This window comes from Zootoca vivipara, chromosome 2, assembly GCF_965207765.1.
Source record: "Zootoca vivipara chromosome 2, rZooViv2.hap1.1, whole genome shotgun sequence".
NCBI lineage: Eukaryota > Metazoa > Chordata > Lepidosauria > Squamata > Lacertidae > Zootoca > Zootoca vivipara.
Genome location: NC_142584.1, coordinates 18396252 through 18537356, shown reverse-complemented (window position 1 = coordinate 18537356; position 141105 = coordinate 18396252). Strand labels below are relative to the sequence as shown.

Here is a 141105-nt window from a genome sequence, read left to right as displayed (position 1 = left end):
ACAACTCTCTGTGCTTGTTTTAGTTCCATAGGCTGAAAGCTTAGAATTTAAATAACAAGGTTCCTGTGAGCACAGTCTCAGCCAAGGAATTTTATTTTCCCATGACTAGAGAGCTACACAGAGAGTTCTTCCACTTTACACAAAGCTCTATTTCTGCTTTTCTAACCAAGCAATTGTTTCTTTGGGTGGCATCCAAGTAAATAATTATGCAAGCGGGAAAACTTCGGCTTGCACAATGGAAATTCCCCCCCCCAATGCACACCCCAAAATATGATCTGGGTGGCTTGAGGAACCCCCGGAACAGTTTCTGGGGTGTACAAAGAGGGGAAGTCTCATTGCGAAAGCGTTCTGCTTGAGCTAGGGGTTACTTAGCACTACTTCAGATATTATTCCTTTGCTATTCGTGGAGTTGGTGTGTGGGAGATTCTACCTGCAAGTGAAATGAAACAAAGGCTCATTGAAGAGCTGCCACCAAGCTCCAGGAGAAGCAGAGAAAACAGAAGGACGGCTTCATACAGGCAAAAAGAACCAAAAACTTGAGATTAAGCAGCAAAAAAGAAAAGACTCCAATTTCTGTGGCCACACACTCCTAAGCCCAATAAGATACACACTCTTGCTTGGAATATTGGGCATGCAGCGGTGGGGAAAACCATTCCCAAATGCATCCAAGAACTAGAGACCACAGGCTTCCTCTCACAAAAATCCACTCCAGCTCTTTTTCCTGCAAGCCCAATTTTGGCAGCTGTAGAGTGACATTCCTCTCTTGCTTGCCAAGATCAAAGAATTTGCCTTCTGAGGCTGTATGAGGGCAGGCAAGGGAGGAGAACAACTGCACATTCAGATTTGGGTTTTCAAAAAGTCTATCTCAAGCATCCTTTCCCTTGTCTTTAGAAGCTCCTGAAGTCTCTGCAGAAGGCGCCTAGGCAGTGCAGCGGAGACTTCTGAATAGGATAAAGGAGAGAGGGACAGAGACACTGAGCCTCACTTAATACTATGTCCCTGTAGCTTCCAGAGAACTATGGCCTCTTAATTCAAGGGCTAGACCTCATATGGAGAACATCTGAACCATGAAGCTCCCCTTCTTAGACCTACTGGTCCTGGCAAATTTATGCCTATGCTATTCCTGCCCCAGCACTTAGCTTTGGAAGGCAGATCAACCTGACCGCACAAATTATTGCATATCCACACCAGCACCTCTGCTATCCTAAGCTCTTTGGGGAAAAGCAGGATACAGGGCATGTGAGGTATTAATTAGCAGCAGTGTACAATTAATTCTTGTCCTTGGGGGGGGGGGTGAAGGAAAGAGGCAGACATGCACAAACAATACAGGCAGGTAGGACCCTAGCTCAAAAGTTTAACACAGCTTGGACATAAAGCAAAACCTGCAACAAAATGTTGCAGTGGGGGGATCAGGATCCCCGCTTTGCCATTCCATTCCATTCCCCTCTCCCTTTTGCTTTTACATTTTCTCCTCCTAGCACATAGAATTCTATGAACTCCAAGCACACTCAGTCCTCAGTTATCAATTTTGGAGGGTCCCTGTTTGTTCCTTTTTTAAAAAAGGGTTTTGTTTATTCCCGAAAAGCTGGCCATTCCCTCTTAACACGGGCAGTGCTGTTCTTGCTACAACCATGCTCACAGCCAGAACAGAGGAAATAAGAAGGAACATATTAAAGAAATGTCCTTCCCCCATTGATAATGGGTGTTTTTGTGAAACGTCTTTCCTGTCGTGTTTAGAAGCCCCTGAAGACCTCCTTCCACCAGTCTTGCCGGCTGCAGAACATCAACTCACCAGCTTCCGTATCCTGTCGAGGACCAGGTCAATGATCTCCTTGCCAATGGTGTAGTGGCCCCTGGCATAATTGTTGGCAGCATCTTCCTTGCCAGTGATGAGCTGCTCGGGGTGGAAGAGCTGGCGGTAGGTGCCAGTGCGCACCTCATCTGCGGAGAGAAGCAATTGGAAGCATCAAGACACCTCGCATCCCTCCCGTAGACACAAACATAGCTAGAAAGCTATTAGAGGTGCCTTGTTTGCTCACCGATTACAGTTGGCTCCAAGTCCACAAAGACTGCCCTGGGGACGTGCTTGCCAGCTCCCGTCTCACTGAAGAACGTGTTGAAGGAGTCGTCTCCTCCCCCAATGGTCTTGTCACTGGGCATCTGCCCATCAGGCTGGATGCCATGTTCCAGACAGTAGAGCTCCCAGCAGGCATTGCCAATCTGGACTCCGGCTTGGCCAACGTGTATGGAGATGCACTCACGCTGCAAAGAGAAGGGGTTAAAGTGAGTGCATATGGCCTTCCTCAATGCAGACACCCCCCCCCCCACAGACCTGAAGCTCCCCTGTCCAGCCAATTCTATGCTATTTTAAATCCCCCATTCTTACCCATGCTTCTTAATTGTGAGTTTAGGGCCTGCCTCCACAATTGCAGAAAGGAATGAAGTGATAGATCTAGAGCAGTTTGTGCATGCACACACTGACTGAGCAAAGCTGTGCTAGTCGGCAGTGGCGCTGCGGTCTAAACCACTGAGCCTCTTGGGCTTGCTGAGCAGAGCTCCCATTGCTCTGTCCCAGCTCCTGCCAACCTAGCAGTTCAAAAGCACGCCAGCACAAGTAGATAAATAGGTACCACTGTGGCAGAAAGGTAAACAGCATTTCCATGCGCTCTGGTGTCCCGTTGCTGCAGAAGTGGTTTGGTCATACTACCACATGACCCAGAAAGCTGTCTGTGGACAAAAGCCAGCTCCCTCGGCCTGAAAGCGAGATGAGCTCCGCAACCCCATAGTCGCCTTTGACTGGACTTAACCGTCCAGGGGTCCTTGACATTTACCTGCATGTTTGGGATGTCGTCAGTCTACTAGGAAGCAAGCAGCTAATGAATTGCCTACAATGCAATGTCATCATCCCCAAAGCAGAGCTGCCATGGTACAGCTCGGAATAAGCAGTCCCCCTTCCTACCCCACTTCTGCGGCCTCGAAGTGCGTTTCTAGAAATTGTGCTTTAACTACAGATTTTTAGAACACTGGGCCAAAGACCCAGAAATACAAACAGAATCCATTGCCTAGGAAATAAGACATGTGGAAAATTCACTCACTTTCTTAAAGCTAAGCTGATAATACTAAAGGAGTCATTTAAAGAAGAAACTTGTTCACATGCCAGTCTGTTGTGACTTTAATCCATTTCTTGATGATTGATAAGGAGAAAGTGGCTTGTGACAGCTTTGGCAGCAAACAGCTTTTACCCACAAAGTGTTGGTGAAAACTAATTCTCCCCATCATCCTATCTCAGCCATAGGCAACCTTGGCTCTCCAGATGTTTTGGAACTACAGCTCCCATGATCCCTGACCACTGGCCTTGTTAGCTAGGGATCATGGGAGTTGTAGTTCCAAAACATCTAGAGAGCCAAGGTTGCCTATGCCTGCCCTATCTGAAAAGAAGGGAACTCTTAAATGAGATGCCAGCACCAACAAAAAGGGCAGGCCTTTGTGATGTCTAAAATGCACAAGATGTTATTGGAATGGGAGACAAAACATGAACAAGTGAAAACTTCAATGATACACTGGGCAATAGATAAGACTTCATAATGTAGAAATGGAAGCATGGGAATGATTATGGAATATGGATATAAAATTTACAGAATGTTATGGTTTAAGAGAAAATTCTATGAAAATATTATATAGATGGTACCAAAATATGGCAGTTACGCTGGTGATTGGGAATGGCTGACAGGACCATATAACACTGGCCCGCCTAAAGGATCTTCACTGGCTCCCAATTCAAAGTGTTGGTGCTGACCCTTAAAGCCTTAAAGGGCCTCGGAACAGTACAATGGTACCTCGGGTTACAGACGCTTCAGGTTACAAACTCCACTAACCCAGAAAAAGTACCTCAGGTTAAGAACTTTGCTTCAGGATGAGAACAGAGATTGTGTTTTGGTGGCGCGGCGGCAGCAGGAGTCCCCATTAGCTAAAGTGGTGCTTCAGGTTAAGAACAGTTTCAGGTTAAGAACGGACCTCTGGAACGAATTAAGTTCTTAACCAGAGGTACCACTGTATACCTGGAGCGTCTCCACCCTGACATTGAGGTCCAGCTCCAAGGGCCTTATGGCGGTTCTCTCCCTGCGAGAAGTGAAGCTACAGGGAACCAGACAGAGAGCCTTCTTGGTGGTGGCACCTGCCCTGTGGAACACCCTCCCATCAAATGTCGAGGAAATAAACAACTATCTGACTTTTAGAAGACATGCAAAGGCAGCCCTGTTTAGGGAAGTTTTTAATGTTTGACATTTCATTAAGTTTTCATATATGCTGGAAGCTGCTGACAGTGGCTGGGAAAACCTAGCCAGATGGGTGGGGAATAATAGGGACAGTAGTCATTGCAGTATATTTGTATTTTTCACAAGTGAACTCCCAGTATTTGGAAGCCTGAAGCATTATACAGAACTGCAACAATCTTGTCCCTTAAGGTTCATAAACCTACTTGAACAGTGGGTTAAGTGAGCAGGAGAGACCGATCTGTCCTGGTCAAAGATTACACTAAAGTGTGAGGTAGTGTGGGCTAGCCAGATGAGCTTGGCCAAGGGTGTGCAATAGAACAACCGATTCCCTACATGACAACACTGTACAGTGGTGCCTCGACTTACTAATTTAATCCGTTCCGAAGGCACCTTTGTAGGTCAAAAATTTTGCAAGTCGAAAAGCGCCATTGGAAACATGATTTCCCATAGGAATGCATTGGAAACGAAAATATTCGTAAGTCAAAGCAACCCCATCTAAAAATTCGTAAGTCGAAAAAACCTTATCTAAAACTGCCACGGTTTCTGTTCAGATGTCGAGAAATTCGTAAGCGTGCGGCCATTTGCCCCATTCGCAAGTCAAATTTTTTGGTTGTCGAGTCGTTTGCAAGTCGAGGTACCACTGTACAGTACTGTAACTCAACCCTGAGGCACCAATTGTATGCAAGACACTGTTACTCATTCCTAATCGGCACTGCATGCTTTGGGTGTGACTCAAACCACCCGGTTCCTGTTGAGTCATTGTGTCTGCTGCAGCAAGACAATGTATCCCCCTCAGGACTATAAAATCTGTATAGTTAGTATCACATTTTGCCTCACGCTTTAGGTTGTACAAATGCAGCAAATACAAGGTTGCCATATTTCAAGAGTAAAAAACCAGGACACCCTGAAAGTTGTTGAGTGGTGGTGTGTTTTTGAAACCACTGAAATTTTCGAACTACGGTATCCGGGACAAAGCAGCCCTAGTAAATATAGCTTTCTTTTTTACAGGAGAATCAGGGGATTATGGGTCCTAATTGGGGGGGGGGCAACTGGACTACAGGCACTTTGCTCAAAGTTGTTCCATTGGTCAAAAGGACTAAGGCCTGGAGTGCTGGAGTTCAAGGAAGACAAGGTTCCTAGCCTGCGCATGCTTGCTTCTTGCTCATCCAAATGCTAATGAGTCGATGTTTCAGAGCCAGCTCTTTTGAACTCCCAACAGGATTTGGCTTGTTTTAGCCAGTTGCTGGCAGCGAAGTGAAAATGTAGCAAGAGCTAGGCAGAAGAGGCCCAAGGCCTCACCCCACCAAAGCAGGCAATTGAGTGCTAGGCAACTGAGCCCCATTATCCTTCCCACAGCACAAACAAGGGGGAGGAGAGCAAGGAGCAGATTTGGTTTCACAGAGCTAGCCAAGTCCTGTGCACTATTAGCTAGCCTCGGTTTCTGGAACCCAGAACGCCAGGATCAGGGTTCCAAAGGGGGGGTGAACGTGCCTCTCTAACAAGTTGTGGGGCACTGAGAAACATTTCGCACAGGGCTCCAGGTTTACCAACAGGCAGGGCAAATAAAAGCAAACCAGAGCCAGATGATTCTAGCTTTGTTTCTCATACTGTTCCCCATAAGAGTTCTACAAAATGGGGCTGTTATGCCCTTTGAAGATCTGTCCCTCCTAACTTTGGCTGAACATGCCTTGGTTTCCAGCAACTCCTAAGACATTTTGCCCTGCCTGCTGGTAGCTGGACATTATGCAATGCCACATTTGCTAGAGCCAAGCTTCCCAGCCGGCAAGTTCAAACTTGGTCACTTTTGCTTTCAAGATGCTACGCAACCCCAAAAGGATTACCTTGCCTAAGGATGCCTCTTAAGCGCAACCTAAGCCGCTTAGCCTGGCCGATTTGCAATGGGCATTTGGGGACAAGAGTATGTGTTTTTTCTTGCATGGGGGGGCAGGATTGGTTTGCAGCGTTTCCTCCTTTTGCCAGCAGGCTAATGAAGCGCGCAAAGTCCCGCGTTCAACTGCCCGGGGAAATGACGCAACAAGCTGGTTATTCAACGAGACTCTTCCCGCGCGTTCTCTCTGGCGGGCTGCTCGCCTTGGACTCTCGCTTTCGAACGCTGCTTGAAAGAAGTGACTCAACACGTGGTTACGGAAGCAAGAAAAAAGAGAGGTCTGGACATGGGCGTAACCAGGAATTTTGTGGGGGGATGGGACAGGCCTTTTGTTAGGGGGACAGAACCTACGTCAGTTAAGTATTTCTATTGTTTTACTTGATCGGGGGGGGGGCAGCTGCCCTCACCTAACCCCCCCACTTGGCTACGCACATGGGTGTGGAAGAGGCTGCCATGCTGGGCTTAAGCAGCCACATCCTGCTGCTTAAGGTTCCGGAAGCATGCTTCCGGAGGATTTTTGGCAAAAGACCTTGTTCCATAGACCCATTTCCCAGAAAGGGTAAATCGAGGCTCACAGAGACTATTCAAATATTCTCATGGCTTAGTTTGGTAGCAGCTGGACTAAGCAATGCACCCCATAACCCGCTTCTGGCACCGATCCTAACAAGCCCCGTAGAGACGCAATTGAACTCGAAGCGCAACCCCCCCCCCCACAAGAATTATCAGAACCCGGGCAAATAAGGCACCTTATGCTTCCAAATGGCGCGTCAAAGGTTAAGGGGACGAGTACGGCCATTTAGGGGCTTTTCCTACACCAAGGAAGCTGGGCGTCCCACCGCGTGCGCTCAAGTTTCAGGCCACTCGCTCCCTCCGCTCCAACTCATCACGCGGAAACCACTCGGGCAACGCTCATCCGGATGTGCGCACACGCAACCAAGCGGACACGTGTCTGCGCGCTGGCATAGCCGCGATTTATTCCCGGGAGCCGGAGGGTGGCGCCCCACCCCGAGATGGAGCTCCTCCTGGAACAACGAGGGAGAAGGCATCGCTGCCTCGCCAGCGCCTTTTGGCCCCCCATCCGCGAGCGCCATTCGCTCCTTGACACCCGTGTCCCGGGAGCCCCGAGCTGGCTACAGACACCCACAGGGTGCAGCTCCATCGCACCCCCCCTCACATCCTATGGCCCTGGATGCCCGAGCACCCACAAAATTCCCCGTGAAGGGCACCCACTAATCTGGGTGCTAGGGCCATGCACGTTGCATGGGCACCTACGGCCCCGGGGCACCCCCGGTTGTGGGGCCAAGTTGGCACCGCTGCACCCCACCCTGCCTCGCTTTCCTGGTCCCCAGGCACGAACCCCCGCGAAACCTTTGTCTCCAAGCCTCCTCCTCCTCCTCACTACGCACCATGTTTCCTCGACGGCAGGGAAGAAGGAAAAAAGAAACGAATCAGGAGCGGGAGAAGGAGGAACCGAGTCTTCCTCACTAGTCGACCCGTTCAGGGAGCCGTCCGTGAGCCAAAACTACGTCCGAACTGCTGCACGGGTTGGGGCGGGGCCTTTTATAGGGCTGGAAGCGTGTCGTCGGCAGCAGGGGCGGGGCTTGGCGGAGGGAGAGGGAGATGCCTTGCCCCGCCCCTTCACCGCCCCCTGATTGGCGGGTTCGAATTTCCCGAAAGGTGAAGGCGGGCGGGCGAGCGAATGGGGAGAGGAAAAGCGGCTCCGCCATGAAGGGAGGGGGGTGGAGGACAAGGACCCCGCTTTTCACATAGGAATTCATAGGAGCCAAGGGCGTAGCCAAGGGGAGAGCAGCTGCCCCCACAGATCAATAAAAATACTTAACTGAGGTTCTGCCCCCCCACAAAAATCCTGCCCAAGGTCCCTTCGGTCCTCCAATAAAATATCTGACACCCCCCCCAAAAAAATTGATGGCAGGGGTGCCAACTTGAATAAAATACTGGGGGGGGACAGGTAAGCCCCACCCCGCATCTTCAGTCACGTGGCACGGTGCACTGGGTGGGGGCCTAAAGGGGGGGCTAAACCCCTTAAATTTTTTATTGAATGGGGTTCGAAGACCCCTCTACCCCTAGGAGTTGGCTCCTATGGTTGATGGGCATGGTCATACAAATAGTGTGCGTGCACCGTGCCACGTGATCGATGATGTGGGGCGGGGTCTTTACGGTCCCCGCACCCCCCCAATGTTTCAGGTAGGTTTGCCGTATTTCAAAAAAGTAAAAAACCAGGGCGCCCCCAAAATCGTCGAGGTTTTTGTTACCAAAGGCTTGTGGTCCAAAGCACTAAAAAAAAAAAACCGCGATTTGTCAAAGATCCAGGACAAAGCGCCGCCTTTTAGAGATCCCCACCCCCCACTCAATTTCCCCCGCTAATGTCCGGGGCGATCCGGACGTGCGACAGCCCTACTTCAAGTAGGCACCCCCCTGATATAGCATGATCAAAGAGTGGAAGCCTGTTTATTTTGAAACTCAATTCCAACCTAACCAGAGGGATGTGAGCATTCTTGGGGCTTAACAGACCGTTATTCTTCTGGCAGGCAATTAAATGTGTTGGACAAAAAGCGACCCGCCCCTGCGCAAATTGCGCAAAATGCGCTTTACGCCCTTGCTCTTCCCGCCAGTATCTATTTCCTGTTGCGCCCCATTGGTGGAGATGCGCTGCGGAATTGGGGGGGGGCAGCGCATGGGCGTAGCCGGGGGGCAGGGAGGTGCATCTGAGGTTCTGCCTTCTCCTAGCGAAAAGCTTTTCCCCGCTAACAAAAGACCTGCCCTCCCCCCAACAAAAACCCTGGCTACGCCCAGTAGGGCAGCTGCGGGGGATGGAGATCCGGAAGCGGTGATGAATGAGGTAATTGAGGGAGGAGCCCAAGAAGAACAACGAACGAGGAATCAGCCGGCTTGGGAACAGCAGGCGAGCTCCAGTTTCCTGCTTCGGAATTGCCGGTGCTGCACATTCCAGAGTAAAGCCCTACTGGTGCGCTACGACGAAAACCACACACACAAAAAGATGGGTTGGAAGAGGCTCTCGTGACGCATCAAAGCAGCGCTTCTCAAACTTTCCCCCCTGTGCGCCACACTTTCAGAATAAAAAAATAGATTTTTCCCCTTTAATTGATAAAGAAATAACATTTGGGGGGAGGGGGAGGAAACAACTCATCTCCCCGTTTTTGCAAATACAATTTCCATTCAAATGTAATCAATTTTATACATCTATACTGTATAGGATTCCCTGAATCCTTGGACCTCCATCCTTCCCCTTATGGTTTCCATTGCAAATGTTTTCCTACTGCATCTTATGACATTTATCCAAATTTTGTTTCTACCTTATTTTAACCTTATAATTCTTACAAGTGTTATATCAATCCTGCTAACATTTTTAAATGTTTACAGTGTTCTTCTAGATAATCTATATCCCCCCCCCACAATTCTTTATTAAATCCCTTGTCTTCTTGGTTTCTAAATCTCCCCATCAGTTTTGCCATTTCAGCATAGCATATCATCTTAAATATCCATTCTTCTCTGGTTGGAACTTTTATCTTCCTTCTACCTCAGAAGGTCAGCGGTTCAGATCCCTGTGACGGGGTGAGCCCCCGTTGCTCTGTCCCAGCTCCTTCCAACCTAGCAGTTCGAAAGCATACCAGTGCAAGTAGATAAATAGGTACCACTGTGGCAGCAAGGTAAACAGTGTTTCCATGCGCTGCTCTGGTTCGCCAGAAGCAGCTTAGTCATGCTGGCCACATGACCTGGAAACTGTATGCCAGCTCCCTCGGCCAGTAGAGCGAGATGAGCACTGCAACCACAGAGTTGGTCACGACTGGACCTAATGGTCAGGGGTCCCTTTACCTTTACCTCTGGGCAGAAAGCATCTGCACAGTTGTTGTTGCATACATAAAAAGTCTTTTCTGCTCCCTTGATGTTTGATTAATAACACAACTTTTTTAAAAAAAATACTATCCTATACTATACTACGCTGAAATGTTTATTATTGAATTTATATACTGCCCTGTACCTGGAGGTCTCAGGGTGGTTCACGGAACAAAATCAAAATATAAAACCACAAAATAAGCATTTTAAGTGTTTCTTTGCCCTTGCATCTTCCTGCCACACTTGCCATCCTCTGCCACCAGTGGAGTAGCGTAGAGGGTGTGTGTGTGCCCTGGGTGCACAATCTCATAGCTGCCAAGTCTCCCGTTTTCCCCGGGAAATCCCCGTTTTTCCAGCTGTTCCTAGCTGAAAAAACGGATTTTTTTGTTTCCCCCCGGTTTATTCTGGCGCGACAGCCATTTTGGAACTGGGCGGAGCATACTCAGAAGTGACTTTTGATGCTGCTCTGCCCAGTTCCAAAATGGCTGCAGTGCAACTTCTGGCGCGGCGGCCATTTTGGAACTGGCAAAGCAGCATCAAAAGTCACTTCTGAGCATGCTCCGCCCAGTTCCAAAATGGCGGCAGCGCTACTTCCGGTCTGCTATTTCCGGCCTGGTCCCTTATTTCTCTGACAGCAACTTGGCAGGTACGCAATCTGGGGGGCACACGAACCAGGTGCCCGCCACAGAAATCTCCAGCGTGCGCCATTCGAAGAGGTGTAGGGGGCCTTGCACAATTAACCCTTCATTCAACACTGATTTAAGTACTTGCAGGAGCACTCCTATTCTTGGAGATGGCCCAACTGTGGATCCCCTGGATCATGGGACCCCCCCAAGTCATCAAGCCTGCTTGGAAGTAGCAAAGTCATTTAGCCTCAACCCTGCTTTCCCCAGCTGCTCTGGGTGGCTTGCAGCATATCTAAAAACATAATAAAAACATGAAGCATTAAAAACCACCCAATACAGGGCTGCCTTCAGATGCCTTCTAAAAGCTGTGTACTGTAGTTATTTATCTCTTTGACATCTGAAGGGAGGGCGTTCCACAGGGAGGGTGCCGCTACCGAGAAGGCCCTCTGCCTGGTTCCCTGAAATTTCACTTCTCACAGTGAGGGAACTAGCAGAAGACCCTCGGAGCTGGACCTCAGTGTCTGGGCTGAATGAGACACTCTTTCAGGTATACTGGGCCGAGGCCGTTTAGGGCGTTAAAGGTCAGCACCAACACTTTGACTTGTGCTCAGAAACATACTGGGAGCCAATGTAGTTCTTTCAGGACCGGTGTTATGTGGTCTCGGCGGCCACACCCAGTCACCTGTCATAAATCCTGTGGAGGCCCTTAGGCAATCAAAATCTCAGGACCCCCCTTGCAAATCATCTCCTAATACGTTTTGAATTTTACCGGCCAACAATATTAATAAACCAATTTTATTACACAGAACAAATCGATATTATTTTGACCCATTGTCTCGGGAACCCTAAAAGGTGTGGGTTCCTACTCTGCCCATTTGGTAATCCGGCACTGAGTGGTTGTTTGGTTAGTTTTCTGTGGCTGTCTATTCTCGTGCAACGGAAGGCTGGGTATGATATTGTGTCCTTGTGCAAAGGAGGAATTGTTGTTTGATCCTTGGAAGTGTTCTGTACCCTTGTGTGTGTGAAGTCGTTTTGCCCAACAAAATCCAGCCTACCTCCTCCACTGGTGGTCTGCCTTTGCATCCTTTAGCAAAGCTCCTTTAGCAAGGAATCCATTTGCCTTTGGCAATATAGCATCCCAGTCTTTGATGAAAGGAGCAAGGAAAACATGATTTGTGCCCCCAGAGTCCTTCAATTTCCTCCCTTAGCGCCTCCTAGTCCTTTGAGAGCCACTGAAGGCCTCTTCAGGTTGCATCGTTCACCCTTCCATGCATTTGTAGGACTGGATAGCAGCCCAAGGGTGTGATGAATTGCACCAGCCTCTATTCTGCACCTTGAACCCATGCTCCAGAAAAGCAGCCTTCCAACGTGACACAGCGGGTGGTGCTGTGGGTTAAACCACTGAGCCTAGGGCTTGCTGGTCAGAAGATCAGCGGTTTGAATCCCCGCAACAGGGTGAGTTCCCGTTGCTCGGTCCCAGCTCCTGCCCACCTAGCAGTTTGAAAGCACGTCAAAGTGCAAGTAGATAAATAGGTACCAGTACAGCGGGAAGGTAAACGGCATTTCCATGTGCTGCTCTGGTTCGCTAGAAGCGCCTTAGTCATGCTGGCCACATGACCTGCAAGCTGTACGCCGGCTACCTCGGCCAATAATGTGAGATGAGCACCACAACCCCAGAGTCAATCACGGCTGGACCTAATGATCAGGGGTCTCTTTACCTTACCTTTAAGGTGACACACCGGGTCTGCACACAGTTGTCTTGATCAAAGGTGTAGCTTGAAGAAAGACTAGCTCAGGAATTCTTGCATGCATAAAGGTTTGAATCATCCCTGGCATTTTTACCCGCATCCCACAATAGGGGTATGACATGGGGAGGAGAGCCCTAGAATAATGATTCTCCACTTACACAAGCAGCTGCAGTGTTATGCAGCACTAGGTCTAAACCACTGAGCCTCTTGGACTTGCCAATCAGAGGTTTAGCAGTTCTAATCCCTGCGACAGGGTGAGTTCCTGTTGCTCTGTCCCTGCTTCTGCCAACCTAGCAGTTCAAAAGCACTCCATTGCGAGTAGAGAAGTAGGTACTGCTGCGGTGGGAAGGTAAACAGCGTTTCCGTGTGCTCTGGTTTCTGTCATGGTGTCCCGTTGGGCCAGAAGCAGTTTAGTCATGCTGGCCACAGGACCTGGAAAGCTGTCTGTGGACAAACGCCGGCTCCCTTGGCCTGAAAAGCAAGCTGACCACTGCACCCCATAGTCGACTTAACCTTCCAGGGGTCCTTTACCTTATTAAAAAAAACTGTCCAGGAGGTGGCAGTCAAGGCCATTTCATCCATCACAATGCCTTTTCCAACGTTCATCTATACCAGGCATCCCCAAACTTCGGCCCTCCAGACAAGGGCGTACCCACCATGCGGCAAGTTAGGGCAGCTGCCCTACTCTAGAAGCAGGGCTGGTGGGCAGAGGCGGAGCACAGCCCGGCGGAGCGGGAGTTCGCCATTCCCGCCGCACCGCGCCGCACCCTCCCTCCAGCTCCCCGGCGCGCCCTCAGGCAAGGCCAAGCGCGGCGGGGAACCAGGGAGCGCGGCGCGGTGGGTGGGAACGCCGAACTCGCGCTCCGCTGGGCTGGGCTCCGCCTCCGCCCACCAGCCCTGCTGCTAGGGAGGGGCACAGCCCGGCGGAGCGCGAGTTCTCCGTTCCCGCCCGCCGCGCTGCGCCCTCCCTCCAGCTCCCCGTCGCGCCCTCTGGCAAGGCCAAGCGCGGCGGGGAACCAGAGAGCGCGGCGCGGCAGGCAGGAACGCTGAACTCGCGCTCCGCTGGGCTGGGCTCCGCCTCCGCCCACCAGCCCTGCTTCTAGGGAGGGGCACAGCCCGGCGGAGCGCGAGTTCGCTGTTCCCGCCCACTTTGTGGCCCCTCCCCTTCCGTGCCTTGGCCCCTCCCCTTGCCCCCCCTAGTTTTGATCCTGGGTACGCCCATGCCTCCAGATGTTTTGGACTACAATTCCCATCTTCCCCGACCACTGGTCCTGTTAGCTAGGGATCATGGGAGTTGTAGGCCGAAACATCTGGAGGGCCGCAGTTTGGGGATGCCTGATCTATACTGTAATATGTTTGGGGTATAAATAGTAAAATTATCCCCTTTCCCCCTTTTCTTCCTAACCTAACATTGTATACAACACTAATGTTTCACAACAAATGAAACTGATCTGTAAAAAACGCAACTTGAAAAAGGAGACAATGCATGTATTTTTGTAAATTAAAAAATCTCTCTCTCTCTCTCTCTCTCTCTCTCTCTCACACACACACACACACACACACACACAGTATAAATACATATATTTTAAAAAGCAAAATTATCATTATGGAATGGGACGTCCCTATTTTCATTGGAGAAATGTTGGAGAGCGTGCCCCTTTTGGCCACAGAGTGTGGGGCAGATGGCTGCTTTTCTGAAAGCGTCGCCTACCCTCTTTGCAAGGTCCCCATGATATTATTCTCCCTTTGCAGCAGGCGGAAGATCACGGTTTCTTTTCCAATTCAGAGATGCTCCTTTAGCCGTCGAGGCCCGCGACGTTGGCCGTCCGCCATAGACACAGTTGGCTCGACAACAGCGCCCTCTAGCGCTCGCCTAGGCGCGAAGAGGGGTTCGGGGTGGGAAGCGGCGCTCTCCCCGCATTGCAGCTTTCCCTTAGCGCTTACGCGAGACACAATAATCTTTCTGGGGGGTTTAACTAAGGAGCCGTAGGGAGCACGTCCCAGCCAGCCTCTTACTAAAGCTTGGCTCCGAAGCGCCCTGTGCTAACACCAAGGAGGGGCTGTGGGGAGGCTCTCCCCCCCAGTAGGGATCGATCTGGCGAGATGAGTGTTTCTGACTCTGGGAGTGGCGCCAGACGCAGCGCCAGGACGCAGGGCACGACAGAATTGCCTACCCTCGTGGTAATTTTTACTATTTATACGCCACACATCTTACTGGGTTGCCCCAGGCACTCTGGGCGGCTTCCAAGATATTTTGTATAAGAAACATAATAAAACACTAAACATTAAGAAAACTTCCCTATACAGGAATGCCTTGAGACGGCTTGGGGATCAGATGACCCCATACCCTCCGACATTTCTCCGATGGAAATAGGGACGTCCTAGGGAAAAACAGGACATTCTGGGATCAAATCAGAAACCAGGACGGTTTCTCTAAATTAGGGACATCTCTGGAAAACAGGGATGCAAGGTGCTCGTAATTGTCTTTGGGGAGCATACAATAAAACTCACCGTTCAGATGTGGCAGCTGACCCCACAAACTGAGAACTTCCCGGATAGATTCTATTTACTGCTGTTATCCCCCCCCCAGCTTAATATGTGAGGCACAACTTGCCCCTTCAACAGGGTTCGAAATTAGCAGGGTGCCAGGCGCATTTTGCACCTAAAGATTCTCCATTTGCGAGCACCTCAAAAAGTCTGGGTGCCATTTTTTGCACTGACACTCAAGGATTACAGTACTGAAATATATTTGCTTTTAAGCCTCAAAGTATATGTTAAGGATAGACAATACTGCATGTTAAGGAGTTTGACAATAAAGAGTGGAGTGTTTAGAAAACTGAAGCACAGCACCAATATTTTTATTGCTAACACTAAAATAAACATGTATTAACAATTTCTGTTAAAATGTGATATTAGCGTCGCTATTGTGTCACTTATGTGAATCGTGTATTAGTTCACGCTTATCAAAATAATAAATAGAAAGTGTTGCCAAGACCCCGCCCCCCCAAATGGCAACCAGACATTCTGTTTTGGCACCCACAACCCAGGTCCCAGGAGCCATTTGGCTCCTGGCTTTTCTATCCCAGTTTCTAACAGTGCCCCCCACCAATGATTTTATTATTATTGCTGGCGCATGCAAGCATTTCCTTTCCTGTTTCTCCAACAAGCAGCAAATGTAAAATAAAAATAAAAAGGAGGATTCCACTTGATTCAGCACCCTTCCTTTAGCAAAATCCTTTCCCCCGGGCTGGTGTGGCTGCGGCGGATCCATTAAAGCTGAAAATCCAATATAGTTGCCATTTCACGGATGTTTCCATTGGTCGGCTGGCTTCTAGCTCGCTTGCTCACTGCCCTCTCCCTCCCCTTTAGCTGTGCTTTGGGCACATTTCAAGTCCCTCAGCAGATATATTCATTTGCCGGGCTTTTCCCGTAAGTAGCTGGCAGAGTTCTCAGATGGGAGGGGGCCTGGCTGGCGGCTGGCAGACTAGAGCTGCAGGGAATGGTGGATAGACCTCTCTGAGAATGAGTGATCTCAGAAATGTCCACCACTGACTGTCTGCTTTCCCCCTCAGAGCTTTTGTTTCAGGAATGATTAATCTGTTTCTGTGTCCGCATCACATCATGCTGACCTCATAATCTGTCCCAAGACAGATTAGAGTGGTGTGGTACCAAAACTATCAGCAACTTTAGGAAAGTGGGATTAGATTTCATTGTTAGCGTGCATGAAGGGCCTGAGAAGAAGAAGAAGAAGAAGAATCTGGATTTGATATCCCGCTTTATCACTACCCGAAGGAGTCTCAAAGCGGCTAACATTCTCCTTTCCCTTCCTCCCCCACAACAGACACCCTGTGAGGTGAGTGGGGCTGAGAGACTTCAGAGAAGTGTGACTAGCCCAAGGTCACCCAGCAGCTGTATGTGGAGGAGCGGAGACGCGAACCCGGTTCCCCAGATTACGAGTCTACCGCTCTTAACCACTACACCACACTGGCTGAGGTGTTGTGTTCAGGTTTTTTTTTGGGGGGGGGGAGTGCTGCTGTTGGTGCCGTTGTTGTTTTTTAAAAAATCTTTATTTTATTTTTATTTTTTTTCAAAAAAATCATTTGGTTTTACATATTTGAATTTACCAATCATACCACAACACAACCAAAAATACAAGATTCCAACGACTTTCCCCTCCCCCTCCGCAGGTCCCATTGTTAAGCCCCCAAATTCTGCAACCCTCAGATGCTTTAAGATCTCCTCCTCTCCCAAATGATTCATCTTCTTTCAAATCTTCCTTTAAATGCATGCAGCAGCAGCAGCAGCACGGATGTTACTAGCCTAGAGATGGAAAGATGAAATAGTCCCTGCCAGAGAAGAATGGCAAACTAAACTGATGGACTATGCTGAAATGGCAAAGCTAACTTGGAAAGCTTCAGGAACCAAGAGGACAAAAGCTTTCAACAAGAATGGGGAAAAATTACTCTTTATTTAGGAGACCACTGTAAGCAGATGAAAACCTTAGCAGGATTTTAATCTCACTTGTTATGTAACAGAATCTGGATAATATGGATGGATACAAAATATAGATTATGAAATAATATGCAGTTGAAAATGTTGACAATAGGACCCATGTTAGGGGGTGGAGGGAAGTCTCAAGATTCAGAGAAATCTCTATATATGGATATGTATTTGGTATTGTTCTAAACTTATATTTGTAAAATCAAATAAAAATGATTTCAAAATAAAAATGAAATCCTCCTTTAAAACCTATTTTGTTATATTGGCTTAACTCTTTAATCCTCAAGCTCTACCGAAACTACCCCCAAGTACAAGGGCATTGAGGCATATTCTTCCTTGATTTAAGCATTTTTGTTGCCTTTTCCTCTCTGCTCTCCCTCCCTCCTCCTTCTGCTATCCCCCCCTCCCATCAACATTTAGATTATAAGCTCCGCAGGGGAGGTATCTGTTTCTGTTATTCGGCAGAGTGCTACAGGATGTCAATGCAGGGGCATAGGAAGATAGGGGCGGGCTGGCCCGAGCAGCGGGCTTCAAGGGGCGCCATCACAGGTGCCTGCCCCCCCCAACGTGCCCCCCACCCCTGGAAAACCTGACACGCCCCTCCGGGAGGTGTGCCCCACCCCCGGAATGTGCCTCACGCCCCTCCGGGAGGCGCGCCATGGCCCTGGGAGGCGCACCACGGCCCTGGAATGCCTGCCCCGCCCCCGGTGCCGGAGCATGAAGCTCCGCCACTGTGTCAATGGTATTACAGTATATGAAGAATAACAACCGGCCACTCTTTACCTAAGGCAGGGCCAACCCAAAACATTTGAGGTTGAATCCTGACAAGACAGAAGTACTGTTCGTGGGGGACAGGAGGCGGGCAGGTGTGGAGGATTCCCTGGTTCTGAATGGGGTAACTGTGCCCCTGAAGGACCAGGTGCGCAGCCTGGGAGTCATTTTGGACTCACAGCTGTCCATGGAGGCGCAGGTCAATTCTGTGCCCAGGGTAGCTGTCTATCAGCTCCATCTGGTACGCAGGCTGAGACCCTACCTGCCTGCAGACTGTCTAGCAAGAGTAGTGCATGCTCTCATGGGCGTAGGCAGGGGGGCAGTTGCCCCCCCCAGAAGCAGGGCCGCTGGTGGCCAGTCTGCCCCGCTGCCCCCCGCCGTCTCCCTTCTCCCTGGCTGGCTGTGGGGCGGGTGGAGGGAAAGCCCCGCGCAAAGCGTTTGGCTGGCTTTCCTTCCGCCCACCCCACAGCGAGCCAGGGAGAAGGGAGACGTCTGGAACACAAAGCGTCTCTGATCTGTCTCTGTAAATTCTGTGCCACAGTCATTTCCTTTTATTTATTACCTCCCTCACACTTTTAAAGGCGCCACTGCAATTGCCCCTCTGATCTTCACATTAGTATGTTGTCCATGTTGTCTGTTTCAGAGCTGAAGAAGTGGGAAAGAAAGAAGGGGACATTTATTCTAAGCTCATGCAGGACAGTGGCTGCTGAGCAGGAATTTGCACCCAAGCCTCTCTTACCCACCTCATTTGCTCCAAGGCTCACGATCCATTGGTCAGCTTCTTTTTATTCTTGCTCCCTAGACACCCACCTACCCCATGCAGTATGGGTCCATAGAGCTACAAAAGGCATCCAGGGCCAATTCCCACAACCTCTGATGAAACATACCAGTAATAGTTTCAGTGGTCAAAAACCACGATTAAAAGTTTGTTTAATACAAGAAATCTATTTTGATTTAAATGTACACGAAGCATTATTACTTTAGGACCAAATTTATACTTTATACCACTCTGAGGACATTTCAGGAAGAAGGAGGAGGAGGAGGAGGAGGAGGAGGAGGAGGAGGAGGAGTTTGGATTTGATATCCCGCTTTATCACTACCCGAAGGAGTCTCAAAGCGGCTAACTTTCTCCTTTCCCTTCCTCCCCCACAACAAACACCCTGCGCGGTGGGCGGGGCTGAGAGAATTCAGAAAAGTGTGACTAGCCCAAGGTCACCCAGCAGCTGCATGTGGAGGAGCAGGGAAGCGAACTCGGTTCCCCAGATTATGAGTCTACCGCTCTTAACCACTACACCACAGAAGGGCAGGATATGAACTAGATAATATGTAAAAAGAAAAATTGCTCCAACTATAGGGTGTTTTCATTGCCAGTTGAAGACCTTCCTCTTTACCTAGCCTTTCCTTGACCTTTACTATTATTGATAGCAGTTCCTGATGTCCTTTGGCCATTACAATTATTTTTTACTGATCCTGTTGGTGATTATTGGTATTGGATATTTAATTCTCTTTCTCTGTATTGGATGTCAGGTTTGTAGTGTGAACCACTTCGCTATTTCCTTTTGTAAATGAAAAGCGATATAGAAATATTTTAATGACCACCTAGAACTGGTGGGGGGTCCGTTACCACTATGTGGCAAGTTGTTCGCGTGGAGTCATTTATTATCAACACAAATGGCTGAGCCGTTTCCCCTGCTTCATGATGGAGTAAACCAGGAGTGGGGAATTTGTGGCCCTCCAAATGTTGTTGGGACTCCAACTCCCATCATACCTGCTGGCTGCGAATTAAGAGAGTTGGAGCCTTGAGAGCATCAGGAGGAACACAAGTTCTCTACCTCTCATGTAGTAGTAGTAGTAGTAGTAGTAGTAGTAATAATAATAATAATAATAATAATAATAATAATATTTATACCTCGCCCATCTGGCTGGGTTTCCCCAGCCACTCTGGGCGGCTCCCAACAGAATATTAAAAACATGATCAAATATCAAACATTAAAAACTTCCCTAAACAAGGCTGCCTTCAGATGTCTTCTAAAAGTCAGATACAGTACGGTAGTTGTTTACAGTATTTCCTTGACATCTGATGGGAGGGCGTTCCACAGGGTGGTTGTCACTACTGAGAAGGCCCTCTGCCTGGTTCCCTGTAACCCCACTTCTTGCAGGGAGGGAACCACCAGAAGACCCTCAGAGCTGGACCTCAGTGTCTGGGCAGAACGATGGGAGTGGAGACGCTCCTTCGGGAATACTGGGCCAAGGACGTTTAGGGCTTTAAAGGTCAGCACCAACACTTTGAATTGTGCTCAGAAACATACTGGGAGCCAAGACCGGTGTTATGTGGTCTCGTTCAGTAAACATTCAGGAAGGCAAAATTTGCACCAGCTTAAGGAAGGCCACCCCAACATCACATTGCTTGCCAGGCGATGAGATCAGCAGCCCTATTTTACCTCAGCCGATTTTATAAACTGCTCTTGAGGACGGATAGATTTTTGCGTGTGTCTCAAGCAGCCAGGGAATAAGAAATGTAATAATAGCAAGGGCAGGGTTTTATTTTTTGCTTGTCTTTTAATCTGCGGCTGTCTGGCTGGCTCTTTGTCTTCAGCACTTCTTGCTGATGAAGGATCAGATCTCTTAGGTTTTCCCCCCGTTTTTTTTAATATATAAAAACTGAGCTCCATTAATCATTAAGAGCCACAGGGGTTTGCAGGAAATGCTTTGCAATCTGATTACCAAGCTTTATGCTTGCTATGATATGACACCCACCCACCATCAAACCCCGGGCTCATTTGCTACAATTTCTATACTTTCCATGTTCAGAATGCTTTAGAATGTTGCCACCACTCCCCCCCAGGAAAACCCACTTAAAGTAAATTAAGCCAAGGTAAGTAAATATGCATATGCATTTTATTTCTAAAAATTTTTTGTTTGATTTTACAAACAAAAAGTTATAACAATACCAAATGTATAACCATATATTGAGATTTCTCTGAGTCTCCCGACTTCCCATCTCCCTTCTGTTGGTCCAATTGTCAACATCTTCAACTGCATATTATTTCACATTCCATATACTGTATCTCTCCACATTATCCACACTGTTTGTTACATTACAAGTGTTATTTATATCTGCTTACTGTGGTCTCCTAAATAAATTGTAAATTTTCCCCATTCTTTCTTAAAGTTTTTGTCTTCTTGGTTCCTGAGCTTTCTGGTCAGTTTTACCATTTCTGTGCATTTTTGATATCTCAGCTGACAGAGACTGTACTGCTCAACATTCCAGGGCAGGGAAGTTTGATTTTTCTTACAATATAAACAAAGCTGTGTTCCCATGGATGTATAGAAATTGCAGCAGTGAGCCTCACCCAAGGCTTTGACCACTGCACTAAGACATGCCACATATGAAATAGGTTTTGTTAGATCTCAAAATATTCCAGCTCTTGATGTTACTCGGCTGTGAGCCTAGAAGGCCCCATTAAATGGGCATCTACTCTGTATCTGACATTAATTAGATATTGGCAACCTCAGCAGGTGGTCAAGAACTGGACAAACCCCTCCAGCTATTCTCTCTCTCTCTCTCCCTTGTCCTCCTGCCCCCCTCCGCCCCCCCACTGAGAGTACGCCCTCTGGCAGGCTGATGGATTTTATGAGTGGTGTTGCCATAAGGGAGTAGATTTCTATTTCCCCCTTTTTGTGGCAGTCAAAGAGGTATTAAGTCTTCTTCTCCTTTGGCGATCACTCATAGCCAAGTAAGATTGTCTTCCATAAACACAGTTTTAAAAGTGAGTCCGTAAGTGACTGTGGAGGCCAATTCTGGATCCACACGTCCTTCCACAGTGGAGACATAGGTTTCCGGGCAGGAGCTGATCATGGTGAGGGTTTGCCAAGCGTGCCTTCCTCTTAGCACATTTCTCCCTTCCGTCCCGAGTTTGAGTGTCTCCAAAACCCATGACACCTTTGGAAAAGGCTGTTCTCCAATTGGAGCACTCGCTGGCCAGTGTTTCCCAGTTGTCAGTGTTTATACTCCTTTTTTATATAGATTTGCCTTGAGAGAGTCTTTAAACCTCTTTTGTTGACCACCAGCATTACGCTTTCCATTTTTAAGTTTGGAGTAGAGTAGTTGCTTTGGAAGACGATCATCAGGCACCCGCACAACATGACCAGTCCAACGAAGTTGATGTTGAAGAATCGTTGCTTCGACACTGGTAGAGAGATGCAGGCGTGCTGTGCAACTTCAGTAAATGCTTCATCCTCCTCCCTACCCCCTGCTTGCCTTTTTAAAAAAACAAAAACACTAGATTTAGACTGGAATAAAAAACTGCTGTAGACAGTTGAAATCATTGGCAGGGATAGAATGACACTTGTAAAGCGAAATGAACTTTAGTTATTATGATTATCTAATAGATTGATAATAGGGACCCAGGTGGCGCTGTGGGTTATACCACAGAGTCTAGGGCTTGCTGATCAGAAGGTCGGTGGTTTGAATCCCTGCAACAGGGTGAGCTCCCGTTGCTCAGTCCCAGCTCCTGCCCACCTAGCAGTTCGAAAGCACATCAAAGTGCAAGTAGATAAATAGGGACAGCTCTGGCAGGAAGGTAAACGGCGTTTCCGTGCGCTGCTCTGGTTTGCCAGAAGCAGCTTTGTCATGCTGGCCACATGACCCGGAAGCTGTCTGTGGGCAAACACCGTCTCCCTCGGCCTACAGAGCGAGATGAGCGCCGCAACCCCAGAGTCGGACACGACTGGACCTGATGGTCAGGGGCCCCTTTACCTTTAATAGATTGATAACGGTAAAAGATCCAGGAAAAAAGATTAAACTTTTTGAAATGGAACCCATGGAGGGAGGGAAGGAGGTCTGAAGGTTCGAAAGAACCTTCTCTATTCTCATGTTTTGGAATGGTTTTTATTGTGTATAACTTTATGTAAAATAATAATAAAAATTATTACATGGGGGGAAAAGATAAAGAAAGGGCTTCTGTCAAAGTTTTCTGATGCAGCTCTTCAGCTCCAAAAAAAAACCTAGCCTCCCCAATATATATGTGCATGGAGCGGTGGTCAGGAATGATAAGACCAACTGTGATATGGTATGCATATGAGATATTTTAAAGAGGTTTCTTGGCGTATTGTTTGTCGGCATGCAGACTGCAAGATTGGTAAATCTGGATGAGGTATTAGGCCTATGTGAGTCAGCTTGTGGGTGTGAGCTCTCTTGGCTGCATCACCCATGACTTGCATTTGTGCGTGTGTGTGTGTGTGTGTGTGTGTGTGTGTGCGCATGCACCCCCATAGTTTCATGCTTGGTGGATATGCAAGTTGAAGGAAGTACTTGACAGTGCTGCTGCTGTTTTGATCAATTTTTCTCTCTCTTTCGCTTCTCAGATGGAAGCTGGCAAATGCACTTATTAAGCAAGTGATGGGGGACAGGGCAGTCTCGAGCAGGCCGGCCGCCCTGGCGTTGAGGGGCGGAGATCACTCCGGCGCCCTCGCAGGGTGCAGCCCGGTGCCCTGGCACCCCGCGCCACCGGGGTCTACCTAGAGCCGGCCCTGATGGGGGAGGCACACGAAGGAGAGCCTCAGAAGATGATCTCAGGGTCTGGGTAGGTTGATATGGAAAGAGGCGGTCCTTGAGGTAATGTGGTTCTGAGCCCTTTAAGGCAGGCATCCCCAAACTGCAGCCCTCCAGATGTTTTGGCCTACAACTCCCATGATCCCTAGCTAACTGGACCAGTGGTCAGGGATGATGGGAATTGTAGCCAAAAACATCTGGAGGGCCGAAGTTTGGGGATGTCTGGTTTAAGGCTTTATAGGTCAAACCCAGCACTTTGAATTGGGACCGGAAACTGATTGGTAGCCAGTGCAGTTAGACCAGTGCAGATGGTGCAAGATGCAATGGCTTGAGTGTCCACTGGGTCTGAAAACTGCCAAAATGTCACCCTGCTCCAGCCATCTGCCATGAATGCTTTAGCTGAGATTCCTGCTTTGCAGGGGGTTGAACTAGATGACCCCTGGGGTCCCGTCCGTCCAACTCTACAATTCTAGGAGCCTATGTTTCAGGGAGCCACAGAAAACTCTTCCTGCTTGGCTGCTGATAAAAATAAACTACACAGCTGGATTTTAATGCCTCTTTTCTGCCACGCAATGGCGGCTCCCCATCTCACTTCGTTTTACCTGCCTTCTTGCTTCCACTCCAGAACCCCCTAACACAGAATGGTTGTTTCCCATTGGTGGTCCACGTATCCCAGGGGGTCCACGTGACCCACCCACGGGGGTCTGTGGCACCATTCACAGAACAAAAACCACCATAGAGGAATCAAAATATTTCAAAAGTAGCGGGTCCATGGGTTGGCTTTCGAAATACAGTATTTAACGAATTGGGAACCACCGCCCTGACATATTTAACCAACCCGTTCCATTTTTGTCGACAGATCTAGGGGGAGAATCGGTGATCCACCGCCTTGTGCCCTAGCTCCCCCCACGCACGCACTTCCCCCACCCTGGGTAGAGAGAGACCCCCAACCGCGAACGATATACTTCTCCGTTCTTGCCCGGCCCTAATGCCCCAGTCCGGTGTCAGGTCCGTCGTGGATAATCGAGGGGATTTACTTTTTCAGAAACGTGCTCTGCTCTGCCTCTCCGACAACCGTGGGTGCCATGCCGCGTGCCTGGCCCTGGCACCGAAATTGGTGGGTGCCCTGGCCCATTCATGGGGAATTTTGTGGGTGCTCGGGCACCCAGGGAATTGGCACGTATGACATGGAGGGCGGTGGACCGGACAGGACCGAGCCATAGCTGTCAAAGTTTTCCCTTTTCTCGCGAGGAAGCCTATTCAGCATAAGGGAATTTCCCTTAAAAAACAGGGAGAACCTGACAGCTATGGACCGAGCAGGGCGGCTGGCCTGCGATCCCACTCACCCTCCCCTCCTGCCCTCGAGAGCACCTTTGCAGAGCAGCCTGGGCGGGGTGGTTCCCTTTCCCAGACGACGGGGCTGCAATGCGGGGCTCTGGGCCGCATCCAAGAGAGGAGGAGCCTCCTTCTCCTGCTGCTGCTGCTGCCCCCCTCCCCCCTCCAGTTCGCGACTTGGGGGCCTATAAAGCGGCATCTCCGAAGGCGGCGCCTTCTTCCCCCGTCGAGAACTTCGCGGCTCCGTCCCAGCCTCGACGCCTCCTTTTCTCCTTCTCCATCTCTCTCCGGGCACAGCCGCTGCGCCATGAGCCACCACCACCACTCCGGCGGCGTCCGCGCCACCTCCTACCGCCGCACTTTCGGGCCGCCGCCCATGCTGTCCCCGCTGTCGTACTCCTCGTCCCGCCTGGCTTCGTCCTCTTCGGCCACGCGGCTGCTGAGCACGCCCTCGACGGCGGCATCCTTGCGCTCCTACCGGGCCGGCGGCGGCGCGGTGACCTTCCGCTCCTCCAGCGCGCCGGCTCCGCGCTACGCCTACGGGGCTGCCGAGAAGTTGGACTTCTCGGTAGCCGAGGCGCTGAACCAGGAGTTCCTGGCCACGCGGAGCAATGAGAAGCAGGAGCTGCAGGAGCTCAACGACCGCTTCGCCAGCTTCATCGAGAAAGTGCGCTACCTGGAGACGCAGAACGCGGCGCTGCTGGCCGAGCTGGGCCACGCGCGCTCCAAGGAGACCACGCGCGCCGGCGACCTCTTCCAAGACGAGCTCCGCGAGCTCCGCAGGCAGGTGGACGCGCTGGGCAAGGATCGCGACCGCCTGCAGGTCGAGAGGGACAACATGGCCGAGGATCTGGCCGCCCTCAAGCAGAGGTGAGGCGCCCGGGTAGGGGTGGGGGCGTGCCAGGACGCCTGGGTCCTCCTCGGAAGATGGAGGGGGCAAGCCGGGCCACATCCTGTGCAGAAAACGGAACTTCAGCCTTGTGTGCTGTTTTAAGTGGCTGGGGTGGGGCGGGAGGGGTTAATCTCGGCAGGCGCCCCCCCGATTCCTGGGTTTTCCTTTGGGTGGTGGGAGGGTCCTGAGAAAGATGAAACAAAAGACAAACCAGAGCTCAATTGGAGTCAGCCCCAAGGGGATCCTTCTGGGTAGATGAAGATGAAGTCAGCCCCGCCCCCAAGCGCATCATTTGGAGTAGATGAAGATGGTTGCCTCTGAGTTCCTGCAGAGTCCCTTTTCCTACTCCCTGACAGAAAACTCTGCTAACTCTCTCTGCTTGGGAATAGGGAAGAGGGTTTCCGAGGTAGGCTCGCACTCTGATAGCACTTCTCCCTCCCAAGATAGCAAGACATTTAATTGGTGGCACCGGCAGAGAGGCACAATTCCAGGTCCTCTTGCAAAAAGGGCAGAGTTAGGGACTTGGCCTAAAATAATAGCCACCCCTGTTCTGCCAACAGTGCAGCAGAGTCCATCGATGCAGCCTAGTGATGTGTGGGTTAAGTAAGTAAGGTTCAGAAAGTGATGCTTTTAGACTGTGCACTTAGCTGCCCAGGCATAGGGGGCTCGCTGGGTGGGAACACATATTATAATTTGGTTCAAAATGCGGCTTGCCAGCCCTGCTGCGTTTGGGGGACTCTCCTGCTCATTCCATAAGTGGACGTCTGCACCCCGGGGTCCTGAGGGGTGGCATGACTGTGTAACAGCGGGACTTTCTGGCATAGCTGCCAAGTTATCCCATTTTTAAAGGGATTTTCCCTTATGCTGAATAGGCTTCCTCGCAAGAAAAGGGAAAACTTGGCAGCTTTCTGGGATCCAGTCGTTTCTTCCTTAATTCCCAGCTCAAAAGCAAAGCAGCAAAAATGAGTATAACACATGGGAAATGGCATTATATAACGCCTTGTGGGGAGGGACTGTGCATCAGCTGTAGAGCAGTTGCTTTGCATGCAGAAGGTCCCAGGTTTATTCTCCTTCATCTCCGGGTAGGACCAAGGGAGACCCTGAGGGTCTCTTCTTGTTGGTCCAGGCAAAACTGCACTAGATGGACCAATGGCCAGCTTCCTAGGTTCCTAATATGATTGATAAACAAATGGGAACCAACTAAATCTATGCAATTTGTTCTCTAATCTACTCATTATATTCCAACTGCATGCATTACAAATGATGAATCACTGCTCTGCAATCAGAGCAGCTTTTCTTATTTTATTTTATTTACCTTAGGTAGTGATGGGGGAATGTGATGGATTGTGCTGGGAGCTTATTCTCAATCTTAAAAGAGGGATTAAAGTTGCACCCCGGTAAACCTGGGATCCAGTGTTCCTGGGCTGTATACCCAGTGCTGCACAAGAGTCTGTGAGAAGATAACAATTAAGGCCACAATCATAACCCCACTTGCCTGGAAGTAAGCCCTGCTGAATTCAATAGGGCTTCCTTCTGAAAATGCATGGTTAGGCTTGTGCATGGAATCCTATGCACACTGGGACCTGAACATCCTGGGAATTGTGTTAGGATTTTGCTGCACTGACGGTGTAGGTCTGGGACTCGGAGGCATTGAATTTGAACTTTGATGACTTGCAGAAGGGAGAGTTGCAAGCCAGGAATTCTGCACATTGGAAAGGTTTGCTAGAATCTCTTCGTTTTGGTTCCGCCTCCCGATGGAGATTGTGGAAAGATGGTTAGGAAGGGTTGATTGGAAACTGTTCCGTCCAGAACTGTGCGGAGGGATAGATTAAAAAAACAGACAAACAAACAGCCGCAATAAAGAGATGGCTTGGGAGATGTAGGGATTCTAGGAAGGTTGGAACACACAGCAAATAAGTAAGACTGGTCCTTGAGATGTGTCAGCGGGGTGGGAAGGGTGTGGTGGGGGATAATTCTCCACTAATGGGATGAGTCCAATGTGGCAGGAGGATGCAGCAGCTAGACTGGTGACTGGGAGTGGCCGTTGAGACCATATAATACCAGTCCTGAAAGACCTACATTGGCTCCCAGTACATTTCCGAGGACAATTGGTGCTGATCTTGTCCTAGTATACCTGAAGGAGCGTCTCCACCCCCACTGAGGTCCAGCTCCAAGGGCTTTCTGGAGGTTCCCTCACTGCAATAAGCGAAGTTACAGGGAACCAGGCAGAGGGCCTTCTCGGTAGTGGCACCCACCCTGTGGAACACCCTCCCATCAGATGTCAAGGAAATAAACAACTACCTGACTTTTAGAAGACATCTGAAGGCAGCCCTGTTTAGGGAAGTTTTCAAAGTTTGATGTTTTATCGTGTTTTTAATATTCTGTTGGGAGCTGCCCACAGTGGCTGGGGAAAACCAGTCAGATGGGTGGGGTATAAATAATAAATTATTATTATTATTATTATTGGTGACAAAGGGCAATAAAGCAAGGGATGCAGGAGAGAAGAAGAGCTGGCTACATGCAGGATGGGACCGTGGGTATATGGTTCCTGGAAACAGGAAGGCGGTGGAGAGTGGCAGGGAGGAGATGAACTCCTGCCACTTTGTGTCATCCATGAGATGTCTGGATGGGGCACGGTGCAAGGAAATGGCTATTTCTGGAACTTGGTAGAGCAGTGGGGTGTGGCAAGGGAGCTTCTGCCACAGCAATAACGCCATTAGCCAGAGTGCTCTCTATGCCAGGGGGCAGTACGAGGAGGACAGGGGGAAATCCATGTGAGCTGGCAAGGAACTGCGTGAGGTGGGCAGCCAGTGTGGGTGGGGTAGCGGCAGCCTCCTTAAAGGGGGCATTTGGCGCACATGGGGTCCCATGCGACACACGTGAGAAGGGTTCCTTGCAGGGCATTGCAGCTTCCATGCGCACATCGCTGTGCTGGAAAGGAAAAGCAAGCGAAGCCACAGCCTCGAGACTGCATTCCCCATGGTGCTGTGGGGTGGGGTTTCAATTTCTGCATCCTGGCATTGCTCACGCTGTGGCAGATGGGGTGCGGTGGGGGGTGGGCTATTTGGGAAGAAGGGGATGGATAAGGCATGCGCAAGGAGCTGAAGCCTGGGAGAGAGGTTGGGCGTGGTCCCCTCCAGGCATGCAGTGTGACGTGGGACTTGCCATGTTTGCCAGTCTCCCTGCCCTAATAGTGCCTTCTGTCTTCTGCGTCAGCTCAGGGACTATGGGAGACAGTGGCGTTGGTGTTGTGGGGTGGGGTGGGGAATACGTCACTGGGGAAGGGTGTGGCCAAATGACAGCATTCGTCTGTGTCTTGAAAAATTATTGATTTCCAACTCGAATAAACGTGGAATGGCCAAAAGCTTCTGATGCCACTGCAAAACATTTCTGAAACGGTCTCAATTTCACTTGATCTCCATCTCCTCCTCTAACCGAATGTTTCCTATTCCTGACCCTTCTCAGTGACTTTTCCCTACTTCCCCAGCACCGGCTATCTGCTTTAGGTAAGCCTGGCGAGTGTTTCCAGCGCAGGGTTGACAGATGTAAGGGGGCTGGAGAAGGCTGTTTGGCATTGTGCTCTTGCGATGTAGGGGTGTGGCGGATGGCAGCAAGGGAGGGTAGAGGCAGGAATTCCTAGGTGCAGCTCACTTGTTCTTGCAATGCCCAGAGCATAGGGAGGAATAAAAAACAGATTGCTTCTGGTATAAGGAAAAGGACGCCTGGAGTTTATGCAGCAGAGCAGAAGTGTGACCAAAGTGGGAAGTGTGTCGCCCTGGGGAAGATGACAAACTATGGAGTTATCCCTATTTCTAGCTCTTGGCTGTACTTTGTCCTCTACAGGCTGGATGAGGAAATGCACAAGCGCGAAGATGCTGAAGGGAACCTGGTTTTGTTCCGCAAGGTAAGCGAGGCTATAGGCGGGGCAGGCTGGCCCACTTACCCTTGAGTACCTGCAGGGTCCCAGCACACTCTGCTGTTTGCAAATGGCCACACATATTAGCTCCTGCACTCATACATGGGTGGAGGGTCCTCTTGAACAGTAAAGGCTCAAGCCAAGTTCTTGAAAGCGGCTTCGGGCAGCTTTGTCCGTGGTGCTGAACTGAGACAGCCTGTTCTCTCCCCCTCAGCCCACCATCGCAGCCTGGCGGATGAGGCTGGGATTACCTTGTTTGCTTTTCCCGAGCCTTCTCTGACCCATATGTATTTCATGTTAAAATGGAAAGGGGCTTGCTGCGGTTCTGATCACGACTCATTTCTTCTCCCTGGCATGGTAGGATGTGGACGATGCCACCCTCTCGCGCCTGGAGCTGGAGCGCAAGATCGAATCCCTCATGGATGAAATTGAATTCCTCAAGAAACTGCATGAAGAGGTAGGGGAAATAACGGGGGTGGCCTTTGAGTGGAGGGCAGATTTGAAACCTCTCTCTCTCTCTCTCTCTCTCTCTCTCTCTCTCTCTCTCTCGTTTTTTATTTATCTTATCAAATTTGTACATTTCAACAGTTTTCCAATCAATTAAACATTTCAAAATTTGACTTCCCCTCTTTCTGTGATTCCTTGAATTCATTTTTTCTATCTTCTGCATCTCCAAATTCATTTAACTTACTCATTTCTTTATCTACTAGAGATATATACTCTTATAAAACTGCAGGTTATTACATTAATCCCGCTAATGTTTTTATCTGTTTACAATTTATCTGAAAATATTCAATAAACCATTTCCATTCTTTTATCAAATGGATTTATCTTGATTTCTTATTCTTCCGGTAAGTTTCACCATTTCTACATATTCCATAAGTTTTTGTATCCTTTCTTCCTTTATTGGGACTTCTGCTTCTTTCCACTTTTGGGCAAGTAACATTCTTGCCGCTTTGGTCACATACATAAATAAATTTCTATACAATTTAGGTAGTTCTGTCCCTATAATTCCCAAGAGAAAAGCTTCTGTTTTTTTCTCTTTTTTTTACAAATGTTAATTTAAACATCCTTTTCGATTCATTATATATCATTTCCCAGTAAGCTTTAACCTTACTACAACTAGTTTTGTGACTGGTTTACATAGAGGCTTTTGAGAGTTTAGCTGAACCCTATACAGCTGGTCCATCCATTGGACAGGTGTGCCATTTGTGCTGACGGCAGCACTGCTGCTTCCCCTGAGAGCAGAAGACTGGGCTCATACCCTATCTGTACATGCCTCGCAATAGGAATTCTGATTTATTCCAAACTCATGGCTTGCTCCTGAGGATGGTGGCAGCCTTGGGAGACAGGTAAGGGGCTTCAGGAGAAGCAGAAGAAGCGGGCATGGGATAGGGCAGGGGCCAGCAACCTTTTTCAGCCATGGGCCGGTCCACCGTCCCTCAGACCATGGTGGGCTGGACTATATTATTTGAGAAAAAATGAACGAATTCCTATGCCCCACAAATAACCCAGAGGTGCATTTTAAATAAAAGGACACATTCTACTCATGTAAAAACATGCTGATTCCCGGACCGCCCGCGGGCTGGATTGAGAAGGCGATTGGGCCGCATCTAGCCCCTGGGCCTTAGGTTGCCTACCCCTGGGATAGTGGAAGATTTCGCACACAGGTTTCATGGGGATTCCATTTAGAGTCTTTTAACGTTTCTGATGTCTCCAGGTTCTTGCAGAAGCCATTTTGCTTGTGCTCCATCTGGTGGTAAACAGCAGAAGTGCAGTTGCATCCCCAGCCCCACCCTTGGGTTTGTGAACAGGATAGCTTGTATTCAGGGTTATGAACATAGCTGCCAAGTTATCCCTTATTTTAAGGGATTTTCCCTTATGCTGAATAGGCTTCCTCGTGAGAAAATGGAAAACTTGGCAGCTATGGTTATGAATGTAAATTTGCGGGACTGACGCAGCTGAGAAACCCTTGCATGCAGCAGATAGTCACTTGCTTCCTCTTCTTTGTCTAACAGTGAATAACAGAGAAACAGTTGCGCCCACGGCCCCACTCTTGGGTGTGTAACTGTGCTGTATATGGGAATTTTGTACTAATGTGTCCCTCTGTCATTCAAGGCTGTGATACTTTATGCTTTAAATTTTTGATTCTTTTGTTGTCTTTCTTTTTGTTATGTTTTTACTTCTTTTTGTTAACAAGCCAATAAAATAAGAAAGTGGAAGAAAAGCAAGACAAGACTGATGCTCCCCCCCCCCCCAATGCTGTGGGGCACATAGCGTATTCATCAACTTCAAAGTATTTTATTCCACACACAGATTTTGTGCCACCTAAGAATACAATAACCTAAGAATAACATAACATACATCTTATAATAGGAACATTACCCCAAATCAGTTTTCCACGAGCTCATTGCCCAAATAAATTCCTGTTTGAATCAAGTCAGTCCACGCATTTCCTCTCTGCCAGTAAGTGACCTCCTCATCTGCATTTTCCCCCTCCAGTATTATGCCACATACAAGCATGCTTTCTCCCCAAATCTTCATGCAAATGCACATGAAGCTATTCCAGCAGCTGGAATAAAACGGTGCCAGGGTTTGGTAACCCTCAGTGAGACAGAGAGACAGACAGACAGACAGACAGACAGACAGACTTAATGGTTGCTTTTCTCCAGCCATTCTCAGCATCCCATCCTACCTCTGAACTCCCCCAATGACTTGGGGAAGTCTTAGGACTGCTTAACATCTTACAGGCAGTGTAAGAAGAAAACAAGGTAGTTCTGATTAGTCCTTTCCTTATGCAAAAGAAAAAAAGAAAAAAAAGCAAAGTTGAAAGGTAGATTTCTCCCACCTCTGATGTGCCATACCTATTGATTAATAGCCAGATCCTGTTGGCTAACTGCTATTCTTGACCGAATTTCTGTGCTATTTTTAAAATATAGTTTTGCTATATCTAGTGCACGTATCCCATTTCCACTTGTATTTCTTGCGTGATATGTATTAATGCTGTTCACCGCTTTGGGGGCCTGGGGGCCAAAAAGTAGTATATAAACAAGATAAAAACCTAGTAGCATATTTTAGTCTCCCAATGGGCCTGCTTCTCCTTGTGGCTGTGCTCCTCCGCATTTGTGCTCTCTCTTTTTGTAGTATCTCCTCTTACAATCTCTCTGTGTGTGATTTGTCGTGTCCATGTTCCTTTGCATCCTTGTCCCCATTGATGTCTTGGCGCATGCAGGAGCTACACGACATGCAGGTGAGCATGCACAGCCAGCAGCAGGTGCAAGTGGAGGTGGAGCAGGCCAAGCCGGACCTGACAGCCGCCCTGCGGGACATCCGTACCCAGTATGAGAGCATCGCGGTCAAGAACCTGCAGGAGGCCGAGGAGTGGTACAAATCCAAGGTACCTAAACTGGGTGCAGCTACAAGGGTGGTGTCAGGGGCTGGACTGGGGAGGGATGGTGGGAGTCGCCACCCCTCTCTGTACCTTCCTGGGAAGAGGAGGGCAGTATAGATTTAGAACAGTGGTTTGCAGAAGAGCATAGTTCAGAGGCTGCAGAGGGGAGAAGCTGGGATATATGAGGGGAGCAGCAGGAAGGAGAAGCCCCGGGGGAGAGGCAGTTAACAGACTCAGTTTCTCTTCAAAGCATTCCTGACTGCCCCCCCCCCCAGACCAGGAATGCCATGAGAGTAGCAGAACAGAAAGCTCAGAGGCAGAAAGCACAGACCAGCCGGCACAGGGGTGATGTAGAATAGGAGGGACTTAGGGGGTGGGACTTTACTTGGAGCAACACCATTTTCTAAGAGAGACCACATTCCTTCATCTCTCTCTGTGAATATTGAATAAACTACTCGGTAAGAACTCATTGTTTTTCCGCTTCTTGGCATGCCACCGTGGGAGGGATAGGATTTCCTGAAGTCTTGACAGGTGGGAGGGTGGGCTGCATATTGATGGAGAGACTGTCCTGGCTGGGAAGGATGGGAGCTAGAGTCCAGGGATATCTGGAGACTCCACAGGCTCCCCTTTCCTTGGAGTACAGTCTGGGATGGATGGCTATGACTGTAGTGCCATTTCAAAACACACACACAAACAGTTTGTCATTGCTAGGAATTATAGAACCATAGAACTAGTTGGAAGGGACCCCAAGGGTCAGCATGACCAACCCTCTGTGATGCAGGAATCTCAGCTAAAGCATCCACAACAGATGGCCATCCAACCTCTGCTTAAAGACCTCCAAGGAGTCCAGATAGATAATTGGTATGTCAGGGAGAAGACTAGGCTCAAATCCTTTTCCTTGACAGCTAACACGATGTGGGGGTTATTATTTTGAGGGAAGGAGCATTCAGTCATGTGAGTTGCAATATTGCCCACACCTGCTATTTATGAGAACAGGGCTTAGGAGTCACAATTCAGAATATTATCCATGCTATTGCTGTGTACCCACCTCTCACTTTTCATAGAATCATGGAATCGTAGAGTTGGAAGGGACCCCCAAGGTAATCTAAATCCAGTCCCCTGCAATGCAGGAATCTCAACTACAGCATCCATGACAGGAGGCCATCCAACCTCTCCTTAAAAACTTCCAAGGAAGGAGAGTCCACAACTTCCTTAGGGAGACTGTTCCTTTGTCGAACTGCTCTTACTGACAGAAAGTTTTTCATTATGTTTAGTTGGAATCTACTTTCTTGTACAGTGGAACCTCAGTTTTCGAATGCAATCCGTTCCGGAAGTCCGTTCGACTTCTGAAAAATCCGAAAATGGAGGCATTCACTTCCGGGTTTTTGGTGTTCGGCTTCTGAAATGTTCAGCAGCTGAGACGTTCGAAAACTGAGGTCTGACTGTAACTTGAAGTGATTTCCTCGAGTCCTGCCCTCCAGAGCAGGAGACAACAAACTTGTTTCCTCTCCCATGTGACAGCCCTTCAGATATTTGAAGATGGCTATCCTATCTCCTCTCAGTCTCCTCTTTTCCAAGCTAAAGATATCCATCTCCTTCAACCGCTCCTCATATGGCTTGGTTTCCAGACACCCTGATAGACTAGGAGGTAGACTAGGAGTTGGTCTTGGGGGCGGGTTTTTCCCTTCTCTCCACTGACTCCCCCAACCGCTTGCAGTTTGCTGACCTGTCGGACGCAGCCAACCGGAACCACGAAGCACTTCGCCAGGCCAAGCAGGAGATGAACGAATCCCGGCGCCAGATCCAGAGCCTCACCTGCGAAGTGGATGGACTCAAAGGAACGGTCAGTAGGATGCCCTTTCTGTCCTGAACCCCTTGGCCCTGTTCCCTGGGAGGCAGCACCTGCGGAGCCTCCCATCTTTGCTGAACTTTTGTCTCTGTGTCCAAATGTGCATGCTGCCCTTTTGGTCTGTAAAGGTTAAGGGCCCCTGGATGGTTAGGTCCAGTCAAAAAGAAGAATAAGAATAAGAATTAATTCATACCCCACCCATCTGGCAGGGTTTCCCCAGCCACACTCCCTCACAGGGTTGTTGTGAAAATAAAGTATGGCATTAGAACCACAAACCCTACCTTAAGGTCCTTGAATTTGGGTTAAGTTAGAGCAGGCACCCCCAAACTGCGGCCCTCCAGATGTTTTGGCCTACAACTCCCATGATCCTTAGCTAACAGGACCAGTGGTTGGGGAAGATGGGAATTGTAGTCCAAAACATGTGGAGGGCCAAAGTTTGGGGATGCCTGAGTTACGATAAACACTGCGGTTAAAGGGGTAGTGGTTTTATTATTGATTCTTGTTAAAAACCCTTTTGGTTAACCCATAAATGTATATGGATTTTTAAAAAGTATATGATGGGCGCTGCTGGCAATGAAGCAGAATGGGATGTTATATTTTGTGCGGTTTTAATTCAGCTGGGGAAACTCAAGCATAATGTAAATAGAATTTATGCGAAATGTTTTGTATTCTCGGGTGCAGATTCAAACGTGCAATCTGAGCAAATGATGCCATTGGTGTCCTTTTCTGGCCTTTGTGAGTTCACCAGGGATTTCACGAGATATCGTCCCCATCATACATTTTCAAGTTTATCTTCAAACCCATAAAGGTTGAAAACCGATATATGCTGTGTAATTGAGCACAGAGGTCATTGGAACTTCCCACTTCTCTCTGCCCAGTGCCACATTTTGCAGTGTGATACATCCTATACCCTTTTAAAATGTGTCTCTTTTCTGGTGTGTGTGTGTGTGTGTGTGTGTGTGTGTGTGTGTTATTGGGTTGTTGTAGGTAGAATATCAACAGTAAAACTAAATATCCTGCCCAAACTCCTCTTTTTTTTCCAAACCATACCAATTATAAGAAAAATGGACTCAATAGATAACTGGCAAAAGGAAATATCTAAATGTATATGGTCAGGGAGACCTCTGGGTATAGGGCGGTAAATAAATTCAATACAGTCATACCTTGGTTTTCAAACAGAATGCGTTCTGGAAGTCCGTTCGACTTCTGAAATGTTCAGAAACCAAGGCGTGGCTTCTGATTGGCTGCAGGAGCGTCCAGCAGCCAATTGGAAGCTGCAGAAGCCATGTCAAAAATATGGCTTCCAAGGCAAAGTTTGCAAACTGGAACACCTCCTTCTGGGTTTGCGACATTCGAGTTCCGAGTTGTTCATGAACTAAGCTGTTCGAAAACCAAGGTGCGACTGTAAATAATAATAATAATAATAATAATAATAATAATAATAATAATAATAATAATAATTGTGGGATGCCTATGCTCCAGATTCTGTGACTGTCCATTTTCGCAGCTGGGAAAAAAAGAGGACAACCATTTTCAGCACTTGCCAGCCTTGCGCCCTGTTTCAAAGGCCTGGGAAGCTCCGAGTCCACAGCCTTGCCTGTTCTCACTCGGTTGAGAATTAGGAGGAGGATTTGGGAGTCGGTGTGGCTTCTGGGTAAGGTGTCTGAGACCTGCTACCTTTGCACCCCACATGTAAGTGCCGCTTCTGTTTTCCTCCCCAGAATGAAGCTTTGCTGAGGCAGATGCGAGACCTGGAGGACCAATACGGGGTGGAGATGGGCTCGTACCAGGACACAGTGGCACGGCTAGAGCAGGAGATCCAACACCTGAAGGAAGAGATGTCACGGCACTTGCGGGAGTACCAGGACCTGCTGAATGTCAAGATGGCCCTCGACATCGAGATTGCCACCTACCGCAAGCTGCTGGAGGGGGAGGAGAGCAGGTGAGGACTCCCCTATAGCTCTTTGCATGGTTTGGCCCATCTCATGGTGGGTCTGTCTCTGGCTTCGCAGGATCAGAGGAGGAGAACGATTTTAAAGGAGCTTGTTGGTTTGGGTTTACAAAGGCCTTTATATTTTATTTTTGTAACTATGACAGAAGGAAAGAGATGAGAGAAAGAGAGAGAGAGAGAAACACCGCCAGTTGTCATCAACAATAGGAACAACACATGATTTCTAATTTAAATGACAAGATTTAAATAAGCATACCATATGAGGGCAACTCCCCAATCCTCACACATACTCCCGCTGAGATGTGCACCATTTTCTTTCTTCTTCTTTTTTGAAACCATTTTTATTTGGTTTTACAAGTACAAAGTTATACGCCAAGAATAAAAAAAAACCATATCCATATGTGGAGATTCCTCCGAATCTCAGGACTTTCTCCCCCTTTCCCTCCATGGAGTCTCATTTTAAACATTTATATATATTTTATATTTTTTTTTCCATACACCAATATTTTTTATCAAACCACATTGTCCATGGTAATCATTACACTACAAGTGCAATCAAAATCCTGCCAATGTTTCTACTGTATTTGCTTGCAGTGGTCTCTTAAATACTTACATGTTTTCCCCATACTTTTATAAAGTTATTGTCCTCTTGATTTCTGAGTTTTGCAGTCAGTTTTGCCATCTCGAGATGCGCACCATTTTTGACACCCCAATGGGGCGGGGCAGGGGCAGAATGGGGTGGGGCAGGGGCGAACAGGGGAATTCCCTGCTCACGCAAGTGGGGAGACGCCTGTATTTTAAGCCATGCATTTTAAACATAGAAAGGGCAGTGAGATCTTCAGGCCACTGACTAGTACAGTGGTACCCGTTCCAGGGAAACGGTCGCTCCCTGAGTTCGGCGCTCCCCGAAGGCATGTGCGAAGTGCCAATAGAGTGTTTCTGCGCACGTGCACGGTACGCAGATCGCATCCGCGTGCACGGAACCCGGATGTAAATACTTCCGGGTCCACGGCAGTCCCTCTCCAAGTTCGTTGTAAACGGAAGCGGTCGCAAACTGAGGTTCCACTGTAGTGGATTGGGTGGGGTGGGTATTTGTCCTTCCAGCTTTGCAATATAAGCCTCTCTGCCACCATAAGGGTTTGCAGGATCCCTTTTTCTTGTATATCCATTAGTTTCCACACTACAGATATCATTTAATAGTGCGTGAGCTTCCACACATGCCAAGGATTTCTCCAAAACAAAGCTGATACTAACATCAATTCCTGATCAGGAAGAAGGCACCACATATTATGCCCCGGAGAGGAGTTTTATTTATACAATATATAATTTTCATTAAGTTTTCTGTTTTATACTTTAGAATATTCATTTAAACAACCTTGAAATGTCAGTGACTTCCCTTCTTCTCTTTCCATGGTTCATTCTGCATATCATAAATCTCTGCATATTTTACATAAACAAAACCATTCAGTATTCCATTACAGTGGAACCTTGGTTCTTGAATGGCTTAGTTGACGAACAAATCGGCTCTCGAACGCTGAAAACCCAGAAGTAAGTGTTCCAGTTTTCGAACGTTTTTCGGAAGCCGAGCATCCAATGTGGCTGTCAGCTATTGTTTCCAGGGCGCCTGCGCCAATCGGAAGCCTCACCTTTGTTTTCAAACGTTTCGGGAGTCGAACGGACTTCCAAAACAGATTACGTTCAAGAACCAAGGTACCACTGTATGACATCCAACGAAACCCGTTTACACTGTTGAATTCATCTTGATGTTGCCAAGAGGCGTTTTCAGCATCTCTCTGAGCCAGCCAAGTCCTTCCTGGGGGGCTTCATTGTAGAGCTCACTGTGGCTTGTTCCCTGCAGGATTGCAGTGCCGGTTCAGTCCATGGCCTCCTTCGGCTTCAGAACGACAGGTAAGCTTATAGCTCCATGTTCGGGACACATAAAAAAAATGCATCATGTGTGCTTATGCACACTGTTGCACACAAACGTGGACTTTGGGAAGAGACCGTGTTCATTGCTCTGACTTACACCCTTTTCCTGCTTTTGAGCTCATCCAAAGATGGATTTATGGTTGACTTTGCAAGAATCTATCCTGGAGGATCTTCCTCATCCACCACAGACCACACCTGATCTTAGCTTTTATTGCTGTTTTTCCTTGGGAACTCGCAGGAAGAAATCACACCTCTCTCCTCCCTCCTTCAAATCCCTTCTGATTTCACCCAGCTTGGCCTGGAGTATTTTTGTGGGGGGGGGGATGCTGGTGGTGCTGGTGAAGATGTGTATTGTATTGAAGTTGCCATGGCCTCTCTCCTGAATGCCCCCCTCCCTTGTAGTTTCAGAGCCAGAGCCAGCGGTGGACAGCCACTCTAGGAAGACTGTGCTGATCAAAACCATTGAGACCCGGGATGGAGAGGCGAGTTTTTTACCTTTCTCTCTCCCAAATTGAGGAGGAGGATAAGAAGCACCCAGAACTCGGTGTGGTCTTCAGCAGGAGAAATTCTCTATAGAGAGGACTGCATCTAGGCCTAGAGCAAAGGGGAAGGGAAGGTTCAAGCAGGTTTGCCTGATGTGATGTGTCTGGAGGTGGTTGGAGGATGGATGGTGGCTAACGGATTGAGGTTAAATCCTGAAAAGACAGGAGCACTGTTTTGGGGGGGACAGGGGGCGGGCTGGTGTGGAGGACTCCCTGGTCCTGAATGGGGTGACTGTGCCCCTGAAGGACCAGGTGCGCAGCCTGGGAGTCATTTTGGACTCACAGCTGTCCATAGAGGTGCACGTCAATTCTGTGTCCAGGGCAGCTGCAAACAGTTTCTCGTGCATAGGAGCCAACTCCTAGGGGCCTTGAGCTCCACAATAAAATATTTGAGGGGGCCAGGCCCCTACAAAGTTGATGAGCATTCTCAAATGGCATGTGCGCGCCATGTCATGTGATCGATAGTGTGGGGTGGGGCCTACCTGGGCCCCACAATATTTTATTCAAGTTGGCACCCGTGCTCTCATGTGTTGTGGATTTGAGGTGGGGGACAGAAACATGGATTTGGGGTGGTGACACAGAAAGCATGAGCAGCCATAGTGGTACAGTGACATGTCAACACCTCCTGCTGTATTAATCATGCAAGTAGTGCAAATTTACATATATTTGCATAACCTTTTTTCTGTTTACATCAACCACAGTGAGATTCTCCCCACTAATTCCGAGAAATCCTACCCAGTCTCTTTCCTCCAGCTTCATTAACTCAAAGCTGGTCAAACCATGGCTGACCATCTTGAGGACTAGAAACTTTTTTTGGGGTTTTATTTAAAATAAACGAACCCTGTCCGAAAGGTAGCATTCAGGTGTGTTCCTTGCAAGGAACTTTGGAATGCCCTGTCTATGATCCTGTGAGCATTGTCCATTCCACTGTAATAAACAAAATCTGCCCTTATTCCCTTAAGGGGTATACAAGAGCCCTTGTAGAGTCCTTTGGAGGTTCTCCATTGGTAGGAGAAAATAACAGAGGCCAACCAGAGAATATTGAGAAGCAAAGCAGCTAATACAGCAAGCTTGATCTTTATTGACTGTTGCAACAGGGTGTTCTCTCTCTCACACAGGAGAAAAAAGGAGGACCCAGAACAAAAGCGCGCCTGCCCTTATATAGACATTTAAAATTGCCCTCCAAGGCCCACCCCAGAAGCATCATACATACATCACAGAAGGGGTGTAGCCCAAGACCAGCACCCCCAGACACCTCATACCTGCATCACAGAAAAGGGTGGTCTACAGCAGAAATCTGAGTACTCCTGTCTGGCAGTTTACCTGTTAATGTTGGATTCCCTGGGGAGCCTGGCCACTCTTTTGTTATTCTAACTACTCACTACTCAATTCTGGAATCCAGGTCCCAGGCTCACCCCATTCACACCGTAAATGTGCCTTGTAAATGTGCCTTTAAGGCAGGATCTGTGAGCACAGAGCCAATGGGGAGGTTTTCCCATTTCCTTCCTCCTTTCACAGAAACATTTGGTCAGTTTTGGGATAGTCAGAATGGCTTCAGGATTGCCTTCTTGCATGTTTTAGCTTGGTACATTTATGAACATTTCTCATATATAGATAAGACCCTAATTTGTTTATTTCACCACGCTCAGCAATATACTTATCTCGCCTTTCCTTCTTGGCTCTGACCTGTTTTCTATCGTCTTTTTTTTTTTTTTGCATGTTGTCTCCTGCAGGTGGTGACTGAATCGAGGAAAGAGCAGAGATCTGAGATAGAGAAGTGATGGGGGGGGGGAAAGAGTCCCAGGCACCTCCTCCCTCCCTCCCCTCACCCCCAATGCTGTGGAGACGGGCACTCAGCTATCCAATGTGCAGAAGTCCCAGCAGCAGACACCCCCCCACCCCAAGCCACACTGGCCTTATTTATGATGATGGTGAATGATACATCTGACCTCCGACCGCCTTCCCCCACTGTACCAGGCTTCTCCAGCCAGCGCTGCTCCTTCAATGTGCACTTCTAGCCTTCCTGGGGGGGGGGCAGCCTGGTTGTGACCCCAGCAATAACCACACATGGGCTGGAGGGCGGGGACTTTCCCCGTCCCTGCTTTCCTCTTCCAGCTGCCTCCTACCTCTTCTAACCACGCAGTCTCTCGTCTTGCCCGTTCCAGCCAGTGTTGTCGTGAAAGAAGAGGAGCGTTGCCGTTCTCCAGGGTGTCGGGCATTAATCCATGAAAGCCCAGCCTAGGCTGGCACAGATCTGCCAGTTGTGTGGCGAGATCGAGTCTGTAAAGCAGGCACCCCCAAACTCGGCCCTCCAGATGTTTTGGGACTACAAGTCCCATCATCCCTGACCACTGGTCCTGTTAGCTAGGGACGATGGGAGTTGTAGTCCCAAAACAGCTGGAGGGATGAGTTTGGGGGTGCCTGCCATAGAGCATTCATGGCTTGGCAGCTGGTAAGCTTTTCACATCTGGCAAGTCGAGTCAGCCTAGAAACACCAAAGAGGACCCAAAGTTTGGTCGCAGTCCGTTGTTTACCGCCCGCCCCTGCAGGCCTTGATACCGATTCTGCGTACTGGCCACTGAGACCAAAACTGCTGCTTTCAGGGATTCTCACGAATGAGAATCTCCTTAATCAAGAACGTAAGTGTGAGCTAGTGTAGCATATTGGCTAAGAAAGTGAGCTACCGTATGTTAATGGAGCAGTCGCCAGTTCAAATCCCACCTCTGCCATGAACTCACTAGGTAGCCTTAGGCAAAGTTGTTCTCTCTAAGCCTCAGTGTTTTCCCTTCCCCGTCTGCAGTATGGGCAGATAACACTACTGACTAAGCACATCATGTGAATTACCTCATTGCAATTCTTACAGCAGCCCTCTAAGTCAAGAATTACAATGAGATAATTCAAGTGATATGCTTAGAGCATCTGAAAGCACTATACAAATTATATTTATCATTATTTTGTCCCCCAAATCTTCAGAAGTGTACCCAAGCTAGAAAACAGAATTACATTTTTTTTAAGAAATCAAATTTTGCAGGAGACTCTTTAAAAAAAGCTTCCCCCCCCGGCTTTTATGGGGTTTCGTTTATCATTAAACTTAAGGGTCCTACAGTAGTGACAATCTTAACATGCAATCCTCTAACTGTTTACTCAGAAGTAAATCCCACAGCCTTAAAGTGATATTTCCTTGCCTCTTCTTTAGAGGCAATCCATAGGGTTAAATTAATTTTCTCCAATCAGACAAAATGTGGTCCTTGAGAAAGACAACTTTTCAAAGGCTGAACTTCTTACGGGCTGATTTGCGTCCTCCCGCCACCCCCAGGCATTGGACTTTTTCAGCCCCATCCAGCAGGGCAAAGGATTGTGGGAGTTGTAGTCCAACAGCATTAGGCGGGCCATAGCTACAATAGCAATCCCCTAGGATGGCCTCTCACAGTCTTGCTCTCCTTTGCTTCCTTCCTTATCTTCTTGTGCAACCCCCATCTTAACCCCTGCCTGCACTTCCTGCAACTTCCACAAGGGATTGTTCTGGTCTTATCAGGCAAGAAAACAGCTGGACTTCCCCATCATCTGTATCGCATACAGGTTAGTCCTACAGGCGTGAAGAAGGCAGCTGAATAAAGAGTCCTTGGAATTCAGGGAAACACCTAGGCATGGCTTTTTAGTACAATCTGAGCTAACACGGTTAAAATAACTACAGTCGTACCTCGGAAGTCGAACGGAATCCGTTCCGGAAGTCCATTCGACTTCTGAAATGTTCGGAAACCAAGGCGTGGCTTCCGATTGGTTGCAGGAAGCTCTTGCAGCCAATCGGAAGCTGCAACGGACGTTTGGGTTCCAAAGAACATTTGCAAACCGGAACACTCACTTCTGGGTTTGTGGTGTTTGGGAGCCAAAACTTTCGAGTTGCAAGGCATTTGTCAACCAAGGTACGCCTGTAATAATATCTAATAAACAAGAGGGGAAAACACACACATCCAACCCATCCAGATTCCTTGACATGAAAAAGTTTTGATTTGGTAATGCTAACCCATGGGTGTCTGTGGGAATGGAGCCAAGGGGAATTGCCGCCACCCCGAACAATAATTCCGATTCCCAGCTTTCTTTCTTTTTTTATACAAAAAAGCAAATTTTTAGCATGAGAGATATAAGGCAAAATGTGCACTTTCTTGTTTTGGGTGACAAAGTAGCCTCATCCACCTTTGAAACATTATTTTTTCCTGCAGATGCCCTTGTACTAACCCCATTGAAACATGATATATAATGGCATGAACGGTTCTACTGGAGAACAGTGGTTTCTCAACTTTCCTTCCCTCAGATCCAGCTTTCCCACAGCTGCACATGTACTCAATTTTTTTAAAACCTTTTTTGACATCCTGTCTTTTCACTTCAGCTCTCTGTCGGCTGATTTTTCTTCTTCTTCCTCTCTTTCTCCTCTTTTAACATTTCATACCCTCCAATCCAGAACTGACTCACCCCCCCACCCCCACAGACCATTTTGACAGGTGTGTGGGACTGCCCACCTGTCAATCACCTGATGTCATATGACTCGAAAGTTGATGCTGCATGAGCAGGCAGAGGCTCACCTCTGATCTTAGTGCTGTAGTCCCACAGCACTAGGACCAGAGATAAAGAGAAATGCTTGCCTGCTTTTCTCGCTCTTCAGTTTAATGTTACCCTATCACATGAATAAAATGCTTACCATCTTGTAAGTAATACTTTCGTGGTTCATTTGTCTGGGCAGCTATTCTGAAAATAACACACACAGAAAAACATGGCGTCTCAAGAGGCACTTTTGGCTTAGCTGTTAGAGGGGTGCGATAGACTCAACCAGTATAATGCGAGGCCACAGCAGCTTTTCGGGTTGCATCCTGTCATTTGTATCAGTCCATCCTGCTGCAGGGGTCCTAGCACTTGAATCTATTTGTTGCCTTTCAGAACAACTAATTATGACAGTGTTTTGTGAGCGTCTAGCTGACAAAAAGTGTTTCATTATTTACTCTTGATTGCAAGAAAGCTGACATTTCAGGACTGAAGTTGTCCTTGAAGGTTCAAAATAAAGAAGAGTACTCATTTATAGTTGCCGTGACGCTCATTTTCTCCCTACATCCCCTTCCTTTGGGACACCCATCAGGGACTTTCTTTTATAGATCCAATCTTGTAATAGTCATGACGATCAAGGAACATTTGCAGATATGCTCTGGTTGTAAAATTCTCAGTCGGGGAAAACAGCAAAGGTACTTTCGCACCTCAAAGCCTGCAATCCCATGCAGTGTCTGGCATGTATCCAATTTGGTATAGGGTTGGGCTGTATGATAAGCATTTCTTTGGGATCATTTCCTTATACGATGCTGCTGTCACATTACTGAGTTTTGCAGCTTGATAACCATTTCAGCCTTGCTTGCATCTCTTCCTTATCATCCCTTTTTGAGAATAGGTTTTTTTAAAAAAGGGATCCCCTTTTTGGGTTTTGGTGCTGATTTCCCCTCTTTTTGATAGCCATGTTGCCGGTTTCCCATTTTCCTACTCAGACCTGGTAAGAATTCATGGTGCTAATTCCACCATGCTAATGGCACTCTTCATGAACAACCCAAACTAGCTTCTCTCTGCCCCTTTCTCCTGCCACTATTTTATGCCAATTCCCCAGTAATCCCACTATGTTGTGCTCTTTCCCAGCATGCGCACATACACCCGGCTTTCCAGAACATCCTTCCCTTACAACTTGGCTTGCCTCACTGATGTCTAGCTTGAGGAATAATGATATACTGGTAGTATCAACCCCACGGGAAAATTCCTTGCTTCCCACACTCCTACGAAGAAACAGGGTACATGGAGACTCTATGAATGGTTGTAGTGGACCTGTTTCTGGTGCTTTTCGATCTCCCCTGACTTGTGACAGTTATCTGATGACAAGTGGCCATTGTGTGAAATGGGCCATGTATTGCTTCCAACCAGCCAATAAACAACATACTGAGAAGTCCTCTGTGTTCTGTGCTTTCTCTCTCTCTCTCTCTCTCTCTCTCTCTCTCTCTCTCTCTCTCTCTCGTTCTCTCATGCTTGGTGGGTCTCCCTGCGACTCCTGATGAACTCAAATGTACTGTTTGCTCAACACACACAGTATAGGCATGGATTGCTCTGCGCCTGAGCCTTGAGGGAGAGCCTGACAAGGAAACTGAGCTTGTGAGGTTTCCCCTCACCATTTGTCCGTTTGCATGTTGGAAAAAGTTTTTTGTGCTACTGTAAAAAGGCATAAGGGAAAAGGGCATATTAAAAAAAGGTAGCGCACAGGTTGTGCATTGTATCAAAACAAACAATAGTTCAATGTGGATGCACACCGCACTAGTACACACTACTGAAAAGTGACTACCATATTTTTCCGTCTATAAGATGGCCCCATGTACAGTGGAACCTCGGTTTATGAACACCTCGGTTTATGAATTTTCGGTTTACGAACGCCGCGGACCCACCTGGAACGGATTAATTCACTTTCCATTACTTTCAATGGGAAAGTCCGCTTCAGTTTATGAACGCTTCAGTCTACGAACAGACTTCCGGAACCAATTACACCCATGCTTCGGGTTAAGTACGCTTCAGGTTGAGTACTCCACGGACCCGTCTGGAACAGATTAATCCACTTTCCATTACTTTCAATGGGAAAGTTCGCTTCAGTTTATGAACGCTTCAGTTTATGAACAGACTTCCGGAACCAATTGTGTTCATAAACCGAAGTACCACTGTATAAGATGGCCCCTATTTTTCCAGCCCAAAATTAAGAAATAAATATTTTAAACATCAAATGGTGAGGCAAGCTGTGTAATGGCGGCTGCTCTTCTCAGCCCGCCCCGAGTGTCATCACTGAGCTCCATGCAGGGGAGGGGAGGGGAGGGGCACACCATGGGGCCTCCAGAGTCTGCCTGCCCCCTCCCACTCAGCTGCCCTACAGCCGGGTGGGGGGGTGGGGTGGGAGAGGCAGCGCAGAGCCTGGGCACGCCCAAGGGGCAGAGTGCAATTTGCTCCCCTGGATGTTTGAGAGTGGAGCAGAAAAAATCGATTTGACTTCTGCAGTTCCCAGCCGTCGGGGACACACTCTTGTTCACGCGCTCTCTCATGCTCAGCTGCCTGGCTCCGCGCCGGCTCCACTGCCACTCCAGTTGGCTGAGGGGATCGAAGTCATCTCACTCTTGTGCTGCCTCCCTCCTGTGCTGCCTCCCCCTGGCTGTAGGGCGGCTGAGTGGGAGGGGGCAGGCAGACTCTGGAGGCCCCACGGTGCACCCCTCCCCTGCGAGGAGCTGCAACTGCCAGAGCATGTATGGCTGCATGTACGGTATTTATATATTTGATTGCAACATTCCGTGTTTAAGACTACAGTACCCCCAATTTTAAACTTTAAGAATTTGGGGGGAAACCTCGTCTCATACATGGGAAAATACAGTAACACTCCACTCCCTGTTGTTGCCATGCTACCTGGAAAGTCAAAGCAGTTTTCAAAAAATATGAAGTTATCACTATGAAATTTACAACCACGACTCAAAACATAACAAAGGTGGAATCAACACACATATAAAAAAAACGCCGTGAAAATGCTTTTAACAGCCCAAACACCTTTAATAGGAACATGCTGGCCAGAGGATCAGAATGCTGCAGTTCGGGCTCAGGCCTTCACAGCATATTTCCGAGGCGGGTACAGACGTTCTTTTCGCTGCTGCTTTTTGGTCTTCATACCCTCTTCATGCTTGTTCAGCCTGCGCCGCATGGCACGTGTCTTCTTAGGCCGCAGGTCTAGAGGCTTGTATTTCTTGCCTTTGTAGAACTTCCTGAGGTTTTCCTTCTGGGTCTGGTTAATGACTGTCAGCACTCTGGCAATCGATTTGCGAACCACCCAGATCTTTGAGAGTTTGGATGCTGCTCCACCCGTCACCTTGGCGACCCGCAGCTGAGAGAGTTCCACCTTGAGGTCATCTAGCTGCTTCAACAGCTCTTCCTTCTTCTTCCCTCGTAAATCGCGGGCTTTGATTTTGGCCATGGCGTCTACAACGGTCCTAGGCTGCCAATGTGAAAAGAAAAGAAAAGAAGGGAAAACGCTTTTTAAACAAATTTTTGAAAAAGACATTGAGTTTGGTATGGCTCACTATCACCATCTAGTGTCTCATTTGTATATTTCACTTTACAACACATTTAAAATGTTTTATTTGCAGCTGTGTAGCTGAGTCTACTAGAGTGTTGTCATGTTTTTTCAAACTACCGGTAGGAACTGTACAGGGCAATGTCCCGCTTTTCCTGAGGATTTCCCTACTTTCATCTGAGAAATGTTGGAAGGTAATGCAAGACGTCCCTATTGCAGAAACGTTGGAGAGTATGGAGTCATGGGCGTAGCTGTCCCCCTGCCCCCCCCTTCAGTAAAAATCAATACAAATTATCATAATACAAATATGAGGTTCTGCCCCCCCCAAAAATCCTGGGTACACCCATGTATGGAGTTATGCGACCCCCAAGCCAAGGAGATAAGTAACTATATAACCATACGACCGAAGGCAACCCTGTATAGGGAAGTTTTTAAATTATGTTTTATTATGTTTTTATATATTTTGGAAGTTGCCCAGAGTGGCAACAGGACCTTCCTATTTTCATCGGAGAAAAGATAGAGGGTATGAAATAACCATATCCAAACACACACATATACTGCCAAGAGTCGGACTAAAGTAATTAAACTGTTCCCTTTGTGTGTCACGACACGTTAGATGTGTTGGCTGCAGTGTGTAGGTTTGTCAAGGGAATGCTCTCTGCGCTGCTCCTCCTGGGGCTGGAAAGGGGCTAGTTTAACCTCTGGTTTGCTAGTAAAACTGAATTACTGTGTCGCGAAAGGATGCAAAACTGAATTATGGCATCACAAAAGGATGCAAAACTGAATTATAGCATCATGAAAGGATGCAAAACTGAATTATGGCGTCACAAAAGGATGCAAAACCGAATGATGGGAGTCGTGAGAGGACACAAAACTGAGTTACTGCATTGCAAAACAATGCGTAGTGTGTTGCCAACATGAAAAGTTTGGAAAGCTCTGCCTCAGATATTTGAGGTAAGGCTGTATGATAAGCATTTCTTTGAGATCATTTCCTTCTACAATGCTGCTGTCACGTTTCTGAGTTCTGCAGCTTGATAACCATTTCAGCCTTGCTTGCATCACTTCCTTATCATCCCTTTTTGAGAATAGGTTTTTTTTTAAAAAGGGATCCCCTTTTGGGGTTTTGGTGCTGATTTCCCCTCTTTTTGATAGCCATGTTGCCGGTTTCCACAATTCCTACTCAGACCTGATAAGAATTCATCGTGCTAATTCCACCATGCTAATGGCACTCTTCATGAACAACCCAAACTAGCTCCTCCCTCCCTCTCTCTTTCTCCTGCCACTACTTGGATAGCGAAGGGGAAACGAACTTATACATGCTCAGAAACACTCCCGCCCGCGAAAGTTTCAGTACCTGACTCGGGAATTGAGACGCGCGTGGTGCACTCGTGAGAACGAAAGGCCGTCCGGAACTCGCTCCTGACGCACTTCCGCTTCCTCCTCCTCACGAAACTCGGCGGCCGGCGCTTCCGGCCCCTCCCGCGGCTCTTCCCTGCGGCCCCGCCCCTTCCGCCGGGCCACGTGAGGGAGCGGAGAGGCCAATCAGCTCGTCGCGCTGCTTTATGAACTTGATTCGGGAGAGGCGGAGGGGGTTGGATGGCTGCGCGTCAACGGCCTCGCCTGAGGAGGCAGCGGCGGCGGCGGAGGAGGAAAGGAGTTGGCTGGAGGCAGGTTTGCTATTCAGTCCAGTTTGGGTACCTGGTTGTGTTAAAGCTCTTCAGTACACTTTTGAAGGCACACAGTTATCCTGCTGTGCTCTCCAGCTAAAAAACAGCAAACCAAGCACTTGCTGTGGGGAACAAATAGTATTATTTGCATTAGTCTTGCCCCGTGGGTGGCTTCCTTGTGCCTCCGACTCTCTCTTTCCTTGCTTCAAAAGCCTTTTCTCTCCCCTACCCATAGGTGCAAATACTGCCACAAAGGATTCGACCGTAGGATCAGCACAGGAATGCTAAATGGCTCGAGTTGGGAAGGAAAACCTGCAAGAAGTCTCGCCCCTTCCCGTGACCTCTGCAGAAGTAGGACGGGAGAAAAGTGCATCGCTTGCTGCAGGTGCCCTGAGCAGCAGCAAGATCCCAGTGCTGTGCAAAAACAGAATCCCACGAGAGGCGAAGCCGTCTGGGCAGCAGCCACAGAGTAGCCTTCAGCAGGTGAGTGTGGTGGAGCTGCCTTTCCCTTAGGCTAGGTGTTCCCTCTCCGTTTTGAGAAAATTGTTACCTGTGTTGCATCCTGCTTGTTGCAGCCTCTCACTCTTTTGGTGCTGATGAAATGGTTTCTTGCCCTTGTGGATTTCAGAAAAAGCTTGAAATCCGCCTGGGTGGTGGCTGCTGAAGGCTGCAAATAGAAACCTGGGTAGGATTTTCAGCAGTCGGAAATGCCATGTGCTGATCTCCCATTTCTAGCTTCTGTCCCTGCTTAGTCTTAACAAACCAGTCCTTGCATCCTCATTTGCTGTTTCCCTTGCCAAACACTTTTGATATACAGCCTTAGTGCAGAGGGCTGTCAGCATTCCCCATAAGAACGGTCCTGCAGGATCAGGCCAGTGGCCCATCTACTTCCTCATTCTGTTCTCAAAGCGACAAACCAGATGCCTATGGGAAGTCTGAAAGTAGGACATGAGCACAATAGTGCTCTCTCCACCTGCGATCCCCAGCCACTAGTATTCAGAGATGTACCGTACTGCCTTTGATATTGGAGGTAGCCGTCAATAGCTTTGTCCTCCTTGACTTTACCTGATCCTCTTTTAAAGCCCTCCAAGTTGGGGGCCATCGTTGCTTCCTGTGGAAGTGAATAAGTACCTCCTGTCTGTCTGTCCTGAATATTCCATTGTTCATTTCCATCAGATGCCTCAGAGTTCTAGTATTATGAGGGAGGGAGAAAAACTTTTATCCACCCACTTTTTCAATGCATGCATAATCATACCCTATCTATCTATCACATCTCCCCTTCCTTGCCTTTTATTTAAACCAGTGTTCCCCAAACTTGGGTCTCCAGCTGTTTTGGGACTACAACTTCCATCATCCCTAGCTAGTGGGACCTGTTGTTGGGGATGATGGGGAACTGTAGTCCAAGAACAGCTGGAGACCCAAGCCTGGGAAACACTGTATACCTTGGGGGTCTGGTTGTCCAGCAAAGGTGGTGCTGAGCACCAGGACTTGGGAGTTATTGTTCTGACAATAGAATGGCCTCACTCGCAGGGAGCCTGTCTTATTCCCACTTGCAGGCTAACCCTCTTCCAGAATTCGGTTGCCCTTTCCTGAATGGCGACAAGCCTTTTGATTGGAACATAGCACTGGCACGAGTAGAATCCTTGTCTTTCTTCTTTTCTCTCTAGGCATGTCCGTCCAACGCGAGGAGGAAAGGGATCGAGATGAGCAAGATACCTCACTCTGGTTTAGTACCTGCTGCTGCTGCGGTGGAACCTGCATCTGGGTCAATGCCCAAGATCCTTTCTAGACAACCCCTGGGAGAGATGCATCTGAGCACATCGGGTCACAGGAATGAAGGTCGTGTGCCCAATGGCAAAGGTATTGATCACGACACAAAGGATCTTCCTAGTGTGCTGCTGCTGCTGTTTCGTTTTTGTTTTTGGCAGAGATCAATCATTGTGAACCCTGTTTTGCGATTGGCATTAACTTGATAGAATGAGCAGTCCATGCTGATGGGTTTTGGGCTGAACTCTGATTGTTTGGGCTCTGTTGCTTGCTAAATCATAAAATGTAAGGGAGGCGAATTGACCTCGGCCTGGGGACAATGGCTAGCTGGAATACGGCACTTGATGTAGAACACCTTGTTAGGTGGTCTTGGCCTAACCTGCCTCTGATGACTGTTGGTAAAGATAAGCTGCTTTAGAGTCATTGTGAAAAGTCCTTGAAATAAATATCTCGAGGTAGAGAGGGTGGTTGCGTGGCTATCAGCCTTTTCTGCATATTCACTGTTTTACTGCAAAAATCATATGCCACCCTGCTCAGTTCCTTACAAGGATAACCTTGAAACATACACACACATGTGAAGGTGCAACAGGATGCTTAAACTGCGACTGATCACAGCTGAGAAGACTCACTATTGGTTTTGAAAGAGCCAATGTCTTTGAAGCGAAAACAAAATTGCATGTTTGGGTTTTAACTAGTGGATTAATGCAACTTCCCCGCGACGGAGTGAGCTCCCGTTGCTCTGTCCCAGCTCCTGCCAACCTAGCAGTTCGAAAGCAATGCAGGGGAAGAAGATAAATAGGTACCGCTGTGGCAGGAAGGTAAACAGTGTTTATGTGCGCTCTGGTTTCCGTCACGGTGTTCCGTTGCACCAGAAGCGGTTTAGTCATGCTGGTCACATGACCTGGAAAAGCTGTCTGTGGACAAACGCTGGCTCCCTCGGCCTGAAAAGCACGATGAGTGCCGCAATCCCATAGTCGCCTTTGACTGGACTTAACTGTCCAGGGGTCCTTTACCTTTTTTTTTTTAATGCAACTTCTCAAATGGAAAAAGGGTTTGTTTCTTAAGTTGGGATATCTGACGGAGGACTCAAACAGGGCCATTTACCAGGCAACTTATGAGGGGGGGATAAACAGCAAGGTGGTTCTAATAGCTCGCTGTGTTCATTTGCTTCAGCTATTTAGATTTAAACCATTTTCTCAACCTGCAATGATCTCTATCCTATTTTAACCCATTTTTTAGTCTGGAAAAAAAGCAAAAACACCTGGTTTCTCCTTCCGCACTGTACCATGCTGTTTGCTTGCGACAGACTCTGTCCCCCTTAAATCCTCTATTGGGGATCCTGGTATCATTCTGGGAGTTGGCTCTTGCCATTTTGTTTACACTTCCCATGCAGGGCTGGAAGAATATTTCAGAGCTTTAGAGACCAGCTTTGAGTTACAGTGGAACCTCGGTTTATGAACACCTCGGTTTACGAATTTTCGGTTTACGAATGCCGCGGACCCATCTGGAACGGATTAATTCACTATACAGTGGTACCTCTACTTACAAATAACTCTACTTACGAATTTTTCTACTCACAAATGGAGCTCCGTCCGCCATCTTGGATGCGGTTTAGATAGGATTTTTTCTACTTACGAATTTTTAGATAGGGTTGCTTCGACTTACGAATTTTTTCTTCCAATGCATTCCTATGGGATTCGACTTACAATTTTTTTCGACTTACAAATGTGTGTTCGGAACGCATTAAATTCGTAAGTAGAGGTACCACTGTATGTGGGTTGACCAACAGCATTGGATTACCCATCACCACTGACTACACTTATCTACTTCTCTGTGCTGCTGATGTGATCCCCAAACATTTTTTTCCCTTGCAGAAGTGAGCACAGTTGAGTTTGTGCCAGATGTAGCAGCTCTTGCCAGTATTCTGTCCAACACAGGGCTGACTAACCACATGGTAAGTGTAGCCCACAAGCCCAGCCTGGCCGGACGAGTCCCTTTAAGAGGGAATAGAGCATGCTCAGCCATCGTTGGGGTAAGTCTCTACCATATACATCAGTGCTGTTGTGCATTTGTGTGGCGTGTGCTTGTCTGCTGAAATGGAATAGATCAGGGTTTCCCAAGCTTGGGTCTCCAGCTGTTGTTTTTGGACTACGAGGCCCATCATCCCTGACCACGGGTCCTGCTAGCTAGAGATGATGGAAGTTGTAATCCAAAAACAGCTGGAGACCCAAATTTGGGGAACACTGGAATAGAGCATGTCTCCAGCATGTATGCAGTTTATTCCTCTAGGCCTGGAGTGGAGAACCTGTGGCCGTCCAAATACCGCTGGGTTCCCCTCAACTTCATTCTTGTCCAGTGGGCACGTTGCCAGGAGCTGGTGGAAGTTGGGAGTTCAACAATACCTGGAGTTGGGCCACAGGGTCCCTTCCCTGCTCTGGGCAAGAGCTCTGAGCTTAGGGAGGTCTTTAGTTTATCTTCCACAGGGCCAGCCCACTCATAAGGCAAGGTGAAGCAACTGTTTCAGGCGGCAGGATCCACAAGGGCAAAGGCAGATTTAGGAGAGCACGATCAGTACGGTCACATTGGGTGTGGAGCCTTGAGGATGCTGCAGAGGGCGCCACAACTATGACTTAGAACGATGGAGCATGCTATGTTGAACTATGGAGGGTAAGAGGCGGGAGCTCCAAATTTTGGCGTCTCACAGGGCTGAAATTTCATCAAACAGCTGAAATTTGAGACTTGCCCGGTCTGCCACTGACAGGGGCAGTGGATGTCAGTGTAGATCAATATTCCCCCTTGTTCCTGATGTAGACATTCTCTCACCCCCTTTTCCTTGCGATGGAGGGGGGCACCATTTCGTGGTTCGCCTCAGGTGCTAAAATGTCTCGGGCATTCTGATTGAGCTTTAAATGAAGGAGAGCTGAAATTCTGCTTGACCAGGCATCCCCAAACTGTGGCCCTCCAGATGTTTTGGACTACAGTTCCCATCATCCTTGACCACTGGTCTTCTTAGCTAGGGATCATGGGAGTTGTAGGCCAAAACATCTGGAGGGCCGCAGTTTGGGGATGCCTGTGCTTGACCATCTGCTTCTGTCTGTGTCCGTGTATGGATTCAATTCTGATTTACGTTTTGTGATTTTGGCTTCAGTGCTGTGCTGTCGTGCACTTGTGTTTAAATTTTTTTTGCTGGCATTTAGGCTTGCCGAAATGTTTGTCGAAACCTGTTCCTAAGGCATCTTTAACAACTTTTTGTCGGAAGCGTTATATAAATAAAGAGAACTGACAGGCTGGCCCATAGGGATGTGAACAAAATAGTCCGTCTGCGTATTGGGAAAGGTGTTCCATGCTGGTGCTAAAGTCTGAGCCTGCCCATCCAGCCTAGATGCATGCCTTGCTTTTGATGTGTGCTCTAGTGAGTCATTTTCTCAAAGCTATGGAAGCTGGTGACTGTAATGTGGGGAAACAGGCCTAGCATTGCAGTAACTTGGGAATGCTGGACTTCATTTTCTTGCGAATGCTGGACTTCCATTTTTCTCTCCTTGTAGACTGGTCGAGGATCGTTATACACAGGGCCTCCTGCAGCGAATCTTCCTCGCATGTCGTACTTCTCCAAATCAACTTCAAAAGGTATGACTGAAGTTGGGTTTCTTTCTTGGCACATAGGAGAACAGGGTTCGGTCAGGCAGAGTTTTCATGCAGCTCCTTGTGTTTGCAGTCTGGTGGGACTTTGAAATATTCAAAACAAACACTTATGGGTGTACAGAAATTGCTCTCAAATGGCAAATGAAACATTTTCCCCCTAGTTTCCTTAAAAAAAAACCAACCCCTCTCTTATCTCACAACAGATATGAATCAGCCACAGTCCTTGAACACTCAGCAGCTTAAGATGTGGTCGGCTACATTTGAGAACCCTGGGCCTCGGGTGGGTAACTGATGCTTTTCTTCATTTTCTCCGACAATCTGGTGGCAACTCTGGCAAGGAATGCTGCTAGCCAATAATTACATACAGTTGTACCTTGGTTGACAGACGCCTTGCGACTCGAACGTTTTGACTCCCGAATGCCACAAACCCGGAAGTGAGTGTTCCGGTTTGCGAACGTTCTTTGGAACCCAAACGTCCGACGCGGCTTCCAGTTGGAGCTTCCTGCAGCCAGTTGGAAGCCGCGCCTTGGTTTCTGAACGTTTTGGAAGTCGAACTGACTTCTGGGACGGATTCCGTTTGACTTCTGAGGTACCACTGTGTAGGCTTGTGGTTGGAAGAGCCCTTGGCTAGCAAGAATTGGGATTGTGTCCTCTAAGCATGGGGTAGGGTGGGCGATCAGGGTGTAATGCAATGGATGCAAACTTGACCAGCCATCCAGACTTTTTTTTTAACCCCTAAATTCTCCCTGCCGGAGGTCCTGCCCAAAGTGGGTACTGAGCATTTCCTCTATAATTACTGTTCCAAAATGGCACCAGATGCAGCAGGATTTTGAAGGAATCATTGTACTTTCTCAGTGGCTGTTGCTGGGAGGGCCTCTCTCTCTCTCTCTCTCTCTCTCTCTCTCTCTCCCCCCTCTCTCTGTGCTTGTGTGTGTGTGTGTGTTGCACACAAACGGCTTAGAATACTTAACTCCTTCTCCAGGGTATTAAGGGGAAGAAAACTTCAGCATATTTTGAAAGGTGGTAGTTGTAGTCGTTTATGCACCCAGTCCTGGTTGCTAGCACACCTAAGAACACACACCACCCCTGATGCTGTTTGTGCTTCTTACACTTTTAAATAATTGTTCAGCCCTTCATACAAACTTTATTAGAGGACCGTCCTCAATTCCACCTTTTAGTGTGCATTGATGGCGCAGCCTGTGGACAGCTGTATCTGTAACTATGGCCCCCTGCCCAAGCTGATACGCTTCCCTTTTAACCTGGCAACATGTTTCTGTATGCAGAAGCTCGTGGGGGGGGGAGATGAACTGGACTCCACACGGCGGGGGGCGGCTCTTACCGTGCCCAAGCCACACATCTCTCCTGGGTGTGACGCGGGCTCCGCACGGCTATGCCGCTGTATGTATGGATAGTCCCGTTGCGTGATTGCCGTCTTGCCTGGCTTTGTGCCTCTTTCCTCCGGAATAGTGCCTGGGGGCTGCATGCCTTACATCTCTTGACTCTATTTGACGTCTGCTTCAGGTGGAGGTGGCAAAGCCAAGCCAACCCACGGAGAGCCCGGGAGTGGGCAAGTGCCAAGATTCTGCCCCCAGGTCCGAGGCAGAAGGTCTGAACGGCACGGTGGAGGGGGGCATTGCAACACAAAGGTGAGGAAATAACTGGCTGATCAGTTGGGGCGGCAGCTTGCATTATTTGTGAAACACAAGGGTATTGTGAAGCCATAAGGCACGGCGAATAAAAAATTCCGTTGTTCTGTTTGCCCTGGTTGCCCAATTTTTTTTCGTGGTGGTGGTGGTAGGTAGGGTCCCCATCTCCCTTCTGGCTTCCACAGCAAAGTCCTTCATTCCAACTCTTTTGTATTCCACCTTCTTTCGGGAAGACGCTCACCTTGCCTGCACATTTCAGATTGACGTCTACAGCCAAGGTTACAGAGTGTCTCTCGTCGTTGATCAGTAGGTGTGGGAAGAATACAAAAGTTTGTGACTTGTTCCTCTCCGAATCGTGTCTTTACCCTCTGCCAGTAATACATTCCCAGCATAAATCCACGGGGTATGTGTGTGATAATTGTTGTGTCCTTGTAAACGGGGGTGCCAACAGACAGGTGTTCCACATATGTCGGCTGTTTTGAGGCTTGTGTAACCTTTCATTGCTGTCTGCTCTTAAAACAGCGACTCAGCTGGGAGGAAGGAAATCGCAGGGACACCATGGAAAGGTGAGTGACCGCACCATCATTCATTCCTATCCAGACACATGGACAGGGATGTTTGCATTCATTATGCAAAGCTTTGTTAGACACCTTTCACACATGCCCCAGACTCTTTCTCACAGCTTGGTTGGTCTTGTAACACAAATAGGCAATTTTTCAGTGAAGCTTTAGCAACTTTGCCTGCCTTCTCCTATTGTGCAACCTGAATCGGAGAAAGATACTTTGAACCCTTGCTTCACAAGACATGATACGGGTAATAGATTATTTTCCAAACTTGGCACATGTAACACATTTGACAATTTAGTCTTTAAACTGTTAATGTACACCCCCAACCTCTCTCACCACCAAAGAAGTACAACAAGAGAACCCACACAAGTGACACTGACACAAAACCCCACACCTACACTAAGTAGAAGAATAGAAGCATTGCTACCCAACCGCACCCCACTCACCAAGCCCCCTCCCCCTTTTTCTTCCCAACCTACGGTAACATTGTATGTAAAAAATGTTTAAAAACCATACACATTGCCAGCTGATTCATGCACTGTGCCATCGGCCAGAACCACTTCTCAAGTGCCTGTACCATGCATAAGAATATGTTCGTCACAGCACTGTCCAAAATACAGCACACTCTCTCCTTTTAGTGCACCAACAGGTTTGCATTCTTGCCCGCTATGGGTGTGATTGCAAGCGTTTGCAGTAGGGCCGGGAGATATTCTGGTTTCCAACATTGCAAAATATCGCCAGTTAAACATTGTGATATACCGAAACATCACGACGTATGAAACAAGAATGCAGCTATGTGGAGGCAAATGGTAGGGCTGGGTGATGCCTGGTTTGCAACTTCATGTTATATCACCAGCGAGATATACTGATATATTACAATGTCTGAAATAAGGATGGAGCTACGTAGAGACATTGACTGGCTTCACGGTTTTTCCTGCATTGTGATTTTTCCCATTCTTGTGATTCGCTGCCCCCTGCATGAGAAAGGAGACTGCTGAGCTGGCAGAATTAACAGAGGCTGCAGGAATTGAGAGAAGCATCGGCTGGCTTCAGTTTTCCCCACATTGTGATTTTTTCATGGCTCATGCTCACATACACACACACAGAGCACGATTCGCTTTGTATTGCAAGGTTAAAGATGATGAGATGGATATCACAATACAGACTTCAAACCGCTTTTCGATGATATATTGATATATCACCCAGTCCTAATTTGCAGAAGAGTCTAAAACTGAAAGATAGAGCTTGCGTGTGCATTTTGATAGTAATGGTCTCGGCCATATTCCTTGCCTTCAATTGGCATTCCATATACTATGCCTGAATTGCCGCTTCATGAAATTCTCATGTCTTGCTGAGAGCAAAGCATGCAAGTGGGGAATAACACAGAGCAAAACCAAACTGGTTATAAAGGCTGCACCACCTGCTTCGCAGAGAACTGTTCTTGGTTTCCTTTGGGATGTGAACAGCAGGAGCTAATGGTGAGGCTGCCTGCCTGCTTGCCAACTTTGTCCCTTGTTTTTGCAGATGACGGGTTCGTGCCCGACCCAGCTGCCAAAGCTAGCATCCTGCTGAACATCGGCGTGAGCCATTCAGCCCTAAGGGCGACTGCCAATCTGAGCACTGGGGTGAGCAGAGTACAGTATTGTCTGTCCCAGTTACCACTGCTGGGTTCAACACCCATTTTGGACTTGTGCAGCCTGGGCCTTCCTCTCACGCTCCTCTACTTCCTGGGGTGCTGATTTGCTCCTAGGTGGGCATTCGGGTGGCAAGAGGCAGCTGCAATCTCCAGAGGGTTGGTGGAACAATCCCAAGGAAGGTGTCTGGTGTGTGAAACAGCTGAGGATGCCCATTAGCATTCTGGAATACAACAGGTGGGACCTTGCTCTGTTCCTTGCTGCTGCTGTTGGCATCCATCTGCCTTATGAGGAACGGCTTAGGGAGCTGGGTATGTTTAGCCTGGAGAAGAGAAGGTTAAGGGGGTGATATGATAGCCATGTTCAAATATATAAAAGGATGTCATATAGAGGAGGGAGAAAGGTTGTTTTCTGCTGCTCCAGAAAAGCGGACATGGAGCAATGGATTCAAACTACAAGAAAGAAGGTTCCACCTAAACATTAGGAAGAACTTCCTGACAGTAAGAGCTGTTCAGCAGTGGAATTTGCTACCAAGGAGTGTGGTGGAGTCTCCTTTGGAGGTCTTTAAGCAGAGGCTTGACAGGCATATGTCAAGAATGCTTTGATGGTGCTTCCTGCTCGGCAGGGGGTTGGACTGGATGGCCCTTGTGGTCTCTTCCAACTCTATGACACTAAGAATCTGGTTACAGAGTGGAACCCTAACTCTCAAGAATTAATAGAGTGCACTTCTGGGGGTGAAGTCAAGCCCCTGTGTTTGCAGAGTCTAAGCGACCTCCCTGGGGCACAAGCCTGGGCAGTGTGCATGGACTGCGCAGATGGCAAGACCCCCAAAGGAAAGCAGAGCCAATACACTTGGCTGCAGGAGTTGCCAGAAGGAGGCGTACAAGGCGCCATCCAACCGTCTTAGGGACTCTACTCTGGATTTGTGTAGGGTTTACTCCTTAGCCTTTTCTTCTCCCCAATAAATCCCGCAAGGGAGTAGAGCTTTAGGACCAGAGTTTTCCTTCTCCTAGATGGGCTACCTTCCCAGACTGATGAGTCCCATCTACCCCTTACTTCCCTCTATAGCCCACAGAGAAACTGCCTTCTTGTCTGCTGGGCCCACTATCGGTCTCATCTGCTCAATCCACCAGAGCCTGTCTTCGCATGCAGGGAAAGTTCCTAACTCACTAGGGGTTTGAGACCCATCGGCTACCCCATGGGTAGGCAAACTGAAGGCCCGGGGGCCGGATCCGGCCCAATCGCCTTCTAAAGCCGGCCTACAGACGGTCCGGGAATCAGCGTGTTTTTACATGAGTCTACTTATTTAAAATGCATCTATGGGTTATTTGTGGGGCATAGGAATCCCCCCTCCCAAAAAAAATATAGTACAGTGGACTGGCCCCCTGCAGAAAAGGTTTGCTGACCCCTGGGCTACCCTCGCCTGGTTTAGCTGGCCAGTTGAATCCATATGTCTGGATTTTCCTGGACATGACCGGGATTTCAAAGGTGGAATTTATGCTGGGTGGTGGGGTGGGATTTCTGAAACATAGCGCTTTGTCCTGAATCTTAGGCAACTTAATCACAAAGGTAATAATAATTAATAATAATAATAATAATAATAATAATTGACCCTTAGGCTGAAAAAGGATCCCCCCCAGTCTAAAAGGATATAAAATCAGTTGGGCACCAGGGGCGTAGCAAGGAGGGGGCGGCCCGCTCCCAGCTCCGTCTTTGGGGGGGGGCAGCACGAGCGGCGGCACCAGCACCCTGCTATGTAGTGCCCATGCACAGCGTCGCTACGTAGGGACGCAAGTGTTGTACGTAGCAACACATATGTCGTACGTAGCGACGCCCCGCCCTTGGGTGTGCATCATGTTTGCCGCTCCGGGTGCCTGAGCGGCTTCCTACGCCAGTGTTGGGCACACTGGTCCACCACCTGCTGGCTACTGGATTCTTTGTCTGCTCAACCCGTTTTCCCCACCGTCTTCCTGCAAAAGTACTTTCTTAGTCAGTTGTGTACAGAGTGACCGTGGGGAAATATCTGGGTGGGTGGGGGGGAGACCTTCTGGGAGCAAGGCTTGCACTGTTGAGGGCTGTAAACTGATTATTTTTTTTCCTCTAGGGGGAAGGTGCCTGTTTGCCATTGTCCTGCAGGAGTGTGCGCTCAACAGGAAAGTTTGGGCGTGTGTCCTGCCGCTCTACACAGCGTCTTAAAGGTATACTTAACAGGAGTTGCTTGGGAGTTTGTCCTCCTCGCGGCTATTTGGTGCTGCAAGTTCCTGATAGCTGCAAGTTCCAGTTATAAGCACATGGCTTGTAACTGGCTTATCTTTGATTTTTTCCTAAATCTAAATCAAATAAGTGTTGGAAATGTAAAGAGAAAGAAGTTTCTTTTTATCATAAGTGGTGGTCTTGTAATAAGGCTAAAGCTTACTGGGAAATGATATATAATGAATAAGAAAAGATGTTTAAAATAAGGTTTGTAAAAAACCTAGAAGCCTTCCTTTTGGGAATTATCAGGATAGAACTACCCAAACTATACAGAAATTTATTCATGTATGCGACTACAGCGGCAAGAATGTTACTTGCCCAAAAATGGAAAGAAGAAGAAGTCCTAGTGAAGGAAGAATGGATACAAAAACTTATGGAATATGCAGAAATGGCGAAACTTACTGGAAGAATAAGAAATCAAGACGACAAACTTTTTTATAAAAGAATGGAAATGGTTTATTGAATATTTACAAATAAACTGTAAACATTGACAGGATTATTGCGATAGCCTGCAGTTTTATAAGAGTATATGTTTAAAGTAGATGAATAAATGAGTACATTAAGTTAATTTGGAATATGCAGAATATAGGGGGTGGGGAATTTGAGGAAGCACAGAAAAATGGGGAAGGAAGTTGTGTTTTGAAATGTTAAAATGAGTGTAAAATTATTGAAATGTATAAAACTGAAAATCATGAAAAAATAATATAACTGGTTCCCCACCCCCTTCTGTCCCATTTCACAGGTCTGCAGAAATTGGAAGCTTCCGAAGCCCAGCTAGCCAACACACCAGGCGGGAAATGTTCAGCTGATGGTTATACCCCCTATGGATTAGCTCGGAGGGTTCCCACTGCTTCCCTGAAATCCTCGGTTTGTGCTTGAGGGTTGGCGAGGTTGCCTGCCACTTTGTCGCTAAAAGCCTCGCCCGGAAGTGTGCACCCACTTCCCAGATAGCTATGGGCATGTCCTTGAAAACCACCATTTGTGTTGACGCTGCTGGGGTGAAGCGGGAGGGATATGTAGCTCTGGTCAGCTGGGACCAGAGATTAGTTACTAGCCCAATCCTTTATTGTCTTGGGTTTAATAGTCTGAAACCAGCAGACTGCATCATCCCTGCTGCTGGCAACATACAGTGGTGCCTCGCTTAACGAAATTTCCGCTTAACGAAAGGATTTTTCGAGCGGAGCTTGCCTCGCTAGACGAATGCGTTTTACGAAAAATTCATCTACCGAATCGCGGTTTCCCATAGGAATGCATTGAAATTCAATTAATGCGTTCCTATGGGCAAAAAAAAGTAAAAAAAAAAATTCAGTGCATTCCTATGGGATTCGCTAGACGAATTATTCGCTATAAGAAAAGACCCGTGGAACGAATTAATTTCGTCTAGCGAGGCACCACTGTACAGTATATTATCCATGCCAAAAAACATCTGTGCTGGCTTCCTGTGTAATTTCAGACACAACTTGCAGTTTGGGTTAAAAACAATAACCTGTTCCCCTTTGAACCTGTCTGGCCAGTAACATCGTTTTGAGAAGCCCTTTTCCAGGTGCCTCCCGTTTTCAGAGGTTAAGCAGGTGGCAACTGGGGAAACAGGGCCTTTTCTGTGGTAGCCCCCTAGCTATGGCCCGAGCTCCCCAGAAATGCTTAACTCTCAACCCACTCGAATGTGTTTAGACCGCATGGCCACTTTCGCAGAGGCTCATGGTGAATAATAATAGTTGTCACGTTTCTCTGTTTTTCTTTTAATCAGCTGAACTTCATTTCTCACTTCTTTTTCAACTTGCGAGATTATCTTATTGTTGGAAATGAATGGAAAGGCAGAGCGGGAAAGCAATGTTTTAAAGTGGTGTAAGAACCTGGGAGCTGCCTTATCCTGAGTCAGCCCACTGAGCCACCTAGCCCCATGTTATCTACTCTGGCTGGCAGAGGCTCTCTGGGGTCTCGGGCACCCTCTTAACTAGAGATGACAGGTATTGACTTTCTGCATAGAGAGTGTATACCCTACCGTTGAGCATCTTCTTTAAGTTGTTAGTTTCATCCTTTTTCAAGTTCTGTGCCTTGCTGTTCACTGTGACTCCCATCGCGCCATCCTCTGAACACTTTCTCTTATGTTGGACCAGCATTGCAGTCCCTGGATACGGAACCGTGTGCCTGTTTCTTCCTGCATTAAAGCTAAGAAGGTGGGTGTCCAATGCCTAATCTAAACCAAGCAGGAGGGCAGGAACTGATATTCTAAAAATGCTCAGATAATGAACTATTGTGAGAGTCCTTTACTAAAAACCATCTGAAATGCCCCATTCCTACTGTTGTGAGCAGCTATTGGAATCCTTGGTAAGTAGAATGCTCTTAAAGATAGACGCGGGCAGCACTGTGGTCTAAACCACTGAGTCTCTTGGGCTTGCCGATCAGAAGGTTGGCGGTTCGAATCCAAGCAACGGGGTGAGCTCCCGTTGCTCTGTCCCAGCTCCTGCCAACTTAGCAGTTCGAAAGCACATCAGCGCAAGTTGATAAATAGGTACCGCTGTGGCGGGAAGGTCAGCGGCATTTTCGTGTGCTCTGACACTTGTCACGGTCCTCCTTGCGCCAGAAGCGGTTTAGTTACGCTGGCCACATGACTCGGAAAGCTGTCTCTGGACAAAAGCCAGCTCCCTTGGCCTGAAAGTGAGATGAGCACTGCAACCCCATAGTCGCCTTTGACTGGACTTAACCATCCAGGGGTCATTTGCTTTTTTTACTTCTTAAAAATCCCTGGTTCCCACTGACCGTACCAAGACTTGCCATTGTGGAATAGGCATTGTATATACTCGAGACAACTTTTCTGTGGGCCAGTCGTTACACAGCCAAAACTGCAGCATAGGTGCCCAAGAAAGACATGTTAGCAGGTTTAAAGGAGCCCGAGCGTTGGCAGAAATACAAAAAGGAAAAACAAACAAACCTAAAGAGTTGGTGGAGCAGCCCCGCAAAGACTGAACGTGCTCGGTGGCTGCGGAATGATGAGGGATTGACCCGGGGATTGAAGCGGAAGATCTGGTGGTAAATGGGAAAATGAAATGCAGCATCCTGAATAGGGTCGCTCAACACAGCAAAACGTTGTTGCAATTCCTCCTCATCCATTCTTACTCATTCAGCATCTTGCTAGGGGGGGGCAGATTCCTCAGTGGGCTCACAAGCACAGCAGCACGTGATACATGAGGGTGTATAGCCCTTATTCTATATTTTCTGGAAGGTGGGGATACTAAACGGAGGCAGTATTTTTGCCCACCTGCAAACCCATTGCCACGTACTTGAATTTTTTGCTTCTTTCTTTAAATGCAAGTGTGTCCGCGTGTATTTTAGCGTTAGTTGCGGCAATGAGCTGATGCCGAAGGTATGCTATACTGAGTAAAAAAATCCCCTCTTTGGGCATCAGCTGGGATTGTGGTAACTCTTGTGCGTGTTACTTAAAAAAATGCTGCCAGGATTTTGATTTCTCTGACTTTCCCCTAAAGGTTCCTTGGTTGTAAAACTAGAAAGCAGTTCCTGGCTGTGTGACTAGGCTGGCCGTAAAAACGTAGCAGGGTTTGAAACCCATTGGTACCCCAAAAAAACCCTGTCCATTTTGCTTTTTCCAGGTTAATTTGGCAAGCAAGATCATTTCACTGAAGGACTCTGTGGACTCCAAAGAGGATGACGCTGCTGTGGAATGGGTAAATTCATGTGGATAAAACTGGGAGCAGCTGTTTGTATTCATGTTGCTCCAATGCATTCCGGTCACTTAATAAGTTATGCTCAAGCACCTGCCTTGTATGTGGTTTCTTAGTGATTTGTAAATCTTTGTAGTCCAGCAGCTTCTGTTGTTTGAATTCTTGGTTCTCAAACTTAATCTATTCCGGAAGTCCGTTCCAAAACCAAGGCGCGCTTTCCCATAGAAAGTAATGCAAAATGGATTAATCCATTCCAGACTTTTAAAAACAACCCCTAAAACAGCAATTTAACATGAATTTTACTATCTAATGAGAGACCATTGATCCATAAAATGCAAGCGATAATCAATGTACTGTACTATAAAATAAATAAGACAGTATTGTACAGTAGATGATAAAAAATAAAATTAATTTTTTTCTTACCTGCACTGATGATAGTCGTTGTTTGGATGGGGGAGCTTTTATCCATTTCCACAGTCACACAATAAATCAGTCAGTAGCTGAACTGGGTTCCACACAATCATTAAAAAAACAAAAAACAACTGAAAAACCCTCAAAAACAAAAAAACAAAATAAATAACAAAAACAAAAGCGCCAAACTTAATCCGTTCCGGCAGTCCATTTGACTTCTGAAACGTTCGAAAACAAAGGCGTGGCTTCAGATTGGCTGCAGGAGCTTCCTGCACTTAAATGAAAGCTGCTTCTGAATGTTCAGCTTCTGAAAAACATTTGAAAACCGGAACACTTCCGGGTTTTCAGCATTTGAGAACCAAGGCGTTTGAGAACCAGGGTACCACTGTACTCTACAACAGAAAGTGTTCAATTGGAGCAGTGTTTCCCAAACTTGGGCCTCCAGCTGTTGTCTGGACTACAACTCCCATCATCCATATGCAGCTGGGATGATGGGAATTGTAGCCCAAAGGCAGCTGGAAACCCAAGTTTGGGAAACCCTGAATCAGATCATGCATTCTGCCCCCTCCCCCATGTAAGACAGCTTGTGAGGATTATTTGTCAGATCTAGTTCTGTGTAAGGTGTTGTTGTTTTTTTAAAGGTGTTCGCAGCATTACATCTCTAGATTGCAAGCAGCAGTTCTAGGAGGGCACCATAGTAAAGATATGGAGGACGCGTTATGGGGAAGGTCTTCAATTTCCTCTTCCCATTTTTATGAGGTGCTCAAAGGCATATCTCCTGGCTGTGGCTTTGAATGTTTGTAAAACGGGGTATATTTTTATATGCCTGCTGCCTAATTTGCCAGTAGCAGCAGACTTGCTAAACCCAAGTATGCAATGGTCATTTTTCCGGCTTGATATGTTTTTGTAGTTTTCTTTCCTCCCTAAACTTTAGCCTACTCCTGAATTGTGTTCCTAGAATATAGCCAGAACTGCCTTTTGGTACCAGCATACGGGGAGCGGAGGGTTTGGGATCCTGCCGTCTTTCCCACTTTTCCTTGTCCTCACTTGCCCTCTCGGTGGTTGGTAGCTTTAGCGGGGTGGAAGTGAAACCCAGGAAGGCGAGATGACGTTTTCCTTCCCTTGCAGGAAAGCATTGCTGTGCGCCTCTTTAAGGATGAGATAGCAGCATCAGCAAAGAAGGTGGCAGCTGTTCCTGTGATCACCCCAGAAATGGGAAAACCCCAGGTAAGCATCTTTGTTAATTTTTCTCCCAGGTAGAAACAGGCTCCGAGCACGTAACTCAGCTATTCCTTTAAACCAGCCCCGCTTGCAAAAAAAGGATGGGGTGATTACTTTTAACACAATTCCCTTTTGTGGTTTTCTGAAACATTTCAAACTTTTGATTGTTCTTCTGTTGTGAGTTTACTGCAGAGAGATGGTTGGAGAAAGATGGAAAATAAACCTTTTTTCTAAAGAAATAAAAGGATGAAGTTCTAATTCTGGTTTTACCTGTAGTACTGGTAGGGTTGTGTCAGGGATTGCTCTAGCAGTGAGCATTCCCTGACAATCGCGGAAGAGAGGCACCCTGGCTCAGGCAGCATCCTAGAGCCCTTACTGCAACCTCAGACAGGATATCAGGGGGAGGGATCATGGGAAGTGTCCAGCGGGGAAATTCCTCGCCCTTTTAAGTTCATGCCTGACTTAAGACATTCCAAGGTGCGCAGGCGCAAAGGGAGGAGGGCAGGAATCCCACGCTTACTATGCTGGGGGAGGAGCAGACGCCAGGCATTGGGAGAATCTTCATCAGACTGATCGGACATGTATTCTTGATACTGAATCACATTGTAAATATCAGGCAGAATAAAAGCCTTAAAGACAGAATGGCTGTGGTACTAGTTTCTCAGAAGTAGTCAAACAAGGACCGTGACAGGTTGGGACGCAGGTGGCGCTGTGGGTTAAACCACAGAGCCTAGGGCTTGCCAATCAGAAGGTCGGCGGTTCAAATCCCCGCGACGGGGTGAGCTCCCGTTGCTCGGTCCCAGCTCCTGCCAATTTAGCAGTTCAAAAGCACGTCAAAGTTCAAGTAGATAAATAGGTATTGCTCCTGCAGGAAGGTAAATGGCGATTCCGTGTGCTGCTCTGGTTCGCCAGAAGCGGCTTAGTCATGCTGGCCACATGACCTGGAAGCTGTACGCTGGCTCCGTCGGCCAATATCGCGAGATGAGCGCCGCAACCCCAGAGTCGGCCACGACTGGACCTAATGGTCCGGGGTCCCCAAAGCAGTAATGACGAGGTGGGCAGTTGATTTAGGATATAACTTAGAGTACGACAAATGGTACAAACTGTACAAGATTATGTATAGATGGTACATCACACCATTGAAATTATTTAAAAAGTTTAAAACAGGTAATAAGATCTGCTGGAAATGTGGGGAAGAGATAGGAGACTTTTTCCACATGTGGTGGAGGTGTGCGAGAGTCAAGGAGTTCTGGGAAAAAATATACAACGAACTAAAGAAAATCTTCAAATGCACTTTTAAGAAAAAGGCTGAAGCTTTCTTGTTGGGGATGGTAACTGATGTAAAAAAATGTGATCAAAAACTGTTCATGTATGCCACCGCAGGGGCAAGGTTGTTACTAGCCCAAGTATGGAAGCAGCAGCATCAGATACCCTCAGTAGAGGAGTGGAGACAAAAAATAATGGAATATGCGGGTATTGCCAAATTGACCGGGATAGTTAGACACCAAGGAGAGGAAGTATTCAATAAGGAATGGAAGAAATTTACGGAATATATTGAGACAACACTTTGAAAATTAAAAGCATAAATCAGTAGATTCGGAACAATTGGTATAAAAAAATCTTTTTATTGTCTTTATTATGGATAAATATATAATTATATAAAAGAGAATGTTTTCACAATAATGTAATATACGAACAAATGAATAGCCAGGAAAAGACATGATTGACGATATGATATGTAATGGCCAAACAACTGCGCAAAGTCATTTTGGAATCTAAAAGACTGCAAAGAAAGGAGGGAAGTCAACAAAGATTTGAAACTTGAACTGTATAAATGAAGGAGGAAAGCTGTATTTGTAAAATCTGTTGAGACTGTTGAATATTAAATGTTGTAAATGGTTTTGGGGGTGTAAATAGAAAATCAACAAAAATTATGTTTAAAAAATAATAATGGCAGGGGTCCCTTTACCTTTACCTTTACTGGTAGGGTTGGTGTAGGTGGTGAAGCTTGAGAGCATTGCAGAGGGAAAAGCAGGCAGCTATTGGAACAGAATAGTGTGCTGTAAGGAAGCACCGTGTTCTACGAGGGCCTTCTGGCAGTTCCCTCACTGCGAGAAGTGAGGTTACAGGGAACCAGGCAGAGGGCCTTCTTGGTGGTGGCGCCCGCCCTGTGGAATGCCCTCCCATCAGATGTCAAGGAAATAAACAACTATCTGACTTTTAGAAGACGTCTGAAGGCAGCCCTGTTTTGAGAAGTTTTTAATGTTTGATGTTTTATCGTGTTTTTAATATTCTGTTGGGAGCCGCCCAGATTGGCTGGGGAAACCTAGCTAGATGGGCAGGGTATCAATAATAAATTATTATTATTATTATCATTATTATTATTATTATTATTATTATTATTATTACTACTACTACTACTACTACGAGAGCTTGGAATCGTATTGGAAACCGCATCCAGTTGTGCACAAATTGTGCTTTCATACTTTTTTTTGGGGGGGGGAGGAATTATCTAGCTTTCATGGCTTCAGAGGAACATCTCAGTCCCTGCCGACCCCCAGGTAGCTTTCGGGGTTCTGGGAGGTCTAGAGTTAACCTGCCCCATTTCAGCCCTTGTCCTCCTCTTCCCCCAGCGCATCAAGCTCCTTGCTCAGCTCTTGCAACAGGAGATGAATGACGGCATCAGTCACGACATTGCCCCCTCGCTGGGGGAGTTGCACAAACTGTTGTCGGCTCACTGCTCGCCTGCCCGGGAGGCTCCCAAGCCTGGTCTCCTCACTACCCCTGTGTCGTCTCCTGGACCACACCTCTGCAAGCTGGCGCCAGGGTCTGTTGCTATGGCACCCGAACCTGGCACGACACATGCCACCACCTCCAGCCAGCAACCTGTCTGTTCCATTCCTCAGATGCCTTCGGTCCATCTACCGGAATCAGGCGGGAGTGGGACCTCCATGCATTTGTCGTCCTGTGGAAGTAGTGCGGGTAAGACCTGATAGATTAACTTGATTCTCATGTTAAATTTTTTAAAGGCAAGTGATAATATTAATATCCTTTTACAGTGGAATCTCTGTTCCCAAACCCCTCCATTGTCGTATGTTTTGGCTCCCGAACGCCGAAAACCCGGAAGTAACTGTTCCGGTTTTCGAACAATTTCCTGAAGCCGAACATGCTACGCAGCTTCTGTTTTGAGTTTCCCTATTGTATTGAGGCTTCTGCTTTCGGTTTTCGAACATTTTGGAAGTCGAACCGTCTTCCGGAACGGATTACAGTGGTACCTCGACTTACGAACGACTCGGCAACCGAATTTTTCGACTTACGAGTGGGGCAAATGAATTTCTCGCTTATGAATTTCTCGACTCCGAACGGAAACCGCAGCGGTTTTAGATAGGGTTTTTTCGACTTAACGAATTTTTAGATGGGGTTGCTTCAACTTATGAATTTTTCCGTTTCCAATGCATTCCTATGGGAAATCGTGTTTCCAATGGCGCTTTTCGACTTACGAATTTTTCGACCTATGAAGGTGCCTTCGGAACGGATTAAATTCGTAAGTCGAGGCACCACTGTATGTTTGAAAACCGAAATTCCACTGTATTACAAACTGGTGTGGGTAGGGATCCTATCTAAAATAATAACACTAATTTAAATGTCCTACTTTTCCACTTGGCTGTCATTGTGTGTTTTCCCTGTCCTTCAAATGTTAACTATTTGGCCATAGTCAATAAATATTTGCCGCTTGGACACTTTAAAAAGAGTTACAGTAATAATTGCAATTAATCATTGATTACAAAATAATCCATCTCTTAATGTTTGATGTTTTCTCGTGTTTTTAATATTCTGTTGGGAGCTGCCCAGAGTGGCTGGGGATAAATAATAAATTATTCTTATAATTATAATTATTTATAATATCTTTGCCATTGTTGTCCTTTCTCCAGTAGACAAAGTCAAGCAGCGCTTGGATGACCTCCTTAGTGCACCTATGCGCTTCCACGAGGCACGCCTAAATGCTGAATGTGCCTTCTACACTGCCCGCCTCGCCTGTGTCACGCAGCCCTCGGCGCGGCGGTGCAAAGATCCTGTGGCCAAAATGCTAGAGGTCCAGGATGCCATGGTAAGCATCTCAATGTGCTTCAGCTTGACGAAGCAAAGAGCTGTGTGCCGTCTTCCAGTCCCCTTCAGCAAGGGGTAAACGAGGTTGCTTTTGAACCAAGCAGTGTGCCACAGCAGTCTGCCGAACCTTCTGTGGCACGTTGGCGCGAAACCTTGGCTGCTCCCTGGGTTTGCGAATGGTGCCACCGCACAATGGAAGCACTTCTTCTCACCAGGCGGAATTGTTTGGAAGACTGCAGCTTACCAGTGGGCTGTACGCCGTGCCATAGCAAGCTGCCCCGTGCGAAACAGTCCTCTGCCTTTAGCCGGGGCAATTGGCAGCATTCCCAGGACTCGGAATATGTACCGTGAAGACCTTAAGTGTCCTATAGCTCTGTGAACAGAGACCTGGCTGGGAAACCTAGCCATATGGGTGGGGTCTAAATAATAATACTAATAAGAGTGTTTGTTGTGGGGGAGGAATGGAAAGGAGAATGTTAGCCGCTTTGAGACTCCTTCGGGTAGTGATAAAGCGGGATATCAACTCCAAACTCTTCTAAATACCGTGTTTCCCCTTTTTTAATACGTAGTCAGAAAGTAAGCCATGGCAGGGTTTTTAACCATTTGAGAGCTATAAGACATACCCCGAAAATAAGCCATACTTCCGCAACAGCTAGCAGGACCCAGCATGCCGGCCGCGACAGGAGGAGGAAGCCTGCCGGGTCGGGTCAGTGCCCGGAAGCGGCGGTGGCTGCTTTAGTGCCAATAAAGCGTGCAGCAGTGCCGCACGGAGCACCAGCCAGCAGGACCCAGCTCCTGCAATGCCGGCCGCGGCAGGAGGAGGAAGCCTGCGGGGTCGGGTGGGTGCCCAGAAGCGGTGGCGGCTGCAGCGCTGACAAAGCGTGAAGCAGCGCCGCACGAAGCACCAAGGGCACGAGCGGCAGGAGGAAAGAGAGAGAGGCTCGTTACTTGCGGCACTTTAAGAGAAGCAGCCAGAACCGATCTCCACATTCCGAGCCTCCCTTTTGCGCGTGCGGGCATGTTAAAGCCCCGATCAGTTCACTCCCCACTTCTTCCTCGCCATCCCTCCCTTTCACGCGTTGCCTTGACCCCGCAGCCCCCCTCCCTGGCCATCTTCCCCTAAGTGCAGCGCTGCTTCGTGAGCGCTGCAGCCGCACGCTCTCTGTGTGTGCGCGCGTCTCTTTCTTTCTCTCCCTGTGCGTCCGTCTCTCTCTGTGTGTGCGTGTGTGCGCGCGTCTCTCTCTCTCTCCCCCGTGCGTCTCTCTCTCTGTGTGTGTGTTTGTGTGCGTCTCTTTCTTTCTCTCACCGTGCATCCGTCTCTGTGTGTGTGTGTGTGCGCGCGCGTCTCTTTCTTTCTCTCCCTGTGCGTCCGTCTCTCTCTCTGTGTGTGTGTGCGCGCGTCTCTTTCTCTCTCTCCCCCGTGCGTCTCTCTCTCTCTCTGTGCGCGCGTCTCTTTCTTTCTCTTCCTGTGCGTCCGTCTCTGTGTGTGTGTGTGTGTGTGCGCGCGCGTCTCTCTCTCTCCCCCCCGTGCGTCTCTCTGTGTGTGTGTTTGTGCGCGTCTCTTTCTTTCTCTCCCCGTGCGTCCGTCTCTCTCTGTGTGTGTGTGTTTGTGCGCGTCTCTTTCTCTCTCTCCCCCGTGCGTCTCTGTGTGTGTGTGTGTGTGTGTGCGCGCGTCTCTTTCTTTCTCTCCCTGTGCGTGTCTCTCTCTCAGTGTGTGTTTGCGCGCGCGCGTCTCCCCCCCCCACAGAGAAAAGGTTCCGCTTCGGCTCGTCATTCAGCCGCGCGCGCGCGCCAGGGGCATGGGCCCAAGCCTCGTCCCCCTCGCGCTTCCCTCACAAGCATCTCGGAGCGGGACGGGTCACGGCCTCCCTCCTCATTCCTCGGCCGGCGTGAGAGAGCCCGGGGAGCAGAAGGATCCCAGGTTTAACCCCCAGGTACCCCCAAGTTTGAAATCCTGGAGAGCTGCTGCCAGCCTGGTTGACAGTAAAACCTGGATAGCACAGTAGGCTAGAGTGTCGTGTTTATAATGTGCGCGGAAGAGAGCACCGAGTGTCCTGAGCCAGTGGGACCCAGTTGTACCAGCACTTAAAAAAAAGACACCCCCTGAAAATAAGCCACCGTGTGTTTTTTTGAGGAAAAAAAGTTATAAGACGGTGTCTTAAAAAAGGGGAAACACGGTAATAATAAGTTGTTATTATTATTTATTTATTATGGATGGTGACTCCTCGCCATTCTTTTATTCACGCTTAAGAGATTGTATTTCCAGCTGCAACAGCACGAGAAGGCGTACTACAGAGAAGGCCAGTGTGGTGTAGTGGTTAAGAGCGGTAGACTCCTAATCTGGGGAACCGGGTTTGCGTCTCTGCTCCTCCACATGCAGCTGCTGGGTGACCTTGGGCTAGTAGTCGCACTTCTTTGAAGTCTCTCAGCCCCACTCACCTCACAGAGTGTTTGTTGTGGGGGAGGAAGGGAAAGGAGAATGTTAGCCGCTTTGAGACTCCTTCGGGTAGTGATAAAGCGGGATATCAAATCCAAACTCCCTCCTCCTCCTCCTCCTCCTCCTCCTCCTCCTCCTCCTCCTCCTCCTCCTCCTCCTCCTCCTCCTCCTCCTCCTCCTCCTCTTCTTCTTCTTCTTCTTCTTCTTCTTCTTCTTCTTCACCTGACGTCTTTTGCAGGGAATTGGTAGTGCAGAGATGCCTGCAGCTGTCTTCTCGCCTGTGAGGTTGGGCAGAGTACAGCATGCAACAAGCCTCTGTGATGTGGAATCTTCCGCTTATGAACCCATGCCCATTAATTCAGTGGGGGGGGGGTTGTGGTCAACTCTTTTCTGTTTCTTTTCCAAAGGAGCAGCAGCCTTTGAGGAGCTTGTCGACATATTCCCCCTTGGTGCTCACGTAGTCCATGCCTTGGGTGCCAAAGTGCTGCCCATGCCACATATACAGTTGTGCAATTAGAAGAACCTGTTTCTGGTCAGATGGAAACATCTACCAAGAACTTCCCTTTGACAGAAACCTGTCCTCTTCAAAGCATGTTTGGATGCATGGCACATTTACAGTGGTGCCTCGCTTAACAAACGCCCCGTAAGACAAAATTTTCGCTTAAAGAAAGGATTTTTCTAGTGGAGGTTGCCTCGCTAGATGAATTCGTTTTACGAAAAATTCGTCTAGCGAATCACGGTTTCCCATAGGAATGCATTGAAATTCAATTAATGCGTTCCTATGGGCAAAAAAAAAAAATTCAAAAAAATTCAATGCATTCCTATGGGATTCGCTAGACAAATTTTTCGTTATAAGAATAGACCCGTGGAACGAATTAAGTTCGTCTAGCGAGGCACCACTGTAATTCCAAACCGCTTCTTGGCATGGGAAAGGCATGGCCAAAGCTGCTCTGTGGCAACGAAAAATCAATGCACTCGTGCATATATTTTTTAGATGGGCTCATGGCATGAACTCAGATTTAGCCCCGTCATGCCAGTAATCCACTATAACTTCAAAGTGCTGATTTTGACCTATAAAGCCTTAAACCAGGCATCCCCAAACTTCGGCCCTCCCATCTACAATTCCCATCTTTCCCAACCACTGGTACTGTTAGCTAGGGATCATGGGAGTTGTAGGCCAAAACGTCTGAAGGGCCGCAGTTTGGGAATGCCTGCCTTAAATGGCTCAGGACTGCAATACCTCAAGGACTGCCTCTTTCCGTAAGAACGTACCCAGATCCTGAGATCATCTTCTGAGGCCCTCCTTCATGGGCCGCCTTGTCGAGAGATCCGGAGGGTGGCAACACGAGAACGGGCCTTCTCTGCAGTGGCTCCCCGTCTATGGAATGCTCTCCCCAGGGAAGTTCGCCTGGCACCTTCATTACACACCTCTAGGTGCCAGGCAAAAATATTTCTTTTTAACCAGGCCTTTGGTTGATCTTATTGACACCCAACACCCTTTTAGAATGTGGCTTTTTTGGGGGGGGGGTTATTGGATTACTGCTTATGGTTTGATTTTATATGTTGTGGTCTTGTTATGAACCTAATAATAATAATACTAATAATAATAATTTAAATGCTGGAGCTGGCATTGTGGATCAGAGCTCTGTGACTTGGCATTCTCCTTTTGATCTTGAGCTCAGGTTGAGAGCCTAAACCAGGGGTCGGCAAGGTTTACCTTGCCTGGGCCGGATCGCGTGTGTGACCATGATTTCTGGCATCTGCGCCTGCGCAGATGTGTTTTCTGGCGTCTGAACATGTGCAGACGTGATTTCTGGCACCACGGAAGCAAGTCCCCGCGCCGTGCTGCACCGGTTTAGCACAGTGCGCAGGGACTCGCTGAGCAGATAGCTTGGTTCGGGGGTGGCTCGTGGGCCGGTTAAATGACCCTCGTGGGCTGCTTGTGACCCATCGGCCTTAGGTTGCCTACCCCTGGCCTAAACTCTTAAGTTTTACTTGAGATGTAGCATTTAAAAGTTAGCCACCCTCCTCCAGTCTGTCCTGGGTCAAATGTGCAGAGAAACATATTTTTTCCTGTAAAATAAAAAAATTCCTTCAGTAGCACCTTAAAGACCAACTAAGTTTTTATTTTGGTATGAGCTTTCGTGTGCATGCACACTTCTTCAGATACCTGAAGATATCTGAAGAAGTGTGCATGCACACGAAAGCTCATACCAAAATAAAAACTTAGTTGGTCTTTAAGGTGCTACTGAAGGAATTTTTTTATTTTACTTCGACCCAGACCAACACGGCTACCTACCTGTAACCATATTTTTTCCTGGTTAGCCCATGCGTGTCTCATTGCATAACACTTCTTGCTCTTGTTTTTATCCACCAGCACTTTATACCTATCTCCGAAACCCCATCCCAACCCTTGGAAGCAGAAAGGGTTTTGCCCTTGTGAAGGTCTGGGCTATGATGCCTGCTTGCCAGTCCCATGGATACAGAGACAGTGTGGTGAAGTTCCTTGGAACCAATGTACGGTGTTCTGTTGTCTTCTAAACTTTAGAAGATCCACCCCCAGCTGCTACTTTCCAAGCTCACTCCCTGACCACCAGCGAATCTTGTTGGGACTCTGAATCTCGGTGGGGTTGCCTGGGAGGACCAGGAGCCGAAATCTCCCCTCCTTTCCCAAGAGCATCTAGTGCACGGCAGAAAAGAAGGGGCTGGTGGCGCTGTGAAAGGGGAAAGCTGACCTGGAGTTCAGCTTTCATTGAACTGCAAAGCATTGGCACAAAAGGCAATACGCTAATATGGTATGCAAGAAACATACCTTTTGTGGGAAGAAAGGAGAAAATTTTTAAACATTTCCTAATTGCTTTAAATTGCTATTTTTGCAAGCAAGAGCACAACTCTCCCCCAAGGGTGAGAAGGAGGTTCGAAAGATGGGTTTGATGTCAAGCTCTGGCTGTGATCGGGTTAGTAACATCTTCCAGTGTCCTTGAGCTGAGAACAATTAATGGACCAAATTTCTTTTTCTTTTTTAAAAGGCAGTGGTGCTTTTAAGTTAAAAGTTCTTAAACTATAAGTTCCTTTGGATGTCGTTTTTAGCCAAAAAGGTGACTCATAAACAACAATATAAATAAACGATGATGTAAATAAAGACTTTTTAAAAAGGAAAACCTTTTCAGCTCGTTTGATTTCTAGAGTTGTTGCAGGTGTTTTATTTCAAGCACTGATACCTGGGGCAAACTCTGCTAAACACTACGTGGCAACAGAATGGTGCTTGGTTTCACTTCCGTTGCTAGAGCCCCAGACCAGCTTGGAGTGTGGGGGTCTCTTATTTGCTGGGGTCAGCAAAATTGAGGGGCTAATAATACTAATAATAATTTATTACTTAATACCCAGCCCATCTGGCAGAGTTTCCCCAGCCACTCTGGGCAGCTCCCAACAGAATATTAAAAACATGATAAAACATCAAATATTAAAAGCTTCCCTAAGCTTTTCCTTGTCTTCTAAAAGTCAGATAGTTGTTTATTTCCTTGACATCTGATGGGAGGGCGTTCCACAGGGTGGGCGCCACTACCGAGAAGGCCCTCTGCCTGGTTCCCTGTAACCTCACTTCTCCCAGTGAGGGAACCACCAGAACCCCATCGGAGCTGGACCTCAGTGTTCGGGCTGAACAATGGGGGTGGAGATGTTCTTTCACAGAACCTTCACTGCCTTCACTGGTTCTGATTTAAAAGGGAGGAAGAGCTGGGTATCATCTGCATACTGATGAGCACCCAGCCCACTGTTGGCCTAAAAGGAAAAGTGTGTGTGATTTGCTGATTGCATATGCTAGGGTTGCCATACGTCTGGGTTTTCCTGGACTACTTTGGGGTAGGGGGAAAGCTTGTGGTAAGAATTCACCTCCTTTTGGGAATTATAGGGACAGAACTACCCAAACTCTAGAAATTTATTCACGTATGCGACTACAGCTGCAAGAATGTTTCTTGCCCCAAAATGGGAAGAAGTCCCAGCGAAAGAAGAATGGATACAAAAACTTATGGAATATGCAGAAATGGACAAGCTTACCATAAAAAATAAGAAATCAAGACAACATACCGTTTATAAAAGAAGGGAAGTGGTTGCAGGGGTATCCAACTCCCAAGAGTCTGCGATCTACTCACAGAATTAAAAACTGGCAGTGATCTACCTCCTTTTTGGGGGGTTCAGATCAAAGTTGTTGAGCTTTTTTTTTAAGCAAGAAAAGCCCTGTTTTGGGGGTGCAAGTCAAAGGCAGGAAGAAGGCCTGTTTTTTAGGGATACAGGGCAAAAATGTTGAGCTTTTTTTAGGGGAGCCAAAGTTGTTCAGCTTCTTTGGGGGGAGCCACTGATCTACCAGTGATCTACCAATGATCTACCTGTTGGATGTGCCTGGTTTATTGAATACTTACAAATCAATTGTAAACAGGTAAGAACATTGGCAGGATTAATGTAATGAGAAAATTAAGTTAATTTGGAATATGCAGAATATGCAGTGTCCAGATTTAGGGACGCAGCGTTTATCATAGCTGTCCGTTAAATTGGAGATGGATTACCTCTAATCCAGGGTGTAATGAATCTTCCATACTAGGCCTAATCCGTTACATCTTCCATAAACACGGTTTTAACAGTGAATCTGTAAGTGACAGTGGAGGCCAATTCTGGATCCACACGTCCTTCCACAGTGGGGACAAAGGTTAAACAAAGCTTTATAAACACATTGGGGGCAGTATTTCAATATGAGTAGGAAAATGAGAGTACCACTAAACATTTTTTAAGGAAAAAAGCACTGTATAGAACTATGTGAAAATGTCTGAGCAAATAGTAGGGTTGCCATATTTCAAAGAGTGAAAACGAGGACACCCTGAAAGTTTTTTTTAAAAAAGACAAACCCCTAAGTTGTTGAGCTGTTTGTTTGTTTGTTTGTTTGTTTTACAAAAAATGCACCAAAGATTTTGAGATTGACTTGCCTAAGATCCAGAACATAGCACCCCCTTTTGGAAATTACCCCCTGGATGTTGATTCCTCCTTTTAATTCCCGGTAATGTCCAGGAAAATCCGGACACATGGCAGCCCTGCTCTAAGATTTTGTGCATACAGCAGCCTAAACTGTAGTTAAGTGTCTTCTGGGTTTACGGAGGTCCCCACCTCCACAGGGGCAAAGACATAGTCATAAGGCTACATTCTGGGATAGAGGGGATGCTGCATTTAAAAAATGATGTCTGGCTCCCTTCTATTGCAGCTGTCATGCCCAATGGGTAGTGATGAATGAGGCAGCAGCCTCTGTTCCATTCAGCTACACCCACCTTGCTTCATCTAAGCTAAATGAGAATTAATGACTCCCTTTCTCCTCCCTGTAACCATTGCAAAGAGATCGAGCTCTTTAACCACCACCTTCCCACATAGGACTCCAGCTCTTAGTCAGAATCCTGCCTTAACTTTCTTCAGCAGAGTGAAGCATCTCGTCTCTCGAGGTTCTTCCAAGGTCACTGCTTGGAACCTGGGCAGATACAAGTGAGTGGTTTCCTTAAGAAAAGCTCAACAATTTGAACCTCAGAGCATGGGAAGTCAACCAAAGATATTGGATATTGTAATTTGGAATGTTTTTAATGTGGCTTTTATTGGATTGTTAAAATGGAAAACTATATCTATCTATCTATCTATCTATCTAATCTATCATCTATCTTTATCTTTCATCATCTATCTATAAACATAGGAATTTGGGGGTCGGGTGACCCGCAACAAACAGGTTCTGACCCAGGAAGAGTCCGAGAACCTGACAAGGAAACCAATTTACGAAGCTCCTTGTCTGCGGAAATGACAGGGACCAGACCAGGACGTCTAGAAAGCAAGGCAGTTTATTTCCAAACAAAAGAAACTGTTGCAACAGGGTCCTTCACCCACGTAGCAGGACAGAGCGAAGAACCCAGAACAAAGGGAGCTTCCAACTTTATATAATATTCCTTCCCAATGTTACTCAATTACAAGAAAAAGGCGGGAGACAGTTGGGTGGAGGGTAATTAGGTAAGTACAAAGGTTTGATAGGTTCCCCCCCCCATGTGGGGACCTTAGCAGGACAATTGGGGTGATGGTCCTGATAATGAGTATGCATACATTTTATTTGTTCACAGGATGGGATTCCCAGAGGTGCCACTGAGTTGTGTATTGGTGTCGTTATTATTAAGCAAGCTAGATGGCACTGTGGTAAACTGTCACAGCGTGGGGAAAACACAGGATCCTGCAAGGATCTTTAACATGGGGAAACTTGGGTGAATGCGAAGATATAATATAGATTAATACACAGGGTTTGATACTTGGTAAAGAAACAAGAACATCTAATGGTTACATAAAAGGAATACAGAGATACAATAAGTAGTGACATGGGAAAGGTTACACTTTAGCAATATTAATATATACAGTTTAGAATGACGTTTAAGCAACTTGAAAGTCTGAGTTTTACAGAAGCACATATAGGAGGGTACATTTAAAAGAAACCCCTGTTCCCTTAATATAATGAAATAGATAAATTCATACAAGAACATAGCTTTATTCAGACAGAATTAAAGAAGGGTTTTAGATTCAGCAAGTCTCCTTCCTGGGAGGAAAAATGCTTGGGGCAGAGATAAAGAAGGGGGGTTTGTGCAAAATGCGCAATTGCTGTTGCGCCAGACCTTCCTGAGTTAAGGCATTATTATGTATGTTCCTGGAGCCGTTTGTAAAAGAGCTTAGGCGATAGCTATGCAAAAGAGGCGAGGCGTATTCCGGTGATGGTCTGGGGTCAAGCGGGGATTAATTCACCTATTGCGCAAGGGGTAACCCTGTCTTGACCTATGTCTCTGGCAAGGAAAAATGACTCCTGTTAGGTCAAGGCATCGTTCCCCTCTCTGTATATTTGTGGACCCATGGCTGTAGTGTATGGTGCGCACCCCTCTACAACACTACAATTTTGGGGTCCTCCTAAAACAACATTCGGGGTGTCCTGGTTTTTACTTTTTGAAATATTGCAACCCTGGCCCAAGTGGCAAGACTGCAAAGCAGGGGTGGGGAACCTGTAGTCTCCCCCATGTGACGCCCCTCACTTGTGACGCCCCTCAACACCATCCAGGGAGAGCGCACGTCAGCCGAGGGAGGAAGCAAGCTGAGCCCGGCCCGCTGCCCAGTGAAAACCTTGGCGTGCGGCGGCGGCCCCCTGTAGCGCCCCCCTGTAGCGATGCCCCTGGCTGGACTACAACTCCCATCACTCCTGACCCCTCGACCATGATCACAGGGGCTGATGGGAGTTGGAGTCCAGCATCTGACTATAGCAGGCATAGGCAAACTTGGCCCTCCAGATGTTTTGCGACTACAACTCCCATCATCCCTGACCACTGGTCCTGTTAGCTAGGGATGATGGGAGTCGTAGTCCCAAAACATCTGGAGGGCTGAGTATGCCTATACCTGGACTATAGAATACAGCTAGCCCAAGACAATTCAGCAGTGGAGGCAAACCACAAAATAATGCTCCTCACTCTGCCAGGGAAGAAGGGGTGAATAAAGATTACTGTCAGGAGGGTGGCACTGAGGAGGGATGGTGGGAACCTCCCCCTCCCTCTCCCTCTCCCCGTCCTCCTGATCCTAATCCTGAATCTTCCCAGGAGCAGGAGGACAGTATAGATTTGGAAGAGTGGTTTGTAGAGGGACATAGTTCAGAAGGCAGAAGCTGGAAAATACTGGATGGGGAACAGCTAGGAGAAGAAACATTGGAAGAGAGAGGGTTAACAGATTCACAGTCTCTGGAAAGTATTCACCACACCCCCTTCCCCAAGTCACGGAGAGCTCAGAAAGTGTTAGAACTGAAAGTGCAGAGGTACAGGATCAGACGTAGGAGTGAGGTAGTTTAAAGGGGCACGGAGGGGCAGAGTAGGCCTTAGTTGGGAGCACCGCCATTCTTGGAGATGTGTTCTTATGTCACTCACTGTAATTATTACAGAATCTAACTGGTAAGACATTCCTTTCATTTGATCTTTTTAATTACTGCCACAGAGGAGGAAGCTGATTCTCTGAAGCTTGACAACTTGGAGCCTTAATCCACGGGGTCACCGTTTTTGCCAAAAGCCCAACATCGTCTGATTCACTCGAAAACACTGCCAAACACATGCAAAACGTTTGGTGGTGCAAACCACATGTTTCATGTTATGTGAAAAACAGTGGCTCCTTTTTTCACCAGCCATGAAATGTGCAGTTTGCACCGCCAAGTGTTCCAGGGGGCGTTTGCAGGCATGGCACCGTTTTCAAGTGAATTGGCCAACGTCGGGTTTTTGGCAAACACTGTGACCCTGAGGGTAAGGGCACCGAGGGTTAATTTTTTCACATTCTGTGAAACATGCTGTTGGTACCACCAAATGTTGCAGAGACTGTTTCGCAGTTGTTTGGCACCGTTTTTCAGTGAATCGGGAGATGCCTGATTTTTGGCGAACATTGTGACCTGTGGGTCAGGCCGCAAGGGTTCATTTTTTGACCTACCGTGAAAGGTAGTGTTTCCACCGCCAAACGTTGCAGGGAGCCATTTGCAGGTGTTTGGTGCCATTTCCAAGTGAATCGGGCAACGGTATATTACTGAAAACCATGACCTGTGGATCAGGGCGCCAAAGGCTCATTTTTTGGCCTACCTGGAAACGTGGCGTTTCCACCACCAAACGCTTCAGGGGGCACTATGCAGGTGTTTGACGCTGTTTTCGAGTGAATCGGACGTTGGAATTTTGGCGAAAACCGTAACCCGCTGGTCAGGGTGCCGAGGGCTCATTTTTTGCCGGACCTGGAAACATGGCGTTTGCACCACCAAACATTGTAAGGGGTGTTTTGCAGGCCTGGCTAGGATGCATGCCTGGCCAGGACGGTCTTCCTGTTATATACTCTGGGCTTTACGAGGAATCTGACCCTCACCTGAGACTACTCCAGCTGAGGCATCACATACCAAGCTACCGAGCTCCACATGGGCTATTTCACTATTCAGGTCAACTTTACAAGGTTTCCTTTCCGAGGGCTCATTTTTTTGGCCTCCCTGGAAACGCGGCATTTGGTAGGATGTCATGGTATTTTTAGGGATGGGGGGGGCTGGAGGGCGGTGGGATGCCTGCCCTTTCCTTTCTTTTTTTTTGTATTTACAAATTGTGTGTTTTCACCTTCACTTCCCAGGCTGAGCATGCAGTGGATTCTGAGTTTGGCATCACGTAAGTACAGCAATGTTCTGCCCAGGAAATCACACCGCCTTTGCTAAGTTTTCACATTTTAAGAGGATGAAAGTGAATTAATGTATGCTTGCCATAATGACACACTGGTTTTTGAAAGTACTTTGTGCCTCGAAGCCACTTCCCTCTCTGTTTCCTTTTCATTGCTGTAGCTTTGATTTTTTTTAAAAAAAAACACACACACACGCTTAAGACAAAAATGAAAGCCATTGACTTGCCTGATCCTCGCTCGAGGTTCGAATGAGTGCGGACGTGGCAATGTCTGCAAATGTTCCTTTTTTTTAAAAAAAAATGCTTTAAATATCGAAATGCAAAAGGGCCATTGAGTGTACGATGGCAGATGAAATTTGGAGTCTGGGCACAAATACCCATGTCTTAGGGGCATGTAATCTTCAGGCGCTCTTTGAAGATGAGGTTAGAGACAGTATGCTTGAAATAAACGTTGGCTACAGACTGGGAACTTAGCAACATAATGACTTTATATCTCACAGAATAGAAGCCACAGCAGGGTTGGTTAACCTAACAATCTACCTTCCAACAGAGGTAGCACCAATTGCAGGGGTGAGGAATGTCGAGATGTTGCATGGTCATATTTGCTGCAACTACTGGTCTGCGACTACCGGTTCAACTTCGTTGGACTGCTCATGTTGTTCAGATGCCCGATTATCGTCTTCCAAAGCAAGTACTCTATTCCGAACTTAAAAATGGAAAGCATAATGTGGGTGGTTTAAAGACTAAGGCAAATCTAAAAAAAAAATTGTAGTATAAACACTGACAACTGGGAAACACTGGCCTGCGAGCGCTCTAATTGGGGAATAGCCTTCACCAAAGGTGTCATGGGCTTTGAAGACGCTCGACCTCAGGATGAAAGGGAGAAATGTGATAAGAGGAAGGCATGTTTGGAAAACCCTCACGGTGATCAGTACCCCACCCCAAAACCTATATCCCCATCGTGGAAGGATGTGTGGATCCAGAATTGGCCTCCACAGTCACTTACAGACTCACTGTTAAGACCGTGTTTATGGAAGACAATCTTGCTTGGCTACAAGTGATAGCTAAAGAAGAAGAATGTGGTTCGGCAACATCCTTGGGACCAAAGGTTGCCCACATCACATGTGACCTATGGAAATTCTGTTTTCTTGCTTAGTGTATAGAATTTATGGGGAAATCAGGTACTCTCTAGGTCAGGCATCCCCAAACTACGGCCCTCCAGATGTTTTGGCCTACAACTCCCATGATCCCTAGCTAACAGGACCAGTGGTCAGGGAAGATGGGAATTATAGTCCAAAACATCTGGAGGGCCGAAGTTTGAGGATGCCTGCTCTAGGTGTTGCTGGAGTCCAACTTCCATCAACCGTAGGCGGCATGGTGATAAAGTTGCTCAAATTTGGAAAGAGGTAGACTCCACCGTGGGAGAAGGGCCAGGGTGGAAGAGTGCTAGAGTCCTGTCTAGTCATGTTACATGGGATCAATTCCAATCTGTTACCTCCGAGGATGTGAACAGGCTGCTTGGATGAGTGAAACCAACCACTTGTCTCCTTGATGCTTGCCCATCCTGGCTAATAAAAGCAAGCCGTGAAGGGCTGGGCGATGGGCTCTGTGGGGTGGTGAAGGCTTCCCTCTGTGAGGGAGCCTTCCCAGACTGACTGAAAGAAGTGGTCATTAAACTGCTTCTTAAAAAAACCAACCATCTGGTACACAGGCATGGGCGTAGCCAGCATGGGGCGGGGGGGCAACTGCCCCCCAGAAGCAGGGCCGCCCTGCCAGCTCCCTGCCGCGCCCTCCAGCAGGGCCGCCCTGCCAGCTCCCTGCCGCGCCCTCCAGCAGGGCCAAGCATGGCGGGGAACCAGAGAGCGCGACGGGAAGCTGGAGAGCGCGGTGCGGCGGGCAGGAACGCCAAACTCACACTCCGCTGGGCTGTGCTCCGCCTCCGCCTCTGCCCACCAGCCCCACCAGCAGCGCCGCTCTCACCCACGGGTGTGCGCTCCACCTGGGCTCCGTAGCCCCGTCCATTTCCTCACTTTGTGGCCCCTCCCGTGCATTGGCCCCTCCCCTTGCCCCCCAGTTTTGATCCTGGGTACACCCCTGTACACAGGTTGAGACCCTACCTGCCTGTGGACTGTCTCATCAGAGTGGTGCATGCTCTAGTTATCTCCTGCTTGGACTACTGCAATGCGCTCTACGTGGGGCTACCTTTGAAGGTGACTCGGAAACTACAACTACTCCAGAATGCGTAGTATTCACCAGCTAGACTGGTGACAGGGAACAGCCACCGAGACCACATAACACTGGTCTTGAAAGACCTACATTGGCTCTCAGTATGTTTCCGAGCACAATTCAAAGTGTTGGTGCTGACCTTTAAAGACCTAAACGGCCTTGGCCCAGTATACCTGAAGGAGTGTCTCCACCTCCCTCCCTCAACCCGGACACTGAGGTCCAGCACTGAGGGCCTTCTGGTAGTTCCCTCACTGCGAGAAGTGAAGTTACAGGGAACCAGTCAGAGGGCCTTCTTGGTAGTGGCACCCGGCCTGTGGAACGCCCTCCCATCAGATGTCAAAGAAATAAACAACTATATGACATTTAGAAGACATCTGAAGGCAGCCCTGTTAAGAAAAGTTTTTAATGACTGATGTTTTAATGTATTTTTAATCTTTTGTTGGAAGCCACTCAGAGTGGCTGGGGAAACCGGCCTTTTTTCAAACAAATGTCTTTCTGCAGGTTAAGTTGTTTAGGCCTGATATTTGGGGAATGATAAAAAAAACAGTTAACCTGCGGAAAAACATTTTTTTTAAAAAAAAATCCCTGATTTCACCAAAAATCCGACGTTATCCAACTCACTCAAAAATGGTGCCAAACTGTTGCAAAGACTCCACTGTTGCAAAGACTTCAGATTTTTGGTGAAATTCTTTTTTTTTTTTATGTTTTTCCGCAGGTCAAGTTGTCGAGGCCTGATTTTTTTGCCTTTGATAAAAACCCTTCTGTTTCCACCACCAAATGTATCAGGGGAGTCTTTGCAACAGTTTGGCACCATTTTTGAGTGAATTGGATAACTTCAGAATTTTCGTGAAATTCTGATCCGTGGGTCAGGGATTTTTTTCAAAAAAATGTTTTTCCACAGGTTAAGTTGTCGAGGCCTGATTTTTCTGCCTATGATAAAAACCCTTCTGTATCCACCGCCAAACGTATCAGGGGAGTCTTTGCAACAGTTTGGCACCATTTTTGAGTGAATTGGATAACGTCAGATTTTTGTGAAATTCTGGCTGGGCGAGGTAGAAATAATGTATTATTATTATTATTATATATTCTGACAGGGCTGCCAAAAGTCTGGATTTTCCTGGATGTTACTGGGATATCAAAGGCAGAATGGAATTTCCAAAAGGCGCTCTGTCCTGGATCTCGGGCAAGTTAATTGAAAAATCTCAGTGTTTCAGCTTAGGAACTTACAAAAGCTCAGCAACTGGTTTTTGCTTTTTGAAAAATGGAACATCTGTCTGACAACATCTGGTGGCACCCCACGTTCCCCATCCCTGGCGTATGAAAATTTATAGCTATATCTTATTCATGCCCCTCCCCGAAACATGCTGAGTTGATTGGGACTTAAAAGGTAAAGGGGCCCCTGACCATCAGATCCAGTTGTGTCCGACTCTGGGGTTGTGGCGCTCATCTCGCTCTATAGGCCGAGGGAGCCGGTGTTTGTCTGCAGACAGCTTCCAGGTCATGTGGCCAGCATGACAAAGCTGCTTCTGGCGAACCAGAGCAGCGCACGGAAACGCCGTTTACCTTCCCGCTGGAACGGTCCCTATTTATCTACTTGCACTTTGATGTGCTTTCGAACTGCTAGGTGGGCAGGAGCTGGGACCGAGCAACGGGAGCTCACCCCGTCGCAGGGATTCAAACCGCCGACCTTCTGATCAGCAAGCCCTAGGCTCTGTGGTTTAACCCTCAGCGCCACCCACTTATTCCCAAGTAAAGGGGTACATTGGCAGCCTTAAAATACCACCAAGTTGCTTCATGGCCTGTTCTAAACTTTTATTCAGAATTGAAGTGGATTTTGTATCTGTCCCCCTCTAAGGTGTCCATTTAATAGTCTCCTTTTTGTAGCCGCTGGAAGATTAACTTGGGAAAGAGAGACAGCGAGAGTGCAGTATTCTACCCTTTTATTGCTAATGTACTCCTCAGACCAGACCTGTTGGAGTTAAGGCATCTTATCCTGTTACGGCTGTATATTCCTTGACCTTGGCAACTGCCATTTAAAAAAAGGGTGGGGGGAAAACCATTTTTATGAGACTGGTCTGTGGTAAGCATGCATGGTGTATAGCGCTTGTTAATATGTTGTAAAACCCCTACAAGCTATTATCTGTAGGTTATTAGGCTGAAGACAGGCGATTGGAAGGGCATCAGCTATGAACCTGAGACCTTCTGTATTTCCAGTAAAGCAAAACTCAGAAAGGCCCAGAAAACTGTTTGCTATGGAAGGACGGATGCTCTGAAAGCATATACAGCAGTTTTGTATGATCGATACTGCCCCCTCCAACTGATAGCTGAAAGTGGTATGAATTAGATATTGCTGCTCGTGGCATAAATGTGTGTGTGTGTCTACTCATGTCACTGCTTGTAAATTCATGTCACTGCCAGTGTTATAAGAAGAAAAAAACTGCTCCTTTTCCCTTATTGGGTATCCAAGAGCCTGTATAGAGTCCTTAAGTGGGTTCCCCATTGGTAGGAGAAAATAACAGAGGCCAACCAGAGAATATTGAGAAGCACAGCGGCTGGTTTTTATTAAACTGTTGCAGCAGAGTCTTCACTCACCACATGCAGAAGGGAGGAGAGAACCCAGAACAATGGTGCGCAACCCCTTATATAGACTTCTGAAATTGCCCATGCTGTAGCCCAAGACCACCCCCCTGAAACATCATACAGTAGTACCTCGGGTTACGAACACGATCCGTTCCGGGTCGCAGTTCGTAACCCGAAAAGGTCGCAAACCAAGCGCCATTTCTGCGCATGCGCAAAGCGCGTGCGACGAAAACACTTCCGGGGGTGGGGAGTTCGTAACCCGAACTGTTTGCAACCCGAGCGGTTCGTAACCCGAGGTACGACTGTACATGCATCACAGAAGGAGGCGGTCTACAGCAGAGGAGGCATTCTACAGCAGAAATCCTGTCTGCCAGGATACCTGATAATGGTCACTGATTGCATTACCTGGGCAGCCTGGCCATTCTTTTGTGATGGTTAATACTTTCGTTCCTGAGTCCAGGTCCCAGGCCAAACCATAAAAGTCGGGGGAGGGGGAGGGATGACGTTCTCCCAAAAAAGCTCAACAAATTGATTTCCCTGGATTTATACTTTTGGGAATATGGCAACCCTACATTACTGGTGTTATAAGAATTCTAAGATCTCAAAAATAAAATAAATGTTCATAAACATACAAGGCAAACACACACATAAGTACGGTATATACACCATGTGTCTGAAATAGTATGGGAAAGCAATCCTGAAGCCATTTTGACTCTCCCAAATTGGCCTCAAATATTCCTCTGTGGTAAAGGAGGAAATGGGGAAAGCCTTACCACTGTCTTTTTACTTACAAATCCCATTTTAAGGGCGTATTTGTGTGTGAATAGGGTGAGCCTGTGACCTGGACTCAGGAACGAAAGTAAACCATCACAAAAGAATGGCCAGGCTGCCCAGGTAATGCAATCAGTGACCATTATCAGGTATCCTGGCAGGTAGGATTTCTGCTGTAGACCGCCTCCTCCTGTGATGTATGTATGATGTTTTGGGGTGGTCTTCGGCTACAGCATGGGCAATTTCAAAAGTCTATATAAGGGCTTGCGCACCATTGTTCTGCGTTCCTCCCGTGTGTGGTGAGTGGGGGCCCTGTTGCAACAGTTTAATAAAGATCAGACTTACTAGCTGCTTTGCTTCTCAATATACTCTGGTTGGGCTCTGTTATTTTCTCCTACCGATGGGGAACCCACTCAAGGACTCTATAAGGGAAAAGGAGCAGTTCCGCCCCCCCCCTTATAACCCCTTTCTCGGTCCTCCATATGACCTGTCCATATAACCTGAAAGGGCATCTTCTGCATGCACAAATGCTCCTGAAAGTCCATCTTTCATTTCTGCAGCCTCTTGTCATTGCAGCTCCCTCTTTCTCGGCGGGTAGTTTGTCTATTGCAAATTCTGCCCATGAGATGGGAATCAGCTATTAGGGGGGGTGGAGGCAAGATGATGTGATGAGTGGGGAGGGGGAGGGGTATAGGTCAGGACTGGAGGGAATTCTCTCTCCTACTTCTCCCCCCTCCTTTCCCCCGTATTGATGAGTTCTGCTGAATTATTCGTCCCAGAAGGCACCATACGATTCCTTGGCCCTTGGCTCCTTCTCATCGCTGCCGTTTCACCAATCTGATCCGTCAGGAAGTTTCAAATCCCCAGCTTCCCACCTCAGCAGGGCTGGGGAGCTCATTACGGCAAAAGCGCCTCTCATCAGCTGTCAGTGTGGTGACAGGGGCCAGCGTGGAGCCATTGGTTGCAACAGATATGGAGCATGGGGGGTGGGTGGGATGTGGGGAGGGGGAGAACGGACTTAACACAGATGGGTCCAGGGAAGAGCTGCCCCCGCTGGGTGCAGATCCCTTCCTGCACATGGCTCCAGCCACACATAGGAAACGGTGCAGCGGCGACAGTGGAGGGCGTCTCAGCACCATCGTGTGCGCAAGTGCCGGCATGCCACACACAACTGCATGCGCAAAAAACCCACATTCCATCACCAGGTGTGTGAATAACGCCATGCGCATTTGCAGTGCTCTGATGCCAAAAATGTGGGAGCAGACGTTGCTTGGAGCACGCGCCTTGACGCATTGAAATACGCATGGTGCAGCGCATGCGATCCATGCAGAATAAAATGTGTCAGCTCCTACCCCACCCGGGGCAGGTCTTGTGCGTTGCATGTTCAGTCGTCCCATCGCCTCGTGCGATGGGTGGGAAGATACGCGCCTTTGTATCGGCCCTTCGCACAAAGTCACTCCCATGAATTTCTTTTAGCAATATTGGTAGCTCATGGGTGAGGTGAATGGAGGTTTTTTGGGGGGGGAGGGGGAAGCGAAGGGATAGCGGAGAGCAACTGTGGATGAAATTCAGGGGAAGCACTCTCTGTCATGAGAAGATGTCAGCCGAGGATGCTAAGCATCCCCGGGGCATTTGTTAATATAGGGTAGGGTGATGTGATGATATGATATGAGCCACGAAGGAATTGAGAGAAAGTGGGGGGGGGCTTTTTCAGGGAATTGACTGCAACCTACATGCTTTATGCCATTGATTCATACCTTCTCAATGAACACATGCACCTACGTACATAGGGGACCGCTTTATGCATCTGACAAAATGGGCACTGGCCCATTCAAATCCAGGCCACAACATGTTTTCTTTAAGACCGGGGTGACTAGGGGTGCCATATTTCAAAAAGAAACAACCAAAAGTGGTTAAGCTTTTTTAAGACAAACCTCAGGGTTGTTGAGCATTTTTCAATTTTCTTTACTGCAAAAACGCCAAAGAACTGTGATTTTCGATTGACTTGCCTAAGATCCAGGACAATGCGGTGCCTTTCGGAAATCCCCCCAGACGTCAATTCCACCTTTGAAATCCCAGCAACGTCCAGGAAAATCCGGACTTTTGGCAGCCCTATCAGACTACAACTCCCATCATGCCACCTAGGGCTGATGGAAGTTGGAGTCCAGCAACATCTAGAGAGTACCAGATTTCCCCATAAGTTCCATATGCTTAGGGAAAAAACAGAATTTCCATAGGTCCGCCTTCCAATTCCGCCTTTGAAATCTTAGACATACGACAGCCCTAGGGGTGACCAAAATGTTCTCCTACAAATGTTGCTGAACTACAGCTTCCATCAGCCCCGGCAGGCTTGGTCGGTGGTCAGGGGTGATGGAAGTTGTAGTTCAGCAACATTTGGAAGGCCATAGGTTAGCCACCCCTGCTTCAACCCAGCTGCCCTTCTGGAATCTGAGACTGAATTTTCAAACACTTGCGGCCCCATGTAAAATGGTAAAGATGAACCCTGGACGGTTACATCCAGTCAAAGGCAACTATGGGCTTGCGGTGCTCATCTCACTTTCAGGAGTGGGCATTTGTCCGCAGACAGCTTTCTGGGTCATGTGGCCAGCATGACTAAACCACTTCTGGCACAATGGGACACTGCGATGGAAACCAGAGCGCACGGAAACGCCGTTTACCTTCCTGCCAGAGCGGTACCTATTTATCTACTTGCACTGGTGTGCTTTCAAACTGCTAAGTTGGCAGGAGCTGGGACAGAGCGACGGGAGCTGACTCCGTCACGGGGATTCAAGCCGCCGACCTGATCGGCAAGCCCAAGAGGCTCAATGGTTTAGACCACAGCGCCACCCGCGTCCCTAGGCCCCATGTATCTAGAATAACAAGCAGAAGGAAACAAGAGTGCAGGTGGGAGAAAGCAGTTTTAAGTGCACCTCTCCATCACACACAAACACAAGCCTCTTGGTGGAGAGGGCTGGGGTAGAGCACGTCTCCCTGCTGTGCCGGGTCCCTTTCCCTGACCCAGGTTCTGTTTAAACACGAGGGAGCATTAAAATCCCTCATTCCCCCACCGCCAGCTACAGTTTGAAGTGGTACAGTCTCCTCCGCCACTTCGTTCTACTTCTTTAGACCATACATTGAGAGAGGAAGTCCCGGTGTGTGTGGATTGTTGAGGAAGGTAATAAGAAATATGTGTACTTGTACACATCCACGTCGAAGGGGGAGAGACTCAAAGGCATTTATTTTATGTTGATATCACTCTTTAAATGCGTAGCAGCAAACTTGTGGGGTTTTGTCCCCCCCCCCAAAAGATATCAAGGAACTGAATTCCAAACCCAGTAATAAAATCCTATGCATTTTCTGAGCTTGTTTTTATTTGAGATTTCTGTGGTGGTGTAAAGAGGCTGAAGAAAAAAGGAGCATTCTGTAGCCTGGAGGAAAAAAACCCCCAAGTGTGTGCAGATACACACACACACACACACACACACACACACACGTGTTTTCTACATAGGGTTTTGCTCATGTGCATCTATATGCATGCAAATGCTTCTGGGACTGTGTATGTGCATGATAAATGAATGCTTTTAGTACTTGCTAAAATGTAAATATTTGCATTCAGCTAATGCGATTGTTCCCTGAACGGACACCACCAAAAGACAAGATGTGCGTCAAAAACCAGAGTATCTTTATTAACAGATAAAACACAGATTCTGCTCATTTAAAGACACAGAGTTGAGTGGTCCCAGAGGCATTCACCTTCCTGGCAGCAGAACCACCCCGATGCTGAGTTCACAGCCATGCCCTGGGGCCTCTCTGGCAGCTTTCTGTCTATAGTATGTACGAGGCACTGTCCAGTTCCCTCCACGGATTTGAAAAATTGCTAATGAAAGGGCACACATGCAGTGGGGGGACTGTGCAAAATAGCAAGGCTGCAGACCAGGGGTCCGGCCTGCAGCTACCAGCAACAGAAGCCGAGGATTTCTTTTTCTGTCCCTGGAAGGACGAGGAATGAAAGAGGCAGGGGGGAGTCGGAAGAAGGATGGGATATGAATCTCAGTCAGATCAATGTACAGATAAATCATGCACGGCATGTTTGCGCACTAATACATGCGCGCTCACATGTTTGTGTGTGTGTGTGTATATATATATATATATTTGTAAGTTATAATTTTATATACATTTTAGGTGCTAATAAATAATAATGTACACAGTTGTGCACAACTAAATTTGCGCACATGGCTGTTGCTTTCTTTTATCACATGTATGTTTTGATGTGCAATTTGTGGAGGTTCACATATGGTCTCAGTTTCACAGATTCCCCTCTGTTTCACTCTAAGCTTTCAGCCGAGAGCTGTGCACTGTCAAATTCAAATGTGCACACACACACACACACAAATGCAGACAATGGCGTGGGGGAGATGGCAGGCATTTGTGAGCACCAATACATGCAGGCACACCTCTGCGTATTTAATAGGGCTGGAAAAATATCAGAGAAGCCACTGGTTATTTTTTTCAGGAATACGAAATTTGAATAATAAATACAAGATTCTGGCCTGACCCGACGTTGGCTCTGACTCTCTTTCTGTCTCCTGGCTCCAAAACCTTGCACATGTAAACTTACACCCATTCTGGCATTCACGTGGATGTTTATGGTAGGGCTTGGGGATGCCGGACACTAGAGCTTAATTTGGCAATCCTGATAGATGTACAGGCCAGCAAATGCATGTACACATAAGAGGTGAAAAGGCATTGGTGCGCATCTCAATGCCCGAGCACAGTTACATGCGCAAATGTTCACATACATGGAAAAGAAGTTTGCAGAGCTACATAAGGTGGGCAGAATGAAAAGGTCCGTCTTTAGGAGATGGGACCTGTTGCTAAGCAAACCTATAGAGGGAGCTCGTGTCATCTGCCTGTCTGCCTCTCTTCCTTCCTCATCTGAACCTGGATGCATGAGAAAGGCAAGACCTTTAAGTGTGATTTGGATGCATATATTTTTATGCAATGATTTTTGTTTTAATCTTCTGTCTCCTTTTGTTATATTGTGTGTGTGTGTGTGTGTGTGTGTGTGTGGTTTTTTTTTAAAAAAATGTTATTTTATGGTTGATTTGAATTGCCACCCTGCGTGATATGTAGGCACCATAAGGGCAGGAAGTAAATTTATACAGTGGTACCTCAGTTTTCAAGCGTCACGGAAGTTGAACGTTTCGGTTTTCGAACACTGAAAACCCAGATAATGCTTCCGTTTTCAAATGCTTTTCAGAAGCCAAACGTGCCACGCGGCTTCCGTATTGAGTTTTCTGGACATAATTACTTCCAGAAATGCATACTTCGATTTTCAAACATTTTGGAAGTCGAACGGTCTTCCGGAACAGATTACATTAAATAACCGAGGTTCCAATGTATTTTTTTTAAATAAAAAAAAACATTTAAAATTGTGTGTGCAAGCTGATGGATTAGGCATGCACAAGTGGGCCTGTTTTGGAGGAAAGATGTGGTTGCATTCATTTTTGGTTGGTAGCCCCATGTTTATGTTTTAATAGATTAAGCTCTGCAGAAGTTAGGTTGCAGAGCTTCCTGAAGGAGAGTCAAAACAGTGGTGTTCTCCCACAAACAATTTGGACACCCATTCTTGCATCCATCTCCCTGCATCCCTGACCTTCATGATGCCAAATGAATCAGGTCACTTCACTCTGCTTATGCGTGGCGGAGCTGGCCCTCTCAGGTCACATGGCTGTTTGATACGGTATCTGTTGTGTTCAAACCAAGGCTTTTGCGCTATCCTAACGATGCACTTGGAGCGTGATCCAGAGAGCTTTGAAAAAAGGGCAAAGTCAGGCACTGCAATTTGCTCACAGCACTGCCGCACTATTTGGAGCGTAGGTGAATTTTGGGGGTAAATAGCACACACTCAAAATCTGGTTACGACAATACACGTTTTAGCGGTGTACAATCTTGCGGGGAGGTATGGTTTTATGCGGCAGGTGTTGCAACGGCAGCTCATGAATGGGAAAACACAATATACGGTATTCTGGTCACCTATCTTGCAGTGGTTTGTGCATCTCGGGATGTCTGCGGTGGTCTTTTGGCACACAACAGATCCTGCCATCCATCAAACCCCTTAATAGCCTCTGGTAGCAATGTTGAGCCAGGAACTGTCTCTGGGACCTGCTGCCAGTCATTTCAACATGTCCCTGCGCTGTTGCGGTGTGCATGTGGGAATTGTCATTTGCAGCACAAAGTTTTATGATGACACAGGCTGTTGTAGTCGCCATCATCCCCAGTTCAGGGCGGCTGCGGCGAGATATTTACATACAAAGGTGCAGAGACCCCCCCTTTGTCCCAGCTTAAGGTCTATAACATGGATAATACCTATATATCTTCATGCAGGTCAACAAAAGATCGTCATATGGGCAGCTGCCCAGACAGACCTGTGGGTTAATGTACAAAGGTAGGAGAAATTGGGGCTCGACCCCCCCTCCCCCATTTGTACAACAAGAGTCTTCAGGGCACCTGTTTGATATAGAAGGGGGGTGGAGATTTTATTCGGATGGTTTTGTCTCCCATTTCTTAAACAGAGCAGGCTTAAAACAGTGAACCTTGCACAACACACGCTTAAAAAAAAAAAAAAGCCTAACCCTTTCTTGCTGCTGGCATGCAACGTCACCAGAGCAAAAGATGTATCCCCCTCTGTATATATTATGGTCTTGCTGGCATGTTGGGAACACTGGTATGGAGAAAGGGGAAATTAAATCCAGCTGTAGCTGCCCCCTGTTCCTGCAGAAGACCTCCCCATTCCCCCCCCCACTGGATACATTATGATTTATACAGATAATGAATCCCACCTCCACAATTGACCAACTAATATATATGAGGCATCTTGAGTCAGCAGTGGGTGTAATAGAGTGTTTGGACCATGATAGGAGAAACCCGAGTTCAAATCCCCGCTTGACCATGAAGTTCACTGGGTGGAGCGCGGAACAGGCTCTGGGCCCAGTCCCTCGCAAGGTTGTTGTGAGGGCAAAATGAGGGAAGGAAGAATCATATAAGCCTGCCCTGAGCTCATTGGAAGAAGGGCGAGATATAAATGCAATCAAGAAAACATTTCCTGTGAAAAGTTGGTGAGGGGACTGGACCGCATTAATGAAACCATCCCCTCTTCGAATATTTGTACCTTACATCTAAGGGGATGGTAAAGAAATGGACTTACAGAGCCAATCTGCAGCTGGTCTCGGCCTCGTTCTCCATCCGTCGCCCTTCCCTTCATACTCCGATCCTGGACATGGCCACCTGTAGAAGGCTTTGCTTCCACTGACCAGGGCCCACCCACCATGACATTATGTTACCCTGTATCCACCCCCTCCCTGATTTCCCCATGCACCAAAAATCCCTTAATCCTCCCACCCCCTCTTCACGTTGTATGAACCCAAGGATGAGGGCCTCCTCCCCCAAAGTTTCCGTTTCAGTCCTTATTGGCCGGACCTTGCTGGAAGGACCTTCTGGGTCCAGGGAGTTGGTAAAGCCAAGGGGGAACAAAAGCTGATCCAGAGCGGGGGAAAGGGTTTGGGTAGGCAAAAAAAAGGAGGAGGGGAAACCGGAGCCGGCGGGGCTCAGTCTGGGTAGATGATGAAGCCAGAGAACGTGCTGTACTTGTTGGTGTTCCCTCCGTGCACTTTCCCTCCGTCCAGCTTGATGAAAACTTCATCGCCGACATCCAGGTGTAGGATCACGCTGTTGCTGGCATAATCGTAGTTCTGGTCAGCATCCTGAGCTATGGCACTGGCCCGGACCTGGGAGAGAGGAGAGAGAGGTTAGCAAGGGGCGGGCAGTGTCATGGGACTCTACCACGAAGGTTCATCGGGCAGCCAAAACCAAATTACCAGGCCACGGGTAGCAAAGCAAAACGGAATTTATTCATGCACAAAAATGGTGCGTCGTCCACCTCACGGTGCGGTCAAGAGACCCCGATGACAGGTTACACATGCTTTCACAAACCCTAGGGACGCGGGTGGCACTGTGGTCTAAACCACTGAGCCTCTTGGGCTTGGCGATCAGAAGGTTGGCGGCTCGAATCCCTGCGATGGGGTGAACTCCCGTTGCTCTGTCCCAGCTCCTGCCAACATAGCAGTTCAAAAAAGTAGATAAATAGGTACCGCCGTGATGGGAAGGTAAACAGCGTTTCCATGTGCTGTGGTTTCCGTCATGGCGTCCTGATGCACTAGAAGCGGTTTAGTCATGCAGGCCATATGACCTGGAAAGCTGTCTGTGGACAAACGCCGGTTCCCTCGGCCTGAGAGCGAGATGAGCGATGCAACCCCATAATCACCTTTGACTGGACTTAGCCATCTAGGTGTCCTCTGGTCCATGGGGTCACGAAGAGTCGGACACGACTAAATGACTAAACAACAACAAGCTATCTAGGGGTCCGTTACCTTTACCTTTTTACCTTCACAAACCCTCCAAGTGTCCCTATTTTCCAGGGACAGTCCCAGATTTACAGAAGCATTCTTGCTTTCTGATTTGATCCCAAAATGTCCCTCTCTTCTTGGGATATCCCTATATTCACTGGGGAGAATTTCTGTTACATCTCTGTCTCTGCTAAGCCCTTTGGACTTCCTTGCTAATAATAATAATAATAATAATAATAATAATAATAATAATAATAATAATAATACCTTTATTGTCAGTGTACAACCTGTGTACAATGAATGGCCTTTTGTTTCTTCTGCGGATATACTTCCCTTACAAGCTTCAACTTTTCACATCTGGCTTAACCACAACTTTTTCTGCTACTTCGCCTCTGGTCTGGAGGCTAGGTGTTCAGAGATGCAGCTATTAGCAGCTTAACTGTTATTGCTGCCTTAGCTCATTTCTCTTGACCAGAGTGCTGAGACTCCAGCTCCCATCAGCCCCAGCCAGCGTGGCTAATTGTTTTTTTTTTTCAACATACTTTTTATTAATTTTACAAAATACAAAAAAAAAAAGGTACATACATAAACACCTTTTCCACCTCCTTCCTACCCACCCACATGGGTCCTCCCCTGCCACAGAAGTATCCCATGTATGTGAACAGTCAGAGATGGTCCATTTTATGCTTGGATTTCTGTCCCCCTCCCCCTCCCCTGACCCCAAAGCCCCCCCCTGCCACCAGGGAGCTCCAGCAAACCAGGGCAGTACGCAGGAGGCCATCCATCCAACCATCTATTGTCATACCAAAAAAAAAAGAAGAGAAAAATAGAAATAGGAAAAAAGAGAAAAAAGAAAGGGCAAAAAAGAGAAAAAAACAATACAAAACAGAAATTTTTTTCTTACATTCATAATTGTAAAACCATATTTTGTGGGCTTCCCCTCCCCCCCCTTCCCCGGTTTTCATCCCTTTTTTATCATCTGCAACAGTTTCTTACTTTATAAAAATACACCTTTGTATCTTATACAACTTATAAATCAATTGTTAACATTTTCATCTAATATTCAAATCACTGAAAAATCAAACTCCCATTTTATCTTCCCGTGCCTAATTTTTACTCCCTCTATAAGCCTCCATATTTTCACATTTTTCCAAAATCCATTCACTTTTAAAACTATAACTATTCTCAATTTAACCTTACATCCCCGATTACCGGCTCCACCCCCCCAATCCAGCAAATTCCATAATCAGCAGACCAGTTATAAACCTGTTAATCCATCCTTATAATCACAACATCACTTTCCCTTCACCCCACCCCCTGTTTACAGTCTTTTGCCATCCAGGCCACCATACAGGACCCCTGAATTTCTTCTCTTCTCTGCATATTTTTTCCTTCTTCCCTGTGGGCGTTCTGGAGTTCCAGTAATACCAATCGTGCCCTCCTCAAAGGCAGGGCACTCCATCCAACTTTTTGTAGAGTAAAGTCATCATTTTTTTCGTGGTGTGTTTCATTTTGTGTTGAATCATCACAGTCCTCATCTTCATCTTTTCCTTCCAAATCACAGTCACCATCATTGTCATTCTCACATTCATCTTTTTCAGTGTCAAAAGCTTCATCTTCTAAAAAATCATATTCTGCCATCACCATCTGAAATTGTTGCTGTAACTCTTGCCGTCGTGTCTCCTCTTGATATAGTTCTATTCTTGTTTCCCACATTAAGGTCAAAACAGACCGCTGGAACTCAGGGGAACACTTTTTTGTTGACATAGTTCAATCCTGCCAAGGTCAAAACTTGTCACGTGGGGTGGAATATGATCACAGTTTATTTTCTCGACTCCATTTTAACAAACTGGCTGCATTCTTCAAGTCTTATTAACAATAAAGTTCGAACTCACATTTCACAAACATTTAAACCAAAAAAGAAATTCCACAAAGTCCAGAAATACAAAGTGAAATAAAAATTGACTTATAAATCCTGATCAACTCACTGGGTTGTCTGGGCTGCCGGCTCCCGAGGAAAAGAAAGGTTTTTCTTAGTCTTTACCTCTTGCTGCAGGGCACTCACAACCACAGTCTCTCTCCCCTTTCACCCTGCATCAAAGGGGAGATTCTCTTTGATGCCTTTGAGGGATCCTTTTGAATTGCAAATCTTCTGTTTACGGCTTCGGGTTTCTATTTACTGTCTCTTTTATTGCCGTGGGGGGGGGTGGCTTCCTCTTTTCTCCCCTCTCTCCCAGATCCAAATTGTTTTATAATCCAAATCGTGAGGTTACTTACAATCTTGTTTCCAATCGTTTTATTTTCGGAAGAATCCAGCGCTCTCCGCCTTCGGCTTGAAGCTTCTCCCTGCTAGAATAACGTTGCCGCTCAAAATGGCCCCCGCGACTTCTACCCTCCTCGCTCCGGAGCTCTTATTAGAGCTAGCCGAAGGGTTGGGGAGTCCGGATTGGGGCTGTGCCGAGCAAATTTGCCCCCGGGACGCCCTTCCCGAGGTTCTAAGGGGCGCAGCGTCGCTCTCGCTGCCCTCCCCACTCCTAGCAGGGACGGGCCGTCTCGGAGACGAGACGAAACCCCGCCGATCGGCGCTGGCGCTGAACCCGGAAGCCCAGCGTGGCTAATTGTTAAGGATGATGGGAGTGGTTATCTAGAAACATCTGGAGCGCCACATGCTCTGTGATGGAAAATGCCTTATAGAAGAAGAAGAAGAAGAAGAAGAAGAAGAAGAAGAAGAAGAAGAAGAAGAAGAAGAAGAGTTTGGATTTGATATCCCGCTTTATCACTACCCGAAGGAGTCTCAAAGTGGCTAACATTCTCCTTTTCCTTCCTCCCCCACAACAAACACTCTGTGAGGTGAGTGAGGCTGAGAGACTTCAGAGAAGTGTGACTAGCCCAAGGTCACCCAGCAGCTGCATGTGGAGGAGCGGAGACGCGAACCCGGTTCCCCAGATTACGAGTCTACTGCTCTTAACCACTACACCACACTGGCTCTCAAGTGTGGTCAGAACACTGGTCCATTGAGCTCAATATTGTCTACATCAGAGGTAGAGAACCCTTTTGGCCCAGCCAGCCAGATCCTTATCATGATCCATATAATGGCTAAGGCACTAGTTAAAATCAGGGATTTTTTCCCCCCAGTCAGAACTCACCGGAACTCAGTTCTGGCACCTCTCAGGAGGGCGCCATTGCCATTATAAGAGAACAAGGAAGGCGTTCATGGTGAGTTCCAAGCATCTATTTTTCTAGAAGAATAGCACTGGTTAAAATTATTCCTGAAAACAGAAAAACTTCTTTAAAACTCCTACTGAAACAGTTGGCTACATGAGCAGTGCAGAGAGCGATATGGTGCTGAGCATGGCAGCCTGTCCTCAAATGTTCTGAAATGTTACAAGGCAGCCAGTGCTTGCTTCTTTTGAAGCTTATCTCCTCATCCATACAGGCTCTTAAAAAAACCAACACACACACACACAACTCAAACAGACCCAACTCAGACACGTTTGAGATGCTGGATTCGGTTCCAGGTGCAAAAAATCCTGTACTTGTGTGGTGCGGTCACAGACCCATGTGAACGCAGCTCTGAGCATACTAAACAGCTATTAAACAAGGAGAAGCAGCGAATAATTGTAGGCTTTCGATGGGTAGCAGCAATTCACCGAGATGAGCTGGGGCTAGTTCAGGCATCTGCCTGTACATCCTAAATGGCCATTATTTCAAAACCCTATCCCAGGTACGCAAAAGGCATCCGAGAAATATGGCCCTGAGATCTTTCACCTAATGTCCTTTTGCCTCAGTAGCCTGCAAATCTAAGGAAGCTTTTTTTTTTTTGGTGCATCTTCACATCAGTGGAATATGATTGCAGGGGGCCAGATTAACTATTACGTAATTCTGGCCAATGCATGTTCCAATTGGTTTAAGCAAAACCAAAGAAACATCCAACCGCCTTGCTTCAAGGCGTGCAAACACCCTGCACATCTAGAAGTCTATTCGCCCCAATGGGACTTGCTTCTGACTTAAGCATCCACACGACCAAGCTATTTGTGTGTCTGTTAAGGCATCTGCTTCAGGGCTGCTTGTTTTACTATTTTATTTTCTTACATTTATACCCTCTCCTCCTTCTGTTATGGAACCCAGGAATGGCATCCATCCATTTTCCAGGCAGTCACCCATCCAAGCACAGATCAGAGCCAGACCTGCTTAGTTTGAGCAAGGTGATGACCTCATCTGCCTTCAAACCATGTCCTGGAGAAGACGGAGGAGGCAAGCTTTAAACTGCTGCCTTGAAGAATATTGTTTTGGGATCCGTTTTGGGAAGGCGTATTTGGCCAAAGCATACCTGGCCAACAGCATCGGGGACCCGAGAGTTCTTAACTTTCTGACCCTTTCCTGAATCCTCTTTCTGTGCTACCTTAATGTTTAAAGTGATGCACTGCCGACTTGCAGCTTTCTTTGCACACATGAAGCCTTCATTCAGCAACTAGCGGTTGTGAGCAGTTGTCCCCCTGGCTCATGTGAGCTGGCCTGCCGGATTCTGAGAATCAATCTGACTTATAAATAAAGCATGAAGAAAGATTAAAATGACCAGGACTGTTTACTTAAGTGAAAAGGCAATTAAGAGGAGACTTGTTCAAAGTCCATGAAATTTTGCGCCAGGAAGAAAACGTTGCTTTGAGGCTCCTTATATTCCACAAAAAAACAGACAAGAAGGAAAACCCCCAGTGAGGTTTTAACTCTATCCTTCCCAGGCATCGGTTCTTTTACCCCTGGATTCCAGGAAAACGTCAGGTGTCTTGTGTTTTTTTGGACATGGGTGCAATTCTTGTCACTGTTGAGTGAATGATGAATGAACAATAGCCTTTGTATTGTAGCTAGGTAGTCATCTCAGTGTGATAGACAAACCTTACTGTACACCTGTGAAACATGGGCCACTTATAAACACCATCTCCAGCTCCTCAAAAGATTCCATCAACGGTGTCTGAAAATTTTTACACATCACTTGGGAAGACATGCGAACTAATGCCAGGGTACTGAAAGAAGCAAAGATCACCAGTGTCGAAGCAATGATTCTTCAAAATCAACTTCGTTGGACTGGTCATGTTGTGTGGATGCCTGATGATCGTCTTCCAAACCAACTACTCTATTCTGAACTTAAAAATGGAAAGCATAATGCTGGTGGTCAGCAAAAGAGGTTTAAAGACTCTCTCTAGGCAAATCTTTCAAAATGTAGTATCGACACCAAAAACTGGGAAAGACTGGCCTGTGATAATTTTACTATTTATACCCCACACACATCTTACTGGGTTGCCCCAGCCACTCTGGGCAGCTTCCAACATAGATAAAAACCATAATAAAACATAATAAATCCTATACAGGATTGCCTTCAGACAGCTCGGGGGTTGGATAACTCCATACCCTCCAACATTTCTCCAATGAAAATAGGGATGTCCGAAAGAAAAGCAGGACATTCCAGGATCAAATCAGAAACCGGGATGACTTCTGTAAATCAGGGATGTCTCTGGAAAATACAGGGACACCTGGAGGGTCTGGTTTCTGAACAGTGGCATATAAAGAACTTTAAATAAATAATCAAATTAGCAAACAGAGAAGACAATTAGACAGGAACAGTGCAGGAGTGGCAGGAATTGAGGAGGGGCGCTGCACCTGTACAGTGGTACTTTGGATTACAAACACCTTGGGTTACAGACTCCGCTAACCCGGAAGTAGTACCTCGGGTCAAGAACTTTACCTCAGGATGAGAACAGAAATCGTGCGCCGGGGGCGCAGCGGCAGCAGGAGGCCCCATTAGCTAAGGTGGTACCTCAGGTTAAGAACGGTTTCAGGTTAAGAACGGACCTCCAGAACGAATTAAGTTTGTAACCCGAGGTACCACTGTATGTGCAGAAGGGCTGTGAGGGTGATGCAAGGACGTAGCAATATAAGAGTCATGTGGGAAGAAGGACAAAAGTACAGTATAGAGTTGAAAAGGACCACAAAGGTCATCTAGCACAACCCCCTTCAATGTTGGAATCTTTATGCCCAACGTGGAGCTTGAACCCACAACCCTGAGATTATCCACGAGGGTGGATTGGAGTATGAATGACCCAAATTCTTTACTGCATAGTTAAACCATGTTGGTTGTACAGAACATGACGGGCCTGATTCTCTTGACTGAGAGCCCCCCCCCCCGGGGCAAAAGGTCAAGAAGATAAACTTGAAGAAATCTGATAGGTCTGGGCGGGAAATACAACGCAGGCAGCACCAGCGATTTTTCTTTGTTGAAATGTAATTACCACATGTTGTATTAATTCTGCTTAATTAAATTTGCATTATTAATCAATTTGGTAACAGAGCATATGCTGCTTAGCCATTCCACCCCCACCCCCCCATACAACACAGCTGAATTCTGCTTGGCCAACCAGCTACACTCAGTGCCGGATTGACATGTAAACTAAACAAGCTATAGCTTAGGGCCCCACTCTCTTGCCCCCCCCAAAAAAAATTAAAGGAAAAAAACCTGGATGTACATTTCCAAAATATAAGATTAAAAAAAAACCCAAATAAAATAAAACCTCCATACAGCAACAGTGTTTGGTGTTGTGTAGGCTCCTATGATGTAAATCATGGGCCCCGCCTGCTCCCTAAAATATCACTGGTTTGCTCATTTCTATATATAGGGTGCCTACATTCTGCATGGACTGCTTGCATGGCAACATGTGCAAATGGCTTTAGATACCTATTAGGTCCATAAATTACCACATAGCTTATATTCAACACCAAAAAAAAACCAGCGACAACTTTTTGTTGACAAAGGACAGCTGGACATATAAAGGGCCCCATTAACTTCAGTAGCTCAGGGCCTCATCAAACCTAAATCCGGCCCTCACATCTGCATTCAAACACAGACCTTGAATGCCCACCCAAATTCTCAGCCTTCTGAGCGTATGTGTGTACATGTGCAGATACATGCCCCTTATTCCCATCCAGAGCAGTCATCCCCTGAAGCCAGCAAGAACCTGAAGGAGCGTCTCCACCCCCATTGTTCTACCTGGACACTGAGGTTCAGCGCTGAGGGCCTTCTGGCGGTTGCCTCGCTACGAGAAGCCAAGTTACAGGGAACCAGGCAGAGGGCCTTCTCGGTAGTGGCACCCACCCTGTGGAATGCCCTCCCACCAGAGGTCAAAGAGAACCACAGTTGCCAGGCCTTTAGAAGGCATCTTAAGGCAGCCCTGTTTAGGGAAGCTTTTAATGTTTGATGGATTTCTGTATTTTGGTGTTTTGTTGGAAGCTGCCCAGAGTGGTTGGGGGAACTCAGCCAGATGGGCGGGGTACAAATAATAAAATTATTATTATTATTATTATTATTATTATTATTATTATTATTATTATTATTCACCTGCATATCTCCCTCTTGCTTCCAGCTGATCACCACCAGCCTCCTGTCCCGATCCCATTTGCGTACAAACCTTGATAGTGCAAATTTGTGAAAGGTCAAACCCATGTTTTTGCTCTGGGGGAGATGATAATACGAGCGAATGGAGGAAGCCAAACCCACCCTGGGGCCCTGGGTGCCTGAGCACCCCCAAAATTCCCCATGAAGAGACTGGGCACCCACAAATTTCGGTGGCAGGGCTGTGCACGCTGCATGGCACCCACAGCTCCTGGTATTCACGGTTGCAGGGCCAAGTTGCAACTCCTGACTCTGTAGTGGCTTTTATGCTTTGTGTTATAAGTTTGCAATGATGTATGAAAGTCATAATGCTGGCCTCAACATCTGATAGCATTTTTTAAAAATAAAAAAAAATCCAAGGTGGAGGCTGTTGTGGTAGTTTTTCTTTGGGCTTATCTTCATCCAAAAATACAACAACCTTGGGCTGGAGTTCGTTGAAAAATGAAATGGAATAGACAGACACAGAAACGGATTAGTCACCTGTGAAGGGCAGAAAGTGGAATCCAGAGGGGATATGAATGGCTACATAAATAAAAGAATGAACGCGTCGCTCTGTGCGCACCACTGCTAGAATTCTGTTGATCTCCTACTGCATGCCGACATTCGCATCTGTGATCAAGGGCATGTTGGATTGATTTAAATCAAGGTGATTCTAAATCACAATGAAACGAATTTCCCCTGTTGCGTGATCCATGTATTTCCTGACTGTGGATGTGGATGCATTGGTGCTGTGTGTGACAACCAAAGCATAACCGGTTTACAGTAGAGTCTTTATGGAAACTAGGAGCGTTATCCAAAACCTTTGAACAGTAACCACGCACCTTTTTTTGCACTGCAGTTTTCTGCTTAGAGACAAAGTGGACAGGTGTGAAGGTATAGAGTTTCTGTCTGGCTTTCCGTGTGCTTATGCAAAGGCACTAAACAAGACCATTTACTCACTGGCTAAATTCCCAGTACCACCCAGAACCAAGAATATTGGGTTAGAATAGTGTTTCTTCAGGAGACGGGAGAGTAAAACATCAGCCTAATACTTCAACATTGAAGTCAATAGAACATAACATTGCTTAATTTCCAATCCAATTATGCCGGTTTATTCAGAAGTAAGTTCTCTTGATTTTAATACGAGTCACATCCTACTGTGTTTAGGACAGCAGTTGATTATCCCCTAAATGTCTCTGCTGCTCAGATGAGTCATAAATATCCATAATTTGCCAAAACGGCCTATTGTGTGTCTAATTTTTATAATGCTTCACCTCAAAAGTCACACTCCCCCCCCCTTTTACATAGAAAAGTTGTTGTTGTTTAGTCGTTTAGTCTTGTCCGACTCTTCGTGACCCCATGGACCAGACCATACATAGAAAAGTATGATTCATTAAATCAGTGTTTTTCTAGAGGATTATAAATGCAGGGTGGGGTTGTTTTTAAAGTTGCATATAGACTGAAACATGCTGGTTTATATTTTAAGTCAGATTTCATATTAAACCACTTTTTTAAAAGGGCACTTAACTTTAACAGCAAACATTTCAGACTTAAATTATATTTTAAAACATAATTTTAAAAACTGTGTTATTTCTGAAATCAATGATCCCCCCCATCCACCCCAGCAAAAGAAAAACAGTGGCTTGGGTTCTCTAGACATCCAGCATGGCCGTGCTACTTTAAACCAACCCCCCTCCTCTGGCCCCCAACCCCTCGAAGCCCCCCCATGTCTGATCCCTACTGTTTCTGCTGGAAATGGGGTCACGGTAATTAGAAAACAAAGAAGGTTCTTTTTGTTCGAGGGAGCCACTGAAGTGAAGAAGATGCAAATTGCTTGTGTCCAGAGTTAGCAAGGGCTAATCAGCAGTTTTCATCCATCCGTCCAGCCCAAGGGACAATTAGGATGGGCAGAGACAACGTAGTCTGGTAGACTGTGATGACCACCAGATGTAGCATAATATAATTTGGTCACTGGAATATAATAATAATAATAATAATAATAATAATTTATTATTATTATTATTATTATTATTATTATTATTATTACCCCACCCATCTGGCTGGGTTTCCCCAGCCACTCTGGGCGGCTTCCAACAGAAAAATAAAACACAGTAATCTATTAAACAATATAATATAATATAATATAATATAATATAATATAATAATAATAATATAATATAATCCTACATAATAAAGTCCCTGTGTCTCTGCATCCAGATTCCGTGTGTCCCTGGGTTACTGCGCATGTGCCCCAGGGACACAGGGATTGAAGGCAGAGACAACCGCCAACCGCCAACCGCCGCTCCGAAGCCCCGTCTCATGCTGGAGGTGCGCTGTGAGGCGGCGGGGGAGAGAAGCGCTCCTCCCCCCCCGCCGCCTTGCCACGCACCTCCGGCATGGGACAGCGCTTCCTCGGCGAAGGCAAGCAGGCGAGCTGTCTGCCTGCTTGCCATAGCCGAGGAAGTCGAAGCAGCAGCGGGCAATTCGGCTGGGGGACTGGCTTGGCGGCGGCGGGAAAAAGGGGAGGAAAGAAAAAGGCAACCAGTGCAGTCAGACCAGGATTAGTGTAATACAGTAGTACCTCGGGCTACAGATGCTTCAGGTTACAGACGCTTCAGGTTACAGACTCCGCTAACCCAGAAATAGTACCTTGGGTTAAGAACTTTGCTTCAGGATGAGAACAGATATTGCATGGTGGCGGCGTGGCGGCAGCACGATGCCCCTTTAGCTAAAGTGGTACTTCAGGTTAAGAACAGTTTCAGGTTAAGAATGGACCGCCAGAACGAATTGAGTTCTTAACCTGAGGTACCACTGTATGCTCAAACCGTCTTGCCCTGGTGAGCAACCTGGCTACCAAATTCTGCACCCGCGAAAGTTTCCGAACCATCTTCAGAGGCAGCCCTACTTATAACGCCATTGCAGTAATCTAGGGTTGCCATATTTCAAAAAGCAAAAATCTGGACACAGAAGTTGTTCGAGCTGCCATACATTCGGATTTCCCTGGACATTTCAGTGATTTCCGCCCAGACGCTGTTTACGAGGGCTGAATACCGGCTTTATCTGGGAAATCCCAGACGTTATGGCAACCCTAAGTAATCTAACCTAGAGGTTGCCGGAGCATAGACAACAGATGGTAGGCCATCCCTGTCCAGTTGTGGGCGTAGCTGGGCCACCAGCCGAAGCTGATGAAAGGCACTGTGCTCCACTCACCACCTGAGCCTCAAGCAACATAAAATGATCCAGAAAAAAAACCCAAGTTATGTACAGTGGTGCCTCGCTAGCCAAATTTAATTCGTTCCACGGGTCTTTTCTTATAACGAAAAATTCGTCTAGTGAATCCTATAGGAATGCATTGAATTTTTTCAAAAAAAATTTTTGCCCGTAGGAACGCATTTATTTAATTTCAATGCATTCCTATGGGAAACCGCGATTCACTAGATGAATTTTTCATAAAACGAATTCGTCTAGCGAGGCAACCTCCGCTCGAAAAATCCTTTCGTTAAGCGGAAATTTTGTTAAGCAGGGCATTCGTTAAGCGAGGCACCACTGTACTCCAAGTTGTGCAATCAAGAGCAGGCAATCTTCTATCCATCTGGATTAGGGGACCACCCACGACCAGAAGAACACTTCCCAAACAACAATCCAATAGGACCACTGCTAAGCAGTGCCACTCACTAGGACAGCTGCTCCAGAAGTATAACTTGGTTGATGGTACTGAAAGCTGCTAAGAGGTCGAGGAGAAGGTCGAGGAGAGGTCGAGGAGAATTAACACCTTTCCCTGTCTTCATATAGGGCGACTCAAGCAGCTTCTGGCCAAAACTGGGCCTAAACCCCGATTGAAATGGATCTAGAAAATCAGTCTTTAGTAGTGGCACTTGCTTTAAAGTAGCCTGTATAGGATTACCTCTTTAACCTTTAGAACTTGAAAGAATGGAATGGTCCCGTCCCCCCCCCCCGCCTGCCATGCCACAAATTCCCAGCCTCAACTTGGGCAATATCAAAGAGTGAGCTGGCTATAAATGATACCTTCAAAGCTGGAGCGAACTTTTTGTTATTAGCAAAAGCACAACATTCACAGGCTTGGCTGAATGTTAGGCCTAATGAGCAGAGCAGCTCATCCCTGGTAGTCTTTGCCCCATGATTCAGTTGCTGAGACAGAAAGTCCCCGCCACCCTACGACCTCTAAGTCACCTATTCTCCAGAGCTTCTTCCAAGCAATTGGAGACTGTGCCTGCGTGCACCATGCTGCTGCTCTGCCCATTTCAACCCACTCCTGGTTCTGGGAGACCACATGGGCGTAGCCAGGATTTTTGTTGGGGAGGCAGGACTTTTGTTGGGGGGGGGTAGAACCAACATGATTGGTCAGTTAGTTAGTTAAGTATTTCTATAGTTCTACTTGATCGGGGGGGTCAGCTCCCCCCCCCCGGTTAAACACATGCCAAGAGGGAGGGAAGCTTGTCAAAGCAGGAATGGGAGACACCTGTAACTCTTCACCAGCTATAGGTGCCAACTCCCTGGGGCCCTGGGTGCCCGAGCACCCACAAAATTCCCCATGAAGGGGCCAGGTGTCCACAAATTTTGGTGCCAGGGCCATGCATGGCACCCATGGCCATGGGAACTGCTTTCACCAGCCTGACTCATCAATGTCTTTTGGCTTCCCTCCTGCGACTTGCTTGCTTCAGCTTCTGCCTCTGATTCTGGACTTCTCTCTGCCACCGACTCTCCCAGCTCACTAAGACCTGTTCCCTCTTCCCAGTCTTCTCCCTCTGACCACCCATTGCCATCCCACCGCCACTGCCCGTTCTCTGAGTCTTCTTCCCTTGGTGCTTCCTCAGCTGGTTCCTCCACCATTCTTCTGCATCCTTCTTCTTTGGCAATCACTCGTAGCCGAGGAAGATTGTCTTCCATGAACACAGGCTTAATAGTGAGTCTGTAAGTGACTGTGGAGGCCAATTCTGGATCCACATGTCCTTCCACAGTGGGGACATAGGTTTCCGGGAGGGAGTTGATCACGGTGAGGGTTTCCAAAGCGTGCCTTCCTCTTAGTGTGTTTCTCCCTTTCGTCCTGAGTTCAAGCGTCTTCAAAGTCCACAACACCTTTGGTAAAGGCTGTTCTCCAATTGGAGCGCTCGCAGACCAGTGTTCCCAGTTTGTCAGTGTTGATACTACATTTTTTAAGATTTCCCTTGAGAGAGTCTTTAAACCTCTTTTGTTGACCACTAGCATTACGCTTACCATTTTTAAGTTCGGAATAGAGTAGTTGCTTTGGAAGATGATCATCAGGCATCCACACAACATGACCAGTCCAACGAAGTTGATTTTGAAGAATCATCGCTTCGACACTGGTGATCTTTGCTTCTTCCAGTACAATGGCATTAGTTCGCCTGCCTTCGCAGGTGATGTGTAAAAAATTTTCGGAGACACCGTTGATGGAATCTTTTGAGGAGTTGGAGATGGTGTTTATAAGTGGTCCATGTTTCACAAGCATACAGTAAGGTTGGTAGTGCAATCAGTCCATGACAGGCAACTCCTTTAATCCTTCAGTGCTACAGTTTTCAGGGAGATGCCTGCATTGTGTACCTCACCTCATGCAGTGTGCATTTGCGTGTGTGTGCGACAATGTGAGGAATTCACAGGCTACAGGGACAGGGCCCAGGTAATAAATTCCTTGGATAGACAGATCAAAAGAGACCAGCATCAGGCCTCTCTAAACAAATCTCTGACAATAGAGTGAGATCTTACATGGATCAAGCTGTCACCAAGGGAGATGAAATACTGCCCGTATTGCCAAAGAGAGGGATAAACCTGTCATGTGGGGCTTATGCTGGGGCTATAAACATAGGGCACCTGCCATTGGGCAAGGGACAGGATTTAATGGGGAATCTGCTGTGTCCTGAGGTTGCCGGTTCAAATTCTGCTTGGGGAATTTGCTCTCTGTTCTGTAGTCTTTACGAAATTGACTAAAAATCCCCAACAACCCTCCAGGGGTAAATCTTTTGTTTATTCTTCTTGACGCTTAAGTGTGTTTAAGACCACAATATAAAAAGCACCGACACTTTTCTTCCCAGCACTGGGAGAGCAAACGGCTCCTTCAACCCTCCAGATTAAAAACCAGTGGAGATCTTCTTCTTCTTCTTCTTCTTCTTCTTCTTCTTCTTCTTCTTCTTCTTCTTCTTCTTCTTCTTCTTCTTCTTCTTCTTCTTCTTCTTCTTCTTCTTCTTCTTCTTCTTCTTCTTCTTCTTCTTCTTCTTCTTCTTCTTCTTCTTCTTCTTCTTCTTCTTCTTCTTCTTCTTCTTCTTCTTCTTCTTCTTCTTCTTCTCCTTCTCCTCCTTCTCCTCCTCCTCCTCCTCCTCCTTCCCCTCCTCCTCCTCCTCCTCCTCCTCCTCCTCCTCCTCCTCCTTTTTCTTCGTCTACACCAGGCATCCCCAAACTTGGCCCTCCAGATGTTTTGGCCTACAACTCCCATGATCCCTAGCTAACAGGACCAGTGGTAGGGGAAGATGGGAATTGTAGTCCAAAACATCTGGAGGGCCGAAGTTTGGGGATGCCTGGTCTAGACCGTGCATAAATTTATACAATTCTGTCATGTCCTCCCTGACTTCATTCAGCTCCTAAACTAGGGGAAGAGCCAAACCATACATTTAAAGTGCATTCAATGCCCATTTGAAACACATGAGTACCCTTAACAAATCACGGCGCCCAGAATTCTTTGAGGGAAGTCAGGGCAGCCCTAAGTGGTGATGTTTGGTGGGTAGCCTCTAACACTATATTCCCCACTACAGTTTGCTCCTCACTCAGTCACAGTCTCACCATTTTGTTTCTGGTGGCCTAAAAGATCCGAACATGCCCATTTCCACCGACTGCCGCATGCTGAAAGCACACTGGAATTTTAGCAACTTAACGTATTTACTCGAAGCCAATGCTCACCCTTTTTGGCCAAATTATGTTGTGGAATTTAAGGTGCGTATTAGATTCGATGGCACATTTACATTTGAGTAAACACGGTAGTTTGGAAGAGCAATTGTCTCAACAATTGGAGCCTATAATCGCAGTACATACTGTACATTAGGGCTTATTTTTTTGATCAGGAAGCCTTGCACGATACCTTTTGATTAAGATTTCAGTTTAGCTAAGTATCAGTCTTGCATATCCCTGCATTATTAATTTTTCAAGAATGGAAATTGATAGCCACACAACACCCCTCCCCCCAAAGCACAAGCCTCCATTATGCCCAGGGCCGGATTTAGGTTTGATGAGGCCCTAAGGAAGGTAATGGGGCCTTTTATATGTCCAGCTGTCCTTTGTCAACAACAAATTGTCGCTGTTTTTTGTGTTGAATATATCCTATATGGTAATTTATGGACCTAATAGGTATCTAAAGCCATTTGCACATGTTGCCATGCAAGCAGTCCATGCGGAATGTAGGCACCCTATATATAGAAATGAGCAAACCAGAGATATTTTAGGGAGCAGGCTAGCAGGTGGGGCCCATGACTTACATCATAGGAGTCTACACAACACAATACACTGTTGCTGTATGTAGGTTTTATTTTACAGTCATACCTCGGTTTAAGTACGCCTCGGTTTGAGTATTTTCAGTTTAAGTACTCCGCGGACCCATCTGGAACAGATTAATCCACTTTCCATTACTTTCAATGGGAAAGTTCGCTTCAGGTTAAGTACGCTTCAGGTTAAGTACGGACTTCCGGAACCAATTATACTCATACCTTGGGTTAAAGTATGCTTCAAGTTGAGTACTCCGCGGACCCGTCTGGAACAGATTAATCCACTTTCCATTACTTTCAATGGAACTTTAAAGTTCACTTCAGGTTAAGTACGCTTCAGGTTAAGTAGAGACTTCCGGAACCAATTGTGTTTGTAAACCGAGGTACCACTGTATTTGTTTTTTTATCTTATACATACATCCAGTTTTTTTTCCTTAAAAAGCTTTAAAACAAGCTATAGCTCAGGCATCCACAAACTGCAGCCCTCTAGATGTTTTGGCCTACAACTCCCATGATCCCTAGCTAACAGGACCAGTGGTCAGGCATGATGGGAATTGTAGTCCAAAACATCTGGAGGGCCGAAGTTTGGGGATGCCTGCTATAGCTAAACAAGCTATAGCTTGTTTGGCTTATACAGTGGTACCTCTGGTTAGGAACTTAACCTTAAACTGTCCTTAACCTGAGGTACCACTTTAGCTAATGGGGCCTCTCGCTGCCGCCACCGCGCGATTTCTGCTCTCATTCTGAGGTAAAATTCTTAACCCGAGGTACTACTTCTGGGTTAGTGAAGTCTGTAACCCAAAGTGTTTGTAACCTGAGGTGCCTGTAACCTGAGGTACCACTGTACGTAAACCTGGCACTGAATATGCCCACTGCGAAACATAACTAACGCTAGTAATGTCGGCTCTTGCCTACTTCCTATGATGATTTTTTTAAAATAAAAATGGTGTGCAGAAAAATGGCACAGAGATACCTGTGTGCATGCCCCAAACAGGAAAAAGTAGTCTAGGGCTGGGGAGTAATGACTGATGGGTACAGGGCTGGGGCCTACCCAGGAGTCAAGGTGTGGGTACTGCCTCAGGTGGCAGAATCCATGGGTGCAGCAGATCCCAATGTAGATCTGTGTTCCCCCTCCTTGTTCCTGATGTAGGCCTTCACTCACCCCTTCTTCCCTATAGCATAAAAGCAGGACAACCCCCGCCCCAAATGTTTGTGTCACAAAAAGATACAGTGGTGCCTTGGTTCTCAAATGCCTTGGCTCTCAAACGCCGAAAACCCAGAAGTAAGTGTTCTGGTTTTCGAATGTTTTTTGGAAGCCGAACGTCCAATGCGGCTGTTGGCTATTGTTTTCTGGGGTGTCTGCACTGATCAGAAGCTGCGCCTTGGTTTTCGAACATTTTGGAAGTCAAACGGACTTCTGGAACGGATTAGGTTTGGTGCTTTTCTTTTTGCTATTTCATTTGCGTTTTTGTTTTGGAGGCTTTTTCAGTTAATTTGGTTTTTTTTTACTGTGTGGAACCCAGTTCAGCTAGTGATTGATTGATAGAAATATATAGAATTTTTTTTTAAAAAAAGTGTCCAGTAGCACCTTAGAGACCAACTAAGTTTGTTCGTGTGCATGCACACTTCTTCAGATACCTGAAGAATCTGAAGAAGTGTGCATGCACATGAAAGCTTATACCAAGAACAAGCTTAGTTGGTCTCTAAGGTGCTACTGGACAATTATTTTTATTTTTTAAATATATTTTGACTGCGTCAGACAAACACGGCTACCTACCTGATTGATTGATTGATTGTGTGACTGCGGAAATGGATAAAAGGCCCCCATCCATACAATGACTATCATCAGGGTTTAAGAAAAAAAAAGTTAAATTTTTTTATCTACAATACTCTCTTATTTATTTTATAGTACAGTACATTGACTATTGCTTTCATTTTATAGATCAATGGTCTCGTTAGATAGAAAAATTCATGTTAAATTGCTGTTTTAGGGGTTGTTCTTAAAAGTTTGGAACAGATTATTCTGTTTTGCATTACTTTCTATGGGAAAGCACGCCTTGGTTTTGGAACAGACTTCTGGAGCGGATTAAGTTTGAGAGCCAAGGTACCACTGTACATGATTTTAGCAGGAAGCTGCAGAACAGGCACCCATTGGAAACATAGAAGTTTGGCGGCCCCAAGGCTTGTGCACACGCAAAACGTATCAAAAGCGGGATCAAGTATTACTGCTCTTTATACTATCATGAGACTTCACCTGCTGCTGATCAGTCTTCTTGCTCCTGATGAGAACCAGCTGGCTCCAGCTTTCTTAATCGGGGTTTCCAGTCATAGTTCCTGGCCATACCTTGCTGCTTCTTCCTTCTTGTGAACTTGGACCCTTGGCTTTCTTGACCCCTGGATCGTCTGACTACATGGATACTCCTGAACTTAGGACTGGACTGGATCTTGTATACGAACTCTGCCTCTAGGGATGTACTCCCCCCCCCCCCGAGACTGGGCTGGTTGGCTGGCTTCTCCCTCCACCGACCTCTGCCATGGCTGCACAGGGGGCTATGACAACGAAGTATCACGAATATGCAATAAAATTAATATCTGGCAGGGCCATAACCTACCCTCCTAATTAAAAGCAGATGGAAATTGAAAACGTCTTCTGGACCTGCTTCAAAGAGAATAGAGAGGGAGTCAATCTTACATCTTGGCTGAGGGATTTCTGCAGAAACAGGGCAGCCACTGATAAGGCCCTGTCTTTCAAGCCTGCCATCGTAAGAACATCTTCTGCTGGGGGTCTGCTATGTTGGCCACCTGCTATTGGCCCACTGCTAACCAGAGCCTACCTGTTGCTGCTCCTATAATTGTTGCCAGCTACTAAACTCTGTTTTATACAAAATACAGTAAATATGGTTGACCAATGACCAAATGGTGTCTTTTGATGGAGGACTCGCAACCACACCAGAAACCAGTCATCCACATAATTCTCCCATGCGCTGCGGATCATTTTACCACCTAACCAGAAATCTGGGGGAATGGGGCTATTTCTGCCGCCACCCACGGAATGGACTTTTCAATCTTTGTCACTTGGAAAGATCCAAGCTGCAAACAGGATAGAGACAAGTAGGAAATATTGCAAGGCGTCCTCACCCGGGTTCTAGCCAACTGACTAGAAACTCCTCCAGAAAACGGTAAGGGACTCAAACAAGCCATTTCCATTCCTTCCCTCCTGGTGCCAATTTTGTGTTATTGTTTTCCAACTGACACCCTTAGGTGGCTATTGAATGGGACGCGGGTGGTGCTGTGGTCTAAACCACTGAGCCTCTTGGGCTTGCCGATCAGAAGGTCGGCGGTTCAAATCCCTGTGACGGGATGAGCTCCTGTTGCTCTGTCCCAGCTTCTGCCAACCTAGCAGTTTGAAAGCACGCCAGTGCAAGTAGATAAATAGGTACCACTCCGGCAGGAAGGTAAATGGCGTTTCCATGCGCTCTGACTTCTGTCACGGTGTCCTGTTGCGCCAGAAGCGGTTTAGTCCTGCTGGCCACATGACCCAGAAAGCTGTCTGTGAACAAACGCTGGCTCCCTCAGCCTGAAAGCGAGATGATAGCGGGAAGGTAAACGGCGTTTCCATGTGCTCCTCTGGTTTGCCAGAAGCGGCTTTGTCATGCTGGCCACATGACCTGGAAGCTATACGCCGGCTCCCTCGGCCAATAATGCGAGATGAGCGTGCAACCCCAGAGTCGGTCATGACTGGACCTAATGGTCAGGGGCCCCTTTACCTTTACCTTTATGTTTCTATATACATTGGAAGCTGCCCAGAGAAAAATAGCCTTATGAGGACTGAGCATGCTCCCTTGTAGACACAGAATGTTGACTGATAGTTGGAAAAGAAAAAAAGAAAATGGGGACTGGAATTGAAGAGTGAGGTGGGATGTTCTTCCAGAGGACAGCATGGCTGACTGGCTTGTCGCCCTCCTGTCAGGTGAGGTTCACTGCAACGTTTTGTTGGAGGTCTCACTTTCATTGCACATTGTTGCCAGTGCAAATGAAGCATGTCATGGTTTTGCTCGGGTGATAGGAGTTGGGGCCAGGACACTTGTGTGTAAGGAGATGTTTGCTCTCTCTGAACATTAGAGCTGAACTTGGTGTAGGATCTACTGCCCTTGAATGGCTTCTCTGACACAGAGGGGGTATGGGATCACTTCTGAACAATCCAAAGGTGTTAGAGGAGGTAAGGCTTGTATATCAGTTAGAAACTGAGATATGAAAGCTCAGAGCTCTATGGCACCTTAGACCTAGGTTATGGGCTGAACAACGGAATGTCTAGGCGTGCTTTTTTATAACAAGAATGCAAAGCTGAAAATGAAGGAACTGCAGCTAAAATCTTATGTTCATTTTTAACATGGTCTTTTCCTTCCCCTGCCCACCGCCGCTAATATCCTTAAGAGGGTCTCTTCTCCAGTCTTCAGAGAGTAGCTGGAAGTGGGGAGGCAGAAAAACGTCCTCCCTTCCTTCCACTCTGCAGTTTAAATCTGAAATCTCAGGCGCAGTACTGCACCCAGAGCTCAGAAACCGCTCACGCTAATGAAATTCCCTGTCGCAAAATGCGCCTAGAACAATGGGAGTTTCAAACACTGTTTTATATGTAAAATTGTCAAAGAGCCCCAGGGAATCAGCCCTGACCGAGGGGCTCTTAGCTGCATGGTATACACCCGGGCTGTGGGAGTGGACGGCACTGTGGTCTAAACCACTGAGCCTCTTGGGCTTGCCGATGGGAAGGTTGGTGGTTCAAATCCCCGCGATGGGCTGAGCTCCTGTTGCTCTGTCCCAGCTCCTGCCAACCTAGCAGTTCAAAAGCACACCAGTGCAAGTAGATAAATAGGTACCGCTGCGTCGGGAAGGTAAATGGCATTTCCGTGCGCTCTGGTTTCTGTCACGGTGTCCCATTGCGCCAGAAGCGGTTTAGTCATGCTGGCCACATGACCTGGAAAGCTGTCTGTGGACAAACGCCAGCTCCCTCAGCCTGAAAGTGAGATGAGCACCGCAACCCCATAGTCGCCTTTGACTGGACTTAACCGTCCAGGGGTCCTTTATCTTTTACCTTTACCTATATACCTGGGCTGCTGGCCACCGACAGGGGACAGCGCCCCCTGCTGATCCACCAGAGTTCTCCTCAGTGGCCTCCTGTCCAACTAGTGAGGCAGCTAAACTTGGATGAGCTGACAGGATCACAGCCTGAGCTGGCAGGGCTTCATTCGATGAGGGTGTTTATGACAGTGTGTCGGAGAGCAGCACGGTGCCCGGGAATGTAGATGTGTTTTAAAAATGACTCTGGAGAGAAGTCAGAAGGAATTGCTGTCTGTTGATGAACTGACCATAATTCCTCTAGCGTTTTCTCACACACACCGAGTGACGGCTGTGGAATTGGGACTGCAGCTTCAAGGGGCAGATTTCAATCAGAATTAGACATATATTTATTTGGGGGGGTATCGAAGGCAGAGGGCAGGGGACGAAAATATAAACATAATAGAAATAGCTAGGGTTGCCATATTTTGAAGAGCAAAAAAGAGAGGACGCTATGACGACTCTCATTTGAAATATCCCTACTATATGCAGGCTAGAAGCTGTGATATATTGCTGAGGGGGGCAGGAGAAGAGAAGAGGAAAGTCTTCAGCAACCAGTTATGTCTATGTCTTATCCAGAAAATATAGCAAGAAACATTTTGGCAATTTTTTTAAAAAATGCACCCATACGGAAATTTTACCCCTGAAAAAAGAGGATGTGTCCTGGAAAAAGAGGACACATGGCAACTGTAGAAATAGTTTTCGCTGCCACCATCTCCTGTCAGGCAATTTGGCATATGGAAGGGACGGGGAATCCGGGGCCCTGCAGGTGTTGCTGGGCTACAACCCCTGACCATTGACCACGCTGGCTGGGGCTGATGGGAGTTGTAGTCTAACAACCTCTGGAGGGCCACAACTCCAGCTGTGACTCTGAAAGGGTTCAGTGAGTGAGTTAAGGAAGCTGAAGTGCATCTTCTCTCGAGAATTAATTAGAAGCCCAAAGCTGAAGTGGGTTTGAAGGCCACATCTGATCTTTAGGAAGCAGTAAGCAATGTGATTCTGCACGATCCAGAGCTTGCATCTTTAGCTGTGTACACACCATTTAATCAACAAAAGAAAAGAATCCTGGGAATTCTAGTTTAAGGGAGCTGGGGATTGTAGCTCTGTGATGGGGTGAACTACAGTTCCTAGGATTCTCTAGGGTAAAGGTAAAGGTAAAGGGACCCCTGACCATTAGGTCCAGTCGTGACCGACTCTGGGGTTGCGCGCTCATCTCGCATTATTGGCCGAGGGAGCCGGCGTACAGCTTCCAGGTCATGTGGCCAGCATGACAAAGCCGCTTCTGGCAAACCAGAGCAGCACATGGAAATGCCGTTTACCTTCCCGCCGGAGCGGTCCCTATTTATCTACTTGCATTTTGACGTGCTTTCGAACTGCTAGGTTGGCAGGCATGGGCGTACCCAGGAACAAATCTAGGGGGGGGGGCAAGCCATGGTCATCCAGGTTGTGACATTTCAGCACGGAAAAGGCGAATGAAACAAAAATTTATTATATATAATTATAGCAGTGTTTTATTATGGTAGTTATACAGTAGTTATTACAATTATTTGCTTGAATTTTTTAAAATTTCTATTCTAATTACATGTCTTAACTGAATTCAATAACCACATCTTTTAAAGATGTAGGAAAATTAAGGAGTACTCTCACCGGAGGAGAGTATGGTAGGGTGCCCCTCTTTCCCTCAGAAAATGTTGAAGATTATGGTGTTAAGCGACCCCCCAAGCTACATCTGCTTCTGGTGGTCATCTAGTCCCACCCCCTGTAATGCAAGAACATGCACCTATCCCATATGGGGATTGGGCCTGCAAAAATTTCGCTTTATCAGCACTACTATCCTGCCAACCAATAATATGCAGCTTGCCCAAATGGGGATTGAACCTGCATCATAGGGGTTATCAGCACTATTATCCTGTCAACCCAGGAATAGTACCTCAAAGTTTTGATGGGACCCTGGGGGTCATCTAGTCCAACCTCCTGTAACGCAATAATATGCAACTTTCTCATATGGCGATAGAACCTGCAACCTTGGCGTTAATAGCACTACTATTCTGCCCAGAAAGTACCTCAGAGATCGAGGGGTCCTAGTGGTCATCTAGTCCAACCCCCTGTAATGCAATAATATGTGGCTCTCCCATATGGGGATTGAACCTACAAGTTTCATAAAGAAGATTCCCAATCCTACCTAGAGATGCCAGGGACCTTCTGCATGCAAAGCAGGCTATCTTCACTGTGGTACAGCTCTAAGATTAGGTCAAGTAATTAGGCCAAAGGTCATTTAGTAATCTTGACAATTTACTGGAGATTTGAAGAATATAATTTATTATTGATAGAATTTTATTTATTTATTTTCTATATTAAATATTTATTATTATTATTATCATCATCATCATCATCATCATTCTTACTACTACTGATTATTATAGAGCATTATTTACTCTTTATGCAAGGCGAGCATAAACTAGCAGCTATGAGAGTAAAATAATCAAGCAACAATAACAAAAGCAAAACAATGTAACTAGGATTAGAGTGATTTAGCTGCTGGCTAGAAAGGGACTTAGAGGGAACCTTTACGATGCAAAAACCAACAGAGGTGACCCAGCAATCCTTCCCTGTCCCAGGGAATGGTCCACACTGAGGATGAACACTGCAACTCTGCACTCCGCTGCCGGCTGTTTGTTTTTTTTGCTGCGCAGGAGCTCCCCCCCCCTTTTGCTTCTCTAGGGAGGGGCAGCTGCCCCCTCCTGCCCCATGCTGGGTACACCCATGTTGGCAGGAGCTGGGACCAAGCAACGGGAGCTCACCCCGTCACAGGGATTTGAACTGCCGACCTTCTGATCAGCAAGCCCTAGGCTCTGTGGTTTAACCACAGCGCCACCTGGGTCCCTTCTAGGGTAGGTGGGTGCTTTAATTGTGCTTTAACTGTATGGTATGTACAGAGTCCTCGTTTTTGCTCTAGCATTACAAAGGAAGTAAGGCACAGGGTCACAAAACTGGAGGCGGCAATGAGATATGAAAGGGTGGTTCTGGGCAGCCAAGGCAGAGCAAATCTATTCTTTGCAGTCCTGACAGAGAACCGGTAACTATGCAGGCTTCAGTGATTCTCCCCGCTTCTTTTTCCGTACCTCGGTTTCTGCAGCTCTGATTTTTTTGGTCCACAAAGCAAGGCTGAGGCCCTTTGGGAAGAAGCTCCTAGTATTGCTGAAACATGCCATTATTAACAAGCGCCTTCTGCCCCATTATTATACACACACAAACACACACATATTGGGGGGGGGGTGAGTGTGTGCATCGAGGGTGTGTGTGTCTTCTCTGTGAATGATCCAAAGGCATTTAGGCACCACCAAATATCAGAAGTGGTGCTCCAGAAGAGTAAATTGATAACGGCAAGGTTTAAAGGTTATACAGTCATACCTCGGTTTAAGTACGCCTCGGTTTGAGTATTTTCATTTTAAGTACTCCGCGGACCTGTCTGGAATGGATTAATACACTTTCCATTACTTTCAATGGGAAAGTTCGCTTCAGGTTAAGTACAGACTTCCGGAACCAATTGTGTTTGTAAACCGAGGTACCACTGTATATCATTCCATAACATTATCTCTGGTGGCATAAAATTGGTGCACTAAGCCGCAGATGTCACCTGACATTGCTATTTGTTTGTGACAATGCTGTCCCCATACTGGAACACCTAAAGTGGCTTGTTGCTGCTTTTTACTCTACTGCACTGTTCCTTATTATTTTAAGGAAGCTTTCCCGTGGACAAAACACTTGAATGTCCTTCCCCCATGTATTCTCATAACAACCCTGCAAGGGAATGACTTGCCCAAATAAACTTCACCAAGAGGAGGGATTTGATCCTGCTTTGGTTTCCCGTATCCAAACCTACGCCTGTGCCCACTGCACCACACTGCTCAAGCACATGGAGCTAATACCTCTGATTATGAAAGATACACCACCAAGATTACGACCTAGAATACTGAGAGATGGTTCAGCAGGGTTGCAGTCGGAGCACGGGACTTGGATTCCCAAGAGCTGGGTACTCAGCAATGATGCTCTCCACCCCCGTCGTTCAGCCCCGGACACTGAGGTCCAGCTCCAAGGGTCTACTGGCTGTTCCCTCACTGTGAGAAGCAAAGTTACAGGGAACCAGGCAAAGGGCCTTCTCGGTGGTGGGCCCACCCTGTGGAACACCCTCCTATCAGATGTCAAGGAAATAAACAACTATGTGACTTTTAGAAGACATCTGAAGGCAGCCCTGTTTAGGGAAGTTTTTAATGTTTGATGTTTTATTGCATTTTTAATATTCTGTTGGGAGCCGCCCAGAGTGACTGGGGAAACCCAGCCAGATGGGCGGGGTACGAATAATAAATTATTATTCTTATTTTATTATTATACTCCCTGGGTGACCTTGGTCATGTCCTGTTTCTCGTATGGCGGATGTGAGGATAACATGTGGTGGATGGGTGGGGATCCTATCTGAATGCCACCCTGAGCTTACTGGTGAAAGGGTGGGATACAGGGCTTTTGGGGGAGGGGGTGATGGACAGAATTGCCAGCTTTTCACACCCTATTTCTGACAAGTGTCTCTGCCTTCAAGGCCACTCATCAAAAAGAAGGCAGAACAGATCAAGCTTTTCCCGGTAGTCTTGGCTTTGCATGTTCCATCACAGCAGAGCTTTCCAAACTTTTCATGTTGGCGACACATTTTTTAGACATGCTTCATTTCGTGCGGCATGGCAATTCAGTTTTACTAGCAAAGCGGAGGTTAAACTAACCACTTTCCAGCCCCGGAAGGAGCGTTCGCATGACATATTGACACACTGCAACCGACATACTAACATGTCGCGACACATGGCTTGGAAAGCTCTGCTTTGCGGTGTTAGAACATTCCAAATGGCACAGAAGCTCGTGGGGCAGGTGGCAACCATACTTATATATTTCCCTGTGAGTTCTTAAACAGCAGTGCCTTTGAGGTGCAAGAACAGTCTTCATGGCTTCTGAAAGACTTTTTTTAAAATGCTCCCGCATCTCCTTGTACAATTTTATTTTTGCACTTTTCTTTAAAAATAAATCCTAGTTGCCAAGTGATTATTGAATTACAGTGGACTCTTCTGTGTTTACCCACACGTTTGACACAGCTGGGCAAGTCACTGACAAACACACTCCAATTCTATGACATCCATGACCCGGGCAGGGGACCTACTCTGAAGGGCCTGTGGGTGGGTGATTCTCTCCCTGGCCTGTTTAATTTCCATCTTTCCCCTCCGCTTGCCAATTAGTTCTGTCAATGTGGATGCCTGCCAATTGCCATGGGTGGGGATCTCGGAGAACTCTGCTGAGACAAGAAGGGCGTCTCAAAACCCACCCCCACCCCAATGTGCAAGCTTTCTGTGACTCTGCAAGGGAAAGATGTTTCATTTGCTTAACTCAGAGCAACAAAATCTCCCTTGGAAAACTGCATAGAATTATGGCATTGGAAAGAAGATCTAGGGATTTAATATGAGCCTCTATCTGTCCTTGGAGCCAAGCGAAAGAAGACCGTTTGTCGAGGCATCTGCAGAGGGCTCAGACTTGTCTCCTTTCCGACCCACACATCTTGAAATAGGAGTAAATATTTGCAGGGCAGAGGTTATAATTTCCAGGAAGGTTTGAGCCTTACCTCTGCCCTGATTATTTAAGATTTAAACCACTCCTGACATCGCCTAATGCCTGCTAAATTTTACTTACTTGAGCCATTCTGGAAGTGTTATGCGTAGACTCTGTAAGCGAGTCTCGGGGTGTGTGTGTGTGTGTGTGTGTGTGTGTGTGTGTGTGTGTGTGTGTAGCCTAAAAACACATACATAACGCTCAGGGAAGGATAGAAGCCAAGAACATGTCCCCCTGATGTGGGATTTGGGACTGACTAAGTGATGGATATTGAGAGCGACTGGCCAGGAAAGGCAAGAACCAGTTTGATCTACTTGGGAACGCTCCAGGGTTTTACTACAAGGAGCTGCTGCCCTGTGTCTCCCAGATCAAACAGTTTCAAGAAGGAATAACAGCCTGGCCCTTTCCAAAATGCTGTGTGTGTGTGTGTTTCATTTTTTACGCCCTGCCAAGGGCATGGGAATTCCAAATCCTATGCTGCCCCGAAGTCTACTAGTCTCATTTCCGTGCCTCTTATCTCCTAGGGAGCTCCTTTCGGACGTTAGTGTATAGTCCAATGGTTAGAGGGTCCAACTAAGACCTGGGAGTGCAGGGTTCGAATCTCCACCTGGCCATGAAGCTTACTGGCTGACCTTGGGCCAGTCAATGCCTCTCAGCTTAACCTATCTCACAAAGTTGGGTGTGGGGATTAAAAGAGGGGCAGAACCTCAAGCTCCTTGGACAAAAAGATGAGACATAAAAGCAGTCTAAGTATGTATGTTTGTACTGAGGAAGGATGGAACGGGCAGTGAGAGTTAGAGGGGTGGGCTGAAAAAATGCTAGTTTTCAATAGCTGCATTATTATTATTTTTAATAGCTACCGGTAACATGAAAAAGGCTAAAAAAAAAAAGGTAAAGGACCCTTGGACAGTTACGTTCGGTCAAAGGCGACTATGGGGTGCGGCACTCATCTCACTTTCAGGCTGAAAGGGTTTGACCATAGACAGCTTTCTGGGTCATGTGGCCAGCATGCCTAAACTGCTTCTGGTGCAACGGGACACCGTGACGGAAACCGGAGCACACGGAAACGCCGTTTACCTTCCCGCTCCAGCGGTACCTATTTATCTACTTGCACTGGTGTGCTTTCTAACTGCTAGGTTGGCAGGAGCTGGGACAGAGCAACGGGAGCTCACCCCATCGTGAGGATTTGAACTGCCAACCTTCTAATCAGCAAACCTAGGGGGCTCAGTGGTATAGACCACAGCGCCACCCGCGTCCCTAGATAACATGAACACAACGCCAGACCATTGGTCCATGTGGCTCAGTACAATGTATTTTCTTCACTGGCTGGCAGTTCTCAGGGACTGCTTACGGGCTTCCTCTAAACATCCGGTTGGCCACTTTGAGAACAGGATGCTGACTTGATGGGCCACCAGCCTGATCCAGCAGGTTCTTTTTAGTAGCTCTCCAGGGTTTCAGACAGGAATCCCCACCCCACCCCCACCCCCACTGCTGCAAGCCATTCCTGGGGTTCCAGGGATTGCACCTTCTGCAGGTAAAGCTGGAGCTCTCCTGCAAATCCCCCATAATTTCTGGCGAGAACCCAGAATAGGGCCCCAGCTTGCCTAGGTGCCATGCCATTCCCTCTAGCCTTTGAAACATTGGCCCCCTTGCTCCAGATATTAGTAGTAATAATTATTATGATTTATACCCTGCCCATGTGGCTGGGTTTCCCTAGCCACTCTGGGCGGCTCCCAACAGAATATTAAAAACACGATAAAACATCAAACATTAAAAACTTCCCTTAACAGGGCGACCTTCAGATGTCTTCTAAAAGTCAGGTAGTTTATTTCCTTGACATCTGATGGGAGGGCATTCCACTGGGCTGGGACCACTACCAAGAAGGCCTGGCTTCTTGGAGCAGCAGGGAGAAAAACACATTCTTGTGCCTATGTTCAAAAGCAGGTTTTGTGTGCGCACGCCATCTTCGTATTTACAAGCTATTACAGGCTCAAGCTGCAACAAACGTTTGGGGACTTAATTACAACAAACCCTGCTTGACGTTTAAGCCCTCGTTGGCTTTCCGCTATGAGTGGGATAGACTGCAACTGAGCTCGGGGAGCCGCACAAGGAAAAGGGCCGATCGAATGTGGCTTGGCACCTGCGCAAGAACGTTTCGGGTCAGGGTGGCCAATGTGGTGCCCTGGTGCTGGGTTCCAGCTCCCATCCTCCCCGACGAACCATCCGTCATCACGCTTGGAGCTGATGGGAGATGGAGTCCAAGAACAATTGAAGAGAGCGGTTTGTCGCCCCCCCCCCCGTCTTTCAGACAGTCAGCTCTCGGATGCACCTTGTTGCATCTCTCAAGATTACAGCAGTGTAGCCCCCTCCTTGCTCGTGCTTACGTTGCTGCTAGATTTATTGCCACAGTTATACATAAATCTTACAGTGATTTTTCTATTTTAATGCCCTGGCTTTTTTATTTTTTTAAAAAAGCTACATAAATTTAGAAAAGAGTAGGAGGAAGAGTAGCGGCGGGGAAGGGGGAAAAAAGGGGGCTGTTTTATTAGTCCGGGATCAGAGGTAAAGACAGGGGTATTGCTCGCCCCTGATCTCCATTGACAGGAGGCATTTTGGTATTAAAACTCAAATAAAAAAAGAGAGAGCTTCTTGCTGACAAATTGACTGCAAACAGGTCTCCAGGGACGAATTGACTGAACCAATATTACCAGTTGCCATGTCAGTTTCTATCCTCCCCGCTATTTATTATTTAATAAACAGGCAATTGTTCCTCTTCACCAAGCACAAATTGTGAAGGTGTCGAAATCTATTTAAAAGCACCCTGGAAAAAAACACCACGTATTAACCCTTCCATCTCAGCGTTCATTTTCTTATTACAGGGTGTTGGGTTTTTTTGCGATTTTAAGGAGGGGAAATCTTTATTCTAAGCTGGTGGGAGGGAAGAAAGGGGGGGGAAGCATAAATCACGATCAGCATTACTTAGGCCTTTAGATGTTTTCTTGTATCACTTGCGGGTGAGGTGGAGGTGGAGATTTGCCTTGATGTAAATTGGCATTCAGATCAATAGAGCCATGCCATTATAATTTTTTCCCCTAACACCAATCAGGGAAAAAACTCCAAATTTATCCTTAGTGGCACTTTGGATATACAAATATTGCTAGAAATTAATTGATTTTTTTATTTTTATTATTTTTGCAAGGGAGACGGAACCGTGATATTAATGTTGAAATTATTGAAGGCCTGGGTGAAACTGACTGTGCTGAAATCAGTGACTGAAATCAATGAACAGGCCGAGAGGGCGATTGGCACTCTCCCTAATATATTTCTGCAGGGAGGGAAGTGGGGTGAGATTAATTGGGCTGCAGAATCTCCCCACCCCTCCCGCCAAAACTTAAAATAGATCATTTCAATCACTTCTCTGAGGAAACTGTCAAATATCTGTTATAGTTGGAAAGTAGTTTGGAAAAGCAATGGAATAGGAAACGGTCAGCGCTGGGCTTTCTTAAAAGTGTGGAGACAACAAACCCATAGTGGGCGCATGGACAACAGCTTAGCTCCCTGGCTCTGGGGTCAATTCTGACTTGCGCTCCGAGATGACCTGAGGCTACTCTATACATTACAGCAGTGGTTTTCAACCAGGGTGCTGTGGCACCCTGGGGTGCCTTGAGTGATGGTCGGGGTGCCGCGGGAAACACCACCCCCTGTCCCTCTTTCCTTCTCTTCCTCCTCTGATGCCCTCTTGCATCTCTGCCTCCCGAAGGCCACAGCTGTTTATCGCAGCAGCAGCCCTGGCTACAAGCTCCCTGGGTGAATGGTGCCTCTGGCGCTCGCCAGGGAGTGCTTCCTAGGCCCCTGTGGGGCAGTGTTGAGGAGGCACTTCTCTTTGGGGCAGCTCAGATACCAGGAGCAGCTGCTGCAACTGCCCAGAGGACTCCCAAGGAGGAGGGAGAGAAGGCTGAGGGAACATTTCACAAAAGAGGGTGTCCAAAAGCGGCGAGGTGCTGCCGGCCCTGCAGGCAGAGGGTGGCATAACTGGGCTCCTGAGCCCCACAGGGGCGCCGCAGAGAGAAGATAGTTGTGTCAAGTGAGCCATGGACCACAAAAAGGTTGAAAACCTATGCATTATAGGTTGAGTGTGTGTGTGTTCACTGTCTGGTTCAAAGCAACTGGTATGTTTGCCTCACGGGGAGTGAGGTTTCCTGCTCCAGAGTCACACTGTGTACACTCCTAACCCATACGGGGTGAAACAGCCCCCCCCCCCCATTCTGATGTGGTATTTATTTATTTATTTGTTTATAAAAATGCACAGGGCAGTAAAAACAGCCGCTTACTGAGTTTGGCTGGTCCAGAATTTCGAACAGCAGGGCTATATTACTGGTGATTCAAGGATCTTTTCCCGACGTAAAACGCTCTGTGTGTGTGTACATGCAATCAACGCGTGCTGCATTCACATTTAACGCTAGTGTCTCCTATAGTCTTTTTTTTTTTTTTCCTGAACTCGGCTAGCATATGTAAATACGCCTATTGATTCTGTGGAGATGACAGATCCCTTCTCCTGAGAGTTTGCTTTCATTAGTTCAGGGATGTGGGGGCTTGCTGAAGGAGAACGGGGATGTGTTTAAAAAAATTCAGATCAATTGCTTGTTTATCTTCAGTAAATGGAAAGCATTGAAAATGAGACTTGAATGTAACTTCACCTGTTTAATAATGTGGTGTCAGTCCTAGTTGCGGAGTTGTGTGTGTATGTGTTTCTTACTTTTAATTTTTTTTGGGGGGGGGGAGTCCTCCCCTGGCAGATGGCTTCTAGAGCTTGCCTTTCGGACTCACGAAAGCTCATTCAGTAAACAGATGCACACACCCCCTTTAAAAGCAACTAAATAAAATGTACTTCTTGAAAACTTTGCACCTGCCTGCAGCTTCGAAGTGTTTGCTAATAAATATAAAGATGTGCCAGAGGTCGTGGAAGTGAGTTTATTGAAATCTAGCTGAAGAAGAAAGGACGAAAGGGACTTTTGATGGACAGAAAGACATATAGATGAAGGGAAATGAACTTGAAGTCCTATAACATGTGAGAAGATATTGAAGTGTTATTGGACTGCATTTGGCATGGAGTTGGTTTATTTAAAAAATAAGTAGCTCTGCTTCTCTTTCAAATTCATATAACCCCATGGAGTAGCAAAATGCTCTCTTTTCATTTGAACATCTTACATGCAGTTCATGTAAAAGCAAATCATTATGTTCACATGGACATGTAACTGGAATGAAACTGTTACCAAGTTTTTATATATGTATAATTTATAGTTATGAGTACAGAAAAATGTGCATGTAGAAAGGATTTGCAAGTATATATAGAATATCATGCAGATAACAGGTATATAAAGGTATTAATTGTTGTATGTTATTCACTGCTAAAAGTGGAGTTGAAGCTAGATTGTGAGTCACAATGCTGTATGCATAGGATAAAATACAACACACACTCCCTGCAACAATTATACGTAACTGAATACATCTTAATTGTAAAGCACAAAATTGATGTATATTATCATAATCAATTAGAATTTAATATGTTTATATGTGCTTTTGTATTCAATATAATACTGATTATGTAGTTTAGGTGATAAAATAATATTTAGTGTTTAGCAATACATATTGGGCACAAATTTACACTATGTTCACACATGCATGTATGTATCATCTTTTAAGTAGCTTAGATAGACAAACACATATTTCCCCATATTTCTTACTAGAGATGCACAGTGGGAAATTTTAAAAGCTGTTTAAATACCCTTGCAGTTATACTATGTATCCTGTTTGGCGTACAATTTCTAGATGGAGGCACACAACTTTAGCAAATGTGTGTGTATGTATAAAATAAGCAATTACTGTAACATTCCATAAACCGGAAGATTATCTTACATCTACTGACTGTCTTACAGACTAATAAGGTCCATTCACGCAATTTTCAAGCATTCAGTAGGCTCCAATTTCTCTCTGATCAATGCAAATCCTATTAAACTTCACAAACTAGACACACCTTGTTTAGGAGAATGCATGTTTGTCCGTGCACTGGATGTGATGTTTGTTGCACAAAGTTTAGATTTCACAATTCTGTGTAAGCTGGCAGGAAATATTTGTTTAGTTATGGCATTTTAAAGTAGTTTCGCACTGAATCAATGTAAGCAGCATTTCTAAAAAGAAAACAGAACCCTGTTCCATATCAGATACCATAGATGTGTATATGGAAAATGTGGAAATCACTCTTTTCCTTTAGGTTTGCTCCGATCGTTTATGAAATTAGAACCTCTCCTCATTTTGGAATAATGAATAAAATTGCTTTCTGCACAGGGCACTGCTTCATATTTTATCTATTAAACCCTCCCTTTAAAATTTTTAAAAAGCTAAGCACCCCAAAGCATGGAGAAAAGAGGAGGCAGGTTAGACGCAAAGACAGCTTCCAATTTAAGGTGATTTTTAAACTCAACGGAGAGTTATGCTGGATTGCACATCCGAATATTGAAGTGTTTTGTGTGGTGTTGTTTGTGGGAAAAGGGACGTCAAAGAAAGCTCAGTGGGATTACGTGCCGGATATTCATTTGTTAAGCCTCCCCCCTCCCCCCCCGGGAACTCTTAATATAAATGCCTATTTATAAATACAGGGTTATTTTCAGTGTAGCACCTCCGATTAATAAAACGTGTAGAGCTTTGTAAGACCGACATGCTTGTGTTGTTTAATTAATAGAAAGCCTGTCCGGGAAGAAGTAAGCACACATCATTTGCAGGAAAGTAATTTCTTACTAAAAAGTACTCTGGAGTTAAGAAGAATTATCACACACACCCTGCTAACTTGGGGTCAGGCCGGGTGGGATGTCCTCCTGGTCTTTGTGACAAATCCCTTGTTCGATCCCTATAACTGAAACTGCGCACTGTGTTTTGAATGCACAGTGAGGTTTCGCGCATAAAGTAAATGCAGGCTTTGACTACATAGCAGATGGTGCCTGATCGTGGCCAAGGAGCAGAAGCCAGAGGGCAAAAGAACTTTTAAAAGGTGAGTGGGTGGAGTCGGTGTGAAAGATTGGGAGGAGCTAATGAGAGTGGGTGTGGTTAGCAGTTGGCCTGGGAGGGGCCAGGTGTGGGAGCAGGTAGCATTGGGAGTGGGTAGGTGCATTTGGCATGAGGAAGAGGACACACAAATCAGAGGGGCTACAGGTGAAGTGGAACTAGGATGCTGAGGCTATCGGTGGAGCGGCCATTCTGTTTGCAGTTGGAATGGGAGGGTGCAATAGGCTTTGTCTGCAGGCGCAGCGGGGAGAGTCGGAGAGCATGGCACACAGAGTGGTAAGCGAGACAGAGGGGGCACAGAGGATGGCCCAGGAAGGCAAAAGTTCATAGGGTTGGTGTGTCACCTTACCTGCCCGTTCTTCATCAGGTCTGCCCACATGCTGGTGCCGTCACCGCCCCGCATCAGTACATGGTAGGTGAAGAAATAGATGCCAGGCAGAGGGCAGGTGAACTTGCCACTTGACGGCTCGTAGTAGTTCCCCACATTGGTCACCACGTCGTCGAAGCGCAGGATCTCGTACCCTTCATGCGGCTTCCGCAGTCCTGCATAAAAGGCAATCTTAGGGCTGTAGAAAGATGGGATATATCCCCCAGGCCCTGGGCCGGGTGGGCCTGGAGGGCCAGGCCTCCCCGGCTCCCCGGCTGGACCTCTGGGCCCAGGTGGCCCCGGAGGGCCCGGCGGCCCACGGATCCCCGACTTGCCCTTCCTCCCCGGGTCTCCTTTCCCTCCGGACACGTGGGGAGGCGGCGAGATGACGGCCAACTCCTGGCTTGCCTCTGCCGAAGCCGCCCCATGGGTTTGGGGCGTGTAGGGGTCGCAGACCATGCGGCAGCTGCCCAACATCTCGTAGTGCGAGGTGGTCTTGGAGCTGTGGACCAGCAAAGGAATGGCCACCAGGAGGACCAGCACCATGGCCACCCCAATGGCGGCCCCGATGACCCTTTTCTTGCGGCTCAGCCTGGAGGCGGCCAGGGTTAAGAAGTCGTCTTCGCTTTTGGAGGTAATGGTGGAAGTTTCTCTGGAGTCGAGAACCACCCGGACGGAAGTCCCCACTTTAGCGTCCTTGGAGTGAGGAGGAGGAAGAGGACGGCGGTGCTCCACTTCGACGGCCTCCCTTTCCAAAAGGAGCACTTGTTGACTGGCAAGGCAAACCCACGTTGCTCGGCTGCGCTGCTTTCCTTCTGGTCTCTTTCCTCCACGAGAGACTTGCTTCTGTATACAGTAGACTCTTTGGCTCAATCACACTTCATTGGGAACGGCGGTGGCAGCAGCAGCAGCAGCAGGAGAAGCGTTAGGGGTGGAGATGGCTAGGGGAAAACAAGTGTGTTTGTCAGTGTGTGTGTGTGTGTGTGTGTGTGTGCGTGCATGAATATGTATGTATATATATTTGCCTTCCCTTCTCTTCTCCACTTGAGAACTCAGCTGGTGACCGTGTAGCAGCTCCAGGCTCCTGGTGCCAGATCATATGGCCATCAACGGGAAAACCAGAGGGAGAGAGAGAAAGAGAGGGAGAGAGAGGGAGAGAGAGAGAGAGAGAGAGAGAGAGAGAGAGAGGGAGGTTTCTCAACCACCAGTTCACCCAGCACCCCTCCCTACCACATGCAAAGCCTTTCCCACAAACTCAAGAGATCAGACTGAGCTGCCCAAGATGCAAAAAGTAGCTTTAAGCCAACCAGAGCGACCTCTGCTGCTTCACAGAGGAGGCGAGGCTCAGCCACTGAGCGAGATCTGCCTGGAGCCTGGAAGTGTCTCATCCCATCCATAGCAGCCTGGGCTTCTGCTCGCATTTGCATGAGCCAGGGGCGGATTGTCAGGAACGTGGGGGGCCGGAGGCCTCCGTCCTCAGGTGCTGCTGGTGGGGATCCATGTGGACAAACATCACTGTCATCTCCCTGTAAGGAACAAAAGGAGCTCTCATTTGCCTTGTTTTGGGGGGCACTTGCATTGCCGTGAATTGACTGATGCTGTGTTCCTCCTCCTCACACCCATTCCATCTCCTGGACCGGGCTCACTGCCTGCATCCCGCAGCCCCGCTGGCATCTAGAGTCATGTTTAAGGATGTGTTTTATATGCCGGGGTTGTATCATTTCCCCCATGCAATTAAGTGCTTTACCTTTGTGCCTCCTTTGCCTCTCTCGGCAGAGATTGATTAACAGCTGACAGATCCAGCAGGAATCTCCTAGAGGGGCTGCAAGCCATCACATTCATTAATTAATCAATTATTCCCCCCTTCTCCCCAAGCACCCATCACACACACCAGAGGGGGGGGGTACTGTTTTCGCTAATGATTCGATTTTTTGAGACAGTACAGAGAGCAGAATCAGGGTGAGGGGCGGGGAGAAAGAGGCATATTAGGAACTTATAGGTATATATTGATGGAAATGATATAGACAGGTGTGGAAGGGAGAGAGAGTGTGTGTGCATCTCTGTGTGTGCGACATTGCTGGTACGGTACATGTTTGTGTAAGGTAAAATAGTGCACATTAAGATGTGTGAGTAATTTAAGGAGTGTGCATATAAAAGAGAAGATAGCATTTGTCATGAACACGTGTAAATATATAATGATACATTTTTTTAAAAAAACCTATTTATGCTTTTCAGGTTTGTACATTTCACTATTTACAATCATCTTAACGTTTCAAAACTTGACTTCCTTCCCCCTCTTTCTGCGGTTCCTTAAATTTATTTTCTTAAATATCTTCTGCATATCCAAATTAACTTACTTTATTTTAAATATATACTCTTATGAAACTGCAGGTTATTGCAAAAATCCTGCCAATGTTCTTATCTGTTTACGATTTATCTGTAAATATTCAATAAACCATTTTCATCCTTTTATTTAAAAAGTTTGTTATCTTGATTTCTTATTCTTCCGATAAGTTTTGCCATTTCTGGATATTCCATAAGTTTTTGTATCCTTTCTTCCTTTGCTGGAACTTCTGCTTCTTGCCATGCATATAGGTAATCAGTTGAGAGATACATGCACACTTAGAGCAGGTGAGTTCTGCCTGTAACACGTACAGGTATGTAGGAAAGGTGGAGTTTTATACATGAGCCAAAAACACTGATTTGAACAAGAGAGGAGGATGTAAGTACAATGCAGATGCACACAAACACACACTTGCGTGTGGGAAAACAGAAATGGGTTGTATTTAAGACGACGCGATTGCCCCACCGATTGCAAGAGTGTTTGGATCCGGCTTCCATGGCGGGAGAATGATTGATTGCAGACATCTCTTGCGAAAAGGACCAAATTCATTTCACCTTTTGCCAAGAAGCTGCGCTGAACATCTCTATGATTATGATTATGCTGTTATGGATATCTGATGCATCCCTTTGTCTCCTCGAAGGTGCTTGCCTGTAAGCCAGGATCTGTGCAAGGTTCTCAGTGCTGATGAGGCCAGTTCCCTAGCTTCCATGGGTAAGCAAAAACGGTTAAGTCCAGTCAAAGGCAACTATGGGGTTGCGGCACTCATATTGCTTTTCAGGCCAAGGGAGCCGGTGTTTGTCCACAGACAGCTTTCCGGGTCATGTAGCCAGCATGACTAAACTGTTTCTGGCACAGCAGGACACCGTGAAGAGTGCCAGAGCACATGGAAACACCATTTACCTTCCCGCCGCAGCGGTACCTATTTATCTACTTGCACTGATGTGCTTTCGAACTGCTAGGTTGACAAGAGCTGGGACCGAGCAACGGGAGCTCACCCCTTCGCAGGGATTCGAACCGCCGACCATCTGATCGGCAAGCCCAAGAGGCTCAGTGGTTTAAACCACAGCACCACCCGCGTCCCTCTATTGGTGAGCACCTGCATGCGGGTCTGAAAACCCATTTCCTTTGTGGGCAACATGGTTATCAATGTTCTAATCAGTGCTTGGCTTATACAGTCATACCTTGTGTTGTGTTCCGCTCTTGTTACGGACTTTCAGCTTACGAACACGGCATTTCCGGGTTTGCCGCCTGCACGTGCACTGAAGCCATCTGTACGCTTCGCGCACAAGCAGAAGCCCTCAATTGCGCTGCGCACATGCGCAGAAGAGGCATTCTAGCTGTGGACTTTTCGGGGTGTACAGTGGTACCTCGACATACAAATGCTTTGACTTACAAAGGTTTCGACTTATGAAGTCGACAACCCTGGAAGTCTTTTCACCACGCGCGCATTCCACGCATGCGCAGAAGCGTGAAATCATGCTTCACGCATGCGCACAACGGGCGCTTTGACAACCGAAGACCTCGACTTATGAAGAGCGCCGCGGAACGGATCGCCTTCGTAAGTCGAGGCACCACTGTATTCTCTTTGGGATTGGCATTTATGTTAGTGTTATGTTAGGGGAAGACCAATGGCTCAGTGTTAGAACACCAGTGTTCCATATGGAAAGCCCCAGGTTCAAATTCTGTCATCTCCAGGTACAGGTGGGAGAGACTTTCTACCTGAAACCCTGGACAGGTGCTGCTGGTCGGTGGGGACAATTCTGAGCTAGATGGACCAGTGATCTTGACTCAGTATAAGCAGCTCATTTTATTTAACTACTGTGATGTAGTGGTTATTGTGTTGGCCTAGGACCTGTAACATGAGGGTTCGATTCCCCACTCAGCCATGAAGCTCTCTGGGTGACCTTGGGCCAGCTACATAGCTGCCAACTCTCCCGTTTTCCCCAGGAAATCCCCGTTTTTCCAGCTGTTCCTAGCTGAAAAAACAGATTTTTTTGTTTCCCCCCAGTTTATTCTGGCGCGGCGGCTATTTTGGAACTGGGCGAAGCATGCTCAGAAGCGACTTTTGATGCTGCTCTGCCCAGTTCCAAAATGGCTGCAGTGCGACTTCTGGCGCGGTGGCCATTTTGGAACTGGGCAAAGCAGCATCAAAAGTCACTTCTGAGCATGCTCCGCCCAGTTCCAAAATGGCGACAGCGCTACTTCCGGTCTGCTATTTCCGGCCCGGTCCCTTATTTCTCTGACAGCAACTTGGCAGGTATGGCCAGCTACTGTCTCTTGGCCTAACCTACCTTGCAGGGTGTGGTGGTCTTGTAGTAAGGTTAAAGCTTAATGGGAAATGATATACAATGAATTGAAAAGGATGTTCAAAATAACTTTTGTAAAAAACAACTCAGAAGCTTTTCTTTTGGGAATGATAGGGACAGAACTACCTAAATTGTATAGAAATTTATTCATGTATGCTACTACAGCAAGACTGCTACTTGCCCCAAAGTGGAAAGAAGCAGAAGTCCCAGCAAAGGAAGAATGGTTACAAAAACTTATGGAATATGCAGAAATGGTGAAACTTACTGGAAGAATAAGAAATCAAGATAACAAACTTTTTATAAAAGAATGGAAATGGCTTATTAAATATTTAAAGATAAAATGCAAACAGATAAAAACATTGACAGGATTATTGTAACAACCTACAGTTTCATAAGAGTATATATTTAAAGTAGATAATTAAATGAGCAAATTAAATAAATTTGGATATGCAGAAGTTATTAAAGAAAATAAATTTAAGGAACCGCAGAAAGAGGGGGGTGGAAGTCAAACTTTGAAATTTAAATTGATTGTAAAACTAATGAAATGTATAAACTTGAAAAGTATAAATAAAAACTTTAAAAAAATAAAAATAACCTACTTCGCAGGGTTGTTGTTGGGATTCAGTGAAGATGGGGAGAACCATGTATGTTGTGTGGAGCTTCTTTGCAGACAAAGGTGCGATATAAATGCAATAACTTTTTTTTGGGGGGGGGAACACCAATCATTTCTTTATTCCATTTGATCCCACCATTCCTCACGAAGGTGCTCAAGATGGCAATGTTATTTTCAGGATCGTCTGTGCTTATGTGTTTTTCATTCTCTCACACACATTGTATTTGTCTATATATTGGGGTCCACGTATGTCTCTGTGCACAACTTTATTAAACACTGATTTGTTCCTGCTTTGTGACAAAACGGAGCCGTCTTAGAAGTCCCCTTTGCTGCTGTTATGCCCAGAAGCTAACAACCTAAAGAGTCCAATATATCTCAGTAGCAACACGCATCAGCCCCCCCCCAAGCATCTGTCATTTACTTTCCCACTTTCTTCTGTGCCGAAGAGCAAGAAGAGCCATTTGATTTATGGGGTGCTATTTTGCAATCTTTACTGGGAGGGGTGTGTGTGTGTGTGTGTGTGTGTGTGTGTGTGTGTGTGTGTGTGTGTGTTTAAAGAATCTTTCTAGAATAATGCTCCTTTATGCAAAATTTAACTTTTGCCCCCAGAGTTCACCGGAGTCTGAATTTCCTTCAGAAGGGATTAAAATCTGCATTTTCTGAGAAAAGAAAAGAACAAGCAGGAAAATGCAAGTCTGCGTTATGCCTCGCCAACCTTCCCCTCAAAATTGTTGTTCGGATGAGTCGTTCAGGCTGGTTTTGGGGTGGGAAAGGGGATATTTTCCTCTCTCTCTCGTTTGCCATAAATTCCGTCGCTCTGAATGTTTACTGAAATGAAAGATGAACCTGCATCTTACACTAAACTCCTTGTAAGCGTGCTTTGTATGCTCACGTGCCATTTCTGCCTGTGTGGAGAAACAACTCTGCAACTTTTTCCTGGCTGAACCTTTGCATGTGCAGGTCAGTATGCGTATGAATTGTGCCTTTTAGCCCATGTGCGTTATTTGTGTGCATGTGTTAACTTATGTACACTTCTCATTGTCCATCAAACTGTATGTTACCCTTTAGTACATAAGATCCATTTTTGCATGCATTAACCCGCAATTTCCTGCGAATTGCATATTTTCTAGTAGCATGCATCAGTTTCCCTTCTATTTCATTAAATGTATGCCCAGCATACATTTCTGTGCCTGCCCTTTCTAACGTCTCTGTGATAACTCTCTGTTGGGAAATGCAAGGGAAAATTAACTCGGATGGTAACTGTTTTGGGGGATATGCAAATCTGTATGTAAGGCCATTTTGTATTCTCCCCGTTTGCCCTTTTCCCGAGATGTGTGCATATTACCTGTCCTGTTTGTGCCTCTTTGTGATTATTGCAGAACAATTCTACTGTTCTCACTTGTACCATTAACTACTCGTGAGTCGGGTTGAAGAAAGAGTCCAAAAGTATATGATGACATTCTATTGTATATCTTCTTCTGCACGCTGTACTTGGGGCGCAATATTCCGTTGGGCTTGCAATTGCACTGCCTTTTTGCATGTCTTTTTCCAGAGGCGCTCTGGTTGCATCCATGCACGCGTGTCGAATTGATCCCTGGTTTTGGGGGACGCCGCATGCGCTCGAGTTCCCCTGTTTGCATTCCGCCCCCCCCCCTTGGGCACGCCATGTGTAATTTACCAATATCATTTTCAAAATTTGCAGTCCTGGACCAGAGTCCTTTCAAAGGGCAATAATCAATCAAGCCGGGATATTAGATGGATTTATGGGCGTTTTATGCACTGGGATCAATGCAATTCTTAAAAGAGGCGGTGGGAGGGGGGAAAACACAGCCCGACAATGTTTGTGCAGCAAATTACACTTGCCCCCCCTCCCTTTCCTCCACACAACAACTGAGCAGAATATATTCTGGGGGATTGTCACAGGATCGATTCCCTGATCTTCAGCACCACCTTGGCTAAAGACGAGTGCTATTCCCCACTCCTTCCCTCCCCACTCTGGTCTGATGCTGCGCTTGAGGGGTGGCAGAGGGGGGGGGGGTTAGGCCTGTTTGACCAACCACTACAGTCCTTGCCTTCTTAGCCCAGGGGCCAGTGGAAGAGTTGCATCCCAAAAGCAACCTCTGCAGGCTGATCCTAATGAGCAGCAACAGCAAATTAATTAGAGGGAAAGAAACAAAGGCGGGGGGGCGGTGTGTGTGTGTTAAGGCCTCCATGTTAATTAGCAGGAAGGGCCTGGGGGTTGTGGGGACATGTGGCAAGTGCCCAGAGACCCCAAAGGAAAGGCCAGAGCCAGCTTAGCCGCCCAGAGGGATCTTTTCCTTTGACCGAAGAGGCAGCGGGCGAGGGTGGGCTTTTCTGAGAGTGTTTTCATTTCCCCACAAACATGGGGTGCAGTTCGCAGCATCCTCTGCCCGTGTCCAAGGCTCACAGCTTGCAGTGTTCACAGTGGATGGATCATATTATAGTCCCATATCGCAGATGGGAGACTGACACACAACCAGAGCATACGGAGCTAACCGCAAATCTGATTGGATCCCATGCAGAGTTGGGCATGCAGGAAATGTGATAAACGCAAGCACCACCCAAATATTCATAGGCCCACATTCATGGCCAGATTCTTATCCAACTTTCTTAATGCTCTAATTTAGTTATGTGTTTTCCTTTTCTTTTTCATTTTTGCAAGCTGCCTTGAGCATGATTTGAACTGCGGAAAAGCAGCATGCAAATAAATGTATGTATGCGTGTTCGGTAGGGACGCGGGTGGCGCTGTGGTTTAAACCACTGAGCCTCTTGGGCTTGCCGAATGGATGGTCGACGGTTCAAATCCCCACAATGGAGTGAGCTCCCGTTGCTCTGCCCCAGTTCCTGCCAACCTAGCAGTTCAAAAGCAGGCCTGTGCAAGTAGATAAATAGGTACCGCTGCGGCGGGAAGGTCAACAGTGTTTCTGTGCACTCTGGTTTCTGTCACGGTTTTCCCGTTGCGCCAGAAGCGGTTTAGTCATGCTGGCCACGTGACCCAGAAAGCTGTCTGTGGACAAGCGCCGGCTCCCTCGGCCTGAAGGCAAGATGAGCGCCGCAACCCCATAGTCACCTTTGACTGGACTTAACCGTCCAGGGGTCCTTGACATTTACCTGCATGTTTGGGATGTATGCTCTGGAAAGCGGGAAACTGTGTTGGATTTTAATACAATTAATTGGATTGTTTAGTTACTCACTGGGAAATGACCATAGCTGAGCTCAGGGCCGTCTTAAGCCTATCCAGCGCCATGGTTCAAAGATCCCTCTGGCACACACACACCCCAATTTCCCAGAGTTGCTGACCTTTTTACAGCGCTGCCGGCAGCTTTGCAGGAGGAGGTGGGGAGCGGCTGGAGGGCGGCTCCTCTGATGGGGAAGAGGCAGAGGTTCCAGGCGCGGCGCAGCTTCGGCGCGGCAGACAAGAGCAGTGAGCTGATGCCGGGAGGCACTGTCCAGCCTCCGCCTCTTCCCAGGCACCCTCCAGAACTCGGCGCGAACTTGGCACCCTGGTGCCCCACTCCACTTGCCTCTATGGGCAAGACGCCCCTGGCTGAGCTCAGTGTTAGGGTATGTGCAGGGCGTGTGGAAGAAAGGGGGCCCCAGGTTCAGTCCTTGCCCTTTCCAGTTAAAAGGGTCTCAGGTAGGAGGTGATGGGGAAAGCCATTGAGGGGCTGCCCTTGCTAGTTAGAGCAGAACTACTGGGCTAGCTTGAAATGCAACCTGACTCTCTCTAAGTCAGCGTCATATGCTCAATAATTCCAACATCCCTCCCCTGTGCCCTCTGGTATCTTCTCTTTGTGCATGTTAATAATAGTTAGCCTCCGTGGTATATGTGGATTAAAATACCTCTCCCTGCTGCTGCTGCTGCAGGAGGAGGAGGGGAAACTGCAAAAGAGCAGCTTTAACCTTTATAAAGACACTGGCAAAATGCCCATCATTATGATGGATAGGGTGGTTGTCCGTGTTTTGTAGATAAAGAGCAGGTACATTGCAAGGATCCTGAAGTGTTCAGGGCATCACTCTGAACATGGAGGCATGTTGCTCCTCTCCATGATGTTCCCTGGACTGAGGGTGGGCAGGTGACCTTACCCCAATACAGTCTTTCACGCACAAGCCCCCAAGGTACAATTCTTTATGGGATTGAATGGGACCACAGCATTGCCTTTTTAGTTATGTAGTGAGTAATAATAATAATTTGTTGTTGTTTAGTCGTTTAGTCGTGTCCGACTCTTCGTGAGTTTCTTATTTATACCCCGCCCATCTGGCCGGGTTCCCCCAGCCACTCTGGGCGGCTTCCAACAAAATATTAAAATACAAAATTCCATCAAACATTAAAAGCTTCCCTAAACAGGGCTGCCTGTTGAAATATTTCAAACAGTGAAAATCTGGACAGAAAAGCTGTTGTCCATATTTTGGCAAAATTGGCAAAAGAAGGGACGTTTCTGTGCGCTCTGGTTTCTGTCACAGTGAGAAGTGGTTTAGTCATGCTGGCCACATGACCCGGAAAGCTGTCTGTGGACAAACGCCGGCTCCCTTGGCCGGAAAGTTCTACAACAGCCCCAACTATTAAGCAATGTGTGCTAAAACAAATGGAAATTAAACAACACAAAGGCAAAATGTCTCCACTAGAGAGGTGGTAGCTGCTGCTGTGCATATATTGAGAGTTCATCTTCTTTTCTCTCCTTGACCCACGGTATCCCCTGTTTTGGTCCCTGCTTAAATCTGAATTCTTATCAGCACTACAGAGTACCAGAATCCTAGGTTGTTCTTTAATTCATGACTTTGTGATTTGTAATTCATGACTTCATTATTTTGATATTTAAGCCACTAGGATTTCAGACAAATGGTATATTTTACAGGGCTGCTCATTAAACGCCCAAAATAGCAAACAATAAACGGTCTGCTTGCCAATTACAAGATGACCTACAACTCTGGTCCCACAGAGACAACACAGTTGTGATGGTAAACTGTTTGGCTTTGCGCTGACATCACTGTGGCAGGCAGGACACCTGGGTCCAATCCTGCTATGATGCACAGCACTGCAGTCCTCTGGTAGATATTTCTACCCCAAATTTGATCAGTTAGAATCGTGGCCAATGTAGCTAGCTCATGGGGGTTCAGATTAGCCAAACCTTAATGAACCAAATCCTGAAACCAAGAAAATGATGTAGTGGTGGTATTTGACTCTTAGTAAACTAGCAAAAATGTATAGAACAAGTACAAGTATGGTAGCTGCTGGAAATGTAAAGAAAAAGAAGGTACCTTTGGCATATGTGGTGTTTGTGTAAGGTAATAAAGGCTTTCTGGGAAATGATATACAAAGAACTGAAAAAAATGTTTGAAATAACTTTTGTAAAAAAACAAACAAACCCAGAAGCCTTCTTATTAGGAATTGTAGGTACCAACATCCCAAAGGAGCAGAAAAGACTCTTTATATATGTGACAACAGCAGCACGGATGTTATTAGCCCTGAGACGGAAAGAAGAAAGAGTCCCTACCAGAGATGAATGGCAAACTAAGCGGATGTACTACACTGAAATGGCAAAACTGACCAGAAAGCTCAGAAACCAGGAAGACAAAAACTTCAAGAAAGAATTGGGGGGGGGGGATATAATTTGTTTAGGAAACCACTGTAAGCAGGTGAAAACATTAGCAGGATTCTAATAACACTTGAAATGTAACAAATACTATGGACAATACTGATAGATACAAAATATAGACTATGAAATTATATGCAGTGGAAAACATTGCCAATAGTACCCATGGAGGGGATGGGGGGGGGGGAAGTCTTGAGATTCAAAGAAATCTCTCTATATGGATATGTATTTGGGTTTGTTATAAATTTATATTTGTTAAATCAAGTAAAAATGATTAAAACACCCACACCCACACACCCCTGGAAGTGGTGGTGGCGGCGAGCTTTTTCCAACAGCACAGCATTCTGTGCCAGCTTCCGGCACTGCATTAGGTTAAAAAAAAGAAAAGAGGTAAAGGACCGCTGGACAGGACAGTTAGGTCCAGTCAAAGGTGACTATGGGGCTGCAGTGCTCATTTTGCTTTCAGGCTGAGGGAGCCGGCGTTTGTCCACAGACAGCTTTCTGAGTCATGTGGCCAGCATGACTAAACCACTTCTGGTGCAACAGGACAGTGGCAAGTGCCAGAGCACACAGAAATGCCGTTGACCTTCCCTCCGCAGTGGTACCGATTTATCTGCTTGCACTGGTGTGCTTTTGAACTGCTAGGTTGACAGGAGCTGGGACAGAGCAACGGGATCTCACCCCGTCACACAGATTCGAACTACCGACCTTCCGATTGGCAAGCCCAAGAGTCTCAGTGGTTTAGACCACAGCGCCACCCGCATCCCTGCCCTGTTTCTTTGTGTCTGTAGGAGAGAAGCATCATAGTAAGAAGATGGTGGTGAGGTTGTTTCTGTGTTCGTCTAGATTCATAAACAACAAATGCCTTTATTTTCTCTGTCTTTCAGTGCACTGAATTCCCTATAAGCACACTTAAAAAAAACAAAAATTCTGTCACACTTCAGGAGCCAGATTCATCCCCTGGGTCCTAGTGCAGGAAAAAAGCACCGTGCATGTTTCTACAAGAGTCAGTTTGGGGTGGGGAGTAGAGTGGGAAATGCCTCTCCTGCCCCCCCCTCCTCCCGTCCCTACCTCACAGACTGTGCTAAAATCCATCTCTCAGCCATGACAAGAAAAGACAGCAAAACCCAGCTGGGGTCATTGCAAGCCCAATGCAGGAGCAAAAAGGAACACATCTTGAAAGAGCTCACCAAGAAGGAGGAAAGAACTCTACAGGTTCAGGAAAGGAGTTTTCTCAGTTCCAGCTTCCTTGGATTTTGTTTGCTGGGCAACAAGACCCTGCACACAGAGCAAACACCCCCCCTTTTTAACCCATTATGGCCAAGGACATGGTTTAAGACATCTGTTCCGTGTGTCAAAGAATGGCTGGACATTGAGGAGTTGTGGCTAGACACTGATGTGTGGGCACTCGGAGAGGGGGTGGGGCTAGAGATTGACTTGGAATAAGAGATCAGTGGGGGGCTGCAACAGCTAGGAGGTAAGAGGCTGCTTTTTCTTTGGCGATCACTTGTAGCCGAGTAAGATTGTCTTCCATGAACATGGTTTTAACAGTGAGTCCATAAGTGACTGTGGAGGCCAATTCTGAATCCACACGTCCTTCCACAGTGCAGACATAGGTTCCCGGGCAGGAGTTGATCATGGTGAGGGTTTGCCAAGCGTGCCTTCCTCTTAGCGCATTTCTCCCTTTTGTCCCGAGTTTGAGTGTCTTCGAAATTCATGACACCTT

The 141105-nt window shown here is 47.1% G+C and overlaps 7 protein-coding genes across 8 annotated transcripts in view; 2 read left to right on the top strand and 5 right to left on the bottom strand.

Annotated features, from left to right (window-relative positions):
- Positions 1 to 7682, bottom strand: part of LOC118079595 (tubulin alpha-1B chain) — a 120611-nt gene extending 112929 nt beyond the window's left edge. The window contains exon 1 of the mRNA XM_088662950.1: positions 7569 to 7682. Within this exon, the coding sequence (XP_088519076.1) occupies positions 7569 to 7571 (3 nt within the window). The 5' untranslated portion in view covers positions 7572 to 7682. The remainder of the gene's footprint in view (positions 1 to 7568) is intronic.
- Positions 1 to 7682, bottom strand: part of TUBA1A (tubulin alpha 1a) — a 77247-nt gene extending 69565 nt beyond the window's left edge. Inside the window, exon 1 of the mRNA XM_088662948.1 lies at positions 7569 to 7682. Coding sequence (XP_088519074.1) covers positions 7569 to 7571 — 3 coding nt within the window. The 5' untranslated portion in view covers positions 7572 to 7682. The remainder of the gene's footprint in view (positions 1 to 7568) is intronic.
- Positions 1 to 7682, bottom strand: part of LOC118079591 (tubulin alpha-1C chain) — a 10410-nt gene extending 2728 nt beyond the window's left edge. The window contains exons 1-3 of the mRNA XM_035103901.3: positions 7569 to 7682; positions 2040 to 2262; positions 1793 to 1941 (exon numbers count right to left, since the gene is read on the bottom strand). Coding sequence (XP_034959792.1) covers positions 1793 to 1941; positions 2040 to 2262; positions 7569 to 7571 — 375 coding nt within the window. The 5' untranslated portion in view covers positions 7572 to 7682. The remainder of the gene's footprint in view (positions 1 to 1792; positions 1942 to 2039; positions 2263 to 7568) is intronic.
- Positions 7683 to 24544: 16862 nt separating this feature from the next.
- On the top strand, positions 24545 to 41066 carry PRPH (peripherin). Its single transcript, XM_035098317.3, has 9 exons — positions 24545 to 25442; positions 29308 to 29368; positions 29742 to 29837; positions 32613 to 32777; positions 34489 to 34614; positions 36342 to 36562; positions 38430 to 38479; positions 38903 to 38982; positions 40776 to 41066. Exons 1-9 carry the CDS (start codon positions 24880 to 24882, stop codon positions 40821 to 40823), a joined length of 1410 nt encoding a protein of 469 aa, XP_034954208.3. The 5' UTR covers positions 24545 to 24879; the 3' UTR covers positions 40824 to 41066.
- Positions 41067 to 46620: 5554 nt separating this feature from the next.
- On the bottom strand, positions 46621 to 48553 carry LOC118081463 (large ribosomal subunit protein uL29). Its single transcript, XM_035107949.3, has 2 exons — positions 48513 to 48553; positions 46621 to 47080 (listed from the first exon to the last, which is right to left on the bottom strand). The coding sequence occupies exon 2, from the start codon at positions 47057 to 47059 to the stop codon at positions 46688 to 46690; it is 372 nt and encodes a 123-aa protein (XP_034963840.1). The 5' UTR covers positions 47060 to 47080; positions 48513 to 48553; the 3' UTR covers positions 46621 to 46687.
- Positions 48554 to 48693: 140 nt separating this feature from the next.
- On the top strand, positions 48694 to 75350 carry TROAP (trophinin associated protein). Of its 2 annotated transcripts, none has more exons than XM_088662947.1 (17): positions 48694 to 48829; positions 49061 to 49308; positions 50493 to 50685; positions 52467 to 52624; positions 54138 to 54219; positions 54438 to 54514; positions 55756 to 55880; positions 56403 to 56446; positions 57971 to 58071; positions 60185 to 60278; positions 61076 to 61200; positions 62451 to 62510; positions 63942 to 64016; positions 65553 to 65651; positions 68279 to 68627; positions 69581 to 69753; positions 74567 to 75350. In XM_088662947.1, exons 2-17 carry the CDS (start codon positions 49114 to 49116, stop codon positions 74630 to 74632), a joined length of 2016 nt encoding a protein of 671 aa, XP_088519073.1. In that variant the 5' UTR covers positions 48694 to 48829; positions 49061 to 49113; the 3' UTR covers positions 74633 to 75350. The 2 variants fall into 2 exon arrangements, with proteins under 2 accessions (XP_088519073.1, XP_088519072.1); XM_088662946.1 differs by having other exon boundaries at positions 69578 to 69753.
- Positions 75351 to 94597: 19247 nt separating this feature from the next.
- On the bottom strand, positions 94598 to 129068 carry C1QL4 (complement C1q like 4). Its single transcript, XM_035107948.2, has 2 exons — positions 128484 to 129068; positions 94598 to 94777 (listed from the first exon to the last, which is right to left on the bottom strand). The coding sequence occupies exons 1-2, from the start codon at positions 129045 to 129047 to the stop codon at positions 94598 to 94600; spliced, it is 744 nt and encodes a 247-aa protein (XP_034963839.1). The 5' UTR covers positions 129048 to 129068.
- Positions 129069 to 141105: the final 12037 nt, after the last annotated feature.

What these genes read in the sequence shown, in the direction of transcription:
- PRPH (XM_035098317.3), top strand. Translation starts at nt 24,880, where the DNA reads ATGAGCCACCACCACCACTCCGGCGGCGTCCGCGCCACCTCCTACCGC. An exon ending in AGGAGTGGTACAAATCCAAG is followed by an intron (nt 32,778 to 34,488) that starts GTACCTAAACTG and finishes AACCGCTTGCAG; the next exon opens with TTTGCTGACCTGTCGGACGC. An exon ending in TTGAGACCCGGGATGGAGAG is followed by an intron (nt 38,983 to 40,775) that starts GCGAGTTTTTTA and finishes TGTCTCCTGCAG; the next exon opens with GTGGTGACTGAATCGAGGAA.
- LOC118081463 (XM_035107949.3), bottom strand. Translation starts at nt 47,059, where the DNA reads ATGGCCAAAATCAAAGCCCGCGATTTACGAGGGAAGAAGAAGGAAGAG.
- TROAP (XM_088662946.1), top strand. Translation starts at nt 49,114, where the DNA reads ATGGCTCGAGTTGGGAAGGAAAACCTGCAAGAAGTCTCGCCCCTTCCC. An exon ending in ATGACGCTGCTGTGGAATGG is followed by an intron (nt 64,017 to 65,552) that starts GTAAATTCATGT and finishes CTTCCCTTGCAG; the next exon opens with GAAAGCATTGCTGTGCGCCT. An exon ending in GTCCTGTGGAAGTAGTGCGG is followed by an intron (nt 68,628 to 69,577) that starts GTAAGACCTGAT and finishes TCCTTTCTCCAG; the next exon opens with TAGACAAAGTCAAGCAGCGC.
- C1QL4 (XM_035107948.2), bottom strand. Translation starts at nt 129,047, where the DNA reads ATGGTGCTGGTCCTCCTGGTGGCCATTCCTTTGCTGGTCCACAGCTCC. An exon ending in ACCTGATGAAGAACGGGCAG is followed by an intron (nt 94,778 to 128,483) that starts GTAAGGTGACAC and finishes CCTCTCTCCCAG; the next exon opens with GTCCGGGCCAGTGCCATAGC.